The sequence below is a fragment of the Salmo trutta genome, chromosome 40 (genome assembly GCF_901001165.1).
Source record: "Salmo trutta chromosome 40, fSalTru1.1, whole genome shotgun sequence".
Taxonomy (NCBI): domain Eukaryota; kingdom Metazoa; phylum Chordata; class Actinopteri; order Salmoniformes; family Salmonidae; genus Salmo; species Salmo trutta.
In genome coordinates, this window is record NC_042996.1 from 21,950,448 (window position 1) to 22,093,888 (window position 143,441).

Genomic DNA, 143,441 nt, shown 5'->3' on the forward strand with positions numbered 1-143,441 from the left:
AAGTCGCTCGGGCAGGGTGAGTTAAACTGTTTCTTTCTCGCGCGGGAATATAATATTTGTAACAATGTTTCCAGTGTGAATGTTGCAAGTAAATGTATGAAAGACGTTAGTGTTTTGTAGGGTGTTTTAATCTCCCTTACAAAAAAAAAATCGATGTGATTTGGTCTTCTAGGTAATTACATTTTCTTTTTAAATGCATACAATTTATATTTCCCATCTTTTCAATTAAAGCGAGTTCCATCTCGTTTTAAATCTAAAAACAAACACGTTGGCTGTATTGTATTACAAATCAGCTGAAAGTTTCCCGCTTAAAATATCTGCCAGTGTCACTGCTGAATGCTTATGGGAACCATTCTCGCCACTCAGTTGTGTGTAAATATCCATACTATTTGAAAATGTCGAGATATGTAAGTAAACATGGCCATACTAGTGTCGAAATTGACTTTTGTAAATCAAGGTTTCGAGATACGAACTATGTCTTGATACTACCTCGAAATTGAGACAGTAGAACAGTGCCTTCAGAAAGGTCTACACATGTTGTATTCGGCGCAGGTGGCAGTCTGGTTTGATTACAGCTGTGAGTTTTTTTGGTTAAGTCTCCAAGAACTTTGAGCTCCAACATGCAGGGCTAGTGAAATAAAATAGTGAAAATGGTAATAAAAACAATAGAAATAGCACTGTTTCTAACTGTGGCAGTGATGAAGCAATAAATAAATGTCCGCTTGGGTGGAGGCAGAGTAGACTCAGGGTGTAGGGTGGGGTGACCATAGGGGGAGCAGCAGCATGATCATTAAATAAAGTAAAAACTAAAAGTAATATACATATTAATTAACAACTGCAACAATTATTCATGTCATTGGGCTGGGGAGCAGCATGAGAATGTTCAGTGGGGGATAATGTCAGGGGTAGCTGACTAGTGGTTGGTATTCAGCAGTCTGAGGGTAGGCACTATTGGCCCATCTCTCAGTTTTTGCCATGATGCAGTCACTGCGTCTGAGTGATTGAAGCAGGGAGAACAGGGCGTGGCTTGTTGGCCTTGCTGCAACACCTGGTGTTGCAGGTGTCCTGTAGCGCAGGCAGTGTGTGTTCGGCTGCACGTATCACCCTCTGAATAGCCTTGCGGTCAGCGGCGGTGGAGTTCCCGTACCAGGCTGTGATGCAGCCCGACAGTATGCTTTCGATGGTGCTCCTGTAGGACACTGTGAGGGCCCCTGGGGACAGGCCAAATTTCTTCAGCATCCTGAGGTTGAAGTGTCGCTGTTGTGCCGCCTTCACTACAGTGTCTGTGTGGTAAGACCATTTCAGCTTCTCTGAGATGTGTACGCCGAGACATTTGAAGTTATTTACCATCTCCACTGAGGCCCCGTTGATGAGTATGTGAGCTTGTCCAGCCTGGTTCCTCCTGAAGTCCACAATCAGCTCCTTTGTTTTGCTAACATTGAGGGACAGGTTGTTTACCTGGCGCCACCCCATCCCAGTGCCTACCACCTCCCTGTAGGCTGTCTTGTCGTTGTTGGTGATCAGGCCTTCTACTGATGCGTCTTGATGATGGAGTTGGAACTGTGAGGCCACGCAGTCGTGGGAATACAAGAGAGAGGACTGAGGATGCACCCTTTTGGGGCCTCAGTGTCGAGGAGGTAATGTTGCTTACATTCATCACTTGGGGGTGGCCCGACAAGAAGTCCAGGACCCAGTTGCATAGGGAGGAGTTCAGACCCAGGGCTGTGTAATGCGATTATACAGTCCGCGGGAAGCTAGAAGTTAAATAAAATTCAATTTCAACTTACTGTTGCTGGTGGGCAGGACGGTTGCTCATTATGAAGGGTGGAATTTGAGACTAAAGACAACAGACCCACGTTTGTAAAGTCTTTAATAATACGTTATTTTAGAAATGTCTTATTTTCCCCGTCATAATGACCAACCATGCTGCCCACTGGCACAGTAAGTTGAAATTGAATTTTATTTAACTTCCTGCGGACTGATTTTGTGCAACCCAATACAATAGGAAGCAACGAGGGTGTATGAAAATACACACTCTTTGCTAAAAGCAGCTAGTGTCATAAGTGGTGGAATCCATAGAAGGTATGGAACTGGACCGGAGAAGTTTTATGTTAGGGGAAAAGCCTTGGTATGCAGAGAAGAGGAAAGGAACTTTAAGGAGTTTTGAGTGTGCTGGAAATGGCATTAAGGTATGGGTAATGGGATTGAAGGAAATCAAGGCTCCTGGTGTGGAGGATGGGGCTGTTTTCCTATGGGGTTTGGTCTCTTTATTGAGGAAATACTTTCCCTGGAAGAGGAATGCGTGCACGGACTATCCCTGAACAGATGTGTGGTTAACTGTGTGTGCGACAAATGGGGGTGTGTAGGCTAGTACTTTCATTAGATTTAAATGCTATCGCAGCAGTGGTCTTCCTGATGTTTTCACATAGTCACCTGACTCCCAATCATGTCTCTGTGATTTTTATAGCTTACCATGAAGCCTTTGAGGCAAACATCCACTGGCACACTCAGAACATTAAACACACATTTTCACTCATAACAGCTATCAAAATAAACCCTTTGAGATAAAAAAAGTAAAATAAAAAAATGGAAGTACTGTTTTTCTCTCCTATGGTTTAGTTCAACTGAGGTTGAATGGTTTGTCAATGGGAGTTGAGGAGTTTTTCGATGCAGCGGTCATCATGAGGACCACAGATAGTTTTCATATCATGTCTGCCATAACCATCCATAAAGGTGGTTAACCATATGCACATCATAATTCACAACCTAGCAATTTGTTATAGTTTACCCCCAAAAGCCACATAAAATAGTCAGTTTCAATATTACATCACCAAGCTGATTTCTGTGAGTAGAAACATCCACTTAGTCAGAAAGAGCATTTTGGAAATCTAGGCGATCATGCGACTGAACTATATTAATCCATATTGTTCTGCAATACATTGATGCAATCTGTATTCCATGTAATTTAAACCTCTAGTCTACAAACCTTCTGCAAGTAGCCTAACGTAAAACTTAAAGCACAGGGATGGTCTGGGCCTTGGGGCTAGCCATGAGCTCAGTGCCTTGATTTCACTTTTAAACTGTGTGGTCAGAGAGCGGAAGAAAAGTGAGGGAACAAACGAAGTCTTTAACTGTTTTCTTATTTTTCTCCTCCTTATTTCTTCCTTGGAATGCTGTGATTATGAAATGTGCTCTGCTGGGCTGAAATCCAGCTCCAACTTTACTGAGGCCCACAGTAAGGAGTCTAATATAGGCTACTGGGAGACTGATAGCTGCTAAATCCCCCTCTGTGTCTGTTTGAGATTCTTTCTGTCTCTCTCCTTACTACTCCCACCCCATCAAATGTTCCATGGATAAGAGAACCATGGCAGAGTTCCAATGGAATGTGGCAAGAACTATAGAAATAGTTAGAACTTCCTAATTCCTGTCACTTTTTTTGCTTGTTTGCTTCAAACGAAAAGATCCTAGACTGAAGAGCAAACAGAGTAGCTGCGTGGCCGGGGTCTCTGGACTTCCTGATAGCTATAAATCCTTACCGTATGCGCATTTGCAACTTTATGCACAAGGCACAACAGGCTACTCTGGCAAATTTCAATGTTGTGCGGTGTTGCATGATTACTGAGAAGCTAAATAATAGTTGTATGTTATTTTATGGTTAAAACACAGATTGTCTGCGTCCTGCTTATGTTTGCTTCTGCAATATCACTGCTTCTTAACCATTGTGCAAATAGCCTACAGATGTGTCTGTGTTACTGTCCCGCGCTCACTAGTGTTGGAAACTGAGGGCCCAGAATATTTTATACAATGTTTCAAGCTTCAGGACGGAAGTTAGTTGATGTTTCAAGTATGTTGCAGACAGGCCATGTGTAGCCAATGTGATTTTTATTATCAGGATTTTTTTTTTTACCTGCAGGCTGTAATGTTTTTATTTGTTGGCTTTATGTAGGCTATTTGTTTATAATTAGCAATGGCAATAGAAGTTTCTTTCTACTTTTGTACAATTTTAGATTTGGATAGAATTTTAGTTAACCACATGACAATCATTTTGAAGACGCTATTATAAATTAAATGAATCTTTTTCACAAATATTTGCATATGAAAACCATAACTGGCACGCAGATTGGTAGAAATGGTAAGATATATTGGCATTCCACATGAAAGGTTGCCGACTCCTCGTGTAGTCTATTACCAGCAACTTCAGGAGAGTAATGGCAGAATCTGCGAAAGCCAGCAGGAAGAGAATAGTTGGGTCAGGTTATCTAGAACTCTGCCACCCTCTTGAGGCATTTGTCCTATCTCATCCAACCGTGAGCTTAAAGCATCAGACAAGCTCAATGCGTGGAGTTGATTTTATTGAAGCACTGTATAGAAAAATACACGTTTAAAAATGTTGACCAAACAATTGGTCTAAAGAGCACTTTCGGTCAACCAAGATTTTGTTTTTGTTGGGGACAACCCTTACAAGTGTGTGTGTGTGTGTGTGTGTACGTACACAGTATATATGAAATATTTGTTCAAATAGAGACAGGGCTTTTATTCTAGCTTTTAAGAAATATGAATCAGAGTAACACATGCACAGAAAGTGATAGTTGTTTAGCTCTGCTGTAGAGGCGTCCTGGGGGCGGGGCGGTTCGATACGGTTGCACAGCCTAGGCCAAGGGGGAAAATACCCTTTGGCTGTGAACAACTACAATCATCCACCTCTGTGGAGGAAGACTCACTAAAAACAAATACTAGGTGACTGCCGGTAGCACGCTATACCTTGTCTGACGACTCAAACTGAATTCTTCCACTGCTCTATCATTCGCTGTATACTTCAGTCTGAGACTGCCATCATTGAAGTTGTTTGTGATGACATCAAAATGAGTTGTTATACAAAACAGTCATCAGCGATCGGATCAAATCCAATGGCACATTTTCAAACCGCCGCTTTACCCATGTGTGTTCTGGGTCTGGCCCAACCCATCAGTTTCTGTGACTAAACAGAATGGCTAGAATGTTTTTCCATTCTAGAAAAATACTTGTCAGCAGAGTGGATAAATTCTCTGCAGCCTGGTTGAAGGGGATTGAACCTGAGCCCTATACTACGAATCAGGTTTGAGGAGTTAACTTTGGTCAACTGGTTCCACGAAAGTGGCTCACCTTTTTAGCCAGGTACATTTCTACGCCAACAAATCCTTCTGAAACTAACCTGCTCCAGGGCAGGCTAACTCCATATATCCTGAATGAAATGTCTGAGCCACGAGGTTGAGGACCAATGAAATCCGATACCCTTCCTCTAGCAAAGTTTGTCATCATCCCCTTCATTTGAGGAAGAGGACTAATTAAATATTTTATGAATTATACTGAACAGAAATATTAACGCAACATGCTCAAATTTCAAAGTTTTACTGAGTTACAGTTCATATAAGGAAATTAGTCAATTGAAATAAATCATTAGGCCCTACATTTATGGATTTCACATGAGTGTGCAGGGGTACAGCCATGGGTGGGCCTTGCAGGGCATAGGCCCACCCATTTGTCAGCCAGGCCCAGCCAATCAGAATTAGTTTTCCCCCACAAAAGGGCTTTAGTACAGAGAGAGATACTCCTCAGCAACCCCCCACCCCCCCTCAGACAATCCCGCAGGGGAAGAAGCCGCATGTGGAGGTCCTAAGCTGGCGTGGTTAAATGTGGTCTGCGGTTGTGAGGCCTGTTGGACGTACTGCCAAATTCTCTAAAACGACATCTTATGGTGGAGAAATTAACATTCAATGCTCTGGCAACAGCTCTGGTGGACATTCCTGCAGTCAGCATGCCAATTGCACGCTCCCTCGAAACTGCATAATGCCATAGATGTCTCAAGTTTTGTCACACAGCACATTTTAAAGTGGTCTTTTATTGTCCCCAGCACAAGGTGCACCTGTAATGATCATGCTGTTTAATCAGCTTCTAATCTTGGCAAATGAGGCATGCTCACTAACAGGGATGTAAACAAATTTGTGCACAAAATGGAAGGTTTTGTTGCGTATGGAACATTCTGGCATTTTTTTTTCTGCTCATGAAACATGGGACCAACACTTTACATGTTGCGTTGTATATTTTTGTTCAGTATAAAAAATGGTGTAAAAGAGATTTTTTTTTTGTATAATTTGTCTATCACATTACACATTCAGTAATGACAGTATTTGCATTCCAAACTGTTTTTTGCGCTATTATATTCTGACTTTTGCGAAAGGCAAACTGCCAGCCGCAACCAACCATAGACATATTTTCCATAGATGACTGTTAAACTCATGGATACACTAGCAATGGCTGCCAGTCTTGAATGGGAATGCCCACAACGCAACAAGCTGTTCCGTAGATAGAAGGAAAAAGGTGCTTGTGCATTGATAAGCACACCAAAGAAGGCATTAACATGCTTCGTAGTATACCGCTCTGTTTGATCTCTGGTTGTTTGTTTACCACCTTTAATGGTTGAGTAGTGCAACCAGTGTGTAGCATGTACGACACAATGTGGAGAGTATTGTTGTTGTTATCTCTGTGAACATCTAGAGGAGGAAATCCCTTTGTCCTCGGGGCAAGGCGGACACACTACATGCCCTCAGAACAGCCTCAATTCATCGGGGAATGGAGTACAAGGTGTCAAAAGCATTCCACAGGTGACATCAATAAGGGATCAAATATTTCACCTGGATTCGCCTGGTCAGTCTGTCATGGAAAGGGCAGGTGTACTTAATGTTTTGTACACTCAGTGTATATGACGCATGTCTTGCGTTAGGCAACATTATCTTTCTGATGATTAATCTGAGCGGAAACCTGTTTCTTTACGTGCAGTGTTGATCAGTCATGATGGTTTGGGTCAGGAGAGGGTGTTAAACTAGCTCTGCAGATAACTAGTGTGATTAGAAACCTTTTTAAGGCGTTTAACATCTGTGGTGTTGCTTGCTGAAGCGGCCCATGGACCTGGGTAAAGAACACACTAATCTAAAGATCAGTCAACTCTCTCACACATTCACACACTGCAGAGTTACAGAGGTTATTTGGACATTTCAATTTGTGGATTTCAAATGTTAAACCCTGTAATGTTCAGTAGCACAAAATGGATTTCTTTGCTTTGCTTCTTTGGATTTCTGTTTTTGTGAGCTCCAGCAAAAATTGAATCCAACCTTTTTATTTGAAGTGCATTAAAAATAACTCAAAGAAATATAATTACTACAATGGCCGTTCCAATTCAAGTCATCCTTCTGTGATGGGTGGTAAGGCTAATTATGTGACCTATAGATCTCAACACTTTTCATGTTGCATCAACCTGACCTCTGTGGTCCTTCTTTCACAGAAAGCCACTAGGAAAACAGACAAGCCTCGGCCTGAGGACCTGGATGTGACTGAGCTGACCAGTGAGGGCCTGAAGGACGAGCTGCTCAAGTATGGAGTCAACGCAGGACCCATCGTGGGTGAGTGAGTCAGTCCGTCTGCTAGTACATTAGCCAGGGGCGTTGTTTTTAGAAAACATTGGGTTCATTCTGTGTTATCGAGTCTATAATTATGTAATTAATTGTGATGGGCTCTTGTATCCCGACCATGTAAATAAAACTACTACTTTGATCCAGACATAGAGTGCCTTCTATATTTCTACAGAAGGGAATTAAGAGTTGTATTGCATTTATTTTAATAATGGCCATTATTGTTGCAGTCTTCATTTGTTTATTAATAAAGTTGCGTTGAATTCATTTGAATAATGTGATCTTTTGGCAGCCTCCACCCATAGACCGTGTGAGAAGAGGGATTCATAAAGTTCCATTGAATTTATTTGAATGTCTTGTCATGGCAGCCTCAACCCGTAAGCTGTATGAGAGAAGGCTCCAGAAGCTGTTGGACCATGGTCCTCCTGAGGCCGTTGCTCTACCGGTGGTCATCACTCAGGTAGACAGCAACCACAACGGCAACTCTGACTCATACCACTACAGCGACAAGGAGGAAGGTAAGAAACGTAACACTTAATCATCCTCTTAGACCAGGCTATTACAGATTCAAATCGGATTCATCTCGGCAGTTGACACATTACATCACACATTATTTTCAGACATGCCTACTTTCAAACCAAATTGGCCCTCTGGGATAATACAATACATGCGATTTGATTTGTTGGTTAATTGACTGACTGACAGAGCATGACATTGATGGAAATTGTGTGGTGTGTATGTGTTTAGAGATGACGACAGTCCCAGAACCAGAGCCAGTCCCCGTGGTGGAGAGACCTGTCAGAAGCAGAGCGAAGACCCCAGTCACCACCAGGACCCGCAGCAGCCAGCACAACCGAGTGAGTCCCTGTTTCTATTTTATTGTCTTTATTTAATCAGTGGACAAAAGCACATCCTCACCCTAGGCCAACCTCATGGGTTTTTATTCCTTCAAAGCTCGCCATACAGAATGTGTTGAAATAGGTCCCGTGTGGCTCAGTTGGTAGAGCATGGTGTTTGCAACGCTAGGGTTGTGGGTTCGATTCCCACGGGGGACCAGTACGGGGGAAAAATGTATGAAATGTATGCATTCATTACTGTAAGTCGCTCTGGATAAGAGCGTCTGCTAAATAACTAAAATGTAAATATGAGTTAAATAGCATGCATATCTCAAGTTGTGATTAGTAGTCAGAGGCTATAGGGTTGATTTTAAACCTGTCTCAAATATTCATTGAGAAAGAGGAAGTGTGTCCTTTGAGACTCCTATAATAGGGGTGGGAATTATGTGTGTGTGTGTGGAAAACAAAGCACCAAATGTCTGTTTGAAGGACCCTCTGTGTGTCTGTCTGCTGGGAGTTTCTGGACCGGTCAACTGACTTGGATTAGCTTGTTTTCTCTTTGCCACTGGGTGCCTCTAGTCCACTATTTTCTGTCTCTTTGACTCTCTCTCTCCCTCTTTCATTCTTTCCTTGCAAGAATATACTCCTATGCAAAACCTATCGTTTGAGTGTTTTTTAAATATTTTTAAGCCCTTTTACTTTTCTCCTCCTTTTTTCCTGATACTTTGGGAGGTGTTGGTGCCATCTGGTGTTGAAATCCTGAACCTACCAGATGGTAACCTACTCAGCTGAAGCTGCCTGTCTCATGTGGATATTATATCCACATTAAAGGAAGAGTTTGACATTTTGGAAATTAAGCCCTGTATCTACTACCCCAAGTTAGCTGTTCCCGTGCATTTCCAGTCATGAGATAACTAGTTAGTTTTGTCTCGCACCTTTTAACTTCTTACATACTGGACATATAGACATCAGAATGGTATCCCAGAGTTCATCTGAGTCTGGGGAAGTCGATGGGCTTCATTGGAAAAATATGAAACTATCCCTTTAAAGCATGTTTGTGGACTGCCAACTTTACTCACTGAAGTTGTGGGCTTGGCTTTGTAAGGTGTGTTTGAGAAGAGGTGGAAGGTCGGGTGTTCTGAGAAGTGTGTGTTTAGATCTATGCTCCGGAGGAGGAGGATGATCTTGAGGAAGAGCATCCTGTGTTGATATAAAGAGTCCATCGAGGAGATCCTCTCATAGAGTCGACCAGATGGTCCCTGCAAGCGATGATTCTGTAATGTACACTGAGCCTATCCATCTCACTAGGTTTGTGGTGCGATGAAGTGTTTAGCTTGATAATCACCTTTTTTGTGGATAGTGTGGGTGGGTGTGTCCTCCCTTTCACCACATCACCTGCTGCCACTGTCTTCCTCAGCCATAGTGAACAATGAACACTGCACAGGTGGCAGGTTTCACCTTAAGCCTAGCTGCCTGATTGTCTCAAATTATTAGGCCGCCTCCTCATCCTCCTGCTCCATCTGAGCTATCAGCTCCAAGAGAGGCAAGGACCAAGGCACCTCTGCTTCTAGTGAGTTTGTGATGTCCTGAGTAAACTTCCCTCTGATCCATTTGTCAGTCTTCCCTCTATTTAACTTCCTTTCGCCTCTCTCTCCCCCTCTGTCATGTTCCAGGAAGTCCCTAAGGAACCTAAGCCTATATTTGCAGACCAGCCAAGCTCTAAGCCCTCTCCCTTACTGCAGGGCCTAGCCCATGCCCAGTCCACTAGGACTATAACAGCCAGGGCTGAGTCTCCCTCACCCAGACTGACTGAGGTACCTAGGTTCCCAGCTCAGGCGCTGGGGTTCTCTGTGGTTACTTGTCACTCACTGTCGTTATGAATTGTTGTTGTGATCATGGCACGGATTGATATTGGAAGTTGTTTAATGGGTGTACATAGGTAATGATCACATAGTTACAGTGGTGTCTCTTAGTTATAGTAAGATATGTGGGACTGTGCCATTTTGCATCTATATTTTTCTTATTGCTGAACCTTAATTAATGTTGAAGAGTCACCCACCCACCTGGCATTTTGGCTATTTAGTCTAGTACTCTAAAGTCTCTACTATGTCTTACCCTCAGTCTGTCCCTGACCGAGCCTTCCCCCTGAATGTGAATGCTGCTGCGCTCTGGGTCCCCAAAGCCAAACCCAGCGGCCCCCCAGTCAAGACCCCCAGCCACAGTGTCCCTGAGGGCCACAGAGATCTGGAGAGCCCTCACTCCCTGGCAGACCAGTAGGAAGGTGCTTTCCTTGCCCTCTCATTTATTCACTTACTGGGAGATAAACAGCCTTTTGGTCAATCATTGGGAACTAAAAATGATTTGCCACGTTAGAACAATGTATTGTCTGGCTACATTTTAACTTGTACATTTGTGCGTGGGTATACTTTCTTAACTTTGTTGGTTTTGATGTGCTTCTCGCCTGTGTGACTTAACGTTAATGATGGAGACATAAGATGATGTAATCATAGTCGAGAGAGCCTGCTTCATCAGAATCTTAAGATGGAATGGGTGTGGCATTAGATTGAGTTCATTAGTCACATGGACAGGGATGCATATATAACTGCAGGGTACAGTGAAAATCTTAGGCTCTTGGCTCTAACAGTGCAGGTCAAAATACATTAAAAAAAAGAAGTGAATGAGAAAATATGAATAATAATAATATAAACACATTTACAACTGTAGCAATCATAAATGATCGTTGGGTGGTGGGGGCAGGGGAAGAGTCAGTTGGCGAATGTCCATAGGGGGGCAGCAGGGGGAAGTAAGAAGTGAGTGGAACTGTAATAAAACCTTTTATTTATTTATTTACGCTGTGACAATGATAAATGTCCATTGGGGGGTGGGTGGGGGTAGGGTAAATGTTTGTTGGGGAGGTGAAAGAAGCGGGGTGAACAGGCCGTGGCTTGGGTTTTATCTTGGCCATCCTGTGACACCTGGTGTTGGAGGTGTTCTGGAGGGCAGGCAGATGGAGGAAGTAGGGTGTCCAATCAAAAACGCATCTTTTGACTAATTGGTAAATGTATGTTGATTGTGTAGATACTCTTAAGAAAACCAATAGTCCAAACTCATGTCTCTGTCATAATCTGTTCAAAAGTTATTGTCGTTTTTACCGTTGTAGGATGGCCCAAATTAGGATGACTAAATCAATGTAGGCCAGAGACGAAAAAGTGTTAAAAACCAGGAAAATGGCATTGCTTCAGCTAGGCTGGTTACTGTGCGAGAATTGAGGCTAAACTGACAGGTTCACCGTTGAACTCATCTTTCTTCTGAATCCAGAGGACATAAAACAATAGAGTTAAGATGGATATCGATTTTGAGACATGACAGAATATTTCTCACACAAACGTTTTCAATGCCTTTTTACATTTAATTTAGCTTGGTTCATACTAATTTAGCGATTCAGAAACGTCTTTGCAGACGTGTTAGATGATATGTTCGAGAAAGACCCCACTGAACGATTCAGAACATGAAGAATCATATTTGTCTTGGAAAAATTTATTTTATAAAATAAGGAAGTGAAAGTTCATCACTAAACTGTGTTTTCACCCACTCAGAATGGGTTGACACCCTAGAGGAAGCCAAATGAGGTGTGGCAAGAGGTAGCGGAAACCAAAAGGAAGAGAGGAAGTAGAGGGGGGCATGCTCACCACTCTTCTATAGTTCTAGCTAGTCTCTAGTCTCCGTATTAAACAGGATGAGCTACATGTCCATGTTTGGTTCCAATGGGCATACCTTTGACGCCAGCCTGATTTGGTTAACTGAACATGGTTTGATGATTTGATCTACTTCAAACTGAGTTTGGATGGGTTCGGGAACAATGCCTACCTTGTGTAAACGGTGAGTGCAGCACAAGGCAAAACATCTCGACTGTTTCAATTCAGTGGACAAGTTTGACCTCTGGTGTAAGGAGAACGTCCTGGAAGATTTTTCTGCCACCAAGACCAAAGACCTTTTCATCCACTTAAAAAAAAATAATTGTATCTGTCTTGTGTGTGTTTATCTAATTCGAAGGCCACAACTGTTCTTTCCTCTCTGTGAAAAAATAAATCCATTCTCTTCTATTCTAGCTGTGCTGTGAGGAGGATGGTGGTCTTCCTCTCACTCTGACTGCTAAAGCTCCCAGTCATGAGCCAACCTCCCTACTCCATACTGCTAGAGGTTTGGGACATCTCTCTCACCTGCTGTAGTACTTGGGACATCACTCTGTATTGGGTGTTTTTGTCTGATTTCGATCTGTTCACAATTTCATCAGTGCTCTGATCACTGGCTATTCGTTTTGGTCTCTCTTGCCGTCAGTCTCTCCTGGGTCTGTATGTATATCAACCAGCCTCTTCTATAACTGACATTTCTATTCTGTATCTGTGGTCATCTCAGGAACCTGCACCAAGTGTCCACGCTCCAGTAGGACAGAGCATTAGACCCCTGAAACAATGGCCCCTGGTGGGTATATGATCTTAATCACAATGTCCTCTTAGGATGCTCACTGGATTTGAAATGTACCTGTCTAAGACATGGCACCACTCTACGAGTATAGGAGACTGATCCAGTGTGTTACTTACCCTCTCCATATTAAAGGGGGTACCGCAGGAAGTCCGCCAGCTCCTAGTAGCCAAGCCTTCCTCACTACCTCATTTGTCTGGAAGTGACCCCTTTTGCCTCCTTCACCGTCAGGTCTGTGAGCCACGTCTCACACACCCCCTCATCTCCATCTCAAGTCCTGAAGGAACAACTGGAATCCCTATCATCTCTCTCTGCCAAGTTTGACACGCTGTCCAATCGCTTTACTCTGGTATACAGTCTTTACCCAATAGTTGTTCTCAAATAGAGTTCTGTTTTTCTCACAGCGGTTTGTTGTGGTGGCACCCGGAAATGGGAACTTTTAGGTGAATTTAATTGAGTGAATGTGGTCTCACGTTTTTTCTTCACACATTGTGTAATTGTAAACAAATGGGTGACAATTATGAATGGGGCTACTGTAATGTGTGTGTGTGTGTGTGTGTGTGTGGCACACAGCTGTCTGTACTAGTACAGCTGCTTAAATGCCAGCTGAAGTGAGGGGAGTGAAAGACTAAACCATTACCACCACCCCCCCCGACCTCGACTCGCTCTCACTAACACGCACACGTGTATACACGCAGACGCCCACACCTCTCTGACCAGCAGGACCAGAGCATGAGTCTAAAGATGACCTCAAACCTAAGTGGAGACAGCAGAAAAGCACCCCCTTCCTCTCCTTGGTCACCCCAGTGACCCCATTGAGGGGGCAGGGCAGTGTCTCCGCCAGTATCTCTAAGGAGCCATGGGTACGAAAGTAATTAATTGCTATTCCTTATGTATGTATCACCCAGGGTCTGGGCTGGTTCATTTCTCAAAACGGGGTAATTGTGTTTGTGGTCAAATGGGTTTGTCACAAGCCTTGGGTTTATGGTTGCGCGGTCACATGGGAAGAGGACTGCAACACATGGCCACCTAGTGGTTCTTAGGTGTACACACACCCTCTCTGGCCTTTTCCAAAAATAATACCATATGTGGCATTGACTTTGTAACACGCAAATGGAACAATGTCTCATCCTCACCTTAATCGCTCCATGTCAGATTCAACGTCTAAAGAAAGTGTACTAAAATGTGTGTTGCAGGTGGAGAAGATAGCAGCTGGTGAGCAGACACCCAGCAGGGCGGATGAGAAGGATATCCTGAAGGAGATGTTCCCCTACGAGACCAACACTCCAACAGGGATCAAGTAAGACACATGCACGTTATTCTATCAACATAAACAACTTCAATAAAACATTGCTATATCTGGCAGACTGCCACCCACAGTCTTGTCATTCCTGTAAAGCGGTGTCCTGTAACTCATTTTAAGAGCTTGATAGTAATACTTGCCTGATGGCAACTCGTGTGAAATGTCACCATGAAACTCAACTTTCTTCCTTTCCTGTCCCTCTAGCGCCACCTGTCGAAGGCCCATCCGAGGTGCAGCCGGTAGGCCCCTGAAGTCTGGTGACCTGTGGACAGATGAGAACCTCCTGCGTTCCGCCTCTAACTCTTCTTACACGGAGAGCCGCACCGCCACCATCCACAGAGTCACCACCCTGCCCCCCTCTACCAGGCTGGTAACGTCAGTGGCGCCCCCTGCTGGCAAGGCTGTAGCACCACCCCGTGGCCTGCCTGTCTGGCTGAAGCTGCTGCTCCTCAGTGTTGTAGCTGGCTTCGTATTCTTCGTCTACCAGACCATGGAGACCAACGCTATGGCCCCCTTTGGAGGGTCCTCAGATTCCACGCAGACCAGTGGCAGTGAGGTCGGCAAGTGAAGGCAGCATAATGTTACTGCCACCATTTGCATTGTCATCGTCCCTCGCTTCCTTGGCATTCTTGTATTTTTTTTCCCTTCCCCTGTTTCTGTCACTTATAATTGGTTAAATGGTCTGGTACGGTAGCCTAGTCTTTGTCAACACCTCCTGGAGACGACAGTGTCCAATATGACATTGAACCTTGAAGATGACCACCGCTTCTCATTCTGAAATGACAATACCGTCTTCTGTTTGTTTGTCTGTCCTTTCCCCATCTGAGCCTGAGAGAGAGCCAGTTGCACCACTCATCTCCAGATAACGTACATACACCGAAACAGTGGCTTCCAAATCATGTGAACTTGCTTTATATGGTCTATTTTTGCTTTATGTCTCTGCATGGTGTAGTCGTATGATTGCATTTACGTGAGTCTGAGAGAGAATTGCCTGTGTGCTTGTCTATGTTTCACGCGGTTTGCTTTTGTAATGCTGTCGCTGTAATCTAATGCAGTTATTAGCAAAAACAGTCAGGAAAGACTGAAGGAATTCCAACAAATTGTAATAATTGTTTTCTTGATCGAACCATCTATACAGCGTACGTGTGTGAGACGGGATTCTTAAAACTCATGCACACATATAGCTCTTATATGCCCCCGCCCCGTTTTTTTATTTTTTATTGAAATTGTCTGTGTAGCCAAATGAATAATGTATGTGTTCATAATAATAAATAATAGTAATAAATAATGGAATATCTTCTCAATAAAACTGTTATTGTAATATGTAAGGATAATTTGTCTTAGATTTTTATTTTACTTGAAACAACAATAAAGCACCATTCAAAAAAACAAGGACAGTACAGCAAAGAGTAAAAACAAAACAAATATTAGCTGCGAGCAGCAATGAACGGAGTTCACAGCATGACAGAAAATAAACAAGATTTGTTGGAAAACAGAGCAAGTGCTCGGTCATGTAGAAACAATCAGTGAAAGCATTACCAAGTTCCTCTCAATACCACAAGGAGGATGCAAGTGAAGTTTAGCCTAGTACTGTAGGTTGGTTATCTTTGAGTGCAGCAGGTAATCATTACTTAATGTATTGAGTTTATATACCAATCCTGGGGTCAATTTGACTAATGGTTTATGTTAAGATTGAATATTTAGTTAAATATTTTCAGCATTAGTGTAAATATTTGTCTAAATGATTTGTCTGTTGGTACATGCTTCAATACACTCTCCGTTGTAATACTTTGACTGTGTAAGCGGCAGGACTTATGGTTTCTAATTTTCCAAAATAAAATCTCCACTTTTCACCACATTCGGACCACATACTTGGGCAACAATATGTGATTATACTAATAACGATATTTCACATTGTGTGTCTGCATAATTGAAATCGTACATTCATTTGCATTCGACCAAGTCCACTTGATCAATAGTTATTGCACTAGTATCCTATGGTGCCACTAGTGACAATGACATCTATAGTGCCACCAATTGCTCTCTTGCAGTGACTTTATATTCGCACAGCTTCTAAGGGATGTATACATAAGGTTTACATACCAAATTTCATTGCCCAATGTCCATCGGTTCAGTTCTTCTAGCCCTGGTGTGATATGATGCCATCTAGTGCTGTAGCGTGGCTGGCAACGAACGTAGCAACTAATCATTCTCAAAGCCAATAGACTGATATGAGTCTAAATACAAAATCTGGAGTGAATCTGTAAGGATGCATGCATGGTTCATGAAAAGATTGCAGATTTTGAGCATTAGCTTTACATAGTTTCTTTTTTTTTATAGATAATACCAAATTCAATTCATCTCATTTTAGGGACTGATTTGTCAATACCTGAGCCATCTTTTGACCAATCCCTTAGCTTTTCTCAAACTAAGTTAAGACGTTCCATGAGCTTACATTCCAAGTTTGGTGTCATTTGGTCCTGTGGTTCATGAGAAGATGCATAGGAGCAAGAATCTTTTGCATATTTTAGCATATTAATGTATCTGCTGGTATAGTGTGGACATCTTTGAATGCATCATTGTTAATTTCTCAAACTCTAGGGACTATTGTGATGAGTCCAAAGATCACATTTGGAGTGAATCTGACTGTCAATGAGAAGGAAGATTTTGTATGATTATTTTAAACATTAGTGTTAAATAGTCAAAAAAGTTCATTATTAATAGCTTCCTTTTTTTAAGATATCAATGCCAAACGTAACATGGTTCATCATGGTAATGTCTTTGATGAACCTAAAAAGTTTCAAGTTGAAAGGCCATTGTAGAGTGGCTTTACAGAGGATTTAAATGGATACATAGTCTGATTTCCTGATTTGATCAATAACAGCTTAACAACATCTCTTAACCAGTCCCTTAAGTGGGCCTACATACCGAATTTGGTGATATTTGGACTGGACTTTTGTTATTTGGTGTTATATAGTTCAAAGGTTTTCAAAAATGTCCAAAATGGAGGAAAATCTACCCTGACGGACCTTACGGGTCTTTGAGGTAAATTTGTTCAGCATGAAGAACAATACCTACATACAAAGTTTCAAGTCTCTAGCTCAAACGGGCGGCAAATATGAGAGTTTAAGTGAGACTGCTTATAACATCGCCACCTATAGGCCAATCTGTGCCATTATTTTCGACCAAGTTACTCATGGCCTCTAGTTGCTGTGCCAAATGATAAAAAATGTTACCAATGTATGCTTGATTTATTTGACCATGTCAAGAAAAGGAAAAAAATCTAAGAATAACAGTAGCTTTCATAGCTTTCTCTGTGAAACCCTAATTAAAATATAAATATAAGCTACTTATTTTAAGCTTGGGCTAAACTGAGGGGAAAGCCAGACTGAACAGGTGGAATTTTAGTCTGCTTTTGAAGGTGGTGATGGAGTCAGAGTTGTGGGTGGCTGGGGGGGAGAGAGTATCAGAATTTGGGGAGCAGTGATACTGAATACCTGGTCCCCCAATCTTTGTTTTAGGGATGGTGAGTAGTCCTGTGTCAGGGGACCGGAGGCAGCGGGAAGGCGTGTGTATGGAGGAGGTCGGAGAGGTATGAGGGGGCAAGGCTATGGAGGGCCTTGTAGGTGAGGAGTAAGATCTTGCAGGTAATGCATAATTTGACTGGGAGCCAGTGATGGTAGTGCAAAGTGGGGGTGATGTGTTCCGAGAGTTTGGTGTGTGAGAGGACCCTGGCAGCGGAGTTCTGAACATACTGGAGCCGCAGTAGTCCAGACTAGAGGTCTTCACGGGTCCACCCGAACCTGAAATTCTCACTTTTTCCTTGGGACCAGGTCGGGTCCTGTTTGATTGTCATTGGTGCGTTCATGAAGTATTCAGACCCCTTGACTTTTTCCACATTTTGTTACCTTACAGTCTTATTCTAAAATTGACAATTGACCAACAACCCGATGGTCACTCTGACAGAGCACCAGAGTTCCTCTATGGAGATGGGAGAACCTTCCAGAAGGACAACCATCTCTGCAGCACTCCACCAATCAAGCCTTTATGGTAGAGTGGCCAGACGGAAGCCACTCAAGAAAAGGCACATGACAGCCCGCTTGGAGTTTGCCAAAAGGCGCCTAATGGACTCTCAGACCATGAGAAACAAGATTCTCTGGTCTGATGAAACAAGATTGAACTCTTTGGCCTAAATGCATCTGGAGGAAACGTTGCACCATCCGTAAGGTGAAGCATGGTGGTGGCAGCATCATGCTGTGGGGATATTTTTCAGCAGCACGAACTGGGAGACTAGTCAGGATCGAGAAAGGATGAACGGAGCAAAGTACAGAGAGATCCTTGATGAAAACCTGCTCCAGGGAAATCAGGGCCTCAGACTGGGGTGAAGGTTCACCTTCCAACAGGACAAGGGCCCTAAGCACACAGCCGAGACAATGTAGGAGTGGCTTTGGGACAAGTCTCTGAATGTCCTTGAGTGGCCCACCCATAGCTCGGACTTGAACCCGATCAAACATCTCTGGAGAGACCTGAAAATAGCTGTGCAGTGATGCTCTCCATTCAACCTGAGAGGATCTGCAGGGAAGAATGGGAAAAACTCCCCGAATACAGGTGTGCCAAGCTTGTAGCTTCATACCCAAGAAAACTTGAGGCTGTAAGTTTTATGTAAATGTGATATTTCCTTTTTTTAAATTTTTAATACATTTCTAAAAACCTGTTTTTTGCTTTGTCATTATGGGGTATTGTGTTTAGAATGATGAGCGGGAAAAAACAATTTAATAAATGTTAGAATAATTTCCAAATACACTATGTAACCACAGCTCAGATGGTTGCCTGTAAGATATTTATTTTACACCAATAAGGTGAATTTATTTACTTATAGAAGGCCAAGCCAACATATTAAGGTCTGTTTGTCCGCAGGTTCATTCGGGTTCGGGCCCCCCCCCCTTTAAAAAATTATTGGGCCTGTATGGGTCCACAGTTTTGGACCCGAGAAGACCTCTAGTCCATACGTGATGTACCAAGTGATGGTGGAAGAAGCCAGATATGGTGATATATTTTATGTGGGTCTCAAAGGAGAGAGTGGGACCAGGTTTCTGACCACAGATGACAGGCAGATGGAACAGCCCTTGATGGACATTATGAGGTCTCCCACTTTCTTGAGGAGAGCCTTGGGAGCCAACAGCATAACCTGTTTTATTACTGTTGAGTTTGAGTAGATTGGATGTCATCCAGTTTTCATATCCTTGATATTTGATCAGAGGTGGGGTAGAGAGATGAGAGGTGGGTTTGGTGTGGATGTAAATCTGGGAGTTATCCGCATAGCAGTGGATGTTGAGACCATAGCGGCGAATGATCGGGCTCAGGGGAGGCATGTAAATAATGAAAAGCAGAGGTTCGAGGATGGAGCCTTGAGGCACTCCTTGGAGCAGCCTTTCCAAAATAGCTATAGTATTTTTCTTACAGCAGCACTTTCTAGCTGCAGAGGGGGAGCTGAGCCTGCCCTTACAAAAAAGATTGCCCTTTTGAAACTGCAGTGAAAGTGCAGTAACTGCAGTCGACTGTGTTATTTTGGACGCAGTAATTGCAGAATAACAGCAGTGTACTGCAGTTGAACTGCAGTTATACTGCACTGTAACTGCAGTTACACTGCAAAATTACTGCAGTAAAAAAAACGGTTATTTTGGATATAGTGTTATTTGCAACATACTGTACTGCACTCTGATGGCAATTTTTTTGGTAATGGTGTCAATGATAAAATACAGGCCCCACTGAACACCCTCTACTTAGCCCAGAGTGGAAATCAGGAATAGTTTCACCTATTGCACTCATATAGGACCCTGATGCCAATTTTAACTTCACACAGACACCTACACACAGTCAGCCAGAAGCAGGGTTGAGCTGCCTACTGACTGCCCATTGCCAAATAATTGTTAAATATAGGTTGTAGTAGAGGCATGAAGGCATTCTCTGTGGTTTCTGCTCTCTGATTTGATATTTATTAAACTGGTCCAATCATTCAGAGGTCCACTTGATAAGAGCTTCACATGCTACTCGGAACTAGGACATTCTGATATTTCTGGCTTGCTAACTGGTTGAACGTGGTATGTGTATTACTATAACCATTTTCCTAGTTCCGACTGGCACGTGAATGTGTCAAAAGTCAAGACTGCCCTGACACTGTTGACCTGCAGGGATGGAAGACTGCCCTGCTCCACAGGCCTAGATTAATACCATGGACAAGAATAGACTGCCAAGGCATAGTAATCTACTTACTCTCACCTCTCTCGCTCTCTCCCACAAGCTCTCTCTCTCTGTATCGCTCTCTCTCTCTGCCTCTCACTCCCTCTCAATTCAATTCAAAGGAATTTATTGGCCTGGGAAACATATGTTTACATTACCTCTCTCTTTCCCCCTCACTCCCTGTCTTTATCTGGCACACGCAGCACTCCATCATGTATCAGTTGTTTAGTCTTCCATGTGGTTGGTGGCACTGTCACTTCTAAAACCAAATTTAAAGAGCATTCTAGCATTGTACTTCTACGATAGCGCTGAAGGCCTAGGAAAGTCCTGTTTCATGATTGGACCCCACATTTTGATTGATCGCACTGCCATTCCATATATCGTCCCCGATAGGACAGAACGCAGAAGGACTCTCCCACTTTTCTCCGTGACGTCAGGGAAGGACAAACGATTTTATCGCGAGGTCGTTCGGTCCCTGTGAGCCGCCGGTTGCAGTAGAGCGGAGGTGCCATTTTAAGACACCGAGAGAGTGAGTGGAGTACTGTGAAATATCTAACGTAATTCGAATTTACAATGTTACAGTAGAAGGGAATATTAAGGACTGTCTTTACTGTAATGCCGTGTTTAGGACGTTTAAAATGTTTAATGTTGCTAGCTTGTCTTGTGCAACTGTTCCACCTTGGGAAAGCTAGCTAATCAGTTGCTCACTAGCTAGTAGTAGTGAGCTTGCTAAATAAGTTAGCTAACTAGCCAGAGGCCGGAATAGCTCGTTAGCTAACAATAACATGATAGAATACGGTTTGCATTTCCATTCCATGTTATCTGGATGTCAAACTATAGCTACATACCCAAGTGACATTTCAACCCTGCTGTTAGTGTCAGCTGAGCTGTCTTACTGCTGATCGTGTTTCAATAGCAAGGTACACTAGTGAGCTAGCTTGCTAACATTCGCTTTCATTCTACAGGCCGGTTTTGGACATCATGTATCCGACCACACTAACGCAGTTGTCTCGGGCTAATCCCTTCAACGCCCCGCTCTTCTCCCTCCAAGAAATCGAGGAGCCCAAACAGAGCCTCCCTGCAAATGGACGGAGCCGCAACCTCGCTGCCGCAGCAATCGCTGGTAAACCTATGTTCTGCATGCTAACTAGCTAACAAGTACAGTCAGCAAGTAGCTAGCTAGCGAGCAAGTACGCAGCCAACTGAATCAATGATGATGAGACGAGATACCAATTTTATTACGGTGCTATTTAATAGATATCAACATGTGTTATTTAATAGACACGACTTGTGTGTTGGTCAACCTTGTAACGCTATCTAGCCACGGTCATTAAATGTGGAATGTCAAAGACAGGCTAGGCCTTATCTATGGAGGACATGGAAGGGCAAATGTAAACTTTGAAATATGCCGCAGGTATCTGAACTGAATTCATGTCTTCCCTCAATCGCTGTTTAAAACTAAGGTGAGAGGCCCCCGACTCATAAGAGCAAAGTAGTAGTTAGGCGAATGTCTGTGTATTGCTTTCTAGCACACCAACCAGCTAATGATATGCGTCTGACCCCTAGACGGGGGCATTTAATTGGTTCTCAATTCGAATAAGTTTGACAAGTTTTGTCTAGATTTAGGATCCCTTGAAATGCTATCCTTTTTGTAACGTAAAGCATGGCCTTCAACCACCCATCAGTTATATTCAGACCATTGCAGTATTATGGCTGTTTTTCATGGTTGCTTGAAAATGTTCTATGGAATATTTTTAGTTTTTACGGTTTAGCCAGCCTAGTTCTAAAGGTGACATTAGCTATTATTGATCCACTATATTTGGGTCAGGCTTTTGGATAGTTTTAGAGCTTGCTGGCCAGTGTCCTCTTTTTATAGCCTAAACATTGCTGGTTGGTTGATTAGTTATACAGATAGTCTGCTCTGCTGGTACAGCGCCTGTTGCACAACAGTCTGCCCTCACAGGGAGTAAATGTTCCATGTGTGCATGGCTCTTTGCACCTGTGACATAGGCCTATGCCGACTACATAGGACAGGACACACAATTAAGCTCCATTTGCTCTTTAGCCTAGTGAAGATGCAGTTTGCTCTTACTTATTACCACTTTTCTAATGAACAACATCAAGTCCCCATTTTGAAAGTATTGCCTGACTCTTTCTTCAGAGGGAGACAGCTGTGAGTTCGGCTCACGGAAGTATTTACTCCTCTGTGGGTTTGGTGGCATCATCAGCTGTGGCACCACACATGCTGCCCTAGTGCCCCTCGATCTGGTCAAATGCAGAATGCAGGTCTGTCTAACCCTGTGGCCTGGTGCCACTAAAACCCAACACGCCGACATGTTTTTGTTGTCTGAAATGCATTAATTTGCATGGGAGAATGGATGTATCAAGTAGCCCGGTTTTGTGCAGTTGTGGTGGAATCTTTGTCATTGTTGTTCCTCATGCTTTATCCCATTTGACAATCTGATTTTAAAAAAACAAAATTGTTTTCGAATGACCCAAATTGCATGGTAAGTGTGTGATTCACAATCATCAGTGTTCCTGAACCTCCCTGCCTGCTACCATTCCCCTTCTCAATCCAAAGCTGAAGGACTTGTAGGTCACTGAAAGGTCAGGAGTGACAATGGGAAAATGTTTTCAGATTGTTCACCCTGCTATTTATAACATGGTCGAAGTGCAGCTATGCATTGCTAGAATTTAGCCTATAGCTTTATTAAGTATGTCCAAAGGCCCAAGTAATTTACACCTCAATGGAATTATTCCCAGCTTTAAATTGACTAAAGTTTAAACGGTTAATATATTTATGCAAGCTATATGTATTTTAGCTAACTATACAGCTCATGCTTCAACAATCATTTTTTTTAGTAAAAGCTGTTGGACATTTTCGAGTCAAGTTAGAATTCAAATTGTATTTTTTATTACAGATTTTTAGCCCTGTGTTATGATTATTTCATCAAATGAGTGAAATAAGTCCTGGGTATATAATAATCAATTTAAAATCACAAGCAGGGTTGAGGTCAGTTTCAATTCAGGAAGTCCACTGTAAACTGATAAAAAATAAATAATAATAATGATCATAGAGCAGCATTGAGGTAAATTGGAATGTCAGTTTACTCCCTGAATTTAAATGGAATTTACCTGAACCCTGATTCACAAGTGTTTGAAATTTTAACTGGCTCATTCCCTGGTGTGTTATAATGTAATGGTGGCATTTTTGTTGGTGATGATTGTCCTGTGTTGCATGTGTCGTGACTGCATGTTGGGCATGTTTTGTTTTTTTGCTGTAGACTCTGCAGATGTGAGCTGTGAGTTTGGCTCAACAAAGTATTATGCTCTGTGTGGCTTTGGGGGTATCCTGAGCTGCGGCCTCACACACACAGCTGTTGTACCCCTCGACCTTGTCAAGTGCCGCATCCAGGTTTGTGGTACCCCCTGTAGCTGTCTGCTGTGTGAAGGCCTCCATAGCTCCTGTGAGGAAAGGTGCCCAATCCCAAATCTACCCCTAAGAAGTTAGTTTCAACTTTATTGTCTGAGGGATTGTTCAACAATTGTGGCCTTACAATCCGTCAGACCTTGCAGTCCAAATGTACCCTTAATTCCTATGCACTTGAGTAGATGAAGAAAAAATTAAGTGGGAAAACTAGATTTGTGATTGGGTGGAAGATTCCTGTAGATTAGCAGACATTAGATAAATCACTAGCTATAAGTAGTAATGTTAATCTGGATAACCCCCTAGTTCACAACCTGAAACCTAGCTAGTTATTTTTCTTATAAAAAAAATGACCTAGATTTCAGCCCATAGGTCTCTAATCTAGTCTACCCCCATTGTTCCTTTGACTCTCTACTAATCAATTGTTTTTTCTTCCTTAGGTGGACCCTGACAAGTACAAGAGCATTGGCAAAGGCTTCTCCCTCACACTGAAGGAGGATGGAGCCCGAGGGCTGGCTAAGGGCTGGGCCCCTACCTTCATCGGCTACTCCATGCAGGGTCTCTGCAAGTTTGGCTTCTATGAGATGTTCAAGATCTTCTACAGCGACATGCTTGGAGAGGTCAGTCAGGGGTAGGAACCAATGTGGGGAGAAACTAACACGGTTGGATTCCCTGGTTTACCGTGTTTTAAAGGGACTCGTTCACCCACCAAAAATCATAAATGACATGCTAGTTAGCAGGCGCTTTTATCCAAGTACAGTACAATGAGCGCTTACATTTACTAATCCCCGCGTGACTTTGAACCCATGACATTGGTGTTGCTAGCCCACACAGGACCACAACTGACTTCACCCCCTCTCATCTAACAGGAGAACACCTACCTGTGGAGGACATCCCTGTACTTGGCTGCGTCTGCCAGTGCAGAGTTCTTTGCTGACATTGCCCTGGCCCCCATGGAGGCATGTAAAGTGCGTATCCAGACCTGCCCAGGCTATGCCAACAACCTCAGACAGTGTGCTCCCAAGATGTTCGCAGAGGAGGGAGTATGGGCGTGAGTAGATTTTGTGTTTGTGGTGGTCTATTTGGTTTGTTTTGGAGACTGTATAACCCATAAAAGTATTCAACCCTGCTCATGGACAGTTACGACGTGTCTGCTTTTGTTCCTACACTAGGTGAAACAAATCTGATACAACTTGTAGCCTTGATTACATTAATTGGGTGTTTCTTGGCTTGTATGGAACATAAGCCTACAAAAGTCATTCTTGCTCCTCATAGCTGATTTGTGAGGTTACCGAACAAACACGCTCCTTAGATCCACCTCTGGAGGGCAGTCCTGTGCTGGTGCTGTTGTCTCTGAGTGCTGCAGCTCCAGCTTGGAAGCCCTCAACAGCTTTTTGGCTGTATAGTTGGAGGTGCTTGAGTCATTGGCGTGTGAGAGCAGTCTACCTGCCTCCCAGCCCCTCTGCTGCACTGGCAACCCTCAGTTCCACTGGCGGGACCCTACCGGTGCAGCTATGCTGGGGGATGGACAATCACCTAGGCCCTAATGTTATTTTCCAGGATTGCGCTGGGATAGTCTAACAGTTTGTTCATCTTCTTTACACTCTTGTCTGGTGAAAGGCAGTGCCTTGTTAGTGACCACCATATTGCTTTCACCTATGGTTTCTGATCAGAGGGAACGAGAACTCTGATCTGCCTGCGTGGAACTGACATTCTTCCTTCTCGGTCTTTCTCTCCCCACCCCCTCCTTTCTCTCAGGTTCTACAAGGGTGTGGTTCCTTTGTGGATGAGGCAGATCCCCTACACCATGATGAAGTTTGCCTGCTTTGAGAGGACCGTGGAGCTGCTCTACAAACATGTGGTGCCCAAACCCCGCGCTGAGTGCACCAAGGGCGAACAGCTGATCGTCACCTTCACTGCCGGCTACATCGGTAAGTATTAGTACCACAGGAAATAGGATGAAGGTGGCCCTAGCTCTAGTAGCTCACTTAGAGTCCGGTTTGAGTTATTACAAGGACAACAAAGGTTAGGATTGGGGGAAGCGTAATATGATCCTAGATCTGTGCCCAATTGCAACTTCTACCCAGAGAAACCTGGTTCGTATTCATTAGTACACACCATAGCAAAATGTTTTGCAACAGAAAATGAAAACAAGCATTTGTTATTGCACATGTACAGGTAGTTGTCCCTCCGTTTCAATCAGTTTTCTTCCATTTGGTGACTAGCAAAGATCACCCAGGCTTCTGTTTGATGGTATATAGCGGGCTTATATAGGATTGTGTGCTGAGCATTTGTCTGTCCCCTGCAGCTGGTGTGTTCTGTGCCATCGTGTCCCACCCAGCGGACTCAGTGGTGTCTGTACTGAACAAGGAGAGTGGCAGCACTGCCGTCCAAGTGCTCAAGAAGCTCGGACCTAAAGGTGAGTGGACAACCGTAGGGCTTGTCTTACTTAGGAAACGCATCCTTCCTCAAAGTTATCACTGATGTGATTCGTGAAACTGATTTGGTACAGGTTACTTTATCCTATCAAATCCTCTCTGATTACTGGGAGAGGGGGGGTAGGTGGGTGGGATTTTATTTAACGTCCAAATTCCAACACGCTCCTTAGATCCACCTCTGGAGGGCACTCCTGTGCTGTTGCTGTATTGTCAGTCTACTGAATTACGTTTATTTTTTTATTTTTTCTCTTGCATATATAACTCCAACATTGGGTGTTTGGCCCGCTCAAAGGAACAACAAAGCAGATGTAATTTATTTATACACTTCCAACAAACACCTATCCTAAACATCCCTTCTCCCCATTCTCTCCTCCTCTTAAGGTGTGTGGAAGGGCCTGGTTGCCCGTATCATCATGATCGGTACCCTGACCGCCCTGCAGTGGTTCATCTACGACTCCGTGAAGGTCTACTTCCGCCTGCCCCGTCCCCCTCCCCCTGAGATGCCAGAGTCCCTCAAGAAGAAGCTGGGGCTCACTGAGTAAAAAAAATCAACAAAAGCCCACCTACACTCCAACCCCTTCACTACATCTCCGGACCCCCTCTCAACTCACTTCACCACCCTGGCTGCAGCACACACCTCGGTTTTCTATATTTATGTTCCTAAAGCAGCTCCTCCTCTCCAGGCCCAGGGCTGTTCCTTCCATGTATATTTAAGAGGAAGGGAGGGATCCATGTTTGTTCCCCCTCTGCACTGAGGTTTAGGAGAATATATGTACTGTAGAAAAATGGTCTGGTTTTGAGTCATGTCATTAATTATGTGGAAATTATATATAATTATTTAAATAAATGATTCCCTCTAAAACATGTCCAGTTTTAATTTGAAGTTTTCCACTGCAATTAAAATAATTTGGGTATTGGGGTACTTACGCAATAAGGTACGAGGGGGTGTGGTATATGGATACAACAACCCATAGCTGTGGTATTATCCATATCACAAACCCCCAAGGTGCCTTATTGTTAATATAAATGGGTTACCAGCACAATTAGAGCAGTAAAAGTACATGTTTTGTCATACCAGTGGTATACATCTGTTATAAACTGGATGGTTCGAGCCCTGAATGCTGATTGGCTGACAGCCGTGGTGTATCAGACCGTGTACCACGGGTATGACAAAACATTTGTTTTTACTGGTCTAATTACGCTGGTAACCAGTTTATAATAGCAATAAGGCACCTCGGGGATTTATGGTATATGGCTGATATACCACAGCTAAGGGCTGTGTCCAGGCACTCTGAAATGCGTTGTGCATAAGAACAGCCCTTAAACGTGGTATATTGTCCATATACCACACCCCCTCGTGCCTTATTGCTTAAATATTCTATGGATGTCAGCCATACAGCATTCAGGGCTTGAACCACCCAGTTTATAATATACATTTTAAGCTGTCTGACTTTCAGGGTGGCGTCATAGTCCAATTAGAAACAATAAGGGCTGTGTTTCGTCTAGGCTTACCCTGGCGTGATGTTTTGATAACTGCTATCATAAAGAACTATAAATGCCGTGATCTGGATTTACTATCTAATGTTAGCTAAATGTAGTAATTAATAAATTGGCTACATTTCTTTAAATCGACAATTCTGTGAATTGTCTTGTGCAAATTGACACAATACCTGTCAGCAAAGGTGTCAGCTAGAGATTACGTGCAGGGATTTGTAGTCTTGCATGATGTCTACTTTGATGCTAATTAGCATTTTTGGATCTGAGAGTAAATAGAGCTGAATATATTGATAAAAGTCACCTTGTCCGGGAGACGTTTACTGTACTTGGTTATCAAAACGTCACGCTAGGGTAAGCCTACAGGATGAAACACAGCCCTTATTTTAAGTGTTTCTAAAATTCCCTAAGGGAAAAATGAATGGTAGAAAAATGACTGGAACCATTTCCTTGTTTGACCGCTAGGTTTTGTGGGTATTATGACACCTCTGTGGGGCTCTATACCCTCAGAAATAGAAACAGGTGCAGGATTTGTTTCTGTTCTCTACATGAACACTAGAGGGCGCTATATACTATGTACAGCGTTTGTCAGAATGGCACCCTATTCCTTTGTTAAACACAAACGATTATTGTCCCTAGTGATGCTCTTATCTGATGACTGTCTCTTGATAGGGGATCACCCCATTTATAAAAAATGCATCCTATCAGAACAACAAAGTTGCCTGCGTCATTCTGTCTTGTAAAATGGAGCCCTGAGCATTTATAGTATGTGATTTGGGTGTAGGGCTAGGAGGTAGAGCAGAACTGCCTAAGGCTCTGGGGAATCTAATGGACTAGTGTATCTCGCATGCGGCACAATGAACCCAAGAGGCATCACATCGACGGCCTCCCAATGTTAATTGGACACTTGTGACTCAGTAACCATGTCATTATAATCCATTTGGTTGCTCTTAATAATGGGTTTTCACATTTCCCTTCCCTGAAAGCAGCAGACACACAATAGAAGCGATGTTTCCAGGAAATGAAATGTGGGTTGTGTTTGCGTACCTGGAGCTCAGGTCTGCTGAGGTTGGGGGGGTGGTCATGGGATATGGATTCCCATTTCTCTGTGACCCCTTGGTGACCTCTGTATAACCTGGTAACCATTCTGTGCTTTAAAATAGTAATGACTCAGATGTACTCTGCTGCTACTGCTGTTTGGGAAAAAACATAGTTTATTTAAAGTGTGGGTGGGGGGTGTTGCTGAGCATGGAATTTTCTCTGAAAATGTGTGAAATTCAGAAATGTCTCTGTACAGATATTGATATCATGGTATGATTTATTCATTCAGTCAGTAATTATGTCATTTCTTAACTATATTACTTGTGGTGTTATGTAGCCTAATGTATCATGTCTACACTTTTTGTTTCATCCATTAGTCCTGGGAAGTACATAGCAAGTCTAACTACCACCTCAAGCAACATAACATTCCAGAGATGCTCAGTACTGCTATAGATAACTAGCTATCCATTCAAGTTGGATTAGTCGTATGTACAGGATACATAATAATAAAATATAAGAATAAGAACATAACGTAATGGCTCAGTAAAATAGAATAAACAAACATTTCCTCAAATTAACATCATCTTGGTGTGTAAACTCTAAAAGAATAGCTGCTGAGGGGGTCAAGCTCGGTTTGCTATTTTTACCCTGGTCCCTAATATATATCACTGTGGACTACTGAGGTGGCGACAGCTGCAGCCCATCAGTGGCAGTTCTCCTAATCCCCATAGAGACAGGCCTGCCAATGTTTTTCCACTTCTATCTCCCATGTTATTTTAATACTGCAACTGAAGATAAAACTGAAGACCCAATGCGGAACTGAAGACTACTACTATAAGGTAGCACTTTGGAAAAACATTTGATACACAAGATATTAGAAATAGTCTAAGCCTGCCCTGGTGATATTGGAACTATTTTCTATCGGGCACTTATTGCTGTCTCTTCGTGATTTGACGGCACCACAGCACAGGAAACAGTTCATATTAACATACTTTCTCTTCTGTGTGTGTGCGCATGTGTGAACGTGTGTGCGGTCATGCAGAAGTGTGTGTGTCCACTCCATTGTGTTTCTGCCCTTGTGTGGGTTTGTGGAGGTCACTCTGAAACAGTAGCCTGTGTTCCTGGGTCACAAAAGCTGGGTCGAGTTAAGGGGTGGGCTGAGCATGAGTCTTGTGTAGCCGAAATGACACCGTGTTCCCTATGTAGTGAGGCCATGGACTCGTGGGCCTTTGTCATGTGTAGTATGAAGGTTAATAGCAAACGATGAGTTATTGTTTGGGAAACTTGAGGTAAAACTTGAGGTGTATCATGTGACTACTGTTTTTCTTATTGACTTAAGAACATCACACGTGATGATATATATATAGTTGTGTGATATACATTCGGGGACTGTGTCCAAGATAGAGATCCGTTGTTCAAAGTGTGAATGCAAAAATAATTGTCCTTTATTACATTGAAAACATTGATATTAACCACGAGAGAATAAATTAAATCACATCTGTTTATCTATTGTGTTTTGAAGGGTCAGTTTTGACTTGTGTCCTCTATTAGAAGGAACAATGGCTATCATTGGACGAATTGGATTATGCTGAGCCCTGGAGCACCGGTCTATGGCCCGTTACGTGAATGGGCAAGAACTGTGAAGGAGGAGTCCCCTTCTCAAATTGAACAGTAATCTCGGTCATGTTGTCAACAAATCAGCATGGTGCATCATCCAGAAACATACATCTCTTTTCCATAAAATATATGTTTGAATTTTCAAATTAGTTTTCATTGGGAAGGCAGATAAAGTGTTTTTATCAAAAGCAATCACTTTTGCATGTGATAACACAGAATCCTGCTCATTACTCCAAAGGGATACTTCGGGATTTTGGCAATGCCCTTTACCTACTTCCCCAGATTTAGATGAACTTGTGGATACCATTTTAATGTATTTGCGTGCAGTTTGAAGGAAGTTGCTAACTAGCATTTGCGCAATGACTGGAAGTCTATGACTTCCAGTCGTTGTACTAATGCTAGTTAGCATTGGCTCACAAAACAACCTCCAACATCCTTCATACTGGACACAGAGACGCATCTACAAGTTCATCATTGCCAAAATTCCGAAGTATCCCTTTAATTATGTAACTTTTGTTTTAAGGCTCCTGGCTCACGCCTGGAGGCAGCCCGATTTCAAAACGAATGCAATCAACTTTCACCCTTTGCAAAACATGCTTACCCGAGCGCCCAGGCCAGATTAATTGAATCCCGTCATTGTTCAAAAGCATTTAGAAGGAGTGTGATTGGTCACATGCTAGCTCCTTCTAATTATCCATGTATCTGATTGGTCAGGGATTACAAACCGGGTAGTTAGAGCCCTGAATGCTGATTGGCTGAAAGCTGTGGTATATCAGAATGTATACCATGGGTATGACAAAGTACTATTACTGTTCTAATTACGTTGGTAACCAGTTTATGCCAAGGCGGCATAAACTGGTTAGGGAAACCATAAACTGGTTAGGGGAACCCCCCACAGGGGTTTGTGGTATATGGCCAATATACCACTAAGGGCTGTATCCAGGCACTCTCTGTTGTGTCGTGCTTAAGAACAGCCCCTAGACGTAGTATATTGGCAATATACCACATTCCCTCGGGCTTTATTGCTTACTTATAATGTTGTGACCCAGTGAGGTCAAGAGTAGTACCCTTGGAAATCAAATGATGTGTAAACATTGGCACTCAACCCAATACATGGCATATGAATACAGCATTGAGAGTAATAATAACTAAAAACTAGTGTTCTGTTATTATGCACAATTTATAGCGGAGTTTGTTATAGGCCTACACCTGGTCACCACTATTGGTCTTGAATCCAATTGGTTCTACTCTGATAAATGAGTGCACATAGGATGCAAAGTCTAGTTAAGTCTACACATTCACTGCAGTGCCAATCCATAACACGTATGATGGCCTACCACTAAGCAACTGCAGTGCATGTCAGTGGCACAAGGTCATCACTGATAATGTTGCTGGGTAAACAGTATAAGGAGTCAGCCCAGTAATTTTCCAACATACAAACACTAGATAGCACAGGGTTGAGCATTTGCTTGGCTACATACAGTAATGTCTATGTGAGTGTGTGTAGTACAGTGTTTCCTAACTCCAGTCCTTGAGTACTCCCAACACAACACATAATTATTGTAACCCTGGACAAACTCACCTGATTCAACTCATGAAAGGCTTGATTAGATGACAAGTTGAATCAGGTGTGCTTGTCTGGGGCTACAACAAAAATGTGTACTGTTGAGGGTACTGGAGGACTGGAGTTGGGAAACACTCGTCTAGTAGTGATTGGTGCCATACAGAGGTTGGCCATTTCTGTCATATGGCCCGTTCCCATTAAATTCATTACACATATTTTGAGGGATATATTTAAACCAAATCTCTTAATCTCAAGTGCCTCAACAAGCATCGCTGCTGCTCATGACCTTCTTGTAAATGGTGTGACTGGACTGTTCGTGTGTGTCATTGTGCCCTGTGGTCACATGTACCCACTGTGTGTGATGATAAGGATATCTGACAGGGAGAGAGGGAGGTGTAGGGATAGAGAGACAGAGACGGATAGCTTGCTGCACCACACTACACGCTCCCTGCTTGCATGTTCCCCAAACTATGCCCTTGCTGCAGCTGACTGGAAGTCCTTAGCAGGATCAGTGTCCTCTCACCTCATTGGCTGAGAAAGTAGGAGTGACTTAAACCCCATTGGGTGCCATGGCTTCATGTGTGAGATTCATAGGATTGCAGCAACATCAGGAGAGGAGGGAGGGAGAATAGCCATCTAATACAGTATGTGATACATGAGTTTACCCCCTCAGTTAAATTAATCTATTGGACGACAGTGGAATAGATATAACAGAGTGGAATGGAACACAGTGAAATGGAACACCGAAACCTTAGGTTTACATTTACATTACATTTACATTTTAGTCATTTAGCAGACGCCCTTATCCAGAGCGACTTACAGTAGTGAATGCATACATTTCATACATTATTTTTCTGTGCTGGCCCCCCGTGGGAATTGAACCCACAACCCTGGTGTTGCAAACACCATGCTCTACCAACTGAGCTACAGGGAAGGTTTACCATAGGCCTATGTTAATATACGTCATAAAAATGCACGACATGATTGAAATAATTTTTTTATCCACCCAAAATCCTGGGAACACTAACACATGACAAAGGGGAGGACAAACAATGTAGCACTGAGCCAAAGTAAACATCCTAGCGGCAGGGTGTGGTCTGTATAGGAGACAGCCAGTGTCCGTCTTTCCACTGTCGGGATTCATTGACATCATCACTCCTCTCTCTCCAGTTGACCTGTTGCTGTAGTTACAATAGGAGACCCTTAGACCTTTGAAATATTACATCATCGTACTATGCCCTTTACCCATAGGCCGTCATTGTAAATAAGAATTTGTTCTTAACTGACTTGCCTAGTTAAATACAGGTTAAATAAAATAAAAAATAGAACCCATTACACTGCGAGGGAATGACAAAGATTGACTATGTCAAAAAGTCTAATTAAAAGTTTATAACCTGGCTACCTTAACATTAAGTACAATTTGGATTTTGTGTTGAGTTAACGCAATCTAAAGTTACCTAAACCTAGTAAAGTAAGTGGAACTGACAAGTTGGGTTTAATAACTTGAGTGAACTTGATACTTTTAGTCAAATCAATGTGCTTCAACTGATTTTGTTTTTAGTTGTCCTAACAAAGCTACTCAAGTTGTTTTGACAAATTATGAAGTGGAGAGGAAGTATTGGATAGTCAGAAAAACAACTTTTTGTTTTACCTTACCAAAGTTTATAACCTGGCTGCCTTAACATTTTATATCAACTTCCTATACAGTTGAAACTACTTAGAAAATGTTACATTTTAGAACTAACCAAATCTTTGGAATGATTTCACCAAGATTCCAGTTGGGAACATTATGCTCACATCTGTCTTATGCTCATGTGTGAGATTTATCAGTTCCAAAACTAGCAGTGCACTCTATACTAATGTCAAACAGTCCACTTAACTGCAATGGTATTCTCAGTAACAGTTACAGAAACTTTTTACATGTGGTTGTTTATCTACCTTTGTTGAATGCACTAACTGAAGTCACTCTGGATAATAGCATCTGCTAAATGGCCAACACGTAAATTTACAGTTGTCAGGCATGCTGGGTATTATTCTAATGAGCTCGCCCCCCCCAAAAAAAAAATCAGTTGAAGTCATCTGAAGGTCCCACAGTTGACAGTGCATGTCAGAGCAAAAACCAAGCCACGAGGTCGACGGAATTGTCCGTAGAGCTCCGAGACAGGATTGTGTCGAGGCACAGACCTGGGGAAGGGTACTAAAACATTTCTGCTGTATTGAAGGTCACCAAGAACACAGTGGCCTCCAGCATTCTTAAATGGAAGGAGTTTGGAAGGGCCTTGGTCAGGGAGGTGACCAACAACCCGATGGTCACTGAGATAGCTCTAGAGTTCCTCTGGAGATGGGAGAACCTCCCAGAAGGACAACCATCTCTGCAGAACTCCACCAATCAGGCTTTTATGGTAGAGTGGCCAGACGGAAGTCACTCCTCAGTAAAAGTCACATGACAGTCCGCTTGGAGTTTACCAAAAGACTCAGACCATGAGAAAAATATTCTCTGATGAAACCAAGATTGAACTCTTTGGCCTGAATGCCAAGCTCACGTCTGGAGGAAACCTGGCACCATCCCTACGGTGAAGCATGGTGGTGGCGGCATCATACAGTGGGGATGTTTCAGTGGTAGGGACTGGCAGACTAGTCAGGTTGAGGCAAAGATGAACAGAACAAAGTACAGAGAGAGAGATCCTTTATTTTTACATAAATGTAAGTACAAAGATTTTACCATATCCCAACCACCCTCCCCAGTCCCTTCCCTACCTCACTTCGGTCCTAGAAAACAAATTCTACAGAGATTTCCCAACAAATAAACAATCAAGAATACTGGGGGGGGGGGGGGGGAAATATACAAACATCTCAATACAGATAAAAAAATACAATGTAACGGTTGTCGTCGTATAAAGCGGACCAAGACGCAGCGGGGAAATGTGCACTCATCTTTATTTAGTTGGCAAAGAAGGTGAACCAAAAATAAACACGTACACAAAAAGAAACAACGAATAACATTCCTGTAAGGCTTGAAGCTATACAAAGAAACATCTCCCACAAAACACATACATAGGACTCTCAGAGGCAACTAAAAACACCTGCCTCCAATTGAGAGTCCAACACCTAGACATAGAAATACTAAACTAGAGAGAACATAACCCGGAAATAATAATTCAAACACCCTTCTAAACAAACCACCACCCCGAACCACATAAAACAAATACCCTCTGCCACGTCCTGACCAAACTACAATACAAATAACCCCCATTACTGGTCAGGACGTGACATACAAAAACAGAAATAAGTGATCAGTAAACCTTAGACAAATTTGCTTGGACTGGAGTCGATGAGTACCTGGAGGGACTTGGACTGGTCGCCCCAAATCAGGGTGACATGGAGAGGGGGGCAAGTAAGGGGAAAATAACAATTATCTTTAAGACCCACCAGTGTACTCACTCCAATGAATGAGCTAGGTCTCTTGAACAGACAGGTAAACACAAAATGACCGGCAGTACAACAATACAGACAACTCTGGGTCTCAAGTCTGCGTACGCTTTCGGCTGGAGACAGCCTAGCCCTGCATCGGCAGTCTCTGGAGGCTCTTGGGTAAGTCCAGATCCTCTCTGGGACATAGACGCCGGGGACTTCCGGAGTTCAGCTGCAAGGTGGGATCCCTGAGTGAGCTGCAGCTTGAAAATGAGGGAGCACTGGGAGAGAAAGGGCCAGCAGGTTCTGTAATGAACCTGCTGGCCCAATGTATTTGAAACCAGAGCGGCTAAGCTGAAAGGGCAAGTCTGTCTGCTGGAGCCGTAGCGCTGCTGGATTGATTGGGAAGCACTCACTTTTCTGGAGATTCAGCTTGTAACCGGAGAAGGAGCCAAACTTCTCCAGATTAGACAGGATAGAAGGTAAACAGGTTACAGGGTTGTTTACATAGGTTATCATTATATGCAGATGATTTGTTACTCTGTTTAACTCCTTCCCGTGTTACACCTTGGAAAGAGGAGGATGTCCGTAAAGCTACTGAAAGGGGCTCAATGGCGACAGCAAATAATAAAGGGGACAGTGGGCAGCCTTGGCGTGTCCCACGTTCCAGGACAAAATAATCAGAACGGGTGTCATTGGCCTGGGGAGATTTATACAAGAGTCGGATCCATGAGCTAAATTTGTCCCCAAATCCACATTTTTGAAGAACAGCAAATAGGTACTCCCACTCAATTCTGTCAAATGCCTTCTCTGCGTCTAGGGAGATTACCACCTCATGGGACTTGGAGAATTGTTTAAAATAAATCATGTTTAACAGTGTCGGAATGTTAAAAATGAATCTGTCCTTTATAAAGCTGGTTTGTTCCTGTGATACGAGTCCTGGTAAGACTACTTCCAGACGCCTCGCTGTCACCTTTGCCAGCACCTTCACATCCACATTAAGGGGTCTAAATGAAGAACAGGAACTGGGGTCTTTCCCCTTCTTAAGGAGAAGTGCTATTGAAGCCTATGTTAGCGTAGGTGGCAACAAGCCACGTTCAAGTGATTCATTATACACATGTAAAAATAAAGGGGTTAACTTGGTACAGAATTTCTTAAAGAACTTAGTTGGAAACCCATCAGGCCCTGGAGCCTTGCTGCTCTGTACTGACTTGATAGACTGAATAACTTCTTCAAGGCTGAGAGGGGAATCAAGGTCATCTGCAGTTTCACCCAGAAATGTATTCATGCTGGCAGTATCTGATGGAAATTCAGTCGTATACAGGGAGGAATAGAAATATGAAGGTGTCATTGATCCCCGTAGGGTCAGAAATCAAGCTATGAGAGGAATCAGACAGGTAGCAGCACTGCGTTTTAATCGGTGTGCGAGCAGACGACTTGCCCTGTCGCCATTTTCAAAGTAGGTACCACTTGAATGCAATAGTAACCGTTCTGCATCTGTAGTGGACAAGAGATTGAATTCAGATGGTACATTCGAGCATGGCTTATATAGCTCAGGGGATGGCGTCAGGGCATATTGATGGTCTGAGTCAAGGATGGCTTTAGTGAGTTCTGGTTTAGCTTTGAGTTTTGTTTAAATGAGAAGAATAAGAAATAATTACTCCTCTCAGATAGGCCTTATGGGATTCCTATGAGGGAGAATGAGAGGTTGAGCTTGTCTGATTGGAAAAAAGAAAATGATCAATAGAAGTGGAGATAACATTACAGAAGTCTGCATCGGACAGGAGAAGAGAATGGAATCTCCAACAGAGAAGAGTACGATAATTGAGGGCTAAAGGTCCATGGTCAGAAATTACAATGAGTAAATATTCAGAAGAGGTGACATTTGGAAGTAACTTATGATCAATAAAGAAATAGTCAAGATGAGAAAAAAATAATGGTGTACATGTGAAAAGAAAGAATACTCTTGCCTGGGGATTCTGAAATCTCCAGGGATCTGTACACCCATTCTGATCCATAAAATCTGAGAAGGACTTTGACAGAACTATATATCCTTCTGCTAAGGTTTGAGCGGTCTAAAGCCGGGCTAATAACACAATTCAGATCCCCGCCAAATATCAAAAGATGGGTGATCAGAGAAGGGATTTTCCTCAGCCACCCATTGGCAAAATCATCAAAATTGGGAGCATATACATTGACCAATACTACAGGTGTGTTCCAAATGGTGCCAGTTATGATTAGATATCTCCCATTACTGTCTGAAATAACATTAGTAGAAGAGAAATGTATTATTTTACTTGCAACCTCTCTGGCTTTGGAGTTAGTCTTAACGGAAAACTTGACTAAACCTGGGGTCTCTTGCAAAAATACCACATCTGCTTTTAGCTTTTTCAAATGAGAGAAGACCCTAGACCTCTTGACAGGATTGTTCGTTGCCTTAGTATTCCAAGATAAAAACTTTGTAGGATAAGGCCTACCTATTCCCATAATACTATTAGTGTTAGCCATCTAAAATATTGAAATGATAAAGCTGTGAAAACAGACCAAGCATTTGCAAAGATAAAAAACTGATGAAAAAAAAGCAGGATGGAAAAAAAGGAAAAATACAAAATAGGACCAAAAAAAGGTCCATAGCACCAGTATTGAAATACATTTGAAAAGGCATTCACAAAACGGTAAAGTAGGTTGTTATGAATCCCTTTTGGCCCTGCAGTCTAGGGGGGATGGATACGAGATCCGTAACATAAATCATGCAAATTATAAGTGACGAGTAACAGTGAGAACCAAAAACCAGACAACTTAAGTTTACCGTCAAACTCTAAAGGTTTATTGCTAAACACACAGTAAATGGGGTGAGAGAAGGGGCTGAGCTGGACCCAAGCAAAGAAACAATAATCCAAAAACACCCCTAAGCTAGACTAGCCCATTTCAAGAACAGCTAGCTAACTAACCAAAAATACAGTGGGTGGTCCGCCCAGTTCCAACTAGGGTACTTAGACAAAGTATTCCTACGGGTAATGTATGCCCATGGGCGACTTGTCTTGGTACCCCCTTTTCCCACCAAACAAACAACAAAACAATACTCACAGGATAACCGGACAAATGTGACATGAAGTTACTAAACAAACGAGATCAATACAGCGATATATATCTAGAGCTGGGGACAGAGCAAGCGATTGAGAGAATGAACACAAAGATTGATCTGGGGAGAAAACAACTGGCTGGGTTTTTAAACCAAGGGAAAGGGGCTGTGATAGGTTGAGGGAAAAGGAGCAGGTGTCTTCTGTTTGGGGACTGATTGGTGACTGATTGGGGAGTGATGATTGTCACCTGTGAGGAGGAGAAGGAGAGCAAAGAAATACAAATACAGGATACACACTACCTGTATCCGTAACATAGGTCAACAGATAACCAAAACTGACACCCCATAACAGTGAAACGGAACTGTCCTGACTCAGGGAGTCTTCAATCAGTGCAACACGTACAATGTGTCTTAAGGATGGCCAAATAAGTGTCCCACAGTATGTTACCCTGTTACAAAAAAGAAAACATGTACCAATATTCAAAAGGGAATAATAAAGTGGTGAAAAGTCATTCAGTAAGTATCTAGATGAAAAGAAAGAAAAAACAAAGGAAAGCTCTGCAAAAGCCTGGAATTGTAGCCATGCATTACTACGCTGGCCATCTAGCCAAATAAAAAGGAACTCCCAAATATGTAGCGTAAATGACAACCACACAAGACAGTACTAGTCATTTTTATCAGAGTTCAATAACGTTAGTGTTTCTGCCGAGTAGAAAAGAAATGGCAACAGGGAAAAAAATACTCTGCCGTAAAAATCAAACATACCTTCGACTTAGAGGCTAGGCTATGCATGCTACCTGGCAAAAGAGTAGGTCATAGATCCAAGATACGGCTCAGAAGTGACTGTCGAACCAACGCTGGGCGTCCTTGTGGGAGTCGAACTGTAGCTTCCCCCCTGCATGTTCAATGTGCAGACGAGCAGGGAAGCGGAGTGAGAATTTCACTTTCTTCTCATGCAGTTTGCGTTTCACATCAAGGAATTTAGCTCTTGCATCCGCAGAAGTGTAGCTGGTCTCTGCCCTGCCTCTGGAGGATGCGCTCCTTGTCATGGTAATAGTGAAAACGGAAGATAAACACTCTAGGCTTGGAGTTGTCGTCTCCGCCCGCTGGGGAGAGGCCAATGTGGTGGGCTCTATCCATCTTCGGGGGTGATGGAACGATGGCCAGACCCAGCACATCCGTGAAGAATTCTGACACGAACTTAACTGAGTCCCCTCCTTCACGTTTCTCTGGTATACCAACAACACGAAGATTGCAATGGCGAGAACTGGATTCCAGGTCATCGGTCTTGTCAATCAGCTTTTGGTTTTCAGAGCTCAGATGGCGACCATTTTCTCAAGTGCTACCTTGCGGTCACTGTAGTCACACAGGTCATTTTCAAAGCCATCAATTCGTCGGCCTTGTTCATCCGCAGCGGCTCGGACACCATCCAGGACGGCGGAGAAGGGGGCCAGAGCAGCATCGATGGCAGTTTTGAGCTGAGTGGCAATGATAGCTGTAATTTCTGAGACCAGAACCGTACGGAGGTTCTGAAGATCTGTGGGGAGTGTGACCGCATGAGGCTCTGTAACAGTTGGACTGGAGTCGGCGCCATTACCATGCACTTTTGCCATCGTGGTTGAAACGTTAGTTTACAGGTCTTCTGCTCCTCAGGTCGTGTGACATTTGAATCAAAAAAGAAACTTACAAACTCATCAATCAAATATGATATGTAAGAAAGTGGAATGCAAAGTACACATTTGGCAAATGATCTAATGCGTAGGAGCCTCGTCCACGAGCTTCTTCTCCATTCACATGCTAAGCCGGAACTCCGTACAGAGAGATCGTTGATGAAAACCTGCTCCAGAATGCTCAGGACCTCAGACTGGGGCGAAGGTTCACCTTCCAACAGGACAACGACCCTAAGCACACAGCCAAGACAACACAGGAGTGGCTTCGGGACAAGTCTCTGAATGTCCTTGAGTGGCCCAGCCAGAGCCCGGACTTGAACCTGATCGAACATCTCTGGAGAGACTGAAAATAGCTATGCAGCAATGCTCCCCATCCAACCTGACAGAGTTTGAGAGGATCTGCAGAGAAGTACTGAGTAAAGGGTTTGATACTTATGTAACTGTGACATTTAATTTTTTTATATATTTTTTAAAAAAGCATCAATTTCTAAAAACCTTTTTTTGATTAGTCATTATGGGGTATTGTGTGTAGATTGATGAGGGGGGAAATGATTTAATACATTTTAGAATAAAATGAATACATTCCGAATGCACTATATACATACGTACCTTAAGACCGCCTTTTCATTAATTTGTTGATATAATCATCAAGCCTATTGAAAAGATGGGACAGGACCCAGAAGTATGACAGAGGATGACTTCACTTGCACATCGTATTTGATGCATTCATTTAGAACAAGTGTCAGGACGTTTTGAGTTCAGTGAGAAGGAGGTGGATCATACGAGGAGGAGAATATTGTGGTGGGTCGTTCCAAGAAACGTGCACCAATATTGAATTTTAACTGAATTGCCATTTAATATAGATCACATGGACAATTCAACAGATCTGATTTTTTTATATGAATAAAGACATGCTAAAGTGCCGAAAATCAGCATTTTGACATGTCCCTCTGTGTACCTTCTGTTCTAGGAAGATTTTAACCCTTTTAACCCCAACATTTCTCAAGGTTTTCACCATCATTTTGAAGCCGTAGATATTTTTTTGCTTTGACAAAGTTATTTGTGAAGAATATAATTTATTTACTGTGAATAGTGATTAATTTACCTCTGTCCCTAATTGTAAGGTCAACCCTGTTACATGACCTGAACTCTTGTTTTAATATGGTGAAACTATTCATTTCAAAAGAAACATTGAACATCTAATAGTCAAATCATAGTGTAAAACCAGGTGAGCTGGTTCTACTCTTTTTGGCAGAAAACTGAGTGGGTTGAGCATAACAATTCAACCACGTTGCCAACAGATTGACAGGCTAGAAATGTTTTAACATGTATTCATTTTTTGGTGAAGCTTGCACTCAATTGCCACTCCCTATTGCACACAACAAGCTTCCATTCCCCCTGTCACAAGGAGATGAATGGCTGATTTAAGATTAAATCGTCAACCCTGTTACAGTCAACCATGTTAATTTATTTGCCGCTTAGTCTTTTTTTTGTGTCAGTCCTTGTGAGATGGGAAAATTTGTTTTTTTATAAAGTTGAGCATGTGCTATTTATTCAAATGAGGTGAAATCAAATGTTTATTGACCAAGTTACACTTCTGAACGGGCACTAAATTGGTGGAATGACCCTCGTATCATCATGGAGAGGTCCAGGGGTTACCACATTCTTCTTCATAGAATTCTGTATAGAATTCATGATGTCGAGAGAGAATTTCAAGAAAATGGGCTCAACAAGGAAATCATTTATTGGGTGATGTTTGTTATTTGATCTGGTTATGTTTGTGTAACAAATCAATAAACAATGTTGATCACACAAAAAAGCTATGAGTATCAAAGTTTAGACAATGTGTACACCACCATCTTGTCTAATTCAAGCCTTCTCTCATTGATTGAGACAGGTGTCCGTCAAAACGACATGTGGCACTTTGGGATGGACCCACCTCTCAATCGATGAGAGAAGACTTGAAATAGACAAGATTGCGGCGTACACATTGTTGAATTATATAATGGAGCAAAAAATAATATTTATTTTAATGGAGCATTTTCTAAAATCAAACGGACCCAATACAACTAGAAACAAACATTTTTGAGACTCGTTTCCACTAATCGAGGACGAAGACTATGGTTGGCCAAAAATTATCTGCCCTACACGGAACAGTATCTAACCTGTAACTCCAAGCATAATGGGTGCCACATTTCTTGGGGTTTAATCATATTATCTGGTGTTACAATCTGTAGCTAAGACCATTGCAGCTTGTGAGCTTACTATAAGTTAGGTATACCTATATTAGAATCACATGTTGTCTATCACCATAGGCTTTAAAACATGCAAACTTGAACATGATATCTCTCTCTCTCCCTTTCCCTCCCCCTCTGTAGGTGCTGAACACCTTTTGGGAATATGGTAGAGTAGGCTATGCCTACAGTTTTCATTTTCCTATTAAAGTCCATTGAATACACCTAGGCTGTGTAATAGGCCTATAATATACCTACACATTACAACAATAAAGCATCGACTAGATGATACAGTACATGCACATAACGTTTTGTAACAACCAGAGATTGATTCCTGGGGAGACAACTTGAATTATTGTATTTATAGGTAGCCGTTGCTATCACAGCAGAGCAGCTCTTAAAATTTCCTCTTCTGTGTGTGCGCAAATGTATCCCCATGCCAATGTGAATTTGGTCCAAGGGTCATGGCTAGAAGGGATACCGTTTTAGTCAAATTAACGTCAAGCACATCATTTTTTTGTATTTTAGCCTACCCGCTCCTATCCTTAAATAATTATCCTAACCTGCTACATTAATTCTCATAATCTGCTGTGTAAATTATTTACCTTCTACGAAAAATCAAATCTGACAATAGCTGTAACCCATCTAGCCAAAATCTGGTCCAACCGTATGACAATATATTTCACAATCTCAATTGCATCCTACTGGCGTCCTCTCTCCTCGTCCTCGCTTCCTCAAAACCCATTGGATGACAAAGCCAGAGATCCCGCCCGTCTGACTTTCTCCTCCAATGGGTTTTGAGAAGGAGGCGAGGAGAGCGACTCGAGGATAAACTATTTGAGATTCTCCCGGTGTCAAACTCAGCCAGTGGTAAAGCCCAATGTTGCATCCTCCTCTTTCTCTAAAAACACATTTAAACCCCGCACTCCACAAGTCTAGTCGTCACGCCCTCTCTCTACCTTCTTCACTCGCCTACCTCTTTGGACCAAAAAGGGATATAACTGCTCTTTAAATCGCTGGAAAATGTATGTATCTAGCTACTGCCGGTGTTTGCTTTGACTTTGAGTGAATTCTCATAGGTTCTTTTTTCTCATGTACGCTTGTATGCTAAAAAATGCACGTAGGCCGACACTTTTTTGGGGGGATACATTCTGTAGCTTGCAACAGCCTAAATGTTCTTGACGTGGTTAGGGTTTTATTGACATTTTGGAATAGTCGATGTGGGCTATTGCAAGTCCTTTTAGATTTCCTTTACGGCTGAATAGAAATGTATATTTCTGCGTTTTGTAGGCTGTCTAGTCCTCGGCTACACAAAGCCTAATGGCATGCTGTGTTTTTGCTAGGTAGCAGGCTAGCTCCCTAGAACGACAAGTCGATGGATTCTTACAAAGGTGGCTGTCGCTCACTTTACGGGAAAATGACATTTTCCTCTGAGCTTCGTGGGAGACTCCGTTTTTGAACATGACAAAGTTCTCGTACTACGGAATGTGTCATTTTGAAGATGTGGCTAATGATTTACTGACGACTTGAATATTATCTTGAACTGTGCAGAGTATTAATGGAAAGTGACAAACGAGGTGGAGGTTATAGATGTTCTGCCATCTTGCAGTGCAAAAAAAGTATCCGACCATCAAGGACGATGGAAGGACTATTGTATTAAACATTGGCCTACAAGGACATGGCTTCGTTTTTTTATAGGAAAATAATAATTGACCTATTGGGATATCAGTTATCGCATGCCGGACATCTTGAAGCTTCAATATTTTTAATATGATTATTATTATTAATAGGCCTCAATTTGGCGAGTCCACGCCAGCAAGGCCCGATTATATTTGTATATGTCAGATTGTTATGGTAATATTCACATTGGGAGGAAGAATGTTTGATACACCTTTAACATTTGTATCATAAACCATTTTTGAAAAGCTCATGATGAAAGTGGGATTTTTTTTTGCCCTTTTTGGACTCGTATGATCCGTGAACAGTACATGATACCACGGGCGCAACTTCGGTTTTAGAAGTGGGGGGGAATTATTATTATTATTATTATTAATATAGATCTATATATCTATCCAGTTAGACGAACACTCCAAACAGCCTATCTGATGGCTCGGAAGGGTCCGCATGGTCCTAAAGCAGACCGTGGCCTGCTTTTGGGGGGGGGGGGGGGCAAAAATGCACTTTCAGAATGTGGGGGGGGGGGGGGGGGGGGGGGGGGGCAAAAATGCACTTTCAGAATGTGGGGGTGGGGGGGGGACATGTCCCCTGTGAAAGTTGTACCCCTGCATGATAGACATCTTGGTAGCATTCTACATTTGCATTTTAGCAGATGCTCTGGATAAGTGACTTGCAGTGACTGCATACATTTTTTTTTTTGTGGCTACAGGTCCCCTGTGGGAATCAAACTCACAACCTTGGTGTTGCAAGTGCGTACCATGCTCTACCAACTTAGCCACACGGGTCCTATTTTATTTATAGTCCTTAGTGCTCTAAAATATGGATGTCTAGATTATGAAATAAAACTTTCACATTAATTTATTCAACATTGCAAACATTAAATCTCAAGTACACTTATTTAGTTCATTTTAAAACATTGTTTTAAACAATGTACTCAACAAGTATATCACATTTCCATAGTGTGTTCTCAGCAATTTTAAGTTATGATGAATGTCATTAGCACCACCAACACAGGGAATGGGAAAATGTAAAGGAAACTCCCTCTGCTGGTGATTTGCTGAATGTGCAATCTTAAAGGAGATGAGCTTTAATGTGCATTCTATTAATGTAATTGTCTGCATAATTTCCAATCCTTCATATCTACAATACCATTCAAAGGTGGACACCTATTTATTCAAGGGTTTTTATTTTATTTTGACTATTTTCTATGTTGTAGAATCTTTTTGGTTACTACATGATTCCATACGTGTTATTTCATAGTTTAGATGTCTTCACTATTATTCTACAATGTAGAAAATGGTACAAATAAAGAGAAACCCTTGAATGAGTAGGTGTCAAACTTTTGACTGGTAGTGTATATAAATCCAGTCGTACCTTTTCAAAGTCGGCTATGAATACCAGGCCTGGTTTCCCGGGGTTTTAATAGTGTTCTATTGTTTCCAGTACTTGTCTTATTATCTCCGCTGTATCGTCCATTATTTTTTTATATATATATCTATATCTATCAAATTAGGATGAATAATACCTGCTTTAAGGCCGGACAAAGTTGAATTACTGTAACGGATGCCCGCCTTTTCTCCACACCCCGCAAAAAAAGTCAGGTGTTATTGTTTTGGGCAATAAATATGCGGCGCTTTGTTTATAATGCACTGTCCGCTCTGCCTTGGCTTTCCCAAGTTGATGCGCATGTTCAAGTCTCGGATTGGACAGTGAAACACGTTCACACATTTTGGGCAACCAAAATGATTGATTGAAATTGAAGTGTCAGGTTTATGATGATTTGCGATTTTATAACTTCAATTTTACCGGTAATAGTAAGCCAATCGATAACACCAAGACGGAATGCGTTTTGAAGTGATGATCCGCCGAGAACAGCTAGCACGTCCAGCAAAGTACATCGCCAGTGGCACGCACACACTTCGAGCAGATCAGCAGCTCCACAATGATGTGATTGACTGTCTCCAAGGTGGGGGCTTTTCGTGGCAGCCAGACGAGACAATCGAAGGAGGATGCGGTGAGCAAAGTTACTGGGCTCGAATTTAGTTAAGCTTGCACTATATAGATTGATGCTTCTAATTGTGCATGTTATAAACTACTTTTATTTTGATGATAGGCTATACTCTATGGCTGGATTTATGTATTTTTATTTTTTCCCTCCCAATGCTACATCTAATTTGGCAGACCTAACTTGATAGAAAGCCTTGTAGAAAGCCTTGTAGAAAGAGTCAGACAACCTGGTTCGAATCCAGGCTTTATCACAACAGGCCGTGATTGGGAGTCCCATAGGGCAGCGCACAATTGTCCCAGCGTCGTCAGGGTTTGGCTGGTGTAGGCCTTCATTGTAAATTAGACAGTATGTCAGTGGAAGGGAGGACAGTAGCAAGTGACCCACCCAACTGTGGTTTGATTTATGATTTCCCATTGTAGCCAAGTCAGTTGCTGTAATTCCATTAGTTTTCTTTAATCACAAATGCAATTGATATCAGTAAAATCACTAATTGGTAGGTCTACCTTTACTGCTGTGAGCTTTCATTATCCTCGCGAGGGAGAGAAATTTGAAAGTGTCTTAAAGATATGCAGGTTTTTGAAACAGAATTACAAGGCAATATTTCTTACATTTTAAAGGTAAACCATCTCAAACTAAAGTTAGTGCTTTGAAAGTGTTTTTAATGATCAGATCTTCAATCAAAACCTAATATTAGATAAAGGAAACATGTTTATTTAAGTTATGCAACACCCAATTTGCCTGTGAAAAAGTAATTGCCCCCTTACACTCAATAACAGGTTGTGCCACTTTTAGCTGCAATTGAGTCCAACCAAATTCTTCCTGTAGGTGTTCAGTGTCTTTAGTCACTGGAGAAGTTTTGCCCCCACTCTTCCATGCATAACTGCTTTAACTCAGTGACATTTGTGGGTTTTCAAGCATGAACTGCTTGTTTAAAGTCCTGCCACAACATCTCAATTGGGATTAGGTCTGGACTTTTGACTAAGCCATTCCAAAACTTCAAATGTGTTGTTTTTTAGCAATTTTCATGTAGATTTGTGTTTTGGATCATTGTCTTGCTGCATGACCCAGCTGCGCTTTAGCTTCTGCTTACAGACGGATGGCCTGACATTCTCCTGTAGAATTCTGTTAAGGCAAGTTGTCCAGGTCCTGAGGCAGCAAAGCATCCCCAAACCATTACCACCATGCTTGACCATTGGAATGAGGTTGTTACTGTGGAATGCAGTGTTAGGTCCCATTACATCTGGTGAAAAAACAATCTTGTCCAAAAAGTTCTCAAGTTTGCTAAAAAGCACCTGGATGATCATTAAGACTTTTGGAAGTGCATTTTATGAACAGATGAGTCAAAAGTAACTTTTTGGACAACATGGGCCCCATTTATGCCTTGCGAAAACCAAACACTGCCGGATTTTAAGGTATCTGTGACCAACAGATGCATATCTGTATTTCCTGTCATGTGAAATCTATAGATTAGGGCCTAATGAATTTATTTCAATTGACTGATTTCCTCCTATGAACTTTAACTCAGTAAAGTCTTACATTTTTTTTGCATGTTTTTGTTCAGTATACATGACAACGATGTGTCTTGCGATTGCCCCTTCAGTCCACTGTGAATAGGCAGCCTCTGACCATAGCCATAGGGCCATTTATCAACCCGTTTGTCTAGTATTTTTGTTAGCCAATTTCTATAGGATTGACTGACAAGGTGAACACATTGTGCCAGGCAAAGTCTTCATGGGCAAGCCTTTAATTCCCCCTTTCTCGACGTGTCTAGACTTGACAGTTCATGCAGCTTTAGTATTCTGATCATGGAATTCTGAATGCGTCTACACCTACGTTTTAAGTGTCCGGATTCCCTTTTCCCACGCTATATAAAGTTCAGGAGTGGGATCTCTGCTACTTTTTAGAGTTATGATCCAATTTGTAAGCATTACCAACAGTGAATGTGAAAATGGATTCAAAATGGTTGCCCTCTGCTGGTGATTTGCAGGATGTGCAATGACGCAAGCAAAAGGAGGTCTGACTGGTTACATTGCCTACTATGCCAATGTATCTGTATACAATGGACCACAACTTTATAACTAGCAGAAATCCCACTCTGGAACTTTGATATGCCTGTAGAATATATTATTCAACATTTATATTTTTCTATATTCATAAATGTCAAATGTTATTGAAATCAAACTACTACTCATTACAGAGTAAGCAATAAAGGTTCATATGACACCAACTTTTAATTTGTAGCACCTACAGATGAAACATTATGGAGTCTTAAAGGAGACCTGGGTAAGGTCAATGTCACATTCCGACTACAACTACATATTTCTCTTATGCTTTAAGATACAAATGACATGTGAACAAGCTTTCCTCAAAGACCCTTTATTGATAAAATTGAGGGAAAGTCATGTTCTCTTTTTGTTAGTCATGTTCTCTTTTTGTTCTTGTTGTGAGGAGTCACCCATAGATACAGTACCAGTCAAAAGTTTGGACACCTACTCATTCCAGGGTTTTTCGTTTGATTTATTTTCTACATTGTAAAGTAAGTGAAGACATCGCAACTATGAAATAACACATATGGAATTGTGTAGTAAGTGTTTGAAATACTCCATTTTTTTGCTAATTTATAAAAGTAAAAACAAATCACATTTTACATAAGTATTCAGACCCTTCACTCAGTACTTTGTGGAAGCACCTTTTGGCAGCAGTTTACAGCATTGAGTTCTCTTATGCTACAAGCTTGTCTCACCTGTATTGGGAGTTTCTCCCATTCTTCTCTGCAGGTCCTCTCCGGTTGGATGGGGAGCATTGCTGACAGAGATATTTTCAGGTTCAAGTCCGGGCTCTGGCTGGGCCACTCAAGGACATTCTGAGACTTGTCCTGAAGCCACTCCTGTGTTGTCTTGGCTGTGTGCTTAGGGTTGTTGTCCTGTTGGAAGGTGAACCTTTGCCCCAGTCTGAGGTCCTGAGCAGGTTTTCATGAACGATCTCTCTCTCTGTGCTGCCATCACCCTGCTTCACTGTAGGGTTGGTGCCAGGTATCTTCCAGATGTGACAATTGGCATTCAGGCCAAATAATTCAATCTTGGTTTCATCAGACCAGAGAATCTTGTTTCTCATGGTCTGAGAGTCTTTAGGTGCCTTTTGGCAAACTCCAAGTGGGCTGTCATGGGCTTTTCACTGAGGAGTGGCTTCCGTCTGGCCACTCTACCATAAAGGCCTGATTGGTGGAGTGCTGCAGAGATGGGTTGTCCTTCTGGAAGTTTCTTCCAACGCCACAGAGGAACTCTCAAGCTGTACGGACAATTCCTTCGACCTCGTGGCTTGGTTTTTGCACTTACATGTACTGTCAACTTTTATATAGACAGGTGTGTGCCTTTCCAAATCATGTCCAATCAATTGAATTTACCACAGGTGGACTCCAATCATGTTGTAGAAACATCTGAAAGATGATCAGTGGAAACAGGATGCACCTGAGCTCAATTTCGAGTCTCTTGGTAAGGGGGTGAATACTTATTTACATAAGGTATTTCTGTTTTTATTTTTAATGTGGGAAAAAAAATCGAAACCTGTTAACTTTGTCATTATGTGGTGTTCTGTGTAGATTGCCGAGGATATTTTTTATTTAATATATTTTTAGTATAAGACTGTATAACGTAACAAAAAGTCAAGGGGTCTGAATACTTTCCGAAGGCACTGTATCCTTCATTGTCATAAGATGAAAATATATTAAGACATTTATCAGAGGGTGCACTGTTTTCATATTTAAGAATTGCAATAACATGCACTCACATCTGGGTCATGCTACTCGTTAGAGGGCTACGTTAGGCCCACTTGTCACATTGTCATGTAAAACTGTAGTAGAACAGGTGTCGTCAGCTGAACTTCTCTTCTATTCAGGTCAAATTGTAATAACACCATTGCTTGACCTTTCTGACTGTCCTGCCTCTGGACTCCAGTATAATTTTTAGCTGCTGATGGAGGATTCAGGCTACTGGTGGCAAACAATTCTAACTTGTCACATTTTTATTTGTTACATGCTTTGTAAACACCTGGTGTAGGACAGGTGTACAATAACAGTGAAGTGCTTACTTCGTCTGCGTCTGTTTTTAAGAAGTGTTACAAATAATGTTTGAGGTGTTTGCGAGCAATAGTAACTGCGTCTCACATGGACTAAACTAGATATTTGCGAACAGAGCAACTCTCCCACTGACATCACTCGGTGTGCGTGCGCGCCTCTGCTTCAGCAGCAGCAAATGGAGGGGGAAATGCGTGCTGTGGATTGTAATTTAGGCTCAGGGGGGCCTAATGATGGGGTAGGAGGGAGGATTAGGGTCACTATCAGACCCTTTCTTTTTAGGGGGGCAGTTACTAGGATATTGGTTTTAACTGAATAAGTTAAATACAGTAGTGTTTGATTGGCTTAAGAATTAGATTCCTTGGGCTGGATTCCCAGACACAGATTAAGCCTATGCCTGGACTAAAGAGCGTGCTCAATGGTGAATGTCAATTTGATTGCTTTTTGCCAAGGCATGATGACCTCTCACCCAAATTTCACACTCATCTTGGTTTCCGTTTGAATTTTTTTTCTCTCAGTAGACCAACCTTGATAACTAGTCTGTAGGTTAAACTCGATCTCCCTACCCTCCCTCCCTCCAGCATCGTGAATCATGTCGTCTGTGATGCAGAAGTTGCTCACCCCCGTGGCCAGCGGCCCCGCGGAGCCTCCCAGGAACAAGGTGACCGTGGTGGGGGTGGGCATGGTGGGTATGGCCTGTGCCGTCAGCGTCCTCCTCAGGGTAAGTCTAACTATATCACTGTCTTACTGCTACTTTACTTCTCTTACTATTGTGTTATCAGTACTAGTTTACCTCTACTATTGTGATACCAGCAAATAGTTACTACTCCGTTATGTAGGCTAGTTGTAATTGTGGATTTTACCCTGTCATTTCTAACTAAATACCAGGTATTCATATCCTTCCTCTCCTTTTGGCCCTTCGCCTCCCCTCCACCCTACCTTCTCCCTCTTTCCTGTAGGACTTGGCTGATGAGCTGGCTCTGGTTGACGTGATGGAGGATAAGCTGAAGGGAGAGTTGATGGACCTGCAGCACGGGAGCCTCTTCCTAAAGACGTCTAAGATAGTCGCTGACAAAGGTAAGAGAATCTCCTTGTGTGTATGCCACTGGAGTGGCTCAGAGCTAAAATGGCAGAATATTTATGTATTTCGCAATTGAACATGTAATGCAGCCTATTTTGAAACGAGTGGCCTTACCAGGGTATGGTTTTGATTACCATTTAGATTATTATATTTTTTTTTTTTACCCCTGCTAAATGTGAAATGGAAAAATCCTACGTAATTAAATTGCTCTTTCCCGATCTCTGTCCAGATTATGCCGTAACGGCTAACTCCCGCATCGTGGTTGTGTCCGCTGGCGTGCGTCAGCAGGAGGGAGAGAGCAGGCTCAACCTGGTTCAGAGGAACGTCAACATCTTCAAACACATCATCCCACAGATTGTCAAACACTCCCCCAACTGCACCCTTATTGTGGTGTCCAACCCAGGTACACAAACAAACAAACAAACAAACAACCCGGTACACACACTGACATTTCAAATAAAATCTTGGACACACAAAATGTTCTCATTCTCCCCTAGATTATGTTGTCCCAACATTCCACCCTTATCAACTACTACAGTATCACTCCACATTAAAAGATAGGGCGGTCACTGTGACAACAAATTGGGTGACAGGGATGGGCAGTCATTCATTAACCTCCCTGGGCAAGCGTCCCACCTAATCAACAGCCAGTGGTGGCGCGAAATACAAATACCCCATAAAACTTCAATTTCTCAAACATATGACTATTTTACACCATTTTTTTTAAAGACCAAGACTCTCGTTAATCTAACCACACTGTCCGATTTCAAAAAGGCTTTACAGCGAAAGCAAAACATTAGATTATGTCAGGAGAGTACCCTGCCAAAAATAATCACACAGCCATTTTCAAAGCAAGCATATATGTCACCAAAACCACAGCTAAATGCAGCACTAACCTTTGATCTTCATCAGATGACACTCCTAGGACATTATGTTATACATGCATGTTTTGTTCAATCAAGTTCATATTTATATCAAAAACCAGCTTTTTACATTAGCATGTGATGTTCAGAACTAGCATACCCACCGCAAACTTCCGGTGAATTTACTTAATTACTCACGATTAACGTTCACAAAATACATAATTATTTTAAGAATTATAGATACAGAACTCCTTTATGCAATCGCGGTGTCAGATTTTAAAATAGCTTTTCGGCGAAAGCACATTTCGCAATATTCTGAGTAGATAGCCCGGCTAGCTAATTTGACACCCACCAAGTTTGGCCCTCACCAAACTCAGATTTACTATAAGAAATTGGATTACCTTTGCTGTTCTTCGTCAGAATGCACTCCCAGGACTTCTACTTCAACAACAAATGTTGTTTTGGTTCGAAATAATCCATAGTTATATCCAAATACCTCCGTTTTGTTCGTGCGGTCAGTATCCGAAGGGTGACGCGCATTTCGTGACAAATGTCAAAATATTCCATTACCGTACTTAGAAGCATGTCAAACGCTGTTTAAAATCAATTTTTATGCGACTTTTCTCGTAAAATAGCGATAATATTCCAAACGGGCGACGTTGTATTCATTCAAAGAGAAAGAAAAACATGGAGAATTCACATGAACGCGCATCTCCAGTGTCACTGTTCTCAGCCTGACCACTCACAAAATCTCCTGCTGTTTTTTGCCCAGAGACTGGAGAGACGTCATTCCACTTTCTGGCACCTTCTGAGAGCCAATGGAAGCCTTAGAAAATGTCACGTTACAGCAGAGATGCTGTATTTTCGATAGAGATGCCGCAGAAGGAGAACAAATTGTCAGACAGGGCACTTCCTGTATGGAATCTTCTCAGGTTTTGGCCTGCCATATGAGTTCTGTTATACTCACAGACACCATTCAAACAGTTTTAGAAACTTTAGAGTGTTTTCTATCAAAATCTACTAATTATATGCATATTCCCGTTTCTGGGCAAGAGGAGTAACCAGTTTAAATCGGGTACGTTTTTTTTATCCGGCCGTGCAAATACTGCCCCTAGCCCCAACAGGTTAACATTGTCAAGGATAAGTGTGTGACCCTGTCTTTCCCTACCCCCTAGTGGATGTGCTGACCTATGTGACGTGGAAGTTGAGCGGCTTGCCCAAACACCGTGTCATCGGCAGCGGCACCAACCTGGACTCCGCCCGCTTCCGTTTCCTGATGGCTGAGCGCCTGGGCATCCATGCCTCCAGCTTCAACGGATGGGTGCTGGGAGAACACGGCGATACCAGTGGTGGGGATGATGGCGATAATATTGATGTCAGTGGAGTGTGTACTTCAGTGGGAATCTGAGCTCATGTGTGAACTTCTTGTCACATCTAGTAAACCACAAGGCTGTTGGCAGATTTAAAGGCTTTAAATGAATCCCACGAAAGTACTTGTTTTTGCATGGATTTTTACATCACTCTGGACATCAATTATCTCTGTCAGAAAGAATGTGTTATGAGTTGAGTCTGCTTGTTTTAAATAGGAAATTCTAATATCTGGTTAAATGAATGTGTAAATATCTGACTCTCTCCCTGTGTGTGCTAGTCCCTGTGTGGAGCGGTGTCAATGTGGCTGGAGTCAACTTGCAGAAGCTGAACCCAGAGTTTGGCCTTGATGGAGACAAGGAGGACTGGAAGGCCACCCACAAGGCAGTGGTCGACAGGTAACTACACTGAACCTATCCCCAGCTCCATCCAGAGTCTAAATATGTGCCTCTGACTCCACCTAGCCCTGGTAGTACATCTGGAGTTTACACCGTATTGTTCCCCACCTTTTGATTCATTCATATCTACTGGAGCTGTCAAGGTGTAAGGGCTAAAATAAGGATGATATAAGGCTGGGCTAATTTTCTGTATAATTCATATAATTAGTTCTACTGATGTTGTATACTAGAATTGCTGTCAAAGCCTGCCCTCCCTTCCACATTTTTTATTTATTTTGAATTCGCTTTTGAGTTTTTTTGTGTTTTTATTAGGATCCCCCTTAGATGTTGCAAAAGGAGCAGCTATTCTTCCTGGGGTCCACATGAAACATTTAATATACAAGAATGGCTCAAGGACAGAACTACGTCAATTAAAAAAAGGCACACGTAGCCTTCATATCAATACATACACAAATTATCTAGGTGAAATCTGGGAGAGCCGTTGTGAGGTGTTGCTGTATCTGTTTTTTGAACCCAGGTTTGCTGTTCATTTGAGCAATATGAGATGGGAGTTCCATGCAATAAGGGCTCTATATAATACTGTACGCTATCTTGAATTTGTTCTGGATTTGGGGACTGTGAAAAGACCCCTGGTGACATGTCTGGTGGGGTAAGTGTGTGTCAGAGCTGTGTAAGTTGACTATGCAAATAATTAGGAATTTTCAACACATTGACTGCATCACCTCTTTTAATAAGAAACAGTCTCTCCTCAATGCATAGTATTTATATCAGCCTTCTGATTTACAGTGAAGAGCAAGACGTACTACTCTGTTCTGGCCAGCTGCAGCTTAACTAGGTCCTTTGCAGCACTCGACCACATTACTGGACAATAATCAAGATAAGACTAAACTAGAGCCTGCAGGACTTGGTTTTTAAGGTAAACGCCAATTAATTTGGTCTCAACTTGTTCAACAGCCACACCATTCATTACCAGATTCAGCTGAGGTCTAGAACTTAGGGAATGATTTTTACCAAATACAATGCTCTTAGTTTTAGACGTTCAGGACCAATTTATTACTGGCCGCCCATTCCAAAACAGACTGCAACTCTTTGTTAAGGGTTTCAGTGACTTCATTAGCTGTGGTTGCCGACGCGTATATGGTTGACTCATCAGCATGCATGGACACACGTGCCTTGTTTAATGCCAGTGGCAGGTCACTGGTAAAAATAGTAGAGGCCCTAGGGAGCTGCCCTGTGGTGCACCACACTTTACATGTTTGACATTAGAGAAGCTTCCATTAAAAAGCCATAAAACACGTTTTCTTTTTTTTTCAACAGGTTATGGTCAATAATATCAAAGGCTGCGTCAAATGTCAATCATTTGTGTCAGTGCAGTACATGTTGAGTGCCCTTCACTATAAGCAAAGTCTTACTTTGTTTACAGAGAAATTGTATTTGGTCAACACCCTTTTCTTTTTTTCTAACAGTTTGCAACGAGCTGATAGGTCTGCTGTTAGAACCAGTAAAGGCCGCTTTACCCCTCATACAGGTTCCTCTCATTGCGAGAGAGAGAGACCTGTTCAAGATGGCAACAGTCGGATGTTGACTGACGGTGACTGTTTTGTGTGCTCCTCCAGTGCCTACGAGGTGATCAAGCTGAAGGGGTACACTAACTGGGCCATCGGCCTGAGTGTGGCGGATCTTACTGAGAGCATCATCAAGAACATGAGCAGGATCCATCCTGTCTCCACCATGGTCAAGGTGACGGGATAACGCACACAGTCACACATTATCCACATGCGGAAATGTAAACACACACACACACACACACACACGAGAATAAAACACTCATTTTTATGCGATAATAACTGACGGCTATGTCTTGTTTCCCAAGGACATGTATGGTATTGGCGAGGAGGTGTTCCTGTCCCTGCCATGTGTGCTGAACAGCAACGGAGTGGGCAGCGTGATCAATATGACCCTGACCGACGCTGAGGTGGGACAGCTGAAGAAAAGCGCAGACACACTCTGGGGCATCCAGAAGGACCTCAAGGACATCTAGACACACACACCTACCCTCTCTTTTCCGTTCCCGATGCAGTCAAACCCAGACCTAGTTCCAACCGTCCTCCGATCTACTGTATCCATCTCCCTTTCATCTTAATCTACTGGTGTACTCTTCCTTCCTTGTAGGATTAGGTTGCTGTGTTTCCATGCTAGGTACTGTGTGAACCAGTAGGACTGTATGCACCCTCATTGGATTCATGTGTTGAAGCTATTGTACTACGATCAAAAAAAATGTTGGCTTTATCCTCCGTTTGCACTGTCTTGAAGCACTGTTCTGTTCACTTCCTGTAGTGAGCGCAGAAACACAGACCCTATAACTCAGTCTCCTCCTGAGGGGAGCAGTGGTGTTGGTTATTGTGCGAGGAGAGATGTTCAGTCTTTCTTTCTGGCAATCAGTGTCAGAGAGGGCAGAGTTGGACTCAATCGAAATGGCCTACTTTATTTTTACTTACCGTAACACCCATGTTGATTGTGTAATGAATGATAACAACCAATTAATAAATATTTGAACCTTACGAAGCCTGTTGTGTCCAATGATGTAAATGTTTCTCTGTAAAAACTAGGCTACACAATGCCTCCCTGTGGTTAGGTATTGCTACTACATAATTTGACATTTTTCAAGATGAGTTAAGTGGAGAAGGAAATCCAGATCCCTGGCCATGCTTTTATTCACATAAACCATCAAATTAATTTGGACAATTATTGACATTTTCAGCAAAGAAACATTCTGTTAAATAGCCAACACGACTACATGCCTTTTACATTGCTTTTCTTCCCCAACCAACAAATGAAGGCCCTGTCAACTGTTTAGTTGTACTGAAATGCTTCTAGCTGGTTCAAGACAATTACACTACATGGCCAAAAGTATGTGGACACCCCTTCAAATTTAGCAACACATTTTTAGGGGTGTCCGCATACTTTAGTGTAATTGTCTTGAATCATCACGTTGCTGAAAGGTGTATAAAATTGAGCACACAGCCATGCAATCTCCATAGACAAACATTGGGAGAATAGCCGTACTGAAGCGCTCAATGACTTTCAACGTGGCACCATCAGAATTTCACCTTTCCAACTAGTTAGTTGGTCAAATTTTTGCCCTGCTAGAGATGCCCCGGTCAACTACAAGTGCTGTTATTGTGAAGTGGTAACAATGGTTCCGTGGTAAGCCACACAAGCTCACAGAATGGGACCGCCGAGTGCTGTCCTCAGTTGCGATACTCCCTACCGAGATTCAAACTCTCTGGAGGAAATGTCCGCTTAAGAACTGTTTGTCGGGAGCTTCATAAAATGGGTTCCCGTGGCCAAGCAGCCGCACACAAGCCTAATCCCCATGAGCAATACCAAGTGTCGGCTGGAGTGGTGTAAAGCTTGCCGCCATTGGACTCTGGAGCAGTGGAAATGTGTTCTATGGAGTGATGAATCACGCTTCACCATCTGGCAGTCCAATGGACAAATCTGGGTTTGGCGGATGCCAGGAGAATGCTACCTGCCCCAAAGCATAGTGCCAACTAAAGTTTGGTGGAGGAGAAATAGTGGTCTGGGTATGTTTTTCGTGGTTTGGGCTAGGCCCCTTAGTTCCAGTGAAGGGAAATGTTAACGCTACTGCATTCCAGACAATTCTGTGCTTCCAACTTTTTGGCAACAGTTTTGGGAAGGCCCTTTCCTCTTTCAGCATGACAATGCCATACATAAATGGTTTAAGATCGGTGTGGAAGAACTTGACTGGCCTGCACAGAGCCCTGACCCCAACCCCATCAAACACCTTTGGGGTGAATTGGAAAGCCGACTGTGAGCAAGGCCTAATCGCCCAACATCAGTGCCTGACCTCGCTAACGCTCTTGTGACTGAATGGAAGAAATTCCCTGCAGCAATGTTCCAACATCTAGTGGAAAGCCTTCCCAGAAGAGTGGAGGCTGTTAAAGCAGCAAAGGGGGGACCAACTCCACATTAATGCCCATGATTTTGAAATGAGATGTTCAACGAGCAGGTGTCCACATACTTTTGCTAATGTGGTGCACTTTTGGCCATTTAGTGTATTTTTCCGGATCGGTTGTTACAAGGTGTAATAATTACATCACACAATACATGTACAAAACTTTTATTTAGCAGACTTGTATTTCTCAAACCCAACTTACAAGTTGACAATATGACACACACTCTTTACCTCATAAGTGACGTGCTATAACTGCTACAACAATAAGAAATTGACCGTCTCCGTTGTTTAAATATTGGTTCCTTCTTGGGAAGAGAAAATGCTTGTCAATTTAGGCAGGAACTTCTAGTTCTCGGAGGTAGAGTAGAGTAGGCAACAGTTTGCTTGTCCTGGATCTTATGAGGTTGGCCTTGGATGGGTCAAATTTATCGCGCTTTCCAAATCGGAGGCCGAATGGGTTGAAGTTGAATTTGCTCGTCCGAGTTAAACGATGTTTGCAGATCATTTGTCGCTGGTCTTCATCACCCTCTTTCAAAAGGTAACAAAGGTTCGCATCGCCAGGTAAATTCGGACTGACAATCTCGCTTCCTATCACCACAGAGTGCCTCACTTGCACCTTAGCTGGTGTATGTCCTGAGAAAAGAGAGAGCATCAAATTATAAAATTGAATTTTCTTAGCTTATTACTTTTGGATATTACAACGTTTGGCTCAGGACATTATGAGAAGAAAATGAACCTATAAGAAATCCAAAAGTAATTAGAATATATCAAATCAAGAAATTACCTGGGATATCCGTCCACCCAAATCCATGCGTTGGAGTTCCCGATGTTCCATACTGGCGAGTTATTGCACAAACAAGGAAAAATGCCAGCATTCTCATTCTGTCAAAAGCAAGTGATGCAGAAAGAAACGATATGTTATCTACACTAAGCTGTCTTTCTTTGATACATGACGTGTATTCTGTGCCTTTTATATTTCCGTCTGTATGCCCCGGATTGTTAGGAGCGAGATGACAGCGAATGAGTCGCGTTCGCAGCGCTGTCCACTGTTTAGTGGTGCTGAAATGAATAGTTCATTATGTTCTAGGAAATGTTGACAACCGAGCCAAGGGATGTCTTTTCTCTGAAAATATGACCGTCAGATGTGGTTATTGTTGAATTGATGCAGTTTGCTAGAGTGCATGAGAGGATAAAAAAATGTAAAATGATTGAGGGATATGAAAAGAGTACGTGTTATGCGTTTGGCTAAAGTAAAAAATAAACATCCATACACTGCAAAAATTAAAATCTAAGTAAGATTAAATATCTTAAATCAAGGAAATATATGCTTGTTTTTTGTCTGGCAAGATATTTCTTCTTATCAGCCAGTTTTTATGTTGGAGGTAAAATCAACCAGCTTTTCAGCATCCACTAACTCAGTGGCCTGTGCAAGGTGTAGGACCTCAACTTGATAAGCCATGACGTTTCTATCAAAGCATATAGTTTGAAATGGTTGCTATTCCAAACAATAAAGCCTAGAATCAACAAGAAATGTGCTTTTGACCAGTCCAAATTCTGGCATATTACCATTCCGTACTTTGGCAAAGATCATGGACTTCTGAGTTATGTATTTATTAGAATTTATTACAAGCCATTTGACTGATAAAGCATGGTTTACTTCATTGAAACCTAGGAAGTCCCTCAATTTTCCACAGAAATATTGTAGATCTTTAACCTCTGATACAAGTCCCATCTCCCTTTCATTTAAAAAAATTGGGTGCATTGAACTGTCAACATTTTGGCAGCTTTCATATATTTGGTTCTGGTTGATCAAAGACTTGCAAATATTTATAAAATTGAGCTTGGAAGCCCATTGTTTAAAGAAACAATGTTTAGACTCAAACCGCATACACAAATGTCAAACCATTGGACCCAAAGACTTTATCTGTGATGGCAAATGTATCATGTAATGCTGTTTAGGTGTCTGGAAAAAGCTCCTTCCAATGCTTCAAATGATTTTCAATGAGTAACTTCAACCTAGACACAGTCACAATGGAAAGAACAGGTGCAAATACTATCTGTACAATCTCTATTAGCTCAATTATCAGTCGTATATATGCATTGACTTGCAAACTCTACAAACCAAACGGAAATATCCTTAGCAGGACAAGCATTTGCCCAGGTGACTGTTTTAGTTTACCATCACTTGACATTAATGTACTAACAGAAATTGGGGGTGGCCGATCTCTAACATCTAGAGGGGAATAAGGGAAACCAAGAATAGCAGAATTCACTGAGTCCAGATCAATCTGTCCTGACACAACAAGATGATTCAAAACACATTTGATTTCCAATGGGGCTATGCCCTCCAGAATTACATGCACAATGTCAAAGGCTGGGAATTCAACTAACTTGCTCCTTCTATTGATCCCATATGTTGTTCTCAGGCTGTTGCGAAGCAAGTCCATCTGTGCCTTTTCTATTTCATCACACTTTCTGACATGCTTCTCCAATGTCCTTTTAGTATATGCATCCTCATTGAAGTGTGTCTGCATGTCCTTAAAAGAACACTCAGTGTCTGCACTTAATGTAGGCAAAGCCCACACCCTTTGAACCCTGCTAGTTCATGGTGTGGCAGGGTGTCTCCACAGAGAGACCATGGCACCATATATCGTTTTCTCTCCGTTAATAATTAGCATTTTAACCCCACTGTACAATGCATCCATGTCTTCTTTGATTCTATTCAATATTACATCTCCACCAGATTGACGGAGGTCTGCTGATCTAGCTATGCCAAGTAGCCTGATAGCAGCCAGTTTAGACCTGAATTTTGGATTTATATTTCCTAGGGTGTAGTACACCGTTAACAACTTGTTTTTTGATGCAAAGGATCCTAGTGGATTACAGATTTCTATTTCATCCGTGTATAGAACCATCTGCAATGCCTTTGGTTTCTCTGAAAATAAGGGATGTGATTTTAGAAGAGTACCATCAACAATGTCATGAAAAAAACTTTCCCTGCACATCTGGGGTCCCTTTTCAACCATAGACAAAATCCTTGGGTGTGATAAGAACTGTTCTAGACTTTTGACTAATGGTACATAATTAAATAATTTGTCTTTGATAAAGAAGTATTTTGATCCTCCACATTTCATCCTGCATATGTTTTGAGCGTTTGGAATTTCCTCTGCGTCCAAACAGCTAAACTGCTTCTTAATAACACTGTCCTGTCTAAATGTTGTTGCAACGCCAGCAAAAGGGTCAATGAAATTGTCAAATATATCCATTGCATCTTTTTCAAGTTGACCTGATGTTCTTCCTGAAGGCTTCTTTAGCACTGCCTCCATCTGCTTCCTGAGGTTGTCCAATAGGGATGATTGTTAATACTAAATTACTTCACCCATGATTGATTCTTGTAATGTCGGTCCGTCAGAATCGGATGCATTATATTTGACCAACATTCAACCCCATTCAGGACGAATGGGGGTGCCAAGTGTTTGCATAGCCAACACAACATATAAGGCCTATTTCTACGAATGAATCGAGATTATTTGCTGAGAAATTATGCCATATACCACCAATAGGCTTACCTATAGGCTAAACCACCTATAGGCTAAACCACCTATAGGCTAAACCACCTATAGGCTAGGCAACATTGAGAAAAGGACTATACACTTGAAAAGGCTACATGGACTGAACATGGATTAAGAGCGAGGTCAGGTTTCAATGTGTGGATACATACTACACAGCCCTAACATTTGGCTGTCGCTGAATGAGGAGGAGCAAAGTTCAAGTGAACGTTTTTGTCGCAATTACTGTTTTTTCCCCTAACTTAAACTATTGTTTCAAAACAAAAATGTGATTTGTGTAATTATTTAGGCTATTGTAATTAATGTCGAGGTCCCTCAATTGCAGACATATGATATGCATGATAATAAAACTCCAGTAGGCCTAATATAGTCTACAGCACCTAAATAAGGAGGAAACCATAGCCCTATAAATAGTATGGACAAATTCATGATATAAATAATAAACATTTACATTTTGATATAAAAAATACAATATCCAAATATGAATGAGTATTTTAATATCATGAATTTGGTGTACTGTTTAAGGCTAGGGAAACCACAGAATAATGACTGTAAAACTTTCATTTATAATTTATGTAGGATCTTCATTTGATCACTCTTTTGTTGCTGAGAATTGTCCTGCACAGCAGGAAATGCAAACTTGTAGTGTATTTGAGTTTTAAAAAGCCTTCTAAAGTTTGTAATTTCCAGTAATGAAAAATGTATCAACCCCTATAAAAATGTCAATTAATCATAATCCTCATAATAATTCATATTTCCTGTTGCTGCAGGATTATTTTCCTGCTGTAGCAAACTGGCTCAAATTAAGATCCTACATCGGTATATTCTCCACTTTGGCTCACTATTGGCTTTGTCAAAACATTACTCTTGATGTCTGTGTGTGGACTTCAGTCCCGTGCATGCAGCCAGGGAATGTTGACTTTCTGTTCAAAGACGAGGGTCGGATTCAATCACAAAAAGTAGGCGGGCTGGACAGTGGACCGCTACGAGTGACGAACTGGGACAATGGGATGTGTGTTGTATCCTCTTCTGAGTCCAAGTGAACTCCAGTGGGATATTCGGGTGTGAGAAGATAGACAGTTTACAGTTGAACCTACAGAGGAGTGGACCAACAAACTGAGAGAGCATCAGTGGCACTTACCTTTTCTTAACTTCAAAAACTCTACTTGTTGACAGCAACATGCCCCTGACCCGTTCCTTATCCGTGACGTCACTGAGCGGTCTGCCTCTGTGGGATGAGGAAGATCTACCTGTAGACGACCTGCTGCTGTTTGAGGTAGCCTGGGAGGTCACTAATAAAGGTTAGTATTACCTGACCGAGAATTATTTGCATGGAGACAGACAATTCACTGTGAAGTCTCTTCCAATAGTCTTGGTCCTTGGAGTATAGCTGTTTTGCGTCCCTCCTCAGTAAATGTAATAGTGACAGTGGATGCAATGTTGTATGCATTATCTACAGATGCCATTGATGACCTTTCAATTGTAATAGTCCATCATATATTTTAGGCAGTGTTACTACTGTTGTGTAAAGATGGGTTGCAGTGAAGTGTACAAATATGGAGCAACTCTTACAGAGTTCATGACCCCTGGACTATTGGTCCAGAGTGGTCAGATATGGGATACTATCATGATTGAGAGGATCATCTTAAAATTCCTCTGGGGCTGTGACAGTTCAGCCTAATGCCAGTGTCACCTGTCATCTCTTTTTTGCTAAATATGGTCATCTTTGAATCTTTGGCCCCAAAAGAGCAAATATTGAAATACAGTGAAATTACAGTGTGGAGAACATTAACTGTCTCAGTGTCTGAACCTTTAAACATTAAATTGAAGATACATACACAATCTCTGTCAAATACATATGTCTTAATGTTGTTTGTGTAAGAGGATGTGTGAACCATATGAACTAGGGTTATATATACTATATGAACCTTAACCTTACTGGCAAAATAAATGTGTGTTCCTGGAAAATAGACTGAACTAGACATGAGAGTCCCAATGATCATAAAAACATGATGTACTTTTTGTAGTATAGGGCTCTTCCTGGTTCCTCTCTAGGTTTCTTCCTAGGTTCTGGCCTATCTAGGGAGTTTTTCCTAGCCCCCGTGCTTCTACACCTGCATTGCTTGCTGTTTGGGGTTTTAGGCTGGGTTTCTGTACAGCACTTTGTGACATCAGCTGATGTAAGAAGGGCTTTATAAATACATTTGATTGATTGATTGATTGATTCAGTTCTGTGTACTGTACACGTACGGATCTGTTGTCTGAGTCTATCCTGTTGTTGATGTGAAGAGTTCAGAGGTTATCACTTATGCAGTGTTGGGAGTAGTGAACTTCTATATATGTAGTTCAACTAGTTCAACCCACAAAGCTTATCACCAAGCTAAGGACCCTGGGACTAAACACATCCTGGACTTCCTGACGGGCCGCCCACAGGTGGTAAGGGTAGGCAACAACACATCTGCCACGCTGATCCTCAACACTGGGGCCCCTCAGGGGTGTGTTCTTAATCTCCTCCTGTACTCCCTGTTCCCCCACAACTGCACGACTCCTCCAACACCATCATTAAGTTTGCTGACGACACAACAGTGGTAGGCCTGATCCCCAACAACGATGAGACAGCCTATAGGGAGGAGGCCAGAGACCTGGCAGTTTGGTACAAGGACAACAACCTCTCCTTCAACGTGAGCAAGACAAAGTAGATGATCATGGACTACAGGAAAAGGAGGGCCGAACAAGCCCCTATTCACATCGACAGGGTTATAGTGGAACAGGTAGAGTTTCAAGTTCCTTGGTGTCCACATCACCAACAAACTATCATGGTCCAACACACCAAGAAAGTCATGAAGAGGACACAACAACACCTTTTCCCCCTCAGGAGACTGAAAAGATTTGGCATGGGTCCCCAGACCCCCCCCCCCCCCTTGTTTTTACCCCCGCACATTGACTCGGTACCGGTACCCCCTGTATATAGCTTCATTATTGTTATTTTATTGTGTTACTTTTTAAGTTTGGGGTCACTTAGAAATGTCCTTGTATTGAAAGAAAATAAAAAAAATGGTCCATTAAAATAACAAAATAAATCATAAATTGAGTGTAGACATTGTTAATGTTGTAAATGACTATTGTAGCTGGAAACGGCTGATTGTTAATGGAATATCGACATAGATGGAATATCTACAGAGTTCCTCTGTCCAGTGTCTGTGTTCTTTTGCCCATCTTAATCTTTTATTTTTATTGGCCAGTCTGAGATATGGCTTTTCTTTGCAACTCTGCCTAGAAGGCCAGCATCCCGGAGTCGCCGCTTCACTGTTGACGTTGAGACTGGTGTTTTGCAGGTACTTTTAATGAAGCTGCCAGTTGAGGACTTGTGAGGCATCTGTTTCTCAAACTAGACACTCTAATGTACTTGTCCTCTTGCTCAGTTGTGCACCGGGGCTTCCCACTTTTGCACTGTTCTGTGAAGGGAGTATTACACAGCGTTGTACGAGATCTTCAGTTTCTTGGCAATTTCTCACATGGAATAGCCTTCATTTCTCAGAACAAGAATAGACCGACAAGTTTCTGAAGAAAGTTCTTTGTTTCTGGCCATTTTGAGCCTGTAATCGAACCCACAAATGCTGATGCTCCAGATACTCAACTAGTCTAAAGAAGGCCAGTTTTATGGCTTCTTTAATCAGAACAACAGTTTTCAGCTGTGCTAACATAATTGCAAAAGGGTTTTCTAACAATCAATTAGCCTTTTAAAATGATAAACTTGGATTAGCGAACACAACGTGCCATTGGAACACAGGAGTGATGGTTGCTGATAATGGGCCTCTGTACGCCTATGTAGATATTCCATTAACAAGCTGCCATTTCCAGCTACAGTACTAATCTACAACATGAACAATGTCTACAATGTATTTCTGATAAATTTGATGTTATTTTAATGGACGAAAAATGTGATTTTCTTGAAAAAACAAGGACATTTCTAAGTGACCCCAAACTTTTGAACGGAGGTGTATATTTTTTTATTTTAGTTTATTTAGTAAATATTTTCTTATCTCTATTTTCTTAAAACTGCATTTCAGGGTAAGCTCTACACCTTTTGTATTCGGCGCATGTGACAAATAACATTTGATTTGATTTAAATGTAACTACATTTTGCAGTAGCTTGGTGGTAGTTGAATTGAATTCAAATCTTGGTTGTGTTTTCTTGGGTAGGCAAGAATTTCGTTCATTTTTCGGCATCAGACTTGCCTAGATGTTACTTTAAACAATGTTTTTGTATTTAGTAGGCTAAATTACACGTTCTGTTTACATATGACCCCAAAGTGATCTGTTATTGCAATTCGTAGTCTATGACATTTCAGATGCAGTTTGGACGTAGTGAAATACTTTTCCAAAGTCAATTTAGTTAAGTAAACTATATTGTTCTTAAGGGTAGCTTTACTTCTTCCAGATTGAAGCAATTAGTAGCTTGGTAAACTATATTTTAAGAGTAGCATCCCCAACACTGTTTATCAGGTATGCTGAGTAAATGTATTTGGCATCAGGGAAATGTCTTATTCGCCTACAATATGACGGTGTGCAAACATAATACAGTGGTTTGTGATTGTTGAGGGTACTCTTCACAAATATTTGACAACTGTAGCTTATCTTCTATGCAGCATTTTCAGTTTTTTGATTTATATTTATAAGCTATTTATATCATGGTCTTTGTTTTTGTTAATTCCAGTGTATCTTGGACTATTAATCATGCAAAACACACAATATCATGCAGAATTATATCTTAATATGTGGACACATGTCCCCTTATGGTTGTCATAACAAGTCACAGGTTAGAAAGTTTGAATCTCATGTATATTATATATATTTCCTCCAGTGGGTGGGATCTACACAGTTATCCAGACCAAGGCCAAGATAACAGTGGATGAATGGGGGGAGAACTTATTCATGATGGGGCCGTACTACGAACACAACTTTAACACCCAGGTGGAGCAGTGTGAGCCCCCCAACCCAGCCATCAAGAAAGCCATGGGTGCCCTCAATGACAACGGCTGCCTGGTACTCTACTACAGAATTACTCGATTCTATTATTTTCTATTCTATTCTATGGCTGTGACATGCGAGTGGATAATAGTAGTACTGTAGCAGTACTTCCTGGCCAGAAGAGGGCAGACATGCACTTCTACAGAAGTAGGCCTAGACTATTGGCGTCAATAGAGTTAGATAGAGGTGATGAATCCACAAGATGGCAGACAAACTCCATCTCCAGGATCAGAAACAAACAAATACATCAACAGCTTCAGAAAGTATTATTTAGTAGTATTTCAGCTTTGCCCCATGTGTTTGATACTGTGATTGTGGGTCTCGTGTTGATTGGTACTGCCTTGTAGAACCACACATATCTTTCCCTTGTGTTGGGGTTATACTGTATGTTTTAGGTGTACTTTGGGCGCTGGCTGATCGAGGGCAGTCCCTATGTGATCCTATTTGACACGGGGTCAGCAGCCTGGAACCTGGACCGATGGAAGGGGGATCTGTGGGACACCTGTGGTATCGGCCTGCCCGCCCATGACAGAGAGGCCAACGACTCACTCATCTTCGGATCCATGGTTGCCTGGTTCTTTAAAGAGGTAATTTGTCCGGTTGTTCAGGATGCTTTGAAAAATACTCTGAAAGAGGTTTATGCTTGATGTGAATACCTTAATGTCAGATACCTTTGAAAATAAATTATACAGTAGCCTACTTCTTTTTACCCAAGACATATTCACCCTCTTGGGTAATATGAGATTTCAGAGCTAATTATCAGTAATTAATCGCTTTCATTCCTAGTTAACCGACGAGCTTGGAGACTCGCCCAATGTCCTCGCCCATTTCCATGAGTGGCAGGTAGGGGCAGGACTTATTCTCTGTCGCTCACGGAAGATTCCCTTGGCAACCATTTTCACAACCCATGCCACTCTGTTGGGAAGATACATCTGTGCCGGAAATGTTGACTTCTACAACAACCTGGGCAAGGTAAAGAGGCCGCGCACGCACGCACGCACGCACGCACGCACGCACGCACGCACAATAAAGTTTTGTTATTCAAATTCCTCACAAACTTTTTCTGCTTTGACAATGTTGACGTGATAATACGTTAAGCATCGTTAGAGTTAGTTTGAGTTTAGTTTCTCATAGTATCTTCCCTGTGGGTGTCAATGAGCTATGGGTCTGTGTTGTGTTCACGCTGGTGTACGGTATTGTAATTGGCCCTCAGGCTAAGTGTAAAAAGGTCATTGTGGACCTAAAGGTCATTCACTGGGCAGACAGGGTAATTGACAGCAGCTTCTCCTTATGGAGAGGAAGCGGAAGCCTCCTCATCACTGGCAGACAGAAGACTCAAGGGTGATCTTACTTCAAACATTTGTCAAACTGTTTGATTGACAGATACCCAACAAACTCGAAATGAACCCCATAGCCCCAATAATAGTTATTGTAGATCTCAACATTTGAAAAAGTTGTGTTCACAGGTTTCATTCACTATTCACCTGATATTTACTTAGAATGTGCATGACAATAGATAATTACACACTAGTGATCTCTTAACAATGACCTACTAATGACTCTTGTGTTGATTTCTGATGTGCCCCTGTCAGTTCAACATAGACCAGGAGGCTGGTGAGAGGCAGATCTACCATCGCTACTGTCTGGAGAGAGCTGCTGTCCACTGTGCCCATGTCTTTACAACTGTATCCCAGATCACTGCTGTAGAGGCTAACCACATGCTGCACAGGAAACCAGGTGAGGGGGCCAGGGTCCTGTACATTACGGTTCACCGTACCAAAACCTTTCGAAATGGAGGAGGTACTACCTGAAATTGTCAATTTATGTCCAATAAGAATGCTCTTTTCACGTTTAAAAAGGTTTTCTCCTGTTTCACTCTATTTCCTCCTATTGAACAAAAAGTGACAGAGCAGGGATATTTGATATTGAAGTAAGCTGACTTCTCTCTATCTACTGTACAGATGTGGTGACTCCAAACGGATTGAACATCAAGAAGTTCTCAGCCATGCACGAGTTCCAGAACCTTCATTCCACTAATAAGGGCCGGATTCAGGAATTCATCAGGGGACACTTCTATGGGTAAAACTTAGGTCCTTATTATGTTTTCAAGTTTGTTATCCAATATACTGTTAACTATATTACTATTGCTCGTTATAAAACTATTATCCCTTGTTTTTGTCAGTCATCTGGACTTCAATCTGGAGAAAACTCTCTTCTTCTTTATTGCTGGACGATATGAGTTCTCCAACAAGGGAGTTGACATCTTCCTGGAGTCACTGTCCAGACTCAACTATCTGCTAAGGGTATGGACCTCTAATCAATACTGCACATGTACTGGTCTCTCTCATAGCAAAATGACAGTTTAAGTTTTTTTCCCCTTCTCTCCCAGGTGCATAAGAATGACGTCACAGTGGTGGTGTTCTTCATCATGCCAGCCAAGACCAACAACTTTAACGTGGAGACGCTGAAGGGTCAGGCGGTACGCAAACAGCTCTGGTACGTTTCTGCAACCCCCGACGTTACACCTCATGGAGTTCTGCGAAATGTCTGCGGTGTTAGCACCAAACGTTTCCTGAAAATAACATTCTAATTTGTATTCTTCTTAGAATGTTGCCTTGGAACTCGTGTTGCCAACATGGTTCCCATGAACATGTTAAATCTTAAACAGTTTGCTGATTATCTATGTATCTCTCTCTGACAGGGACACTGCTCACACTGTGAAAGATAAGTTTGGCAAGAGGCTTTATGAGGCTTTGTTAAAGTAAGTCAATTTAAATGTAAATAAAAAATACAGGCTCTCTTCCACCAGTGTATTCAACAGAGCTGTACTGTATGTCATATCAGTGTAACACTCCTCTATTTGACGACCCTGCCATTTAGCCAGGCAATCCTTAAGCAGGCTTTTGTTATGAATGAACTAAGGCTTCACTTAGTTCATTCATGCGGATGGTGTGTGACCTTTGGGTCTTCCATGTTACCAAAGTGTGGAACGAGCTTCCGTGTTAATGAAGGGCTTGTCCATGCGGGTTATAATGTGATTACTTGAGTGTTGCCTTACTGACCTGCTGATGACCTCATGATGTCTTCAGAGGAGACATCCCTGATATGAACACCATCCTGGACAGAGACGACTTCACCATCATGAAGAGAGCCATCTATGCCACACAGGTAGGAGTTGAAGAGACAGATAATGTATGAAATATACTCTGGTAAATGTTATAGTGTATAATTGTTGTAAGATGTGCGTTATACACAGTAATAAAGCCATTAAGTGTTAGGTTGTTGAGAATGCTAACAGTCTCCATATTGTAGATTGGGTCAGGTCTACATTATGATTAAAAGACCGGCGTATAGACATTTGTATGATAAATATCAAATTAAACAGAGTTGGGGTGTGAGACAACCAGAGTGGTAGAAAGACAGAGACAACTGGACAATAAGGTAATATAGTGATGTATCGTACAGAGAATCCCTATATATTGTACCCTGCTGTTTTATGAAAGGAGTAACTTAACATTGACGTGGTAAAATGGGCCTATAAGGTCACTCTGTAAGGTGATCAATTCAGAATGGGATTGGGGGATTCCTGGTGCTAAAATCATGAATGAATGGTCCCTGCAGTTACACAGCCCAGCGTGAATCATTGAACCGCCATAACACCAGGCCATGGGTCAATAGATTGGGTGTTGTTGCAGTATTTAATAGCAAAGTGCCAGTGAAAATGGTGTTGTCACTTAGATTTATTCATGTCACTTGTGTGTAGGCGTAAAATTACGACCCGGGTGTTTGATGGGTGGACAGATTGTGGCCATTGTTACTCTCACTGCCATTTCTATTGACCCTGAGTCTCATTTGTGTTAGATGTACCAGTACAGAATGACTTGTCTGTCTCTACTTTTGCTGCATTCACACAGCGATTAGGGTGACAAATGTCTTTGCGTGTCTGGTAAGTTCTTACGCCTCAAAGCTGATGTAGCAGCCTGTTCACGTGTGACATGTTTTTAGCATTACTGTCCATTCAGCAACTCTTTTACATGCAAGTTAATATATTCTGAGAGAAGGGCTTGTGTTTCTTTTGAGGGTAATCCCAGGAGAAGAGAATCATTAAACATCATTAGGCCAATGGTTAGATATTCTCCTTCAGATCCATATTCCTGATGTCTACCCGTAAAGGTTATTAGTCATGGATCAGTGACTTATAGATGTTGATACGGGCCATGTTTACTGCTCAAGGCACGTGCACAACGATGACGCTGTCACAACACGTGCACATGCACTCGCGTACACAGACACACACACACACACACACACACACACACACACACACACACACACACACACACACACACACACACACACACACACACACACACACACACACACACACACACACACACACACACACACACACACTGCACTCTGTCTGTCTCCCTCTCTTCAGAGACACACCCTTCCTCCAGTGACCACTCACAACATGCTGGATGACACCTCGGACCCCATCCTGGCCAACGTGAGACGCATCGGCCTCTTCAATGCTCGCATTGACCGAGTCAAGGTATGCAGGATGTTTGTTTGATGTCCGTGTTTGATAGTGTTTTGCCTCGTTTATTGTGTTAAACCAGTTGAAGCATTGTCTGGAAAAAGCCTGGCAGCCGAGACATTGACAATATAAAAGACCCCATAAAGACCCATACGTGCTTATGAGTAGTAATGTACATACTATCAAAGTATTCTTTATTCCGTTAGAGTAGTGGTTCCACAACTGTGGGTCGCGGGAGGACATTACCCCCCCCATTTGTTTTATTTATTTTTAGAATACATTTTCCGTATAGAAAAAAAGCTTTCATTAAACTTAAATGACTTAAACCAAATAGAAAGTAGGTAGAAAAGATAATGGACCTACATGTTTTTCTATAATAGGTTTATCATTTCTTTGAATTTACAATCAACAAAATAAAAGCTAGACGATCAGGACCACATTGATTTCGTTATAATGTTTGAGCATAACAACACAACATTAGCCATGTCAAAATGCGTAGAATTCTAGGAAATTGGCTTAAAAACTGCAAAATGTTCTCTAAGCTCCATGGAAAAATGTATAGGATTTCAGGAAATTGGCTTTAAAATTGCAACATTTTCTTTCAGATCCATATCAGGATGTGTGGAATTGCAGGAGATTAGTTTTGAAGCTGCAAAATTTCCTCTCCGCTGGCACGATAATATGTTTTACTTATTTTTTGGTCTGTGTATGTTTTTTCACCGCACAACACTTATGGTGGGTTGTGGCTCAAAAGAAACCTCAATTGGTGGGTCATGAAGGAAAAAGGTTTGGGAGCCCCTGTGTTAGAGTATACTGTATATGCCATTTAGCAGACGCTTTTATCCTAAGGAACTTGCATCTATAGATTTTACGTACAGTTGGTCCTGGGAATTGAACCCACTATCCTAGTGTTGCCAGCACCATGCTCTACCAACTGAACTACAGAGGACCCTTAGAGCATAAAGTATAACCAGCGTAGTGCTGATCTCTATATTTTATTCTAAATGGTACTAACAGACATGTTTCCTGATACTCTCAGATAGTGTTCCACCCAGAGTTCCTGTCGTCCACCAGTCCCCTGCTTCCTATGGACTATGAGGAGTTTGTACGAGGCTGTCACCTGGGGGTCTTCCCTTCTTACTACGAGCCCTGGGGATACACACCAGGTGACCTGTCACCACTTACAAAGCCTGCAAACATAAACTCCATCACTTGGGTTTTCTCTGGCTAATGTTTATATCATTGTTTTTGTGTGTTCCTTCATGTGCGTGGAGAGTTGTGTAACGTGTGGGTGCACTACTATGTTGGAGTTGTTATTGTTCCCCAGGTGAGTGTACTGTGATGGGAATACCCAGTGTGACCACCAACCTGTCTGGCTTCGGCTGCTTCATGGAGGAACATGTGTCAGACCCTACAGCTTACGGTATGTACGTGCGTATAGACCTCTTCACTTTCATCACCAAATCAATACATAGTTTGATTGACCTCTTATGGAACAGGTCTGATATATTTTGGGAGTGCCCCAAAACCAGAAGAACTCTTTTTATCAGTGAAATTCAAGCCCCTACTTCCTATCAGTCAGCAGTTTAGAATAGAATAAATACTCTATTTACATTAGAATGGAATACTTTATTCCTGCGTCTCAGTGGTCCGTTCCTATCCCGCTCCTCTCAGGGATCTACATAGTGGACCGGCGGTTCCGCTCGGCAGATGACTCGTGTAACCAGCTGACCCAGTTCATGTTCGGGTTCTGCCAGCAGTCCAGACGACAGCGCATCATCCAGAGGAACCGCACAGAGAGACTGTCGGACCTGCTGGACTGGAGGTACCTGGGACGGGTGAGTCGCTATAGGTTCATGTCCCTGTTTACCTAATGGTTTGAAAGGCTGGTGGATCTCACAATGCAACAAAGTTTAGAAAACAAAATACTATGACCAACATTGCAGCCTACTGAAAGTAATTCCACTGAATTGCATGCTTTTGGTGCTAACTTCATTGCTATTCTTTGTTATTGGTACGATTTATTTTTGTAACATATAATGTAAACAATGTCCCTTCTTTCCTCTGAGAAGTATTTTATTGTTCCTTCTCCAGACTAGTTCAGTTGATTTGGGATTGGTTCAGTTGTGTTTTACTTGCGGTTCAATTGATTCAGTTGATTTATGTTTGCAGTTCTACATGCACGCCCGGAGCCTGGCTCTCAGCAGGGCTTTCCCTGACAAGTTCAAGATGGAGCCGCTGGCCCCGCCACAGGTGAGATACGGAGGAGAGTTTGTCTTCCTCTGACTCTATTGATTGACACTATAGATGCATCAGAGACCCAGAGTTCATCCATTCCCTTCGCTTTAATTGACAACCTAACATTTTAGTAAATGACAAGACATGATTTTGTATTTGTGCAATCTGTTACTACTGTTCTCTAAGCACTGTCCTCTTAAGTAAAACAATCTCTCCCTGTCTCTCTCTCTGCTCATTTGTTCATGGTTTGTATTTTGTATGTATTGTACAGGTACAGTTGCACTGTGGTTTTTCCACAGACGTGAATAATTTGTCTCTCCTCTCTCTCTCTCCTCAGACAGAGGGATTCCGTTACCCCCGCCCCGGCTCTGTGCCCCCCTCCCCCTCGGCGTCAGTGCACTCCACCCCCCACCACAGCGATGAGGAGGATGATGATGATGATGAAGAGCCGTATGATGAAGATAAGGAGGCGGAGAGGGACAGGCAGAACATCAAAGCCCCATTCACTCTGGGTGCCACGCCCGAGGGCAAGAAGACACACCCAGGGGAGTCTGCCAACTGAGAGATCTCTCGCTACTAGCCTGGGATGGCCAACCCTGGTCCTTGAGAGCTGCAGTATGTGGAGGTTTTTGTTCCAGCCCAGAACATACAATATTAGCTCTGTTGCAGGGACACTGAGTCTCAAGTAGCTGTTACACATACTACCTATGTATATTTTCTAAGAGAAAATGCCTATTCTTTTGATGCTAAAAGTCCCCTCATGCCCATAGGATATGAGACATGAATAGTTTAATCAATTATTATATATCAGGAATTGCATTGAGAAGTCTCTCTCTCTATAGCCTGGGATGGCCAAACCTAGTCCTGAACATATGATCAGATATACCCTCAGACAAGTGTTGCTATGAATTCTAAATCATTTTATTCCACATTTTATTAAATAATACATTCAAACATTTTCAGTGTAGCCGTACTTAGAGTCCAGTGTTTTTCTCACATCGCATTAAATACTCTACATCCAACAAGAGATCAACAAATGCAATAGATTAGAATGTTATCAACAATAATAAATACATTATAAAACACATCAGAAGTACTCTCTTTTCCATGCCGGCAAGTCTTGAAAGTACAGTTGTTCAAGATTTTCTTCTCCTGAAACAAAAAAAGTTAACAGTGCAATTACCTTTATGGCCATTTCAAACCTATAGCTTGGATGTAGTTGGGGGAAGTCGATGCCTGAATTAGCGCCTATTGAGGTGGCTTTCCTATCTAGCTTGGATGTATCCTTAACCATTACTGTAGGTTATAATATGACCCAACTCACTGTCCTCCTTGGCTTGTTGCAGGAAGTTGAGCAGGACTGTGGCTGCCTGGTTCACACTGAGTTTCTCTGTGTTTTGACTGCGAGTCTCTGAAAAAAGGATGTCATACAGAGGAATGATAGGTCAAAGTAAAAGATGATGGTAAAATCTCAAATCCTCCAATTCCCCATACAGTGCACTACTTTACAGAGCCATACAGTAGAAGAGCCACACAAAAGAAGAATATGTGCCTACTGCCGAATACAAGCGTATTGTATTTACCTAAATGTAATGTGTCATATACGTCTCCTTCTTTTCTGTCCTCGCTGATAAATCGCCGTCCCTCTGTAACAGCAACATACACACAGTCACACACAGTTATGAAATACAATATATTTTAGTTGCATTCATAAATAAACATACATAATGAGGAAATAATAAATAATTCAGATTTAAATGATCATGTTAATCTCTGTACATGAAATATCATTATAGTTGTGCCATAAAAACAGCTAATAAATGCATATTATTTGCAATTATTCTCTGTGGAGGACATACATGCAGAAATACATTTAAAAGGTATGTCAAGGGAATGCAAAGTATGATTAGGCTAAAATAGGTAGTAGACATACGGGTGCCCTTGAGGTACAGCATTGCCTGAGGCGACCAATTTCTCCTCTGGAAACTGCCCTTCGGTGCACTCCACGAATGGGAGACGAGCGTTGCCAGAAGTAAAAGAGCAAGTGCATAAGCTGTAATAGTCCTCACACCCTGAAACATGTAAAAGTAGAGTTATGCTGTATGAACAAGCGGACAATGTAAAACAAATATGCCTTCAAAATAAATGACAAGAACGTAATAATTTGTGTGCGCCATGCGCATCTCCATTCGTGAGAACGCAAAGATCAAAATATACCTCCCTAATAGGCAACTTACTTTCATTGCGACGGAGGATGTTAGATCCCTGTAATGCCGGTAGAGATCTGTTTCAAGTGGAAAAGGGCAGAAGTTGTGTGCCTTGGCGAGTGCTGTCCCTGTATTTATGTTGGACGGGTGGGGGAGACCTCGTAGCCCACAGCGCAACACGTTATGGATGTCAACAGCGATAGGTCATGTCAATTTGATGAAAGAGAGGTGGGCTCCAAGCTCAGAGAGGGAATGCAGAGAGGAACCAATCAAATCACTTACTCACATTTTAATGTACACAATACACATTTTATGAATACAATTAGCTGCCAAAGGCAATCATAGATCTACAGTGCCTTCAGAAAGTATTCACATCCCTTGACTTTTGACACATTTTGTGTTACAAGGTGGGATTAAAATGGATTTCATTGTCATTTTTGTCAATGATCTACACAAAATACTCTGTAATGTCAAAGTAAAAAAAAATAATCTAAATTTAGTAAAAAATGTATGAAAAATGAAAACGTCATATCTTGATGGCATAAGTATTCAACCCCCTGAGTCAATACATGTTAGAGTCTCTTTAGGCAACAATTACAGCTGTGAGTCTGTCTGGGTCTCTAAGAGCTTTGCACACCCGGATTGTACAATATTAGCATATTATTATTTTTTCATTCTTCAACTTCAATCTGTTTAGTTGGTTGTTTATCTTTGCTAGACAGTAATTTTCAAGTCTTGCCATAGATTTTCAAGACGATTTAAGTCAAAACTGTAACTAAGCCACTCAGGAACATTCAATGTTGTCTTGGTAAGCAACTCCAGTGTATATTTGGCCTTGTGTTTTAGGTTTTTGTCCTGCTGAAAGAAGAATTTGTCTCCCAGTGTCAGACTGAACCTGGTTTTCCTATAGGATTTTCCCTGCGCTAAGCTTTATTACATATATTTTAATCGTCAAAAAACTCCCTTGTCCTTGCCGATGACAAGCATACCCATAACATGATGCAACCACCACCATGCTTGAAAATATGAATAGTGGTACTCTGTGAGTTAGGAAAGACGCCTTCATCTTTGTGGTGACTGGGTGTATTGATACACCATCCAAAGTGTAATAAATAACTTCACCATGCTCAAAGGGATATTCAATGTCTGCTTTTAGGAAGAAAAAAATCCCATCTTCCAATAGGTGCCCTTCTTAGCGAGACATTGGAAAACCTCTCTGTTCTTTGTGGTTGAATCTGTGTGTAAAAGTCACTGCTCTACTGAAGGACCTTACAGATAATTAATTGAATGTGTGGGGTACAGAGATGAGGCACTCATTCAAAAATAATGTTAATAATCTATTATTGCACACAGTCAGTCCATGCAACTTATTATGTGACTTACTAAGCATATGTTTACTCCTGAACTTATTTAGGCTTGCCATAACAAAGGGGTTCAATACTTATTGACTCAAGACATTTTAGCTTTTCTTTTTTAATATATTTGTACAAATTTAAAAAAACTACACAGTACCAGTCAAAAATGTGGACACACCTACTTATTCAAACATTGTAGAATAATAGTGAAGACATCAAAACTATGAAATAACACATATGGAATCATGTAGTAACCAAAACAGTATTAAACATATCGAAATATATTTCAGATTCGTCAAAATAGCCACCTTTTGCCTTGATGACAGCTTTGCACACGCTTGGCATTCTCTCAACCAGCTTCATGAGGTAGTCACCTGGAATGCATTTCAATTAGCAGGTGTGGCCTTGTTAAAAGTTAATTTGTGGAATTTCTTTCCATCTTAATGCGTTTCAGCCAATCAGTTGTGTTGTCACAAGGTAGGGGTGGTATACAGAAGACCAAGTCCATATTATGGCAAAACAGCTCAAATAAGCAAAGAGGAACGAGAGTCCATCATTACTTTAAGACATGAAGGTCAGTCAATCCAGAAAAAGTGCAGTCGCAAAAACCATCAAGCGCTATGATGAAACTGGCTCTCATGAGGACCACCACAGGAAAGGAAGACCCAGAGTTACCTCTGCTGCAGAGGATAAGTTCATTAGAGTTAACTGTACCTCAGATTGCAGCCCAAATAAATGCTTCACAGAGTTCAAATAACAGACACATCATCTGTTCAGAGGAGACTGCGTGAATCAGGCCTTCATGGTCGATTCACAAAGAAACCACTACTAAAGGACACCATTAATAAGAAGAGACTTGCTTGGACCAAGAAACATGAGCAATGGACATTAGACTTGTGGAAATCTGTCCTTTGGTCTGATGAGTCCAAATTCTAGGTTTTTGGTTTCAACCGCCGTGTCTTTGTGAGACGTAGAGTAGGTGAACGGATGATCTCTGCATGTGTGGTTCCCACCGTGAAGCATGGAGGAGGAGGTGTGATGGTGTGAAGGTGCTTTGCTGGTGACACTGTCTGTGATTTATTTAGAATTCAAGGCACACTTAACCAACATGGCTACCACAGCATTCTGCAGCGATACGCCATCCCATCTGGTTTGCGCTTAGTGGGACTATCATTTGTTTTGCAACAGGACAATGACTCAAAACACACCTCCAGGTTGTGTAAGGGCTATTTGATCAAGAATGAGAGTGATGGAGTTCTGCATCAGATGACCTGGCCTCCACAATCACCTGACCTCAACCCAATTGAGATGGTTTGGGATGAGTCAGACTGCAGAGTGAAGGAAAAGCATCCAACAAGTGCTCAGCATATGTGGGAACTCCTTTAAGATTGTTGGAAAAGCATTCCTCATGAAGCTGGTTGAGAGAATGCCAAGAGTGTGCAAAGCTGTCATCAAGGCAAAGGGTGGCTACTTTGAAGAATCTCAAATATAAAATATATTTTGATTTGTTTAACACCCTTTTGGTTACTACATGATTCCATATGTGTTATTTCATAGTTTTGATGTCTTCACTATTATTCTACAATGTACAAAATAGTATAAACAAAGAAAAATGTAATGAGTAGGTGTGTCCAAACTTTTGACTTGTACTGTAATCCCACTTTGACTTTATGGGGTATTGTTGTGACAAAAAAATCTAAATTTAATCCCTTTTAAAATTTAGGCTGTAACACCACAAAATTTGGAAAAAGTCAAAGTGTGTGAGTACTTTCTGAAGGCACTGTATAAGGTCATCTTTTATCAAAAGTCAAGAAAGAAGCCATTTAATGCAAAATGCTGAGACACTATCAGTATTCTTACTGTTGTAAAAAATGAAAGTAATTGCTTTGGAAATATTGATATGTTTACTTCTTGTGCACTGAAGCGGTTCATGGATAGATGCCTGGTCGTTTTTATGAATGAACAGCTGACAGTCTCCCAATGAATGTAGGAGTGTTTGATTGGGATAGACTCAGGGAAGCTGGAGGTGATGGGTTCCCTGGGATTCTCATTGACATTACCATCAATTATTATATATAGTCTAACGCTGGTAAACAATCCACAACTAAAACTAAACAATTGTAGTGTAGTAGGCCTACCATATGCCTACAATGTAATGTGTATGGAGACAAAGAATACATTATTCTAAAAGTTATTCATACATTAAAAATGAACAAAATAATAGTAAGGCCATCTGGACTTGCCTCGTTAAATACAAGTTAAATAAAAAATTAAAAAATGAAGGACTACAGTCTTACATTTTCTGTGCATAAATGTTGAGACAAAAACAGGCCTGCCATTATAATGTGTCATAAAGTCCATTGACGTGAGTAGTGATGTCATGTTATTGACCCTGTGACCTGTGAGTCTATTACCATAGTGCAGGTATTCCCAAACTGGGGTACGCATACCCCCAGTGGTAAGCGCAATGCCGTCGGGGGTACGCCAAATAAAAATGTGATTCACATTTAAAAAAATAAAAATACCCTTTTTTTAAAAACATTTTTTTAATTCAAATTTTCAAACAGTACATTCATATTTCCCAATGGGCTATACATTTGGGTGAGGTTTTTTTCTCGCCTAAGTAGCCTCGTTTCACTGCCAAAAATAAAATTAAACCATCTAGTGTTCAGCAAAATAACAATACAATGTCAAATAATTAACATCCAATCACATTAACCGTTACTCTCTCGTGGGAAACCTTAACTATTGAGCAGACATTGCCTTCATCAAACAACACTGTTTCATGACGCATACAGTGGATATAAAAAGTCTACACAACCCTGTTAAAATGCCAGGTTTTTGTGATGTAAAAGAATGAGACAAAGATAAATCATGTCAGAACTTTTTCTACTGTTAATGTGACCTATAATGTGAACAATTCAATTGAAAAACAAACTGAAATCTTCAAGGGGGAAAAATGAAAAATAAAAACCTTACAATAACCTGGTTACATAAGTGTGCACATCCTCAGGAAGCGGCGCAGGTCCTAATCCAGGCACTTGTCATCTCCCGTCTGGATTACTGCAACTCGCTGTTGGCTGGGCTCCCTGCCTGTGCCATCAAACCCCTACAACTCATCCAGAACGCCGCAGCCCGTCTGGTGTTCAACCTTCCCAAGTTCTCTCACGTCACCCCGCTCCTCCGCTCTCTCCACTGGCTTCCAGTTGAAGCTCGCATCCGCTACAAGACCATGGTGCTTGCCTACGGAGCTGTGAGGGGAACGGCACCTCCGTACCTTCAGGCTCTGATCAGGCCCTACACCCAAACAAGGGCACTGCGTTCATCCACCTCTGGCCTGCTCGCCTCCCTACCTCTGAGGAAGCACAGTTCCCGCTCAGCCCAGTCAAAACTGTTCGCCGCTCTGGCACCCCAATGGTGGAACAAGCTCCCTCACGATGCCAGGACAGCGGAGTCAATCACCACCTTCCGGAGACACCTGAAACCCCACCTCTTTAAGGAATACCTGGGATAGGATAAAGTAATCCTTCTAACCCCCCCCCCCCCTTTAAAAGATTTAGATGCACTATTGTAAAGTGGTTGTTCTACTGGATATTATAGGTGAATGCACCAATTTGTAAGTCGCTCTGGATAAGAGCGTCTGCTAAATGACTTAAATGTAAATGTAAATGTAACTGGGGATGTGGCTGTGTTCAGAATTAACCAATCACATTCAAACTCATGTTAAATAGAAGTCATTACACACCGGCCATCATTTAAAGTGACACCGGCCATCATTTAAAGTGACAAAGTTCAGCTGTTCTAGTAGGATTTTCCTGACATTTTCTTAGTTGCATCTCAGAGCAAAAGCCATGGTCCGCAGAGAGCTTCCAAAGCATCACAGGGATCTCATTGTTGAAAGATATCAGTCAGGAGAAGGGTACAAAATAATTTCCAAAGCATTACATATACCATGGAACACAGTGAAGACAGTCATTAAGTGGAGAAAATATGGCACCACAGAGATATTTACCAAAAACTGGACGTCCCTCCAAAATGTATGAAAAGACGAGAAGGAAACTGGTCAGGGAGGCTTCCAAGAGGCCTACAGCAACATTAAAGGAACTGCAGGAATTTCTGGCAAGTACTGGCTGTGTGCTACATGTGACAACAATCTCCCGTATTCTTCATATGAATGGGCTATGGGGTAGGGTGGCAAGACGGAAGCCTTTTCTTACAATGAAAAACATCCAAGCCCGGCTGAAGTTTGCAAAAACAAACATCACGTCCCCCAAAAGCACGTGGGAAATGTGTTATGGTCTGATGAAACCAAGGTTGAACTTTTTGGCCATAATTCCAAAAGGTATGTTTGGCGCAAAAACAACACTGCACATCACCCAAAGAACACCATACCCACAGTGAAGCATGGGGGTGGCAGCATCATGCTTTGGGGCTGTTTTTCTTCAGCTGGAACCGGGGCCTTAGTCAGGGTGGAGGGAATTATGAACAGTTCCAAAAAAGCTGGCAATTTTGGCACAAAACCTTCAGGCGGTTGTTAGAAAGCTGAAGATGAAGAGGAAGTTCACCTTTCAGCACGACAACGACCCAAAGCACACATCCAAATCCACAAAAGCATGGCTTCACCAGAAGAAGATTAACGTTTTGGAATGGCCCAGCCAGAGCCCAGACCTGAATCCAATTGAACATCTCTGGGGTGATCTGAAGAGGGCTGTGCACAGGAGATGTCCTCGCAATCTGACAGATTTGGAGCGCTTTTGCAAAGAAGAGTGAGCAAATATTGCCACATCAAGATGTGCCATGCTAATAGACTCCTACCCAAAAATACTGAGTGCTGGAATAAAATCAAAAGGTGCTTCAACAAAGTATTAGTTTAAGGGTGTGCACACTTATGCAACCAGGCTATTGTGATTTAAAAAAAAAAAATCCCCTCAAAGATTTCAGTTTGTTTTTCAATTGAATTGTTCACGTTATAGGTCACATTAAAGGTGGAAAAAGTTCTGACATAATTTATCTTTGTCTCATTATTTTACATCACAAAAACCTGGCATTTTAACAGGGGTGTGTAGACTTTTTAAATCCACTGTAAGTGACATGGCAGGAGATGTTTTGAAACAATTACTGCTTCGCATACAAGCCAGTGAATTATATGCGTTACAGCTGGATGAGTCAACAGACGTGGCGGGCCTGGCACAGCTCCTGGTATATGTACGTTACGTTTACGGGGGGTCAATTAAGACTGAGACTCTCTCCAATACAACCCAACATTGCAGAGTTATGTGCATCCTTTCAAGCCCACCCTTCTTATTAACCTGTGGTGAGTTATTCACCATTTTTGATGAACAAATAAGGTTTTATATGTAAGATGGCTAAATAAAGAGCAAAATTATAGATTATTATTATATTATTATTTGTGCCCTGGTCCTATGACAAAGACTCACACTCATTCTCATGTTTAATAAATGTATCGTATAGTGTGTGTGTGGCAGGCTTACAATGATGGCAAAAAACAACATTTGGGAGTGCGCTGACCCTGGTGCTAGAGGGGGTACGCAGCTGGAGGTTGAATGTTTGAAGGGGTACGGGACTATAAATAGTTTGGGAACCACTGCCATAGTGTATGCAAGTGCCTTGTTTGGCATAGGCTATATAGACATGCTGAAATGCCCCTGGTCCAGTTCCAAGTTTATCCTGGCATCTACAGTGCATTTGGAAAGTATTCAGACTCCTTGACTTTTTCAACATTTTGTTACGTTACAGCCTTATTCTAAAATGGATGTAAAAAAAAATCCTCTACACACAATACCCCATAATGACAAAGCGAAAACAAAACACATTTTTAGAAATTTTAGCACATCAAAAAAACAAAAACATAAATACCTTATTTACATAAGTATTTAGACCCTTTGCTATGAGACTCGAGATTGAGCTCAGGTGCATCCTGTTTCCATTGATCATCCTTGAGGTGTTTCTACGACTTGGTTGGAGTCCACCTGTGGTAAATTCTATTGATTGGACATGATTTGGAAAGGCACACGCCTGTCTATATAAGGTCCCACAGTTGACAGTGCATGTCAGAGCAAAAACCAAACCATGAGGTTGAAGGAACTGTCCGTTGAGCTCCGAGACAGTATTGTGTTGAGGCACAGATCTGGGGAAGGGTACCAAAAAATGTCTGCAGCATTGAAGGTCCCCAAGAACACTCCATCATTCTTAAATGGAAGAAGTTTGGAACCACCAAGACTCTTCCTAGAGCTGGATGCCCGGCCAAACTGAGTAATCGGGGTAGAAAGGCCTTGGTCAGGGAGGTGACCAAGAACCTGTTGGTCACTTTGACAGAGCTCCAGAATTCCTCTGTGGAGGAACCATCTCTGCAACACTCCATCAATCAGGCCTTTATGGTAAAGTGGTCACTCTTCAGTAAAAGGCAGATGACAGCCCGCTTGGAGTTTGCCAAAAGGCACCTAATGTCACACCTTGATCTCTTTCACCTGTCCTCGTTATTGTCTCCACCCCCTCCAGGTAGCGCTTGTTTTCCCCAGTGTATTTATCCCTGTGTTTCCTATCTCTCTGTGCCAGTTCATCTTGTATGTCCAAGCCTACCAGTGGTGTTTCCCGTTTTCCTTTTCTCCTTTTTCTAGTCTTCCCGGTTTTGACCCTTGCCTGTTCTGGACTCTGTACCTGCCTGCCTGACCATTCTGCCTGCCCTGACATCGAGCCTGCCTGCCACTCTGTACCTCCTGGACTCTGATCTGGTTATGACCTGTTGCCTGTCCACGACTATTCTCTTGCCTATTCCCTTTGGATTTATTAAACATCTTAAACTCCAACCATCTGACTCCTGTGTCTGCATTTGGGTCTCGCCTAGTGTCATACCTAAAGGACTCTCAGACCATGAGAAAAATGATTCTCCGGTTTAATGAAACCAAGATTTAAGTCTTTGGCCTGAAGTGTCACATCTGGAGGAAACCTGGAAACATTCCTACGGTGAAGCATGGTGGTGGCAGCATCATGCTGTGGGGATGTTTTTCAGCGGCAGGGACTGGGAGACTAGTCAGGCTTGAGGGATAGATTAATGGAGCAGAGTACAGAGATCCACCTTCCAACAGGACGACCCTAAGCACACAAATATCCTTGAGTGGCCCAGCCAGAGCCCCGACTTCAACCCGATCGAATATCTTTGGAGAGACATGAAGAAAGCTGTGCAGCGACGCTCTCCATCCAACCTCAGAGCTTGAGAGGATCTGCAGAGAAGAATGAGAGAAACTCCCCAAATACAGGTGTGACAAGCTTGTAGCGTCATACCCAAGAAGACTCGAGGCTGTAACAAAGTATTGAGTAAAGGGTCTGAATACTTATGTAAATGTGATATTTCATTTTCTTTATTTTTGAAATACATTTGCATACATTAAAAAAAATCTGTTATTCCTTTGTCATTATGGGCTATTGGGTGTAGATTGATAGATGATCTATGAAAACACGATGTACCTGAGCTCAATTTCAAGGGTCAGAATACTTATAAATATGGTATGTTTTTTTTTAAATTTTTTTTTATCAATTATAATCTATAATACATTTTAGAATAAGGCTGTAACATAACAAAATGTGGAAAAAGTCAAGGGGGTCTGAATAATTTCCGAATGCACTGTATACTGAACAAAAATATAAATGCAACAATTTCAACCATTTGAGTTACAGTTCATATAAGGAAATCAGTCAATTGAAATAAATTAATTAGACCCTAATCTATGAATTTCACATGACTGGTCAGGGGCGCACAGGAGCTAGACCCAGCCAATCAGAATTTGTTTTTCCCCACAAATGGGCTTTATTATCGACAGAAAATACCCCGGGGGGTGAAGGTCCTGGGCTGGCGTGGTCTGCAGTTGGACGTACTACCAAATTTTCTAAAATGTTTGAGGTGGCTTATGGTAGAGAAATTAACATTAAATGATCTGGCAACAGCTCTCGTGGACATTCCTGCAGTGAGCATACCAATTGCACGCTCCCTCAAAATTTGAAACATCTGTGGTGTTGTGTGACAAAACTGCACATTTTAGAGTGGTATTTTATTGTCCACAGCACACAGTGCACCTGTGTAATGATAATGCTGTTTAATCACCTTTTTGATATGCCACACCTGTCAGGTGGATGGATTATCTTGGCAAAGGAGAAATACTCACTAACAGGGATGTAAAGAAATGTGTGGAAAAAATTTGAGAGAAATATGATTTGTGTGTGTATGGAAAATTTCTGGGATCATTTATTTCAGCTCATGAAACCAATACTTTACATGTTGCGTTCATATTTTTTGTTTAGTATATTTGCAATTTCTCACAATCAAAAACAATGAATGACAGACAACGGCACAAGGCACGTTTTTTTAAAGCGTAATTACTAAAGTGTCAGACAAAACATTGTAAAACCATTGTCATATCCCATTAGCCATTCCATTCAGTACCCTCCATTACTATAGCTAACATTGATAAAATTCCAACTCAAATGTTGCTCTTGAAAATAATAAATAATAATCATCTACAGAGCTTCCTCATCCAGTCATACACAGAAACGACAGAAAAATGAAGGGAAAATATGCAACTGCCAGATCTGGTAATCATAACAGGCGTGAGAGAAAAGGAAAGTAAAGCTATTTTCTTCCACGGGACTCAAGTTTCAGTCCAGTATGAGAAAGCACAGGCACCATAAGTAGGACCAGGAGTCTTTCCAATACCTGACCAGGAAACCACCTTTAAATATGGCTTTGAGTTTTCCCTGGTCTGGTCATATGGTCAGGAAACCCTAACATGGTCTAAGACCTGTTTGTGCCATCTCGCTAACCCCTAGTTCATTTTTTGGCAAGACAGCACAGCACTAGGAAAACCCCCTGGGCCATCTACAATGTAACAATAGGACCAGCTCTCCTCCGCCACACCTCTTCTGATGTTGTCCAGAGGCGATGACATGGTGAGTTTGTCTGTACATTCAATAGCAGAGTAAGAGCGCCAAAATGGACACTAGTTCTCTTCAGTCCAGTAGAGGGACTCTCCTCCTCGTGGGGAGTACTCCATTAGAGGAGAGCAGCATTCAACAGCATGTAAAACATTCTGGGGTAGCCATCGTAACCAACTCCAGATTCATTAGTAACAGTGGCCCGTAGCAACCAGGACTGGTACCCTTGGCTGGTACGGACCTTCAAATTGCAGAATCAAGATACAAAAAAGCTGACTGTTTTCCCTTTAAATGGGAAGAGGTCTTAATATACAAAGTCTCATGAAAATGACCTAGCTAACTGTTGGAGGTAAGCAATTGACCAATGGGGGTTAAGTGGCTTTATGAGAACTACTGTATCATAAATATAATAGATTGTTTTTCTCCATAAACAAAAAGTCACTGTTATACCATGGTGTTGCTCTCTCCCACTTTGTCCACGAACTGAAAGAGAGAGAGAAAATAAACTAATTTAAGTCAACAGTCTACCGCCCCCCTTTGCAAAGTAGAGCAAAAATAGATGACATATATAAGCTTGACTAAAACGTTTAGTGCATAGTTGTACATGGGAAAATTAAATGTTTGCTTGACGTGACTGATTGAGTAGACTATTCAAAATGGCGTGTAGGATAAATGCTGTTGCTGGTGTCCTAGTATAAATTATTTCCAATACCAATGGTTCCCTACTCTGGTCAGGCATAAGGCAACATTACAGTATAACATACATTATAAACAGATGTGAATCATGCTCACATGCAAGGGAAAATCTGCAGTGACTGACCAAGACAGCGGATTGTCCTCAGAGTTAATTATGAAGGCTTTAAAAAGAGACAGAGACACATTCTCCTCAAAACAAGTGACTTCACGAACATACACCGCATAACACACACACACTTATATGATAGAAGATTGAGTGACAGTATGAGACACTACAGCCTTCCAGAACCAATGTCAGAGGCCAATTGGACCCTGTGTTGTCTTTAGTATAACCACCTCAGCCTACCCAGCACCCACTGCATTGTAGCTCCTGTTGCCATACTCTTCCTCACACAGTGGTGTAGTGGAGGGTAAACGAAGTGTAAACAGTTTACCCACCGGGAATAATGCATTGAAACTATTGGAGCGTTTCTTTTTTCACCATGACCGGAAATCAGAATTTACCCAGCTATTTTTTTTTTACCACTACCTCTCTGAACTCACCCCACTGATGAATGGGAGGTTTAGCAGGGAGCCCAGGAAGGGTATCCTTCTGATGAAGCCTACTGCCGCTGGGAAGAAACCCCTGGAGAAGATAAAGAGAGAGAGTTAGTTGACATCAGCAAGCACATGATGACGGACTACGGATCTTTACACGCAGCAAGCCCTTGCATAAAATGAGGGCTGCACTCAACAGGGGGTGGGGGCGAGACAGTTGACAGGACAAACAAAGATTTCCTTGGCTTGTTTTCCTCAAGACTGCATTTTATTCGAAAGATAAGCTTAGCAAACAGCCTGGGGCCTGTACTTTACCCACCTGAATAAAAGGAAAAATCCATAGACCTCCAGGACCACTCCCACAATGGGCCAGCCAATAAGAACGATCAACACTCCACCCAGGAAGAAGCTAGTTGCCTTCATCTTGTGTTTCTGGAAGAAGAACCGGAACGTCCTCTCCAGACCGATCACAAACGACAGGCCAGCCACAAACAGGATCTATAGCGAGATAGAAGGGACAGGGAACAGACAATGTCAATGTTTGTTGACAATGACAGAGTACTTCACAGTTAAACCCTACAATTCCCCACTACTCTATAAGGTGGTGATTGTGCTCAGTTGAGAGAGTCAGAAAGGCAAGGAGGGCTCTGCAGCTGTGTTTTTCTCAGTGTCACTCAGAGATAATGGAATTGCATTTCAGACCAACGTTCCAATAAATATAGCAAAACGTAAGCCTCGTGTATGTAGCTGCAGAAGGCAGACAAATATATGAACTGTGGATGGTGATGATGAAATCACTCACATTTCCTATGGCAAGGAGGGCTTTGTCAAAAAACAGAATCATTCCAAAGAAGAGGAAAAACACGCCGAAGCCTGTTAGTCCCATTCCGATCTCTGCAAGAAAGAAGAATCACATTATTTAAAGTATCCAAGCACACTAACGTTAATACGTTTGAATCACATGAGACTGCTGAGGGGAGGACAACTCATAATAATGGCCGGAACGGAGCAAATGGAATGGCATCCAACCATTCCACAGCCTATCCCCCCCGTACTTTCAACTGACATCCACCCTCCCTAACTAGCCATCTGGTTCAGAATGAATGTCATTAGCTAGCTAACGTTAGCTGTCAATGGTCACTCTATCTAGTACACAAATACGATTCAGCAGGCTAGCTATTTCTAGCTGTTTTCCTCACATAAGAGAATAGCGCATTAGTAATGTAGCTGAGGATAGCTTGCTAATGTTAGTTAGAGAGCTGGACCAAGTTGGCAAGCAACAACCGTTAGATAAAATAGAAATCGCCTTACTCTGTGAGTCCGTTAGAGAGATCATTTTGACAATGAATCAACAGCTTGTAAAATATAAAAGTTGACACTGTTAATTGTATTTTACTAAAATACAAGTTCAAGTGCTGCCACTGTAGCACTAGCCACGTCTTCCGGAAACATGCCTTCTTGGTTTCATCAAAAATATCATTCTTCCGGACAAAATCAGGGTTGCATTCAACATTCTAAAGGGTTGTATTAAAAACGTTCATGAAAAAAATAAGGAGAGCACTTATCTGCTGAATATAACTAGGTAGTTGCTGGAAAATATCTGCCCTGCCTACATAAACGTCAATTTTCCGGATGGAAAATGTTTTCAGGTTGTATTGTATTGTAAAATAAAGGTAAAATAAAAATACAACATTTACTCAGCATTGATTGCAGTTGGTTTGTTGAATGTACCCCATACCGTGGAGAAAGTGAAACAGCAATCTGATTGGTCTGCACAAAAAAAAAAAAAAATCACCCGCGCGAGCTGTCTAGCAACGATCAAGAAAAAAGGGAGCGCTAATAAACAGTGCAAACTCAAGTGAGGCGAGTACATTTTTGATGGTGAGTTTTGCTTTGTTCTTTCAACATCCTCTTTCCCTCATTTTCCATAATTTCGTCCCACATGTTAGTATCATTAATGGCTAGCCAAATATGTAGCTGTCAAAAAGTTGAAGTATAATTTGCTAGCTAGTCAGCTACAGGTTGGCTAACATTAACATTAGGCTGTTTGGTGTAGCAGGTGGCTGATTCCCGATGGAGGCTGGTTAACCTTCTGCTAGGGTGGTTGATCATTGGCAATCTATTTATCTAACCATCATTGGCTAGCAATCTAATGTGGTGAAGAAAAAGCTAAGAAAAGTGGTAAAGCCACATGGAGGAAGGGTGGGGGCTTTCCCGGTTCACACATGTCCGTTTACTTTACACAATAAATGTTTACATTCCGGCCTGCTTGCCAAAAGCTCAAGGAAACAGCTTGTTCGTGTATGGATAGATTCAAAGTGTATTTTAAGCATACAGTTTATAATATATCCTTGGTTAATTAAGAAATAAATCCCGAGGGAGTGTGGTATGTGGCCAATATACCACCTAAGGGCTGTTCATATCCACGACGCAAACCCCCGAGGTGCCTTATTGCTATTATAAACTGGTTACCAATGTAATTAGAGCAGTACAGATAAATGTTTTGTCATACACATGGTATATGGTCAGATATACCACAGCTTTCAGCCAATCAGCATTCAGGGCTCGAACCACCCAGTTTATAATGCACATTATACCATGGCATTGTTGAATACTTGTTTCTGATTGGCTTGAAGGGCATTCTTTCCCTAAATAATGGACAGTATAATTGCACTGTAGAATTCATTGCCAATATTTCATTCTTTACATGTTTAATGTTTGAGCTGCTTTTGAAAGCAATAGTCGAATTGAAAACATTATTGGCATTGTTGAATTTTTCATAATGGCAAGCTAGGACTGATGGTTTGGTTAGCTAAACTAGCAGTTCTACTCAGCTAGCATGTCTTGAAACACACCTTCCATCTCATTATTTTCCATAGAACGCATAGCTCCTCGTTGATTATCCCTTACATATCCAATGTTGAGGGAGAAAGATTGTGTAAGCAATGTTTTACATGTTATTTACAGAGCCTTCAGAAAGTATGCACACCCCTTGACTTTTTCCACATTTATTGTCTTACAAGGTGAGATTAAAATGGATTTTAATTGTAATTTTTTTGTCAAAGTGGAAGAAAAATTCTAACATTTGTAAAAAAAAAAAAATTAAGTATTCAATCCACTGAGTCAATACATGTTAGACTCACCTTTGGCAGCGATTACAGCTAAATCTTTCTGGGTAAGTCTCTAGAGTGTTGTACACCTGTATTGTACAATATTTCCACATAATTTTTTACAAAAATTCTTCAAGTTCTGTCAAGTTGATTGTTGGCCATTGGTAGACAGCCATTTTCAATTCTTGCCATAGATTTTCAAGCCAATTTGTAAAAACTGTGACTAGGCCACTCAGGAACATTCAATGTCGTCTTAGTAAGCGACTCCAGTGTAGATTTGTCCTTGTGTTTGAGGTCATTGTCCTGCTGAAAGGTGAATTTGTTTCCCAGTGTCAGTTAGAAACGGCTCTATTCCGTTTCTTTTTATCTTAAACTCCCTAGTCCTTGCTGACGACAAGCATACCCATAACATGATGCAGCCACCACCATCCTTGAAAATATGGAGAGTGCTACTCAGTGATGTGTTGTGTTGAATTTGCCCCAAACATAACACTTTGTATTCAGGACATAAAGTTAATTTCTTTGCCACATTTTATGCATAAGGCAATTTGTGCCTTATTGCAAACAGGATGCATGTTTTGGAATATATTTATTTTCAGTGTTGTTGATCCATCCTCAGTTTTCTCCTTTCAAAACCATTAAACTCTATTTTATATCTCAATTTATTTTCTTCTCAAACTTCTGGGCGATTGTTGTGCTATTAAAGGTCAAATACACTGCATTTCAAACAGTCAGCAATAGTCTAATGAATTCAGGGCTTGTGAAATTATATCTAGACTAAAAATAAGCCTTCCACAACCATAAAACTCACTAATAATTTCATTATTTTATACAAATATTTGAATAACCTGCATTTAAAAAAATATATATAATCACTGATCTGGCTTTCAAGTATGTCTATGAAAATGCCCTTTTTTGTTACAAATTTAACTAGTATCATGCACAATGCACATTCACTGATAATGACTAACTTATTGTAGTAGGCATTAGGCACTAGACAATTAACACAGGTCTCATCAACAATATCTCAAGCCCACGTGCTAGTGATTAGCCAGCTAATCTTTAGACAACTTTGATCTAGTTGCTAGCAAACAAAGTTGAACAGTTGAATTGTTATGAACACACCCTTCTGTCTGTCTCCAACTGTTTGAAAAGCATGTCCACTTTGTTCAGATGTTGAAATCAAGTGGCCTACCTTATTTCTCAGAATGAGAACGAGTTGCCAAGTACTTATTTAATTGTGTTTTATTCTTATTGCATATTTATAAATCACAGACTAGACAGCTAGTATAATAACAGCCCTTTGGCTAAAATGCTGCTAGCGGTAAGTGGTACCCCCAATGCCGGGCGGACAAACTTGAGCATTAATTTTCCAGAATCCATGTTCATTGACACTCTCGTTTTAGTAGTCTGCTCTGCGCACAATTTGAGTAGTTGAGACAACTTTTCTAACGATAAACTTTTTAACTTCTCTATTACTGTAAAATAATGTCTCAATGTGTTTTTGTGTCCATATGACCGATTCTGTTGGACCAAACCTCAAATGCAAATAGTGAGTTGAAACCCCATTTCAGAGGAAGATGTGATCTCTCAACTTTGTTGGCGTGAGAGGAAGGGGGACGGGCTTGGTATGTGTGTAAATCATAGCGGAAGAGACGAAGCGAGAGGTTTCACTTGCCCATAAATAAGGCCAATGTGTTTCTATGGGCTTATTTTTGGATCTAAACTTGTCGCCTGCCTTCCCACCTTTGGGACAACGACTCCTATTGTTAGGGCAGAGGCCAGTGACACACAATCTCAGTTCAATCCATTTTAAATTTAGGCTGCCTGTAACCCAACAAAATGAGGGAAAAAAAATAAGGGGTAGGAATTCTTTCTGAAGGCACGATATCTTGCAGGCTACATTGCATAACACTGCCATTTCCCCCCTTATTCAACAGAGTGATTAAAGTCTGCAAGGTGGTTGATTGTGTTGTAGATTTGCCTTGGAAATGGACAGTGACAGTGCCGAAGGTAAGTGAATGTAATCTCACATTTCTATTCCCCTTTCTTAAAAGTATGGTACCGAACCCATAGAGAAACAGTGACTGTGAAATAGACTGATCTGTGTCTGACATCATTAGCGCCCTACCTGTGAAACACAGGTCGTTAGTGACTCGGAAGTGTCAGACCTGACAGTCTCCTTGTATAGGATCACATGCGATTGGTCCCAGAGGAAAGCTAACCAGGGCAGATTGTGACAAACTTTGAAATGGATATCATAATAATAATATTAGGCCCTGGCCAACATGTGTTTATCTACAAGGATGTTCAATGCATATTCTAGATTATTTCTATGTAGGGCCTAGATACCGTAGTGAGCTTTGATTACAGGAAAAAGTCATTTAAAGATAATATAGTTATTAACCTAATGTTCTCCTCCCTACCAGAGGGGCATGTGTGTTACATGAATGCTCCATCGTAAGTAGTAGATACCATAGAGCACGTTGAATACAGCAAATAATGATGGTTTTATTTTTTGTTAATATTCTCCTCCCCAGACGTGCAGGCAGAGCTGGACTCTGTGGAGGCCGAGCTGGAGGTGGTGGCGCTGCAGATAGCTGAGCTGCTGGAGAAGCAGGCTAGCCTGACCTCCAAGAAGAAACAGCTGCTCTGCAGGCTGGAAGAGCCATGTGACTCCACCCAGCCCTCTGGATCTGGACCTGCAATGACCAAGCAGGAGCTGCTGCGCTATGAGAATGATGGTACGGTAGAGGCTACAATGTATAGGATGTGGCACATATGTACAATATACACGGAGTGTACAAAACATTAAGAACACCTTCCTAATATTCAGTTGCACTTCCCTTTGCCCTCAGAACAGCCTCAAATCGTCAGGGCATGGACTCTGCAAGGTGTCGAAAGCGTTCAACCGGGATGCTGGCCCATGTTGACTCCAATGCTTCCCACAGTTGTCAAGTTTTCATGATGTGCTTTGGGTGGTTGGACCATTCTTGATACACACAGGAAACTGTTGAGTGTGAAAAACCCAGCAGCGTTGCAGTTCTTGACACACTCAAAACCGGTGTGCCTGGCATCTACTATCATACTTCGGTCAGAGGCACTTAAATCGTTTGTCTTGCCCATTCAACCTCTGAATGGCACACATGCACAATCCATGTCTCAATTGTCTCAAGGATTAAAAATCCTTCTTTAACCTGTCTCCACCCCTTCATGTACTCTAATTTGAAGTGGATTAAACAATTGACCTCAATAAGGGATGATGGCTTTCCCCTGTATTCACCCTATGTTAGGGATGCAAATTTCGGTAAATTGTGCTGCCGACTAACTGACCCTTATTAACCGGTCAACAAACGGCAAAAAAACGAGGTGACCAACAGAAAATACTATCAGAGATCTGAATGTAATGACGAGATGCTTACATTTCCGCCCTAACAATGGGAGTCGTCCCAAGGCGAGAAGGCAGGCGACAAGCTTAGGCCCAAAATAAGCCCATAGAAAAGCATTGGACATATTTTGGCGAGAGTGAAACCTCTCGCATCGCTTCTTCCTCTCTGATACTATGCATGCATACAGTTGAAGTCGGAAGTTTACATACACTTAGGATGGAGTCATTAAAACTCGTTTTTCAACCACTCCACAAATTTCTTGTTAACAAACTATAGTTTTGGCAAGTTGGTTAGGACATCTACTTTGTGCATGACAAGCAATTTTTCCAACAATTGTTTACAGACAGATTATTTCACTTATAATTCACTGTATCACAATTCCAGTGGGTCAGAAGTTTACATACACTAAGTTGACTGTGCCTTTAAACAGCTTGGAAAATTCCAGAAAATTATGTCATGGTTTTAGAAGCTTCTGATTGACATTATTTGAGTCAATTGGAGATGTACCTGTGGATGCATTTCAAGGCCTACCTTCAAACTCAGTGCCTCTTTGCTTGACATGGGAAAATCAAAAGAAATCAGCCAAGACCTCAGAAAAATAATTGTAGACCTCCACAAGTTTTGTTCATCCTTGGGAGCAATTTCCAAACGCCTGAAGGTACCACGTTCATCTGTACAAACAATAGTACGCAAGTATAAACACCATGGGACCACGCCGCCGTCATACCGCTCAGGAAGGAGATGTCTTCTATCTCTTAGAGATGAACATGCTTTGGTGCGAAAAGTGCAAATCAATCCCACAACAACAGCAAAGGACCTTGTGAAGATGCTGGAGGAAACAGGTACAAAAGTATCTATGTCCACAGTAAAACAAGTCCTATATCAACATAACCTGAAAGGCCGCTGAGCAAGGAAGAAGCAACTGCTCCACAACTGCCATAAAAAAGCCAGACTACGGTTTGCAACTGCACATGTGGACAAAGATTGTACTTTTTGGAGAAATGTCCTTTGGTCTGATGAAACAAAAATAGAACTGTTTGGTCATAATGACCATCGTTATGTTTGGAGGAAAAATGGGGAAGACTTGCAAGCCAAAGAACACCATCCCAACCGTGAAGCACGGGGGTGGCAGCATCTTGTTGTAGGGGTGCTTTGCTGCAGGAGGGACTGGTGCTCTTCACAAAATAGATGTCATCATGAGGAATGAAAATTATGTGGATATATTGAAGCAACATCTCAAGACATCAGCCAGGAAGTTAAAGCTTGGTCGCAAATGGGTCTTCCAAATGGACAATGACCCCAAGCATACTTCCAAAGTTGTGGCAAAATGGCTTAAGGACAACAAAGTCAAGGCATTGGAGTGGCCGTCACAAAGCCCTGACATCAATCCTCTAGAAAATGTGTGTGCATAACTGAAAAAGCATGTGCGAGCAAGGAGGCCTACAAACCTGACTCAGTTACACCAGCTCTGTCAGGAGGAATGGGCCAAAATTCACCCAACTTATTGTGGGAAGCTTGTGGAAGGCTACCCAAAGCGTTTGACCCAAGTTAAACAATTTAAAGGCAATGCTACCAAATACTAACTGAGTGTATGTAAACTTCTGACCCACTGGGAATGTGATGAAAGAAATAAAAGCTGAAATAAATCATTCTCTCTACTATTATTCTAACACTTCACATTATTAAAATAAAGTGGTGATCCTTAGTAACCTAAGACAGGGATTCTTTTACTAGGATTAAATGTCAGGAATTGTGAAAAATTGATGTATTTGGCTAAGGTGTATGTAAACTTCCGACTTCAACTGTACAAGGACCCAACATTGTTCATTACGAGCTTAATGGAAACATGCAACAATGTCAAGGCTATCGTCTTAGAGTCAAAAGGCTATAACCTATTATTGAACATGCGACTCCTGTCATGAAACAGCTAATAAAGCATTTTGCTTAAATGCATTTAGCGGAAAACACAGTTCTAAAGTGCGCACCTAATGCGAGCAGTGCCAGATGTGACCTTTTCCTTTAGAAAGCGTCTAATAGCAACTACTATGATGGATTGCTTATATGTCTAGGATTGTGCCTTTGGCTTCTGGACAACGAAGTAAAGTTTATATGAAAACCAATAGAACAGGAGAGAAATCCTGGTTAATGGCATGAGGAAGTCATTATAAAATAATTGCCTCCACGTTTCTATGGATGGATTTTTTTTGCAAGGCTACTTTGAAGTAAGGTAAGACACGCCTCGTTATTTCAAGTAATTTAAAACGTTCAGGTTTCAAACAATTATACTGCCTCAAGCAGACATTAAAGTGGTGTGTGACGCGCTGATAGTCAATGGTTGGCAGGCTATATATAGCCTATGCATCCAAATGGCGAATGGGAGGTGAGAGAGAGAAATAAAAATAGCTCCTTTTTTTAATCGTGGCCATCAAAATGAACACGCGATTTGTTGCGTAATGACTGGGCTTACAAAAGCAGGTTTCACTCCAGTAACCTACAGGCTTTTTGAGGAGCTATTCTCGCGTTGTCTGACAGGTGGTAGGCTATTCCGCTCTTCAAAATAGGCTCTGTATGCTGTGCGCACGGGATAAATAAAATGCATGACGACCAACAAAAATACACACGCGCCAATTTAATTCCCCAAAATAAAATTATGCTAATGAACCTATAGACGGAGAAGCATGATCGGTCAAATGTATTTTCAGCTAACCGATTAACAGTTAACCTTAACAACCCTAGTCCATGTCATGGAAAGAGCAGGTGTTCCTAATGTTTTGTACAGTGTGTCTGTGTGTACAGTACCAGTCAAAAGTTTGGACACACCTGCTCATTCCAGGGTTTTTCTTTATTTTTTACTATTTTCTACATTGTAGAATAATAGTGAAGACATCAAAACTATGAAATAACACATATGGAATCATGTAGTAACCAAAATAAGTGTTAAACAAATAAAAAAATATTTTTATATTTGAGATTCTTCAAAGTAGCCAGCCTTTGCCTTGATGACAGATTTGCACACTCTTGGCATTCTCTCAACTAGCTTCATGAGGTAGTCACCTGGAATGCATTTCAATTAACAGGTGTGCCTTGTGGAATTTCCTTTCTTCTTAATGTGTTTGAGCCAATCAGTTGTGTTGTGACAAGGTAGGGGTGGTGAACAGAAGATATTTGGTAAAAGACCAAGTCCATATTATGGCAAGAACAGCTCAAACAAGCAAAGAGAAACAACAGTCCATCATTACTTTAAGATATGAAGGTCAGTCAATAAGGAACATTTCAAGAACTTTGAAGTTTCTTCAAGTGCAGTCGCAAAAAACATCAAGCGCTATGAAAAAAACTGGCTGAGGACTGCCACAGGAAAAGAAGACCCAGAGTTACCTCTGCTGCAGAGGATAAGTTCATTAGAGTTAACTGTACCTCAGATTGCAGCCCAAATAAATGCTTCACAGAGTTCAAATAACAGACACATCATCTGTTCAGAGGAGACTGCGTGAATCAGGCCTTCATGGTCGAATTGCTGCAAAGAAACCACTACTAAAGGACACCATTAATAAGAAGAGACTTGCTTGGACCAAGAAACACGAGCAATGGACATTAGAGTGGTGGAAATCTGTTCTTTGGTCTGATGAGTCCAAATTCTAGGTTTTTGGTTTCAACCGCTGTATCTTTGTGAGACACAGAGTAGGTGAACGGATGATCTCTGCATGTGTGGTTCCCACTGTGAAGCCTGGAGGAGGAGGTGTGATGGGGCTTTGCTGGTGACACTTGTGATTTATTTAGAATTCAAGGCAGAATTTTGAAGCACTCAACCAGCATGGCTACCACAGAATTCTGTAGCGATACGCCATCCCATCTGGTTTGCGCTTAGTGGGACTGTCATTTGTTTTTCAACGGGAAAATGACCCCAAACACACCTCCAGGCTGTGTAAGGGCTATTTGACCAAGAGAGTGGGGATGGAGTGCTGCATCAGATGACCTGGCCTCCACATTTACCCAACTTCAACCCAATTGAGATGGTTTGGGATGAGTTTGAACGCAGAGTGAAGGGAAAAGCAGCCAACAAGTGCTCAGCATATGTGGGAACTCTTTCAAGACTGTTGGAAAAAGCATTGTTCGTCACCAAACTGTTCCTGGATGGTTGGGAGAAGTTACTCTCGGAGGATGTGTTGGTACCATTCTTTATTCATGGCTGTGTTCTTAGGCAAAATTGTGAGTGAGCCCACTCCCTTGGCTGAGAAGCAACTCCACACATGAATGGTCCCAGGATGCTTTACTGTTGGCATGACACAGGACTGATGGTAGCGCTCACCTCGTCTTCTCCGGACAAGCTTTTTTCTGGATGCCCCAAACAATCGGAAAGGGGATTCATCAGAGAAAATGACTTTACCCCAGTCCTCAGCAGTCCAATCCCTGTACCTTTTGCAGAATATCAGTCTGTCCCTGATGTTTTTCCTGGAGAGAAGTGGCTTCTTTGCTGCCCTTCTTGACACCAGGCCATCCTCCAAAAGTCTTCACCTCACTGTGCGTGCAGATGCACTCACACCTGCCTGCTGCCATTCCTGAGCAAACTCTGTACTGGTGGTGCCCCGATCCTGCAGCTGAATCAACTTTAGGAGACGGTCCTGGCGCTTGCTGGACTTTTTTGGGCGCCCTGAAGCCTTCTTCACAACAATTGAACCGCTCTCCTTGAAGTTCTTGAAGATCCGATAAATGGTTGATTTAGGTGCAATCTTCCTGGCAGCAATATCCTTTCCTGTGAAGCCCTTTTTGTGCAAAGCAATGATGACGGCACGTGTTTCCTTGCAGGTAACCATGGCTGACAGAGGAAGAACAATGATTCCAAGCACCACCCTCCTTTTGAAGCTTCCAGTCTGTTATTCGAACTCAATCAGCATGACAGAGTGATCTCCAGCCTTGTCCTCGTGAACACTCACACCTGTGTTAACGAGAGAATCACTGACATGATGTCAGCTGGTCCTTTTGTGGCAGGGCTGAAATGCAGTGGAAATGTTTTTTTGGGGGATTCAGTTCATTTGCATGGCAAAGAGGGACTTTGCAATTAATTGCATTTCATCTGATCACTCTTCAAAACATTCTGGAGTATATGCAAATTGCCATCATATAACTTTGAAAATTAATATTTGTCGTTCTCAAAACTTTTGGCCACGGCTGTACATGACTCCATATGTGTTATTTCATAGTTTTGATGTATTCACTATCATTCTACAATGTTTGTTACCGTAATTTCCGGACTATAAGCCGCAACTTTTTTCCCACGCTTTGAACGTCGCGGCTTAAACAATGACGCGGCTAATATATGGATTTTCACATTCTGTGATGTGCTCAGTTTTTTGGCGGCATGAAGCTTTCATTAGACCAATGAAATTGCCAAACGGGTTAAGGTCAAACAACTTTTTTGTTTACTGTTTAGATTAAATCGAGCGCGCTCAAACTTCCCATCATTCTGATTACAGTAGTCATTTTGTCACCCTGATTCCTGGGGGCACAACAAAGTATTTGCAGCCACTCGACATCAGTGTAAATCGTGCATTTAAGGTGGCGCTCCGTGTTCAGTGGGAGGCTTGGATGACAAGTGGGGAGAAATCCTTCACTAAAACGGGCCGCATGCGAAGAGCAACTTATGGTCAAGTCTGCCAGTGGGTCCTGACAGCGTGGAGCATTGTCAAAAAATCCACTATCATCAACGGGTTTCGAAACGCTGGACTCCTGCGTGTTGAAGAGGGCTCAGCGGGGGATTTGCCTCTGGATGAAAGTGACGAGAGCGACAATGAAAACGATCCAATATCGGATGAAGCAATTCTGAGGCTATTCAACTCTGAGTGGTTTCAGTGCACCGGAGGAGGAAGATAGTGACCAATGACTTTCTTGGTAGGCTACTGTTTACTGCAAATTTTTTATTTTTTGTTACAAGCCGTGTTTCGATTAAGCCTATTTATTTTTGTTACAAGCCGTGTTTCGATAAAGCCTGTGTAAAGTTAATTTGTTTCAATGTACCGGTAGGCACCTGCGGCTTATAGACATGTGCGGCTTATTTATGTTCAAAATAATATATTTTTTTTAATTCAGTGGGTGCGGCTTATATTAAGGTGCGCTTGATAGTCCGGAAATTACGGTAAATGAATTGAGAAGCACAACCACACTGCTGTGTGTGTAATATGTTCCAGACCTGGGTTCCAAATACTATTTCAAATATCTCAATTACTTTCACATACATTTCTAAGGAAGTACTCAGATTTTTTTTTTTTTTTTTTAAAAGACAAGTACGGTAGTTGAATATTGGTATGTATTTGCCAATGCTCATACACTGACTCAAATACACTCCCATACGTTTAACCCAGGTATTTTGAAAATAGTATTTGAAAATACTTTCAAATAGTAGGCTAATTATAGGAAATTAAAATACATCCAATAGAAGTAGTTGATTCGGGCCACATTATTTGAAAATACTCAAATACATATTTTAAATAACTAATAATCGAATACACATGTATTTGAACTCTGCCTATCTTTTTGGATGTAAACACATCAGATATATCTTTCCAGGAGCTGAATTGCGCAGTTAAATTTAAAGCAAAAATAAATATGTAGATTGTGTCTAAAGTGCTATTTTATTAGGTGGGCTACAATCTTGAAGGCTGAAAATATTGCTGTACTGTATTTTGACATGCTTGAATGTTTTCTTTCCAAACCTAGATTTCTCGTGGTCAACAGAGCTGGAGCAGAATCTGAAGGATGTTTTCCAGCTCTCTAAGTTTCGTGCTCTCCAGCTGAAGGCCATCAACCTTAGTATGTCTGGTAAAGACCTCTTCCTAGTGATGCCCACTGGACGAGGGAAAAGCCTCTGCTATCAGCTACCTGCAGTCTGCTCTGAGGGTAAGGGGAGAACTACACACACACACACACACACACACACATACACAAAATGCATGCAGGTGCATATACTGATAACACTAATGTTACAGTTCATTGAATAATTGTGTGTGCTGTGCAAACACATACTGCAGACAGGGCTCTAAATTAACATTTTCATTGGTAGCACTGGTGCTCCTAATTTTAAAAAGTTAGGAGCACCACATGAAATTTAGGAGCACCAGAAAATAAGATAAAAAAAAATAATAATAATTGTGATACAGCACATATTGGACCTATATGAACTTGACTTACTTTTGAACCACATGTTATACCTTAGAAACTAATATGTAACAAAGTAAAGACATGAGTTTATTATAAAGGCTAAAATGTTAATACGAATACCTGTCATTGAAATTTCAAAGGAATTTGTGGAATATTAGGTTTCTACATTGTGTAAAAGCACTATTTTCCTATTGAGATGCATTACGTTAGTGTATAATTTCTATCTTTAAGAACGTCAGGTTTGTGATGACATGCAGGAGCTCTGCCATTCATCCATTGCTCTCCTGAAAAAGCTGTCCCTTTTTCTTTCTGTGCCCCCAAATGTTTGGATATACTGGTAAAGTTACCAGGATGTTAGCTAGCTAGCCAATGAGGTAACATGACTGAACAAAGTTTAAAAAGGCGCACTGTGCTACAAAAATAAAACTCCTGGGCGCACAGCAAAATATTTGGTCACATATGCGACTAAATTGGTTGCACTTTAGAGTCCTGACCGCAGATGGTTGCAGCCATTACTCGCTGCAGTGTTTTTTAACGTGTGTTTGTGTGCTGCCAGGTTTCACGCTGGTAGTAACTCCTCTAGTTTCTCTGATGGAGGATCAGCTCATGTACTTAAAGTCCATCGACGTTGAAGCCGTCTCTCTCAACGCATCCAGCAGTAAGGTAATGACCAACACAAACACATTATTGATACTTTGCTGGTATTGATTATGATTATAGCTGTAGGATTCGTGTTTGATTTGACTTCTGCTATGTACCTCAGGAACATGCTAAAATGGTCCTAGCTGAGATGACGGACGCCAAAGCGCCTTTCAAGCTGCTGTATGTGACTCCAGAGAAGATCGCGAAGAGCAAGCTGCTGATGTCGAGGCTGGAGAAGGCCTACAATGCAGGCAGGCTTAGCCGTATTGCTGTGGACGAGGTGCACTGCTGCAGCCAGTGGGGACATGACTTCAGACCTGGTGAGAGACCGTGCAACTGTACTGTATATGGACTACTTACTTTTTATTAGTCTCCTTACTTTGTTTTGGAAGGTAAAGGGCTACTCAAACAAATCACTCAAAGTAGAATTCTAATAATTCTTCTTTACGTTACAATACCCAAACAAGGATATCACCATATAATTAAACAGAACACTTCAATGTATCTCTATGCATACCACTTAGAATGCATGCCCAATAGATTGCTTCATTCTAAGGTGTATGCAGGGAGTTTTGTGTTGGGCTGATAGCCAACTAACCTTCCTCTTCCGCCAGACTACAAGCTCCTGGGGATCCTGAAGAGGCAATTCCCAAAGGTTCCGTTGCTAGGGCTGACGGCCACGGCAACCAGCAGTGTTCTAAAGGACTGTCAGAAGATCCTGTGTGTCCCTGAGCCAATCACACTCACCGCCTCCTTCAACCGCACCAACCTCTACTACGAGGTGGGCGTCATGGCAACTATACACACCTGGCCGCCACCTGCTTGGCAAACACCTGTTGATGTTCTTTTGACCTTTAGTAACACACGTGTGTGTATTTTTAAAGGGGATGCTTGTTAGATTCCCGCTGTATCTCTGCACAGAAGAATTGAGGATCTGTACTGTTTTTGTGTCTCTCAGGTACGCCTTAAAGACTCGATCAGTGATGATTCAATCAGTGACATCTCCGCACTGATCAAGGAGAGATATAAGGACCAGTCAGGTACTTTGAAAGGAAAAACAACGGATAGGTCAAAATTCAGTTTGTCCCATTTTCGAAACCATCGGCAGCTTGTTATCCAGACTTTTGAGGTATTATGCTTCTGCTTTTGGCAGGGATAGTGTACGTGTTTTCCCAGAAGGATGCGGAGACGGTGTCAGCAGACCTACAGAAGAAAGGCGTCAATGCATCTTCATACCACGCTAACATGAATCCAGAGGACAAGTCACAGGTTCATCGCAAATGGGCCACCAACAAGATCCAGGTGGTGGTAGCTACTGTGGCGTTCGGGATGGGGATCGACAAAGCTGACGTCAGATTTGTCATCCATCACACCATCAGCAAGTCCATAGAGAACTACTATCAGGAGAGTGGACGAGCAGGTAGACAACTCTTTTCTCCCCACTCAAAAATGTGATAATTTAGAAACAACACCGGATCCCTTGACCTCAGAAAATGACGAAATACTATTCTACATTTGAAATATTTTTTCCCCCCCCCTCTGATTTTCCAACTGCGCTTCTACTTCGACCGCAGCCATGGGAGTAGCCAGTTTGTTTTTAAACTCTTTTCCTCTTAAAACTCTGAACTTATTTTCCCATATCTTTACCATGGTTCTCTCCGTTCCTCCAGGCAGAGACGATAAGCCGGCTGACTGCATTGTGTACTTTGGCTTCAACGACATCTTCAGGATCAGCACCATGGTTGTCATGGAGAACGTAGGACAACAGAAGCTGCTGACCATGGTCGACTACTGTCAGAATGTAGACAGGTACTGAGCTGGATCAATAACAACGCTCTTATTGACCATTTCAGTTGTGTAGATATCTGTGTGAGGATCAAGAGTACAGTACGTGAGTATCTCTATTGTTTTAAGGTGTCGGCGCTCAGTGATCGCTGTTCACTTTGATGAGGTTTGGGACGATGAAGGATGCAACGAGATGTGTGACGTCTGTCGCCATGGCAATGGTATGTATACAATATAGTGAACATACCACTTTTCAAATCCAACGTACATGGCGTGCTAGGGGCGTAGGAGTAGATTTGGAATTGGACATATGAGTTACACTCCATCGAATTGAAAGATCTGCCATCATTTATGTTGAGTCTTCATACCTAAGATGCCTGTGTTTCTATCCAGACTACATCACAGTGGACATCACGCAGCATGCTAAAGATGTGGTCCAGATTGTGGAACTGGCGGGCACTCTGGATGAGAAACTGACCCCCCTGAAGGTGACCGAGGCGTGGATGGGGAAGGGTCCGGCCAAACGCAGGAAGATGATCCAGACCACCACCCTGTCTCGCCTGGAGGTGGAGGCCATCATCACAAGCCTACTGCTGCAGGGCTACCTCAGGTACTGACTGACTTAACTTTAAGCCCTTTACCAGTTCAATATGCTTACTGCTGCAGGGATACCTCAGGTAGGCCTACGACCTAGGGCATGTTCAGCACACAATAGGAAAAACCTTTGCAACAAAAATTGTTTTCACTTTAGGCTGTACCTCTCTAAAGAACACATCCTTACATCAGGTACTGACTAAGGACAAATAGGGTTGTCAAGAGTGGCGTCTGGAGAGAATTGTGAGGTCACAATGGACTTGTACTACTGCACAGCTGGTTGCTTTTAGAATGTTGATCTTTGTTTGATCCCCTTTTTCCCCCTCTTCTCCACAGTGAAGACTTCAGTTTCACTCCGTACACCACCTACTTCTACCTGAAGCTGGGTCGTAAGGCACCACTGCTGAAGAACCAGAGTCACTCCATCACCATGAAGATGAGGAGGACAGGCCTGGACGCCAACACGGTCAGTACTACACAGCAAACGGTACAGGAATCATTCAGACAGGAAGCCTTTGGGTGCATCTCAAGAGACTAAAGTGGCCTCCTCCATCTGCATGGAATCGATATGATAAATGACTACCTGGTAATAGCTTTTTTTGGTTGTCATTTTTTTCTAGCCCGTGCAGATGGGAAGCCACTTTTGTCTGAAAATGCATACATCATGTCTCATCTTTTCTGCTTATCACATTTTTTCTATTTCTCCTTCTGCACTTCTGACTGAAATATTTCAGTGTAATTATTTCCCTGTTTTAAAGTAGTACTTTACTCAACTTGTTTTCTCACCGTCTCAATGCTCATCTCCTTGTATGTCTTTGCCCCGTCTTCTCTCTGCCCTTTCAATCTGTTTAGTCTTCTCTGTATCTGCTCTGTGTACCTCCTATTGTTTACTTGGCTACTTACCTGCAGGTAAGTGAACTATGTTGTCAGTTTCTTTTCCTTTCAGGCCATCGGATGAAGGATCACATTTTTTTTCTCTCAGCATTTTGATTCTATTATTCAATCAATCGCCAACAAAATCAGTGTTTTCCCTTTTATCAATGTCAATTATTATTTTAAAGATTGAGTAAAATCATTCTTACCATCACCCTTGATTGTCATTAGCACGCTTACTGTAAACAAAACATATCCCTAATCACTGTATATGTAAATCACTGTAGTTCTAATGCTATAGGTTTTCTAAACAATGTAGTGTTTGTTGCGTAGTACCAGACAGGCGCCGATATCAGGGTTCCAAGTGTACAACACCTGTGGTTTTGGGTGGTGCTGAGATCTAGACCTACTTATCTAATCCATGTTGATATTTGCTAAAGGTGACCAAGGTGCCGGTAATGGCTGATCACAATCCTAACACCTTGATATGGGAATGATTCATGTTTCTGGTTCTCCCATGTCAATTCTTAAACCCTTCTCTTACGTTATTACCCACACCTAGCTTAGGTGAATGAGTGAGTGAATGTGTGTGTATGTGAGAGACAGACAGGTTAAAGCTGTTGTTGATGACCTACAGGTAAAAGTGTCCCAGGTAAAGACCAAAGAAGGAAAGAGATCTGGTGACAATGCTGCAAACTACCCTGTCACCAAGAAAGTCAAGAAAGACCTCTAGTTCCCCCCTGAAGAGACCAAAGAAAAAGTACAGTTCCCTGATTCTCTATTCAACCCACTGCATCTATGGCATGACACTGTCTGGGCAACCTTGTGTATGTCAATCAGGTTAAAGACAAATCTGTAACGTTGGGCCCTGAATGATATCCTTACAGAATGCATAATTATTCATAAAATAATAGAATATGCATGATGTCATACAGTACTGTTCAAAAGTTTGGACCTACCTACTCATTCCAGGGTTTTTCTTTTTTTACATTGTAGAATAATAGTGAAGACATCAAAACTATGAAATAATACATATGGAATCATGTAGTAACCAAAACAAATATATTGGAGATTCTTTAAAGTAGCCACCCTTTGCCTTGATGACAGCTTTGCATTCTCTCAACCAGCTTCATGAGGTAGTCACCTGGAATGCATTTCAATTAACATGTGTGCCTGTGGAATTTCGTCCCTTAATGACAGTCAGTCAATCTGGAAAATGTCAAGAACTTTGAAAGTTTTTTCAAGTGCAGTCGCAAAAACCATCAAGTGCTATTATGAAACTGGCACTCATGAGGACTGCCACAGGAAAAGAAGACCCAGAGTTACCTCTGCTGCAGAGGATACGTTCATTAGAGTTAACTGCACCTCAGATTGAACCCCAAATAACAGACACATTCAATATCAACTTTTCAGAGGAGACTGCGTGAATCAGGCCTTTGCTGCAAAGAAACCACTACTAAAGGACACCAATAAGAAGAAGAGACTTGCTTGGGCCAAGAAAAATGAGCAATGGACATTAGACCGGTGGAAATCTGTCCTTTTGGTCTGATGAGTCCACATTTTAGATTTTTGGTTCCAACCGCCGCATCTTTGTGAGACGCAGAGTAGGTGAACGGATGATCTCTGCATGTGTGGTTCCCACGTGAAGCATGGAGGAGGTGTGATGGTGCTTTGCTGGTGACACCGTCAGTGATTTATTTAGAATTCAAGGCACACTTAACCAGCATGGCTACCACAGCATTCTGCAGCGATATGCCATCCCATCTGGTTTGAGCTTATTTGTTTTTCAACAGGACAGTGACACAAAACACAGTCCAAGACTGTTGAAAAAGCATTCCTCATGAAGCTGGCTGAGAGAATGCCAAGAGTGTGCAAAGCTGTCATCAAGGCAAAGGGTGGCTACTTTGAAGAATCTCAAATATAAAATATTGATTTGTTTAACACATTTTTGGTTACTACATGATTCCATATGTGGTATTTCATAGTTTGACTTCACCATTATTCTACAATGTAGAAAATGGTAAAAATAAAGAAAAACCCTTGAATGAGTAGGTGTGTCCAAACTTTTGACTGGTACTGTATTTCTGTAAACACTCATAACCATTGTTACAGCTTTCATGGTTTGTGTCCTTACTCAGTAATGTGTGTATGTCCTGTCAATGTCTACACACATGGCTGTAGATTCATTATGGAGCATGCTTTCACTAACTCGCGTTATGCCACACTAACATTGGGGTTCACTAACATGGTTCTGTATAACAACATGCCCAATCCCAAATCAACCATCTTCGATTTAGGATTGGTTCTTCAGTAAAGTCAGGGGTCACTGACACTTCCTGTTGTCTCCCATAGGAGGACCAATTAGCTGCTGGAGTTAAAGAGGTGGTGACCTCCCAGTCTCCTCCTCCCGTTGCCCCCAACGACAGCAGCACTCCCCCTCCCAGACACAACAAACTGATCAAGATGGATAAAGAGCATCAGAATCTGGCCAGGAAACAAGACAAGGACCATGACCAGACAGAAAGTCAGACAGGGTACGACCAGAATGACCCTGCTGCTGCCCAGCCCACTGCCATTGAAGTAGACGTAGAGATCAATATTATAGAGAAAGTTAATGACATCGAATCCCCGCTACCACCATTAAAACTAAATTCAAAACCTAAATCAACAACCCCTCAAAAGAAGCGTAGGAAACCCTGTACTGCTGTGTGCCCAGCTCCTTCAGAAGGTGCAGTTACAGACTCTGACCACCGGAGGCCAGCATTGGTCAACTCTCCCTCCCAGGTCTCCATCATCTCTGAGGCTGCAGTGGAGGAGCTCTGTGACCTGAGGAACTACTACAGCAACCAGCTGAGGCGGATAAACTACATTTCCCATGAGTACTTGCAGAATCAGGGGTGCTCAGACCCAGGGGTGCTGGCCTGTATCAGAGAGCCACTAAAGAGCCTGCGCCTCCCCCGTGGCTCAACCATCGCCCGGACGGCACGCAACCTGTGGACCAGAGTCAGCTCCAGAAGGAAACTCATCCAAAGATGAATCTTGACCTTCCCTGGGACAGTTAACATTCAGATGTGGACAATACTGTATCTCTCTCTTTCACGTCTCACTTTGCCAGACCTAGAGCCCTGGGGCAGACGAGTCTACTTTTTTCTGTACCACTTGATGTTCTATTTTTCTGGATTGGCTGTGACAGAATATCCCCATCCAAGTTAGTTTTATTTTACGGTTGGATCAATACCACTGTTAGCCTAAGATGAAGAGCTGTTTTTGCTGACATTTCAATATTTTACTTTGGATAAACTAACTCGCATGAATTGAAAGGTTTGTTGAACTGAAGAATGTTTTCACAATGTATTATGTCACTTTTTTTTTTATATTCGAGCATATCCTAATCTAACAGCCACAATGTGCACGCTAGTGAATTTGATTCACTCTAATACGTTTTATAATACTGCACTGCAGCTTTGGAATAAGAAGGTCCATTCACATTTGAGGAACACAGTATATATCTTTAGCTATCATTAATAAAAAATCTGATTTTAAAATGTAAATGTTTCATGTGACCATTTCCATTTTAATCTTTTGGTTGTAAAGTTAGTTTTTGCACCCTCTTCTGGTATATTTTCAAATAATTCCTTTTGGAGTTCCACTAACCCCCCAAAAACACAGTAAGAGCACTGATCAGGAAAATAATTACATTAAAACAATAATATTGAATCAACAAACGCTGTAAAAAAGTGTTGAATCTGCTTAAATTAAGGCAACAATTTAAACAATATTGAGTAGATGTAGTTATCTTTTTGAAGAAAAACAAGTTATTCAAATGTACAAGGAAATAATAATAGCTGTAATATTAATGAGATTTACTTAATTTCTGATTAGTTACTTTCAGTGATGGTGTCTTAACAAATACATTAAACAATGTTAAACATTAATTTGCCATTTACCAGCTTTGGCAAGTGCTCAATCCATCTGCAGTAACTGGAGGTATTACAATGTGCTGCATTTGCCTCTCGTTTAGGTTGCTGATGGTGGAAATGGGTGGTCTCACAATTGAACGTCAATTTGTCTGACGGTTTTGATATCCATTACACCTCATTGCACACAAGCTGCTTAATACTAATATAGAAATATACTTTTCTTCAAACATGTAAACAACTTTGTTTAAAAGAAACGGTCTACATATGTTGATTTACTCACAATTCTCTAAAAACAGAGCCATTCATTTAAATAAATTCTCTTTGGTTATCCTCAAAATATACTTAGATTTTATGCAACAGAGTTGGATTTATTCTTAACTTGTTTGGTAAAATGACTTGCATTGATTTTTATTAAGTATGTTGGTTCAATTCACCCCAGAATGTGTTTTTACAGTGTATTGCAGATTACCCTTTTCTTGAAAACAATGTTAACTCAAGGTTTGATATTGATACGCAAATCTGCTCTTAGCCCTGCAGGATTCAGTCAAGAGCCCCGTTAATAACACGTGTCCTGATCTTGTCCACATTTTTAGCCAGGTTTAGACGATTAAAAGAACTGATTGCGATCAGATATTCCAGACTGTTTCCAGAGGTACACGGGGATGAATTGATTGGTTGGATGAAGGCTCGATGGACAGGTCAAAGGGTGGGGTGTACAGGTGAGAGTCAAATGAAGAAAAGCCTTCTTTAGGGAAGTAGGTTCGAGGGCGTTAAACGCGGTTTGCGACACACAATGTTGCCAGTTGGAATGCCAATGCAGCTTTTGTTTTCCAACCTTACTAATCACAATTCTACCTGACTGAACAGCTTTATATGTAAAAAAAAAAACTAGTGCCCTCCCAATTGCTTGCGCAATAAACTAGGCACTGGGATAGGGACCAGAACGTCACAGGTTCTAAACTTGCCAATGCCCTTTCTCAACAAAGGTATATTTATAGCCCTGGTTACACTTTGCCTTAACATGTGGTTTTCGTGATCCGATCACTATTAGCGTCTGCACAAGGATCACACACACGCGCGGGTTGACTCATAACCCGCAATTTGCTGTTATATCTGGGTTTAGGGTCATGAAATAGTGTGGATGATGGGGGAGTGGGCTGCGTGCAGGTTGAATAAAGAGAAAACAATGAATAAAAAAACCCATAAATGGATAATTACTGTGCAATTCATATCTATAGCTACATTGAGATTTATTTTTATCTGGATTTAGTGCGTGGGCCTAACTACACGTGTCAAATGCTTTGGTAAGTTGGGCAGAAAAAGTTCACATCGATCCACTGAGGCAAAAAGGGAACTAAGGCACATTGTCTATATTTGCAGGTTAGTCGGCTGTGGGCCTCAGATTTTCACTATCACATAGTCGGGTGGTTGTGGATGGGTTATTAGCAAGTGCTGGTGAACAAACAGCTGACCACCGCATCACTAGTCTACACATTTGCAGCAACTACATATGGTATTAAAATGTCTTAATGTCACATTGGCAGTTTAAAGTGACAAAAAATATATGCATATCTGATTTTAATCTGTTTTTCTTGCAGTCTGAACAGCCAAAAAGCACATGGACTCTATTTCAAACCACCTTCAAATGTGATTTTAAATAAGATAAATCTGATTCCTGGCCATATGTGACTTGTCTGAACGGTCAAATCTGATTTATTTGCCCTCAAGTGGTTTTTAGACTGTCATTTGGCATATCGTGTTGCTTCCTCGCTACTCTGACAAGAACATGTGGTAGCTAACTAGCTTGTTAATTGTTTACAAACAAATGAGTGACTGTGCTAGCTTCTGTTCTTGCACTATGATTTTGAACATTCAAAGCAACTGGGAAATGTCCATGGCAGGCATTGCTATCACTTTAGCTTGCTACAGTACATAACTTCTGCAGGATAGGAAGCACCAATCAGCCTACACCACTGCGCACACATCTGTTGTTACTATGACAGCTAGCGCAGCCATGTTAGCAAATGACTGCTGTCTGAACACACACACACAGACGATTAGGTCACTGTTTGGACAGTCAGTGTTCCAAAATGGATTTGAAAAATAAAACTGATTTGAGCATTAAGGGCTGCCGTGAGAACAAGACTATCTATCCACTGTGTCTGCATTGTTACCAGATGACCTGGTCCCTCCCTGAATGCAAATCATTTGACATATTGTTTCAAAATAATCATATTTTATGTTAAAACAAATACTGACACATTGGGTCAATAGTGCCACCTGTCAATGATTTTAGAGGGACAAATTCAATGGTTTGATAATCCAGATCTGTTTACACTATCCAGATATGTGTCCCTGACTACTTCCGGAGGTGGTCAGGAAGATCTGATCACAATCAGTTTTTTTTTATCGTCTACACCGGTCTAAAAATGTGGGCAAGATCAGGACGTGTTAGCACCAGATATAAACAGGGCTAAAGCAGACATCCAGTTTAGTATTGATTTACGGGGAAGTTCTTGGCCCCTCAGTCAAAGTAGTCTATGCCGGGGTTGAGTAGTAACCCTCCATAGGGTGTTAGGTAGACACATGCTCAGTCAAAGTAGTCCTCTATGTCTATGTTGGGGTTTAGTAGCTCTTCTCCATAGGGTGTTAGGTCCATCTGGTTGAGGATGAGGTTCTCAAAGGTCTCTTCCAGGTCAGTCTCTCCAATAAGGACTGCTCCCAACATCCTCCCTCCGCTCAGCACTACCTTGACGTACTCATGGCCCTTAGTGCAGCGCACCAACAACTCCTGGTTCAGACCCAGACCCTGGCCGTTAAACTTCCCCAGCAGAACCACCTGGAGGAGAAAAAAACACAGCAAGTGGACACACCTTATTTAGCATTTCAAGTCAAGTGATGATTTCTTATTACAACGTGACAGGAAATTCATCTTGTTGCAGAGAACACACCATAAAAGCAGATTCAACACATCAACAACTGATGTAGAAAAGCATAACAACTTTGCCTTCACACACCTTGTAGTTGAAGAACTTTGTAATGTGAGAGAAGAGTTCAAAGCAGAAGTCCAGCTCTATGGTTTCAGACAGGACATCAGCAGCCATACATCGCCCTGCGTACCAGCCCATCTGACGGGCCTGCGTCCACAGACGCATCTACAGAGGAGAGATGTATACAGGATATCATGTCATATATCACAACTGAATTGATGACAGGATAGTTCACCACAAAATCCAAAGGCCTCATACCCAAAGGAATAGTCAGACGCAGCATAACGTGATTAGAAGTGATTCAGTGTGGCCTGTGTACCTGCTGCCAGAGGTGGCTTGGCTCCCAGCCTGCTGTACATACATCTCCAGCAGCGTAAACGTCTGGTTCTGATGTCATCATGTGGTCATCCACTTTCAGCCCAGAGTCCTCAGCTAACGCAAACTGAACAGAATATGTATGGACAAATATTGGTAAATAATGCTTCTGAGTATAAGTGGCCTGAGTTGTCATGAAATAATGGATGATATGAAACATCTAGCATCTGTTTTACTTATTTTCCTTACGCTGTTTCCCTGGAGAAAAGGTTCGGTGTTTGGCACGACTCCTGTGGCACTGACGATGAAGTCACAGCCAAAAGTCTTCCCATTGGTCAGCTGAGCATACACTGGCCAAGAGCCTATAGTAGGGGAAAACAGTACAGTGGATGAAAAGATAAATCAACTATACTGAACAGAAATATAAATGCAACATGTAAAGTTTTGGTCCCATGTTTCATGAGCTGAAATAAAAGATCCCTGAAATGTTCCATATGAACAACAAGATTATTTCTCTCAAATGTAGTGCAGACATCTGTTTACATCCCTGTTAGTGTGAATTTCTAATTTGCCAAGATAATCCATCCACCTGACAGGTGTGACATATCAAGAAGCTGATTAAACAGCATGATCACTACACAGGTGCACCTTGTGCTGGGGACAAAACGCCACTCTAAAATGTGCAGTTTTGTCACACAACAAAATGCCACAGATGTCTCAAGTTTTGAGGGAGTGTGCAATTGGCATGTTGACTGCAAAAATGTCCACCATAGCTGTTGCCAGAGAATTGAATGTTAATTTCTCTAACATAAGCCGCCTCCAACGTCGTTTTAGAGAATTTGTCAGCACATCCAACCGGCCTCACAACCGCAGACCACGTGTATAGCGTCGTGTGGGCGAACAGTTTGCTGATGTCCACGTTGTGAACAGAGTGCCCCAAGCTATGGACAATAAACACAATTGCATTTTATCTATGGCAATTTGAATGCACAGAGATACTGGGACGGGATCCTGAAGCCCATTGTCAAGCCATTCACCCACCGCCATCACCTCATGTTTCAGCATGATAATGCACAGCCCCATGCTGCAAGGATATGTACACAATTCATGGAAGCTGAAAATGTCCCAGTTCTTCTATGGCCTGCATACTCACCAGATATGTCACCCATTGAGTATGTTTGGGATTCTCTGGATCAATGTGTACAACAGTGTGTTCCAGTTCCCGGAAATATCCAACAACTTCGCACAGCCATTGAAGAGGAGTGGAAAACAACATTCCACAGGCCACAATCAATAGCCTGATCAACTCTATACGAAGGATTTGTGTCACGATGCATTTAATTTTTATTTCACCGTTATTTAACCAGGTAAGCTAGTTGAGAACAAGTTCTCATTTACAACTGCGACCTGGCCAAGATAAAGCGAAGCAGTGCAACAGAAACAACACAGAGTTACATGAAATAAACAAGCGTACAGTCAATAACACAATAGAAAAAAAAGAAAGTCAATATACAGTGTGTGCAAATGGCATGAGGAGGTAAGGCAATAAATAGGCCATAGTAGCAAAGTAATTACAATTTAGCAGATTAACACTGGAGTGATAGATGAGCAGATGATGATGAGCAGATGATGGTGTAAGTAGTGATACTGGTGTGCCAAAAAGCAGCAAAGTAAATAAAAACAATATGGGGATGAGGTAGGTAGATTGGGTGGGCTATTTACAGATGTGCTATGTACAGCTGCAGCGATCGGTAAGCTGCTCAGATAGCTGATGTTTAAAGTTAGTGAGGGAAATGTAAGTCTCCAGCTTCAGCGATTTTTGCAATTCATTCCAGTCACTGGCAGCAGAGAACTGGAAGGAAAGGCGGCCAAAGGAGGCGTTGGCTTTGGGGATGACCAGTGAGATATACCTGCTGGAGCGCGTGCTACGGGTGAGTGTTGTTATCATGACCAGTGAGCTGAGATAAGGCGGAGCATGAGTCAAATGGTGGTTTTCTGATCCACACCTCCTACCCTTTTTAAGGTATCTGTGACCAACAGATGCATATCTGACTTTTGTATATGAACTGTAACTCAGTAAAATCTTTGAAATTGTTGCATGTTGCGTTTATATTTTTGTTCAGTATAATTTACTATTTGATTAATGGAAACTAACACATTTACAGCACATCATATTTCCATCTCTTTCACACCGGTATATGTTCCATAGTCATAGAGTCATAGGTTCCTCTCACCAGTGTCTGCTGTCTGTGAGGCAAGTGGTGACAGCAGGAAGTCCTGGTGAGTGTAGATCTGTTTCACCTCAGACTGGTACTCCACTGATACCCTGTGAGACACCTGGCCACAGCAAGAGTTAAAACAACTTAGGTTACTATGAATTTCTACTCCAGGCTGACCTTTCTTTCCTCGTTCCAGACAAATTCTCATCTCTGAATGGATACATTTCCACCAACGTGTTATATTTGTTTATAACAGATTTTTTAAACCATCTATAAACTAATAAAATTGCTTTCCTAAAACAATATAATATTAAAGTTGTATTCTATAATTGTGAACACACAGGAGCACACTTACCTCCTCTGCTCCTCTCAGACTGATGCCTTCATGCCAGTCTGGTCCCAGGGCACTGCCTGGCTCTTCCAACCCTCTTCTCTGGCCTTGTCTGTCGCCACCTCCACCTACAGCAAGGCCCTGCGTAGCTGCAGGCCCCTCTATGGTGTAGCGAGCCCTCTTACAGGTAGCAGCTCTCTCTGGTTTGTCTGTGTCCAGGGAGGGGATCAGGAACTGGGCTGCTCCCGCGTCAAAGAAGGTGTTTCCTATGGCCTTGTCTTTCACTGCCCAGATTACCTCACAACCTTCCACCTCATACCTGAACCCAATATACAGTACATTTAACTATAATATATATACATTTGAGATTTTAGAACAAGACCAATTCAGACAAAAATAATGTCGATATACTCACACTAGTTCCAAGGCAATCCCTCCGTTTCCAACGACTACAATTCGCCTGGCTTTGGATAACCGCTTCTGAAACTCCTGTCAGCACAAAAGACATCATGAGCACTAGATTAACTGAAGCGAATGGGTGGTAAACAAGCAAATCTTAACTGGGAAGCCATTGTCAAGTACCTGGGCACTGTCTGTGTCTCGTATCCCCAGCACATAGGGGTTATCCTGGGTAAGGAGTTTGGGTCTGCCCCCGCTACAGATACACAGCTTCTCATAGTGGATCTCCAGACCATCCACAGTCTGCAAAGTCTGAGAGAAGCAGGAAAGAAGATCACGTTATGCTTGCATTTTAATAGCACATACTGTACTGTATGCATGCTCTGTATGACAATGGATGACATAGTAATTGATGAAAAGACATCCAGAAGGTGGTAGTGTTGGACAGGGATTTATGCTGGGACCTAATGGTACACTATATATACAAAAGTATGGGGACACCCCTTCAAATTAGTTGATTCGGCTATTTCAGCCACACCCGTTGCTGACAGCTGTATAAAATCGAGCACACAGCCATGCCATCTCCATAGACAAACATTGGCAGTAGATTGGCTTTACTGAAAAGCTCAGTGACTTTCTATGTGGCAACGTCATAGGATACCACCTTTCCAACAAGTCAGTTCGTCAAATTTCTGCCCTGCTAGAGCTGCTCCGGTCAACTGTAAGTGCTGGAATTGTGAATTGGAAACGTCTAGAAGCCACAGCGGCTCAGCCGCAAAGTGGTAGAACCACACAAGCTCACACAACGCGAACGCCGAGTGCTGAAGCACGTAAAAAATCACGTCCTCGGTTGCAACACTCATTTCCAAACTGACTTTGGAAGCAACGTCAGCACAAGAACTGTTCGTTGGGACCTTCATGAAATGGGTTTCCATGGCCGAGCAGCCGCACACAAGCCTAAGATCACCATGCACAATGCCAAGTGTCAGCTGGAGTGGTGTAAAGTTCGCCGCCATTGGACTCTGGAGCAGTGTAAACGTGCTCTCTTGAGTGATGAATCACACTTCACCATCTGGCAGTCCAACGGACAAAACTGGGTTTGGCGGATGCCAGGAGAATGCTACCTGCCCGAATGCATAGTGCCGACTGTAAAGTTTGGTGGAGAAGGAATAATGGTCTGGGGCTGTTTTTTATGGTTTGGGCTAGGCCCCTTAGTAACATTGAAAGTAAATCTTAACGCTACAGCATACAATGACATTCTAGACGACACCTACAGCACCCGATGTCACAGGAAGGCCAAAAAGATCATCAAGGACAACAACTACTAGAGCCACTGCCTGTTCACCCCGCTATCATCCAGAAGGCGAGGTCAGTACATGTGCATCAAAGCTGGGACCGAGAGACTAAAAAACAGCTTCTATCTCAAGGCCATCAGACTGTTAAATAGCCATCACTAGCACATTGGAGGCTGCTGCCCTATATACATAGACTTGAAATCACTGGCCACTTTAATAATGGAACACTAGTCACTTTAATAAATGTTTACATATTTTGCATTACTCATCTCATATGTATATACTGTATTCTATTATGTTCTACTGTATCTTAGTCTATGCATTACTCATCTCATATCTATATACTGTATTCTATGTTCTACTGTATCTTAATCTATATATTGTATTCTATGTTCTACTGTATCTTAATCTATGCCACTCTGACATTGCTCGTCCAAGTATTTATATACTCTTAATTCCATTCTTTTACTTTAGATGTGTGTATTTTGTGTAGTGTTGTGAAATTGTTAGATATTACTTGTTAGATATTACTGCACTGTTGGAGCTAGAAACACAAGCATTTCGCTACACCCGCAATAACATCTACTAAACACGTATATGTGACCAATAAAATTTGATTTGGATGAATTGGAATGCCGACTGTGAGCCAAGCCTAATTGCCCGACCTCACTAATACTCGTGACTGAATGGAAGCAAGTCCCTGCAACAATGTTCCAACATCTAGTGGAAAGCCTTCCCAGAAGAGTGGAGGCTGTTATAGCAGCAAAGGGGGAACCAACCAATTAATGCTCATGATTTTGGAATGAGATGTTCGACGACCAGGTGTCTGCATACTTTTGGTCATGTAGTGTACATTAATACATTTGAAAGGTTATATTAATATAGATAGCTATAATATAACTGTATACATTAACATAAAAATACCATATATTAGCCTAATCTAATGCATTTCAGCCTGGGTGTGTTTATTATTAAACGTACATGTTGTTGTGCATGAAGGGCCTTCACTGCAGACTGGATGACCCTCAGGTTGGGGTACTTTTCCTCTAGAACACTGGAGGGCCTCTCCTCCACATCAAACTCCTCCAGCGTCTTAGATACCTGGCCAGGGAGGGGAGTGTATGGGTTACCGTTAGGGCATTATGAATTACTGGATGACCTATGGACAGATCTATTGTAGACATAGCTATAGTATTAACTCACAAACTAATGCTATTTTGAACAGATTAGTAGTCTATAATAAAACATAGACTATAACTTTTATCTTTGACACAATTTAACAATCATGATAGCTAGTCTTTCTGTGTATGATCACCTGTTTGAAGTTGCAGACTGCCTTAATCAGAGGGGCTGCTGTCAGGAGAGCAACATCAGCTGATGGGAACTGGGAGGCCAGCTGTCAAAGACAATCACACAACAGCGTAACATGTCAAGTTGATCATAGTACAGGCAGTTTGACAAAGTGCACAGTGGTCTCACCTGCTCAGCACACGTTACACCTGCAATGCCACCACCGACGACCACAAACTTGAATGTCTTTTCGGTATTTGCTGCCATCACTGTTCAGCTAAACTAGCAAGTTAGCTAGCTAGCATGCCTGCATTGACAGAATTGGAGTTCTCGCGCAAGGTCCTTAACCTATAATAGCCAAGTTAATTGTATCAGTTTCTAATGGACTGCACTGTATGCATCCAAATTGTTTTATGTCAAATAAAGTAGCAATACATTGTTTAAATGCATTACATTCACTATTTTGTTACTCTAAATTTTCAATATAATGCACTTCCTTGTTTGGGACCAAACTATGGCAAGCGGCTGGGTCAAAAGTACATTTCATTATGCAGAGAGAAACCTGTAAATACTGGATCGTAAAGGACAGGCAATATGGATTTTCTCCTTTGCAAATTGAAAAAAAACTCTCTACTAGCAAAAGCATGCAAGTTTCACTCCAGAATATTTTTCATAATATACAAACCATATGTTTATTATTTTCAAAACACAATTGGTGTGGCCTTTTTATTGGGACAGTTCAATCAATGGCTCCCTCTCCTCTAGCTAAAAAGTGATGCCACCAGCATGCGTCACCAATTATATAAATAGAGAGTGGAGGCATCCAGACAGAAATAAAACCTTCAGAATGAGAAAAATTACTTTGGAAAAGAAAACACTGTAGAAACAGTGATAAGGCATGCCCTAGCTTTCCCCCATCAATATAGGGAGAGTGGCTGGGCAATCTGTCATGCATACAAACCAACATTACCACTGCCCTGACAGTTTCAATTTCCACCCTTAGATTGAATGCCCTCTCAACCTGGCCTCTTGGGCCACACTGACCTTTGTAGGGGCTATCCTTTATTTGGGGATCGGGGTGTGGGTGAGCACATTTGGAAACATGATCTCATGTGAAATAAACGTGACAAAATGGGGATGCAACATTGTAACATGTGATACCATGAACCTACGCATGTGACAACATTTTTGCACACGTGAAAACCCAGGTGTCAAATGTCATTGAGAATATTTTACTTCAAAGGCATAATTGACATATATTTAATTTAAACAGTCATGGTCACCTGCAGGCTTTGTCTTGTTCCCGGTTTGTTCCAGGAACGTCCCAAAGAAAATGTTTAGAACGTTTTTAGAACCTGGAGGTTTTTGTCTAGTTGCGGTCAGTGACTGACTCGGACTGAAATAGGTGCCTGTACTCATTTTGGGTGCCGGTACTGTTTACATTCAGGTGCAGGAGTTCCATAAAATGTTCAAGCTAATATTTTATAAGGTGGTGCAGGATCTCAAGCTTTAGAACATTTGAAGAGCCGGTACTCAGCTCAGTTACTGCACAGGTATTTTCAGGTCTTTCCAGAGATATTAGATCGGGTTCAAATCCGGGCTCTGGCTGGGCCACTAAAGGACATTCAGAGACTTGTCCCGAAGCCACTCCTGCGTTGTCTTGGCTGTGTGCTTAGGGTCGTTGTCCTGTTGGAAGGTGAACCTTCGCTCCAGTCTGAGGTCCTGAGTGCTCTGCAGCATGTTTTCATTGAGGATCTCTCTGTACTTTGCTCTGTTCATCTTTCCCTCGATCCTGGCAAGTCACTTCCCTGACCAAGGCCCTTCTCCCCAGATTGCTCAGTTTGGCCTGACGGCCAGCTCTAGGAAGTGTCATGGTGGTTCCAAACTTCTTCCATTTAAGAATGATGGAGGCCACTGTGTTCTTGGGGACCTTCAATTCTGCAGAAATGTTCCTTCAACCCCATGGCTTTGTTTTTGCTCTGACATGCACTGTCAACTGTGGGACCTTATATAGACAGGTGTGTGCCTTTCCAAATCATGTCCAGTCAATTGAATTTACCACTGGTGGACTCCAATCATGTTGTAGAAACACTGCAAGGATGATCAATGGAAACAGGATGCACCTGAGCTCAATTTCAAGTCTCATAGCAAAGGGTCTGAATATTTATGCATATAAGGTATTTATGTTTTTAACTTTTAATCAATTACAAGCATTTTCTAAAAACCTTTTTTACCTTGTTATTATGGGGTGTTGTATGTCAATTGATGATTTTTTTTTTTTTAATCAATTTTAGAATAAGGGTGTAACGTAACACAATGTAGAAAAGTCAAAGGGTCTGCATACTTTCTGAATGCACTGTATGTGTATTAAGCAAATGCATCCAACACATTTGTAGAGTCCCAAGCTTGATGTAATCATTGCGTGCCAGGAATATGGGCCCAAAAAGTTTAGTATTTGGGCCCATATTCCTGGCACGCAATGATTACATCAAGCTTGGGACTCTACAAATGTGTTGGATGCATTTGCTGTTTGTTTTGGCTGTGTTTCAGATGATTTTGTTCCCAATATAAATTAATGGTAAATAATGTATTGTGTCATTATAGAGTAACTTTTAATTGTAAATAAGAACAGAATATGTTGCTAAACACTTCTGCATTAATGTGGATGCTACCATGATTACAGATAGTCCTGAATGAATCATGAATGATGATGAGTGAGAAAGTTACAGATGCACAAATATCATACTCCCAAGACATGCTAACCTCTCACCAATAACAGGGGAGGTTAGCATTTTTGGAGGGTATGATATTTGTTAGTTGCTTTGACTGGAGTAATTTGTTTGGGGGATCAAGAAGACAGGGTTATGTGCACCATGGTGGCTGTAAACCTAAAGTCTGGGGTCTGTCACCGACTTCAGCAGCCCTGTAGCCTGAATTCTTACTTCTGTGTTGTCTGAACGCGTACTGTACATTCAATGTCAGAGAGGAACTGGTTTGAGCTAGCTAAATAGGACGCTAAGGCTAATAACACCAATGCTTTATACACCTAGCTAAGAAGATAACTAAACTGTGTAGTGGTGGGCCGTGAGGTAAACTTGACCCCACCCTTATAAATCAAAATCAAATATTACAGGTGGATGCGTATCGCGTTATTCACTTAACCTACCACAGATGAGAAGCGTTTTTTTCTTGCTTTTTATGAAAACCGAAAGGAGTCATACATATCCACCCCAGTGGCTTTCCATAGCCCCCATACACACACTGCAGCACGCTATGCCCATTGTGCTGAAACAGTGCAGCAGAGATACAGATTTTGCGCCAACCTGTCACTCAATCATTTACATTTTTGTTGCTATTTTTATATAGGGACATATATTTTTTTATATAGTGACCTCAAATCTAAGTCAGACAGGGCCTATGGCAAGATGACCCCGATGAATACGGTAGCCTCACCTCGAGCTCCTACAAAACTCGCCTCGAGCTCCTAGTGATTTTTCTAGCGTTTTTCTCAAATTGTCTTAGTCTGTTTTGTGTATTACTTTATACACCCAGGTAGAACTATTGGAATATGAATTGCTGGGTACTCACTGTGGTGGAACAGTGGTCTAGCCTCTTCGGTGAGGCGCCGGGTAGCCTGGGAGTCCTACCAGTGAGAAGGAAAGGAAGACACTGACTGAGAGGCAGACGTGGAGGGGTCTTAGTGAGTTTGAGACGGCGGGTAGCCCATCCTCCATTACCAAGCATACTACTTGTTCAATTATTAGTGAATGAACTTGGCGAACTCAGAGGGAGGTACTCCTTACAGAGGAAGATCAGTTTCTGCAACATATATGTTTTTCATGGAGAATTGGCTTTCCTCCGACATGCAAATGGAATATATACAACCAGCGCGGGTTTTACAGTTTATTGAGCGGATATGAAGTGGACTCTCTCTGAAAGAACAAAGGCGGTGGTGTTGGCATCATGACCAATTACATGTGGTGCGATGGGGGAAACGTACCGGACCTTGACTCGCTCGACTCGCAATACTTGATGATCAAATGCTGCTTTTTTAAAACTTTTTTACTTTCCGAGAGAGTTCTCAGGCATTATCGCCACGGTTGTGTACATCCCACCCGAAGCCGACACCAAAAATGCTCTCAAAGATCTTCATTGGTCCCTAAACAAACTGGAGACCTTGTACCCGGAGGCAGAGTTCATTCTGTTCACTTTAACAAAAGTAATTTGATGTCCGTGCTCCCAAATTACTATCAACACAGTGACTGTCCAACTCGTGGAAATTCCATTCTTGACCATTGCTACATGCCATTTCAACAAGGATATAAGGCCCTCCCCGTCATCCTTTCAGCAAATCTGACTACGACTCCATTTTGCTCCTCCCCACCTACAAACAAAGACTCAAGAGGGAAGTTCCGGAGGTCAGATCTGTACAACGCTGGTCTGATCAATCAGAATCCATGCTCTAAGACTGTTTTGATCACGTGGACTGGAATATCTTCTGGGGCGACTCTGGGGGTAACATCAATAAATACTCCAACTCATTCACCGGATTCATCAAGAAATGCATCGCTGATGTGATACTGATGGTGTCTTTCAAAACTTACCCGAGTCAAAAACCGTGGATTGGTGGCAGCCTTGTCGGGAAACTGAAGGAGAGAGATGCTGCTTATAAACACGGCAAGGTGACCAGGGATAATTGTTTGGCTAAACAGTGCAAATATGACCTATGCAGATCGATCAAGATGGCGAAACACAAGTAGAGGAACAAAATATGTAGCAAGGGCGTCTAACGATCCCGGATTACAAAAAGAAAGCCAGTCACAGTGCAGACACCAACCGCGCCCTACCGGACGAGCTAAACACCTTTTCTCACGCTTCAAGTATAACGATTCTGAGCTGCCGAGGATAGCCCTTGAGGACAACGAGGGCTACGTGCTTACGGTCTCTACGGAGGACTTACTGTATGTAAGTCATTCAAGCGTGTCAACCCTCGCAAAGCTATCGGCCCAGACGGCATCCCTTGCCATGCCATCAGAGCATGTGCAGATGAGCTAGCTGTTGTGTTTTCTGAAATTCTCACTACAAAGCTCACAGCCCTGAGACTGAACTCCTCCCCATGCAACTGAGTCCTGGACCTCCTGGCGGGCAGTCTCCAGGTGGTGAAGGTATGCACATTTCCTCCTCCACACTGATCCTCAACACGGGGGCCCCACAAGGGTGTGTCCTCAGTCCCCTCCTGTACTCCTTGTATACCCTCGACTGCGTGGCCTCATACAGTTCCAACTCCATCATCAAGTTTGCTGATGACACAACAGCAGTAGGCCTGATTACCAACAACGATAAACAAGCTCTCCCTCAACGTCAGCAAAACAAAGGAGCTGATTGTGGATTTCAGGAGGAACCAGGCTGGGCCGGAGGCTCATGAAATTTGGCCTGACCCCGAGGGCCTTCACAGTGTTCTACAGGTGCACCATCAAGAGCATACTGTCGGGCAGCATCACAGTCTGGTAGGGCAACTCCACCGACTCTAACTCGAAAGCTTACAAGAAATCCTGCTATGCCCTGCGACGAACCATCAAACAGGCAAGCGTCAATACAGGGCTAAGATTGAATCATACTACACCGACTCCGACGCTCGTCGGATGTGGCAGGGCATGCAAACTATTACAGTCTACAAAGGGAAGCACAGCTGCGAGTTGCCCAGTGACACGAGCATACCAGACGAGCTAAACCACTTCTATGCTCGCTTCGAGGCAAGCAACACTGAGGCATGCATGAGAGCATCAGCTGTTCCGGATGACTGTGTGATCACGCTATCCGTAGCTGACGTGAGTAAGACCTTTAAACAGGTCAACATACACAAGGCTGCGGGGCCAGACGGATTACCAGGACATGTGCTCCGGGCATTTGCTGACCAACTGGCAGGTGTCTTCACTGACATTTTCAACATGTCCCTGATTGAGTCTGTACTACCAACATGTTTCAAGCAGACCACCATAGTCCCTGTGCCCAAGAACACAAAGGCAACCTGCTAAATGACTACAGACCCGTAGCACTCACGTCCGTAGCCATGAAGTGCTTTGAAAGGCTGGTAATGGCTCACATCAACACTATTATCACAGAAACCCTAGACCCACTCCAATTTGCATACCGCCCAAACAGATCCACAGATGATACAATTTCTATTGCACTCCACACTGCTCTTTCCCACCTGGACAAAAGGAACACCTATGTGAGAATGCTATTCATTGACTACAGCTTTGCGTTCAACACCATAGTACCCGCAAAGCTCATCACTAAGCTAAGGAACCTGGGACTAAACACCTCCCTCTGCAACTGGATCCTGGACTTCCTGACGGGCCGCTCCCAGGTGGTGAGGGTAGGTAGCAACACATCTGCCACGCTGATCCTCAACACTGGAGCTCCCCAGGGGTGCGTGCTCAGTCCCCTCCTGTACTCCCTGTTCACCCACAACTGCATGGCCAGGCAAGACTCCAACACCATCATTAAGTTTGCAGATGACACAACAGTGGTAGGCCTGATCACCAACAACGACGAGACAGCCTATAGGGAGGAGGTCAGAGATCTGGCTGGTGGTTCCAGAAAAACAACCTATCCCTCAACGTAACCAAGACTAAGGAGATGATTGTGGACTACAGGAAAAGGAGCACCGAGCATGCCCCCATTCTCATCGACGGGGCTGTAGTGGAGCAGGTTGAGAGCTTCAAGTTCCTTGGTGTCCACATCAACAACAAACTAGAATGGTCCAAACACACCAAGACAGTCGTGAAGAGGGCACGACAAAGCCTATTCCCCCTCAGGAAACTAAAAAGATTTGGCATGGGTCCTGAGATCCTCAAAAGGTTCTACAGCTGCAACATCGAGAGCATCCTGACCGGTTGCATCACTGCCTGGTAGGGCAATTGCTCGGGCCTCCGACCGCAAGGCACTTCAGAGGGTAGTGCGTACGGCCCAGTACATCACTGGGGCAAAGCTGCCTGCCATCCAGGACCTCTACACCAGGCGGTGCCAGAGGAAGGCCCTAAAAATTGTCAAAGACCCCAGCCACCCTAGTCATAGACTGTTCTCTCTACTACCGCATGGCAAGCAGTACCGGAGCGCCAAGTCTAGGACAAAAAGGCTTCTCAACAGTTTTTACCCCCAAGCCATAAGACTCCTGAACAGGTAACCAAATGGTTACCCGGACTATTTGCATTGTGTGCCCCCCAACCCCTCTTTTACGCTGCTGCTACTCTCTGTTTATCTTATATGCATAGTCACTTTAACTATACGTTCATGTACATACTACCTCAATTGGCCCGACCAACCAGTGCTCCCGCACATTAGCTAACCGGGCTATCTGCATTGTGTCCCACCACCCGCCAACCCCTCTTTTTACGCTACTGCCACTCTCTGTTCATCATATATGCATAGTCACTTTAACCATACCCACATGTACATACTACCTCAATAAGCCTGACTAACCGGTGTCTGTATATAGCCTTGCTACTCTTATTTTCAAATGTCTTTTTACTGTTGTTTTATTTCTTTACTTACCTACACACACACACACACACACACACACACACACACACACACACACACACACACACACTATTGGTTAGAGCCTGTAAGTATGCATTTCACTGTAAGGTCTACACCTGTTGTATTCGGCTCACGTGACAAATAAACTTTGATTTGATTTGATTTGAACCTAATCAAGTTGCTGAATATTCACCACTAGGCAGCTATCTGCTCTCCCTGTCCCCCTCCTGCCCTCCAATAGCTTTTACCCCCAGACCATCAGGCTGCTGAATAGTAGTGATGTTACGTTTGATACTGGAGCTCCGAGGCTTGCGTCGAAATCTCGAAGCAGTGTACTTCGAAGCAGTGTGCCCGATGCCTGTATCACTTTATCAGAAACACGTGATCAATGACGTCCGAAGCTTTGTTTCGTTGAAAAACCACCTGATTGGTTAGGTATTGGTTTGGTAGAAGTCAAAAGGCACGCTCTACGGTGTGTGGGACGTCATCTATAATCATTTGGCTGTTCTAAATTATTTTGACCATCAAGTGCCACTAGTGTACAACGTGTTTATCAAATCTTGAGTAATCAACCTATTTTCGACACAATTGGTTGGAAATGCTCAATGCTTCATTTCCATATCACTACTGAATAGCCAGCTATCTGCTCTCCCTGTTCCACTCCTGCCCCCCGGACCCAGAAAACTGTATAGTTTGGTACCTTGTAGGTATAGTGGGGTAATTTTCTACCCAATATTTTGAATATAAGGTACGATCATCACAGCGCTTTGGTAGGTGGGGGCAACGTACTGGTGGGGCTCATTAGCATATTTGGGGCATGCTTAAATATATGCATATTTGTGCCAACTGTCAGTGTTGTAGCAGTTTACATATTTGATGGTTATGCCAATACAATTTTTTTTTTATCAGGCAAGTCAGCTAAGAACAAATTCTTGTTTACAATTATGGCTTAAGCCAGCCAAACCCAAACGACGCTGGGCCAATTGTGGGCTGTCCTATGGGACTCCCAATCACAGACATTTGTGATACAGCCTGGAATTGAACCAGGGTCTGTAGTGATGCCTCTAGCACTGAGATGCAGTACTTTAGACCACTGTGCCACTTGGGAGCCCCTCCTTTTATGCTGTCTGGTCTGCAAATGTTTTAAGAGGATGTGCCACTGGCGAGCTGTACTTTAAAGATGTTCCAGTAATTTAATGGCAACATGTTGCCAGAAGATAGTGTGAATTAGTAATTGCTTAACTGGAAACCATTTGTCAGTAAGTTATTGTAAAATTCTCAATAAGTTACTGGCAAAACACTTCCAGTACCTTACAGGCAACTTACTGCCACTAGCAATACATGCCAGTAACCTCTTCTGTTGACAACATGCAACATTACTTGCTCATTGGCTGTATACTATACCAATTTTACCAAATTGTGCGTTTAACACAATGCACATTAGTGACAGCTGCTGGTCAGCAATGAAAGACAGTTGATGTTCATAAAGAAGTTTATTCCACAATATATCAAATCTCCGAGACGCAGGGATTAATTGTGGGTCTTAGTGGCCTACTATCTGTTACAGGTTCCCTTTTGTCCCTTTTTTGCTGTGAATACCAATCCCTTTTTTTTGCTGTAAAAACTGTGAATCTATGACATTATTTAGGATAGAAGCTTATACTTTACAAAATATATATATTTTTTGAACAACAATGTGCAGAAAGTGTGGTGTCACAACTATTTTTCTAAATAATATGCCTTCACCAGGATCCAACACCTTTCCTTATCATCTGTAAGTGTGGTCCCCAGGACCCAGACTACCTGCTGAACTATACATTGTAAGTACAGTGTCAAGTAGAGGTTGGTGTTTGCAACCAACTTGGAATCGAAGCACCAAACCACAGCAAAATCCATGGGATCTTGCATTTTTGAAAAACGACATGCTCAAACAAAGCTTTGGACGTCATAATGATACTTGTGAAACAATCATCTGTATTTATTTAACTAGGCCAATCAAGACTTTGAGTCCAATTTACTAGAAGTATTTGAGTAAAAAATGCCTTGGGGATTATAGTGTAGCAGCGGCAGCCAATCAGAAGATTGTAGGTGTGGCTTATTAAAGGGGCTCTTTTTGGTCTCCCATGAGAGGGAATGTCGTCCCAGTGAATCTGCTCTGTTGTATTCTGTTCATAAACATTAAGCTTGTACATGGTCAGTTTTCCAGCCTTGTTAAAGGCTGACATAAATACATGTAATACCAAAGACCCATACAGTATTTAATTTATCAATAGTCACCATGTCATGGTAATAACCACTTCTTTGCTACACCATCAGGTCAGTGAGTGACAGATTAGCTACAGCAAATTACTGTGAATTTTACAATATCCCGCTTGTAACTAGTAGAAAATGATTCATTGAAAAATAAACATTACCTGTGTGTGTACCAGCTGCCAATAAGCTACAGGAAAATGCATAGTAACCTCTTAACAGTGCAACTCTTGATTGTCACAAGTACTTAAAACAATTTAAGCACTGACGTGTCAAATGACGTGCTCAACTTTCATCAACATAATGATACACCCCTTAAACTGGTACAACATTTCCACTGACGGGTTGGCACAAATACGACATATTTTAGACCATGCACACAAAAATGCTAATAATCCCCACCAGTACATTGCCCCCACCTACATTTCAAAGTGCAGAAATGATTGTACCTTATATCGAATATATTGCCTTTGTACTAGATTATCCGCACATGTACCCTAAATGGTACTGACCAAGTGGTGCAGCGGTCTAAGGCACTGCATTGCAGTGCTGGGGCGCCACTACAGCCTGAGTCACAGATGACCGGAAGCCCCATAGGGCGCCACACAATTGTGCCATTCGGGTTAGGGGAGGGTTTGGCTCATTGTGCTCTAGCGAGGACCAGGTGTCTGCAAGCTGACGTTAGTCAAACAGGATTTCCTCCGTCACGTTGGTGCGGCTGACTTCCATATTAAGTGAGCAGTGTGTTAAGAAGTAGAGTGGGTCATGTTTTGGAGGAAATGGTCTAAAATAATAACAATAGACCTTTTTGTAAACCAGGGAAAAGCATTGTATCGTAACGGTACTCTTATTTTTTTAGAATGTGGATATATGTTCTAGGTAAAAAACAAATATCTGGTGGCCCTGCTGAGACATTAATGCACTCTAGACCAAAAGGTTGCAAGTGCAAATCCCCAGAGCATTTATGCACACTTAATGTCAAGCGTCCCTGAGCACTGCTACTTTTTCGTTGGTGTTGTCAGATAATCACGCAATTATTGACTTGATTCTAGGCAACCTTTAGCAGTGCAGAAATGTTTTCTTGCCAATAAATCTGTGGCTGATCTCTGTCATGGCCACAGACCTGGTGGCGTGGCAAGAAATTCAGGCTGCTGGCATCCCTCTTATGGAAAAAACAAGATTTCACAAGATTTCACATGTGAAAAATATCACGTGAAAGGTTAAAAAAGCACATGTTTTCATGGCCACAGACTTGGTGGCGTAGCAAAAAAATCATGTTGCTGGCATCCCCCTTATAAAAAAGATGAAATCATATGAAAAAGTGTTTTTGCAACACTTCACTGGTCACCATAGCAGCACCCACCCATAGCATGCGGTCCAGCAAGTATATCTCACTGGTCACCCCCAAAGCCAATTCCTCTTTGGCCGCCTTTCCTTCCAGTTCTCTGCTGCCAATGACTGGAACGAATTGCAAAAATCACTGAAGCTGGAGACTCATATCTCCCTCACTAACTTTAAGTACCAGCTGTCAGAGCAGCTCACAGATCACTGCACCTGTACATAGCCCATCTGTAAATAGCCCATCCAACTACCTCATCCCCATACTGTTATTTTTTGTTGTTGTTGCTCCTTTGCACCCCAGTATCTCTACTTGCACATTCATCTTCTGCACATATATCACTCCAGTGTTTAATTGCTAAATTGTAATTATTTCGCCACTATGGCCTATTTATTGCCTTACCTCCCTTATCTAACTTCATTTGCACACACTGTATATTTACTTTTTTCCTATTGTGTTATTGACTGTATGTTTGTTTATTCCATGTGTAACTCTGTGTTGTTGTTTGTGTCGTACTGCTTTGCTTTATCTTGGCCAGGTCGCAGTTGTAAATGAGAACTTCTTCTCAAATAGCCTACCTGGCTAAATAAAGGTGAAATAAAAAATAAATAAAAACATGTGACATTTCAAATGTGAAAACGTGTTTTGGAACTCTTCACGTGACATTTCACATGTGAAAATGTGATAAAGTTTCAAGTTTCAAGTTTTAATGTCACATGCACAAGTACAGTGAAAAGCCTTTCTTGCAAACTCCAACCCCAACAATGCAGTTATCAATAACAATGTAATACTAAAATTAACAAGGTAGAACAAAAACATACAATATATAAAAATAAGAATTAAGAACACGATAAAGTAAAGTAAGCAAACTATATACAGGGTCAGCACATTTACAATGTGCAGGGATACTGGATCGACAGAGGTAGATATGTACTGGGTAAGGTGATTAGGCATCAGGATATATGATAAACAGAGTAGCAGAAGCGTATATATGACAATTGTATGTGAGTGGGTGTATGTACAGTCCGTATTATAAATGTATGTGCATATTTTGTGTGTGTGAGCAAATAATGTTTGTCTGTGTGTAGGAGTTTCAGTGTGCGTAGTGTGTAAGGCCTTGTGAATGTGCATAGTTGGATTGCAAAAATAAGATTAAAATAGGTCAAAGTCTGTGTAGCCATTTTATAAGCTATTCAGTTGGCTATTTAGCACTCTTATGGCATGGGGATAGAAGTTATTCAAGAGCCTGTTGGTGTCAGACTCGATTCACCGGTACCGCTTGCCGTGTGGAAACAGTCTATTATGGCTTGAGTGGTTGGAGTCCCAGTGATGTACTGGGATGTCCACACTACCCTCTGTAGCGCCATGCGATTGAGGTTGGTGCTATTGCCATACCAAGAGGTGATATAACCAGTCAAGATGCTCTCAATTGTACAGCTATAAAACTTTTTGAGGATTTGAGGGCCCATGCCAAACCTTTTCAATCTCCTGAGGGGGAGGAGGCGCTTTCGCGCCTTCTTCACAACTGTGTGAGTGAGTGTGGACCATTTTAAGTTCTTAGCGATTTGGACACCGAGGAACTTGAAGCTCTCGACGCGCTCCACTGTAGCCCTGTCAATGTGGATGGGGCCGTGCTCACCCTACCATTTCCTGTAGTCCACAATCAGCTCCTTGGTCTTACTGACGTTGAGGGAGAGGTTGTTGTTCCGGCCCCGAAATGCCAGGTCACTGACCTCCTCCCTGTAGGCTGTCTCATTGTCGCCGGTGATGATATTGTTGGAGTCATGTGTGGCCATACAGTCATGGGGGAACAGGAAGTACAGGAGGGGACTAATCGCACACACCCCTGTGGGACCCCCGTGTTGAGTGTCAGCGTGGCGGAGGTAATCTTGCCTATCCTCACCACCTGGGGTCAGCCCATTAGGAAGTCCAGAATCCAGTTGCAGAGGGAGGTGTTCAGGGTCCTGAGCTTGGTGATGAGCATGGAGTGAACAATGGTGTTGAATCCTAAGCTGTAGTCAATGAACAGCATTCTCCTCTTATCGTCTATGGATCTGTTGGGGCGGTATGCAAATTGGAGTGGGTCTAGGGTGTCTGGGATGATTGAGTTGATGTGTGCCATTTGACTATCAGGTATTCCAAGATGGGTGAACAACTGGTCGACACTTCCACCGAGCTCTAATCAGCACACCAGTTGCTGTTGATGAAGAGGCAAACCCCTCCCCCCTCGATTTCCCCGACTCCACTGTCCTGTCGGCACGGTGAATGGAGAATCCATCAAGTTGGACAGCCATTGGGGTTATCTTGTCCAAGAGCCATGTTTCAGAAAAGCAGAGAGTATTGCTGTTTCGAGTCCTGTTGGTAGCAAATCAGCAATCGGAGGTCTTCCATCTTATTATCAAGTGACTGGTCAGCAGAATGGAGGAAAGAGGTGGCCGGTTCACCCTTTGCCTTAATCAAACCAGGATCCCCCCTCTCTTGCCTCTGTAACATCAATGTTTCCTCTTGGGTTGCCCTAAAATTGTGTCGGAATTACAGAAAGAGCCCAGGGCAGATTAATCGAAATCGAAGTTGAAGCCGGAATTGAGGTAAGTAACTGCCGATCTGATGTTCAAAAGTTCTTGTCAGTTGTAAGAAATGATAGCGGATACATTTAGAGAAAATGAAGTAAAAGTAAACGACAAAAGATTTGAATTCACAACTTTCACATCTTCTCCTGCTCCTCCCCTCTGGCGTACGACGTCGCCTGAATACTAACCACCGGTCCTGGGATTCATCACTACTGACACCTGGCACTCATCATTACGCGCACCTGTTAATCACTATGATTCACACCTGGACTTCATTACCTTAATCATTTCCTCCTCTTTATACAGTTGAAGTCAGAAGTTTACATACATTTAGGTTGGAGTCATTAAAACTCGTTTTTCAACCACTCCACAAATTTCTTGTTAACAAAATATAGTTTTGGCAAGTTGGTTAGGACATCTACTTTGTGCATGACACAAGTCATTTTTCCAACAATTATTTACAGACAGATTATTTCACTTATAATTCACTGTATCACAATTCCAGTGGGTCAGAAGTTTACATACACTAAGTTGACTGTGCCTTTAAACAACTTGGAAAATTCCAGAAAATGATGTCATGGCTTTAGAAGCTTCTGATAGGCTAATTGACATCATTTGAGTCATTTGGAGGTGTACCTGTGGATGTATTTCAAGGCCTACCTTCAAACTCAGTGCCTCTTTGCTTGACATAATGGGAAAATCAAAATAAATCAGCCAAGACCTCAGAAAAATAATTGTAGACCTCCTCAAGTCTGGTTCATCCTTGGGAGCAATTTCCAAATGCTTGAAGGTACCACGTTCATCTGTACAAACAGTAGTACGCAAGTATAAACACCATGGGACCACACAGCCGTCATACCGCTCAGAAAAGAGATGCGTTCTGTCTCCTAGAGATCAACGTACTTTGGTGCGAAAAGTGCAAATCAATCCCAGAACAACAGCAAAGGACCTTGTGAAGATGCTGGAGGAAACAGGTACAAAGTATCTATATCCACAGTAAAATGAGTCCTATATCAACATAACCCGAAAGGCCGCTCAGCAAGGAAGAAGCCACTGCTCCAAAACCGCCATAAAAAAGCCAGACTACGGTTTGCAACTGCACATGGGGACAAAGATTGTACTTTTTGGAGAAATGTCCTCTGGTCTGATAAAACAAAAATAGAACTGTTTGGCCATAATGACCATCATTATGTTTGGAGGAAAAAGGGGGAGGCTTGCAAGCCGAAGAACACCATCCCAACTGTGAAGCCCTGGGGTGGCAGCATCATGTGGTCGGGGTGCTTTGCTGTATGAGGGACTAGTGCACTTCACAAAATAGATGGCATCACGAGGAGGGAAAATTATGTGGATATATTGAAGCAACATCTCAAGACATCAGTCAGGAAGTTAAAGCTTGGTCACAAATGAGTCTTCCAAATGGACAATGACCCCAAGCATACTTCCAACGTTGTGGCAAAATGGCTTAAGGACAACAAAGTCAAGGTATTGGAGTGGCCATCACAAAGCCCTGACCTCAATCCTCTAGAAAATATGTGGGCAGAACTGAAAAAGCATGTGCGAACAAGGAGGTCTACAAACCTGACTCAGTTACACCAGCTCTGTCAGGAGGAATGGGCCAAAATTCACCCAACTTATTGTGGGAGGCTTGTGGAAGGCTACCCGAAACGTTTGACCCAAGTTAAACAATTTAAAGGCAATGCTCCCAAATACAATTTGAGTGTATGTAAACTTCTGACCCACTGGGAATGTGATGAAAGAAATAAAAGCTGAAATAAATCATTCTCTCTACTATTATTCTAACACTTCACATTCTTAAAATAAAGTGGTGATCCTTAGTAACCTAAAACAGGGATTCTTTTACTAGGATTAAATGTCAGGAATTGTGAAAAACTGAGTTTAAATGTTTTTGGCTAAGGTGTATGTAAACTTCCGACTTCCACTGTATGTCTCTCCCTTATGTTTTCTCACCAGTTGGTATTGTTCTTTTGTACAGGCGTGTAGCTTTATGTAAATGTCTTGTTACTAATTTTGTAGTTTTGTTATACGTTTCACCTGCACCTGCTTCCCGACTCCCAGCTCCGTTGTTACAACAACCTCCCGATTTGAGCTGCACTGATCTTTCTGCTGTGCCACAAAGTCTGTAGCATTCCCCTACACATTCCTTACCTGTAATACATCTCTGCACTTAGCAAAAGAGTGATATCTCAAATCAAATCAAACAAAATTGTGTTAGTCACATGTGCTGAATGCAACCTTACAGTGAAATGCTTACTTACGAGCCCATAACCAACAATGCAGTTAAAAAGAATATGGATAAGAATAAAAGTAACAAGTAATTAAAGAGCAGCAGTAAAATAAAAATAGCGAAACTATATACTGTACAGGGGGGTACCGGTACACAGTCAATGTGCGGGGGCACCGTTTAGTTGAGGTAATATGTACATGTAGGTGGAGTTATTATTGACTATGCATAGATGATAACAACAGAGAGTAGCAGTGGTGTAAAGAGGGGGAGAGGGGGACAATGCAAATAGTCTTGGTATCCATTTGATTAGATGTTCAGGAGTCTTATGGCTTGGGGGTAGAAGCTGTTTAGAAGCCTCTTCGACCTAGACTTGGCACTCCGGGACCGCTTGCCATGCTGTAGCAGAGAGAAAAGTCTATGACTGGAGTAGCTGGAGTCTTTTATAGGGCCTTTGACACCCACTGGCAAAGAGGTCCTGGATGGCAGGAAGCTTGGCCCCAGTGATGTACTGGGCCGTTCGCACTACCCTCTGTAGTGCCTTGCGGTCGGAGGCCCGAGCAGTTGCCTTACCAGGCAGTGATGCAAACGGTCAGGATGCTCTCAATGGTGCAGCTGTAGAACCTTTTGAGGATCTGAGGACCCATGCCAAATCTTTTTAGTCTCCTGATGGGGAATATGTTTTGTGGCCCCCTTTTCATGACTGTCTTGCTGTGCTTGGACCATGTTAGTTTGTTGGTGATGTGGACACAAAAGAACTTGAAGCTCTCAACCTGCTCCACTACAGCCCCGTCGATGAGAATGGGGGCATGCTCGGTGCTCCTTTTCCTGTAGTCCACAATCATCTCTTTTGTCTTGATCACGTTGAGGAAGAGGTTGTTGTCCTGGCACCACACGGCCAGGTCTCTGACCCCCTCCCTATAGGCTGTCTCGTCGTTGTCGGTGATTAGGCCTACCACTGTTGTGTCATCGGCAAACTTAATGATGGTGTGGAGTCTTGCCTGGCCATGCAGTCATAAGTGAACAGGGAGTACAGGAGGGGACTAAGCATGCACCCCTGAGGGGCCCCTGTGTTGAGGATCAGCGTGGCGGATGTGTTGTTACCTACACTTACCATCTGGGGCGGCACATCAGGAAGTCCAGGATCCAGTTGCAGAGGGAGGTGTTTTGTCCCAGGGTCCTTAGCTTGTTGATGAGCTTTGAGGGCACTATGGTGTTGAACGCTGAGCTGTAGTCAATGAATAGAATTCTCACATAGGTGTTCCTTTTGTCCAGGTTTGAAATGGCAGTGTTGAGTGCACTAGAGATTGCGTCATCTGTGGATCTGTTGGGGCGGTATGCAAATTGGAGTGGGTCTAGGGTTTCTGTGATAATGGTGTTGATGTGAGCCATGACCAGCCTTTCAAAGCACTTCATGGCTACAGACATGAGTGCTACTGTTTGGTAGTGATTTAGGCAGGTTACCTTTGTGTTCTTGGGCACAGGGACTATGGTGGTCTGCTTAAAACATGTTGGTATTATAAACTTGGATAGGGAGAGGTTAAAATGTCAGTGAAGACACTTGCCAGTTGGATAGCGCATGCTCGCAGTACACGTCCTGGTAATCCGTCTGGTCCTGCGGCCTTGTGAATGTTGACCTGTTTAAAGGTCTTACTCACATCGTCTGCGGAGAGCGTGATCACACAGTCGTCCGGGACAGCTGGTGCTCTCATGCATGTTTCAGTGTTATTTGCCTCGAAGCGAGCATAGAAGTAGTTTAGCTTGTCTGGTAGGCTTGAGTCACTGGGCAGCTCTCGGATGTGCTTCCCTTTGTAGTCTGTAATGGTTTGCAAGCCCTGCCACATCCGACGAGCGTCAGAGCCGGTGTAGTACGATTCGAACTTAGTCCTGTATTGACGCTTTGCCTGTTTGATGGTTCGTTGGAGGGCATAGCAGGATTTCTTATAAGCTTCCGGGTTATAGTCTCGCTCCTTGAAAGCGGCAGCTCTAGCCATTAGCTCAGTGCGGGTGTTGCCTGTAATCCATGGCTTCTGGTTGGGGTTTGTACGTATGGTCACTGTGGGGACCATGTCATCGATGCACTTATTGATGAAGCCAATCACTGATGTGGTGTACTCCTCAATGCCATCGGAGGAATATTCCAGTCTGTGCTAGCAAAACAGACCTGTAGCTTAGCATCTGCTTCATCTGACCACTTTTTTATTGATTGAGTCACTGGTGCTTCCTGCTTTAAATTTTGCTTGAAAGCAGGAATCAGGAGGATAGAATTATGGTCAGATTTGCCAAATGGAGGGTGAGGGAGAGCTTTGTATGTGTCTCATTGTGTGGAGTAAAGGTGGTCCAGAGTTTCTTTCCCCTCTGGTTGCACATTTAACATACTGATAGAAATGTAGTAAAACGGATTTAAGTTTCCCTGCATTAAAGTCCCTGGCTGCTAAGAGCGCCGCCTCTGGGTGAGCATTTTCTTGTTTGCTTATGGAAGAATAAAGCTCATTCAATGCGGTCTTAGTGCCAGCCTCTGTTTGTGGTGGTATGTAAACAGCTACGAAAAATACAGATGAAAACTCTCTAGGTAGATAGTGTGGTCTACAGATTATCATGAGTTACTCTACCTCAGGCGAGAAATAGCTCGAGACTTCCTATCGTGCACCAGCTGATATCTTGCACCAGCTGTTATTTACAAAAATTCATAGTCCGCCGCCCCTTGTGTTACCAGACGCCGCTGTTCTATCCTGTCCTGTCCTGGCAACCAGCCAGCTAGCTGTATGTTGATAGTGTCGTCGTTCAGCCATAAGATATTACAGTTTTGAATGTCCTGTTGGTAGTTTAATCTTCCGCATAGGTCATCTATTTTATTTTCCAAAGACTGCACGTTTGCTAGCAGAACGGAAGGAAGTGGGTGTTTATTCGGTCGCCTACGAATTCTCAGAAAGCAGCCCGCCCTTTGGCCCCTATATCTCCGCCTTCTCTTCACGCAAATCACGGGGATCTGGGCCTGTTCCCGGGAGAGCAGAATATCATTCACGTCGGGCTCGTCAGACTCGTTAAAGGAAAAAAAGGTTTCTGGCAGTCCGTGGTGAGTAATCACAGTCCTGATGTCCAAAAGTTATTTTTGGTCATAAGAGACGGTAGCGGCAACATTATGTACAAAATAAGTAAAAAAACAAGTTACAAACAACGCAAAGAAACAAACAAAAAAACACAATTGGTTAGGGACACGTAAAACGTCAGCCATCTTATCTGACTGCTATTTTAGCTATCAGTTAATCTGACTATTCTCACCATTGATTTAATTTTCTTATTTCAGCAATTTAAAGGTTTTCTGTATAGTTGTCTAATGTTGGTGTGGCATACAGTATTATTCTCTTTCAATGTTATTCCTGAAATATAATAGGTTTCTTGAGTGTATTTTTACCAAAGCGGATATTTACTTGGAAGTCCAAAGTGCAGGAATACAGGTGAAATCAGTCATTGACACAGATGTGGTGGCATAGCAGAAAGATTGGAATGCCGTGAACTAAGAGGTTGTGAGTTCAAATCCCATGTGAGGACATGTTGAATAATAATTACTGTATAAAAAACATACACAATTAAGTCATATGTAAAATGAAAACACTGTATGTTAAAAGCACTATGTGTATCATAATTACTTATTTAAGTTTTTACATGTGAAGTGTTCCAAAAACACATTTTCACATGTGAAATGTCACGTGAAGTTTTTCAAAAACACGTTTTCACATGTGAAATTTGATATGTAACATCAAATGGGAAAGTAAAAAATGTGTGTGAAATCCTTAATGAACAGGGGAAGAGGGAAAATCCTTAGAATGGAACTTTTACTCTCCTTCTGTCTAAGACCCTTGAAATGTTTTTCTTGGCCCTGGAAACAATCACAGAGTTCAGACAGAAAGAAAGATCTCACCAGATTTCATCACCAATCAGGCGTCATACTCTTATGAGTGTGCCCATGTGTCAATTAGTGCTACTAATCAGAGTTAAACAGACTTCCATGTCTACATCCAGACAGAGTAGAATCAAATTAATGCACCCAGCATGTTAATTACCCTGTGACAAGGGACCGTAACCTCTGACCCTTCTGATATGGAATTATGTAGACACTCACGTCAGTGTGAGCGATATATAACAGTGTGTGAGATATAATAGCCAACCAGATATCCATGACTGCGGCTACATGTTCTATTAAGGGCTAATACACTCTGTTGGTGGCTGTGGTATTGTTTAATATGCTGGGATTATTAAAAGAGAAGTGATCTGACATTAGAGGGGAAAACACATTTCTGATAGCTGTATGGTATAATTACACTGTGGGAGTATATCACAGGTGAAATGCTACTGATGTGACTCACATTAGAATGAATGGGCCGCTTTGCTCTGCTCCATCCAAACTATTTTTCAGAACAAAGGTTTGTAGTATTAGTAAAGATATGATCAATACACTTGGATGATATAGTTATTGTAGTCTTTGTAAACACTCTGGTAGATTGATAATAGCTATATCCAGCTATTTGAGTAATAGGCTACACTATCAACAGTATTGATGGAATTAGCTCAGACACTCCATAGAGATAAAGCTATTATCAACCTACCAGAGTTTTTATAAAAAGTACAGGAACTACATCATCCAAGTGTATTGATCATATCTTCACTAATTGTTCTAAAGCTGTATCCACAACCATTGGATGTAGTGACCATAATATAGTGGCTATATCCAGAAAAGCCAAGGTTCCAAAGGCTGAGCCTAAAATATTGTATAAGAGATCATAAAAAAAGGTTTTATAATGATTCCTATGTTGAAGATTTGGTAGCCTGGTGTGTGTAATGAAGAGCATCCAGACGCTGCACTTGATGCATTTATGAAATTCTTACTTCCAGTTATCAATAAGCTTGCACCTATTAGGAAACTGACTTTAAACTGTTAAGACCCTCTGGATTGATAAGGAATTTAAAAACGAAATGGTTTTGAGAGAAATCAAGCAAAGAGAGTGGCAAATACATCTGGCTGCACAACTGATTGGAAGACATATTTTAAACTGAGAAATTATGTGACTAAACTAAAATTTGATTATGAAACTAATATAAATTATATAAAGTATGATGGACAAAAGCTTTGGAGTGCTTTAAATGAAATTATGGGCAGAAAGACTAATTCAACTTCATCTTTATTGAATCAGAGGGCTCATTCATCACAAAACCTTTTGATATTGTCACATTTTTTATGACTATTTCATTGGAAAAGTGGGCAAACTTAGGCATGAAATGTGAAAACCAACTGTGGTCATCATATTAATGCAGAAAATACCTAATAATTAAATACATTTTTTGAATTTTGTAAAGTTAGTGTGGAGAGGTGGATAAATAATTGCTGTCCATCAATAATGACAAACCACCTGGTAATGACAACCTAGATGGAAAGCTACTGAGGATGTTAGTGGACTGTATTGCCACTCCTATTTGCCACATCTTTAATCTGAGCCTGGAGAAAAGTTTGTCCACAGACCTTCAGGGAAGCTAAAGTCATTCCGCTACCCAAAAATGTGTAAAGCTCCCTTTGCTGGCTTTAACAGCCGACCAATCAACTTGCCAATTCTTAGCAAACTTATGGAAAAGATTGTGTTTGACCAGATACAATGCTGTCTCTGTGAACAATTTAACAACTGACTTTCAGCATGCTTATATGGAAGGACACTCAACATGTACTGCACTAACTCAAATGACTGATGATCGGCTGAAAGATGTCGATAATAAGATATTATTGACCATAATTTCTTTTTTTTACATCATCTGTCATGTCATGGCTAGATAGCTATCTACCTAATAGAACACAGAGGGTTTTCTTTAATGGAAGCTTCTCTATCGTAAACCATGTAAAGTGTGGTATTCCACAAGGGAGCTGTCTTGGCCCTTTACTGTTCTCTATTTTTTTTTACAAATGATCTGCCATTAGCATTAAACACAACCTGTGTGTCTATGTATGCAGATGATTCAACACGATACATGTCAGCATCCACAGCTAGTGAAAAACATACAAATAGTTGCAGTCAGTTTTAGAATGGTTGGATAGGAATCAACTTGTCCTGAACATACAGTATTTAAAACCAAAAGCATTGTATTTGGCACAAATCACTCTCCAGGTACTGGACTTCAGCTGAATCTGGTTATGAATAATGTGGCTGTAGAGCAAGTAGAAGAGACTAAACTTCTTGGTCTTACTTTAGATTGTAAACTGTCAGGGTCAAGGCATATTGGTTATATTGTTGTAAAGATGGGGAGAGGTTTGTCTGTGATGAAGACATGCTCAGATTTTTTAACATCACATGCAACCAAACAAGTCCTGTAAGCTCTGATTTTGTCGCATCTTGACTATTGCCAAGTTGTATGGGCAAGTGCGGCAAAAAAGGACCTAGAATAGCTGCAGCTGGCCCAGAACAGAGCTGCATGTTTGGCCCTCACATGTACATGGAGGGCAAATGTTAATTACATGCATGTCAGTCCTTCCTGATTCAGATTGGAGGGGAGATTGACTGCATCACTCAATGTCGGTCTTTGTAAGAACTATTGACGTGCTGAAAGAACTGAAATGTCTGTTCAGCCAGTTAACACACAGCTCAAAAACCAATACAAGACACGCAATCATTGGCCTCTTCACAGTCCCCAAGTCCAGAACAGAGGCTGGGAGATGCACACAACTGTATAGAGCAATGACTACATGGAATTCTCTTTTTCACCTCAGGTAACTCATGCAAGCAATAAAAAAACAGTTTTAAAAAACAGATAAAACAACACCTCAAGAAACAATGAGGACTGTGAAGACACACAATATACAATATACAATATACACTCTACACACACCCACACATTATTTTTAGTACACTTTTTTCCCCCCTTATTTTTGTTTTTACTTAAATAGTCGTATTGTTCTTTAGTCGTAGTGTTCTTAGTTTAAATGTGTGTTGCTGTTCTTGTCCACTAGTGTTATGTATTTTGTCTGTAATGCTTTCGTTAGAAGAAGTATCGGAGTCAGGCGCAGGACACAGGGATGAGTGCAAACAAAACGTGTTTACTCAAAACTATAATAAAACTTCTTCCACAGCAATAATACAGGGTTGGGAGAAACACCTCCACCAACCACAAAACAGGAAACATTCACGGACAAGACAAACAGGGAAGCCAGAGGGTTAAATAATGAACATAATCAGGGAATCATAAACAGGTGTGTATAATTAAGACAAAAGCAAACGATCAGGGAAACATAGATCGGTGGTAACTAGTAAGCCGGTGACGTCGACCGCCGAACGCCGCCCGAACAAGGAGAGGGGCCGACTTCGGCGGAAGTCGTGACATTGTCATGTTCTATGCTTTGTGTGGACCCCAGGAAGAACATCTGCTGCTTCTTCAACAGCTAATGGGGATCTGAATAAAAATCATAAATCTGTATTGTTTACAAGGTTGAAGGCCTTGATATTTTCATTACATTACGAACCCTTAAAAAACATGTCTATGTGATGCAATGCTTATAAGGTCTGTAGTACACTTCTGAAACAGAGTTTCTGTTTCAATATAATAATAGAACATATCCAGAAGTCTTCCAGGGTAATAGTTCTCTTCTCAGTCAATGGCAAATCTCAACTTGAATTGCCTGTATATTAAATAGCCATTGAGGCAAATTACCAAAGGTGGCCTGAAAAGCAAAGGTTGTACTTGGCATCTGAAGGTGCTATAGCCACACTGAATTTATTATTTCTCTCATACATATTCTATCCCTCCCTGCCGTGATATTGATGTATTTTATTCATTTCTGGACCTCATACCTATTTATAACATTTTTATGAGCTGTTCGGAAGGGCCTTTTCTTTTTCTTCTGGAGCGCTGTTAAAAGACATGTCCAACTTGCTTTTAGCAGCAAGCAATGATCTCTAAATGGAAGGAATATGGTGATGTGGTGTGAGTGATAGATGGCAGCCTGCATGACTGCCGAGCTGGATGGATGGATGGCTGGATGGAGAGAGAGAGAGAGAGAGAGAGAGAGAGAGAGAGAGAGAGAGAGAGAGAGAAATGGAGTAGTTCATTGCATCGTCGGTGATATTGTCACTGATAGACAACTCTCATCAGCAATCAGTATTGCAATGCATCAACGACATCTCCGTCGACATGAATTACCCCTGTCTAATTGACTACTCTTGACGTACATTATCCTACAGGTAGGCTATATGCGTGTTATTCATTTGAAGAGCTTGACACACCTCTGACCCCCATCACACAGTGGCAGCCATGTTTGGGGGCTTAATGGTTGGTCTGTGTATGGCATCATCTGCTTAATTAACCTCTGTGCTCTTTTTTTTTATATCCTCTCATGTCTGGGTTAAAAAGCAGTGGAATACAGGTGTCATTTTCTGCTCGCGTTGGGAATGGTATTAATCAAACACAGGTTAATGTAGTGCGTCACACCTTCCCCCTCCAATACCTGAAATGACATGTATCTGTTGAGTCACTCATGTATTATAATGTATGTCTGCGTGTATAATATGTATGCCTCATTGAGTCTACATGTTGTCTTACGTTTATGAGCATACAATTTCATTATAATTTGTAAAGCATTTAGAAGTATTCATAAGCGTACTGGTTTGTTCATGATAAGTTAATGCTTTATTTAGGATGTAAAAGAGCTCAACATTGTCTCTGCATGACTGAAACTATTAATGAGGTGCACTATTTGTATTTATTATGGATCCCCATTAGCTGCTGCCAAGGCAGAAGTTACTCTTCCTTGCTTCCAGAAAAATGAAGGCAGTTATACAATTTTAAAAACATGACATTACATTCATTACAGAATTCACAACACACTAAGTGCGTGCCCTCAGGCCCATACTCCACTACCACATATCTACAACGCAAAATCCCTGTGCACGTGTGTGTATAGTGCGTATAGTGCCCATGTTATCATGTGTGTGTATGCATGTGACTGTGCCTATGTTTGTGTTACTTCACAGTCCCCGCTGTTCCATAAGGTGTATTTTTACCTACTTTTTAAAGCTGATTCTACTGCTTGCATCAGTTACCTGATGTGGAATAGAGTTCCATGTAGTCATGGCTCTATGTAGTACTGTGCGCCTCCCATAGTCTGTTCTGGACTTGGGGACTGTGAAGAGACCTCTGGTGCCATGTCTTGTGGGGTATGGATGGGTGTCCGAGCTGTGTGCTAGTATTTTAAACAGACAGCTCGGTAACTTCAGCTTGTTAACACCTCTTACAAAAACAAGTAATGAGGAAGTCAATCTCTCTTCCACTTTGAGCCATGAGAAATTGACATGCATGTCATTAATGTTAGCTCTCCGTGTACTTTTAAGGGCCAGCAGTGCTGCCCTGTCCTGAATCAACTGCAATTTTCCCAAGTCCCTCTTACTGCAACAAAACCAGGGCCTGTAGGACCTGCCTTGTTGATAGTGTTGTTAAGAAGGTAGAGCTGCGCTTTATTGTGGACAGACTTCTCCCCATCTTAGCTACTGTTGTATCAATATGTTTTGACCATGACAGTTTACAATCCAGGGTTACTCCAAGCAGTTAAGTCACCTCAACTTGCTCAATTTCCACATTATTCATTATGAGATGTAGTTGAGGTTTAGGGTTTAGTGAATGATTCGTCCCAAATACAATGCTGTTAGATTTGGAAATATTTAGGACTAACTTATTCCTTGCTACCCATTCCGAAACTAATTGCAGTTCTTTGTTAAGTGTTGCAGTCATTTCAGACACCATTTTTTCCAGAAGTTTACTAAGGGTTGGTAACAGGCTGATCATCCGCTATTTGAGCAAGTAAGGAGTGCTAGCAGAATGCCTTTGGCTTCCCTCCAGGCCTGAAGGCACACACTTTCTAGTAGGCTTAAATTGAACATGTGGCAAATAGGAGTGGCGATATCATCCGCTATTATCCTCATTAATTTTCCATCCAGATTTTCAGACCCCAGTGGCTTGTCATTGTTGATAGACAACAATCTTTTTTTTCACCTCTTCTGCACTGACTTTATGGAATTCAAAAGTACAATTCTCGTCTTTCATAATTTGGTCAGATATACTTAGATGTGTAGCGTCAGCGTTTGTTGCTGGCATGTCATCCCTAAGTTTGTTTATCTTGCCAATGAAAAAGTAATCATAGTTGGCAATATCAGCGGGTTTTGTGATGAATGAGCCATCTGATTCAGTGATTGATGGAGCCGAGATGGCTTTCTTCCCCAAAATGTCATTTAAAGTGCTCCAAAGCTTTTTACTATCATTCTTTATATCATTTATCTTTGTTTCATAGTATAGTTTATTTTTATTTAGCTTA

The 143,441-nt window shown here is 42.0% G+C and overlaps 8 protein-coding genes and 1 non-coding gene across 13 annotated transcripts in view; 6 read left to right on the top strand and 3 right to left on the bottom strand.

Annotated features, from left to right (window-relative positions):
• Positions 1-15,400, top strand: part of tmpoa (thymopoietin a) — a 15,985-nt gene extending 585 nt beyond the window's left edge. Inside the window, exons 1-6 of the mRNA XM_029741939.1 lie at positions 1-16; positions 7,319-7,436; positions 7,814-7,963; positions 8,193-8,302; positions 13,960-14,063; positions 14,271-15,400. The exon at positions 1-16 is cut by the window's left edge and continues 585 nt beyond it. Coding sequence (XP_029597799.1) covers positions 1-16; positions 7,319-7,436; positions 7,814-7,963; positions 8,193-8,302; positions 13,960-14,063; positions 14,271-14,634 — 862 coding nt within the window. The 3' untranslated portion in view covers positions 14,635-15,400. The remainder of the gene's footprint in view (positions 17-7,318; positions 7,437-7,813; positions 7,964-8,192; positions 8,303-13,959; positions 14,064-14,270) is intronic.
• Positions 15,401-20,743: 5,343 nt separating this feature from the next.
• LOC115180203 (phosphate carrier protein, mitochondrial) lies at positions 20,744-27,033 on the top strand. 3 transcript variants are annotated; one of them, XM_029742099.1, is made up of 8 exons: positions 20,744-20,835; positions 21,272-21,429; positions 22,468-22,592; positions 24,174-24,353; positions 24,603-24,784; positions 25,492-25,664; positions 26,042-26,152; positions 26,553-27,033. In XM_029742099.1, exons 2-8 carry the CDS (start codon positions 21,288-21,290, stop codon positions 26,711-26,713), a joined length of 1,074 nt encoding a protein of 357 aa, XP_029597959.1. In that variant the 5' UTR covers positions 20,744-20,835; positions 21,272-21,287; the 3' UTR covers positions 26,714-27,033. The 3 variants fall into 3 exon arrangements, with proteins under 3 accessions (XP_029597959.1, XP_029597957.1, XP_029597958.1); XM_029742097.1 differs by lacking the exon at positions 22,468-22,592 and adding an exon at positions 23,591-23,721; XM_029742098.1 differs by lacking the exon at positions 22,468-22,592 and adding an exon at positions 23,591-23,721 and having other exon boundaries at positions 20,800-20,863.
• On the top strand, positions 25,032-25,266 carry LOC115180653 (small nucleolar RNA SNORA53). The gene has a single exon (XR_003873128.1). It is a non-coding gene; the product is annotated as a small nucleolar RNA SNORA53 (small nucleolar RNA).
• Positions 27,034-43,125: 16,092 nt separating the features above from the next.
• LOC115180614 (L-lactate dehydrogenase B chain) lies at positions 43,126-56,312 on the top strand. The gene is made up of 8 exons (XM_029742841.1): positions 43,126-43,309; positions 50,623-50,762; positions 51,001-51,118; positions 51,352-51,525; positions 53,161-53,334; positions 53,634-53,751; positions 55,368-55,491; positions 55,625-56,312. Exons 2-8 carry the CDS (start codon positions 50,634-50,636, stop codon positions 55,790-55,792), a joined length of 1,005 nt encoding a protein of 334 aa, XP_029598701.1. The 5' UTR covers positions 43,126-43,309; positions 50,623-50,633; the 3' UTR covers positions 55,793-56,312.
• Positions 56,313-62,237: 5,925 nt separating this feature from the next.
• LOC115180645 (glycogen [starch] synthase, liver) lies at positions 62,238-74,066 on the top strand. Its single transcript, XM_029742899.1, has 16 exons — positions 62,238-62,600; positions 66,164-66,345; positions 66,726-66,917; positions 67,117-67,302; positions 67,923-68,067; positions 68,292-68,409; positions 68,513-68,633; positions 68,720-68,826; positions 69,032-69,091; positions 69,420-69,498; positions 70,772-70,885; positions 71,910-72,036; positions 72,198-72,293; positions 72,545-72,708; positions 73,043-73,123; positions 73,446-74,066. The coding sequence occupies exons 1-16, from the start codon at positions 62,480-62,482 to the stop codon at positions 73,668-73,670; spliced, it is 2,118 nt and encodes a 705-aa protein (XP_029598759.1). The 5' UTR covers positions 62,238-62,479; the 3' UTR covers positions 73,671-74,066.
• Positions 74,008-75,566, bottom strand: LOC115180646 (spexin). Its single transcript, XM_029742900.1, has 4 exons — positions 75,042-75,566; positions 74,692-74,754; positions 74,433-74,519; positions 74,008-74,260 (listed from the first exon to the last, which is right to left on the bottom strand). The coding sequence occupies exons 1-4, from the start codon at positions 75,187-75,189 to the stop codon at positions 74,196-74,198; spliced, it is 363 nt and encodes a 120-aa protein (XP_029598760.1). The 5' UTR covers positions 75,190-75,566; the 3' UTR covers positions 74,008-74,195.
• A 9,397-nt stretch (positions 75,567-84,963) lies between these two features.
• Positions 84,964-88,408, bottom strand: LOC115180453 (vesicle transport protein GOT1B). Of its 2 annotated transcripts, XR_003873076.1 has the most exons (6): positions 88,161-88,408; positions 87,652-87,743; positions 87,169-87,347; positions 86,856-86,937; positions 86,409-86,473; positions 84,964-86,099 (listed from the first exon to the last, which is right to left on the bottom strand). XR_003873076.1 is itself a non-coding variant. In XM_029742550.1 (5 exons), exons 1-5 carry the CDS (start codon positions 88,183-88,185, stop codon positions 86,061-86,063), a joined length of 417 nt encoding a protein of 138 aa, XP_029598410.1. In that variant the 5' UTR covers positions 88,186-88,392; the 3' UTR covers positions 84,964-86,060. The 2 variants fall into 2 exon arrangements, 1 of the variants encoding a protein (XP_029598410.1); XM_029742550.1 differs by lacking the exon at positions 86,409-86,473 and having other exon boundaries at positions 88,161-88,392.
• A 219-nt stretch (positions 88,409-88,627) lies between these two features.
• Positions 88,628-107,945, top strand: LOC115180451 (ATP-dependent DNA helicase Q1). Of its 2 annotated transcripts, none has more exons than XM_029742547.1 (15): positions 88,628-88,730; positions 91,900-91,972; positions 92,500-92,703; positions 100,060-100,239; positions 101,057-101,163; positions 101,264-101,462; positions 101,757-101,923; positions 102,101-102,182; positions 102,296-102,562; positions 102,813-102,951; positions 103,057-103,148; positions 103,321-103,537; positions 103,858-104,008; positions 105,032-105,154; positions 106,747-107,945. In XM_029742547.1, the coding sequence occupies exons 2-14, from the start codon at positions 91,951-91,953 to the stop codon at positions 105,125-105,127; spliced, it is 1,923 nt and encodes a 640-aa protein (XP_029598407.1). In that variant the 5' UTR covers positions 88,628-88,730; positions 91,900-91,950; the 3' UTR covers positions 105,128-105,154; positions 106,747-107,945. The 2 variants fall into 2 exon arrangements, with proteins under 2 accessions (XP_029598407.1, XP_029598408.1); XM_029742548.1 differs by having other exon boundaries at positions 103,858-103,987.
• A 721-nt stretch (positions 107,946-108,666) lies between these two features.
• Positions 108,667-117,690, bottom strand: pyroxd1 (pyridine nucleotide-disulphide oxidoreductase domain 1). The gene is made up of 11 exons (XM_029742549.1): positions 117,343-117,690; positions 117,179-117,259; positions 116,845-116,964; positions 114,752-114,880; positions 114,585-114,658; positions 114,194-114,488; positions 113,854-113,956; positions 111,869-111,981; positions 111,624-111,746; positions 111,332-111,469; positions 108,667-111,153 (listed from the first exon to the last, which is right to left on the bottom strand). Exons 1-11 carry the CDS (start codon positions 117,418-117,420, stop codon positions 110,905-110,907), a joined length of 1,503 nt encoding a protein of 500 aa, XP_029598409.1. The 5' UTR covers positions 117,421-117,690; the 3' UTR covers positions 108,667-110,904.
• Positions 117,691-143,441: the final 25,751 nt, after the last annotated feature.

What these genes read in the sequence shown, in the direction of transcription:
- LOC115180203 (XM_029742097.1), top strand. Translation starts at nt 21,288, where the DNA reads ATGTATCCGACCACACTAACGCAGTTGTCTCGGGCTAATCCCTTCAAC. An exon ending in TTGTCAAGTGCCGCATCCAG is followed by an intron (nt 23,722 to 24,173) that starts GTTTGTGGTACC and finishes TTTCTTCCTTAG; the next exon opens with GTGGACCCTGACAAGTACAA. An exon ending in ACAGCGACATGCTTGGAGAG is followed by an intron (nt 24,354 to 24,602) that starts GTCAGTCAGGGG and finishes CTCATCTAACAG; the next exon opens with GAGAACACCTACCTGTGGAG.
- LOC115180614 (XM_029742841.1), top strand. Translation starts at nt 50,634, where the DNA reads ATGTCGTCTGTGATGCAGAAGTTGCTCACCCCCGTGGCCAGCGGCCCC. An exon ending in TATTGTGGTGTCCAACCCAG is followed by an intron (nt 51,526 to 53,160) that starts GTACACAAACAA and finishes CCTACCCCCTAG; the next exon opens with TGGATGTGCTGACCTATGTG. An exon ending in CTGTCTCCACCATGGTCAAG is followed by an intron (nt 55,492 to 55,624) that starts GTGACGGGATAA and finishes TTGTTTCCCAAG; the next exon opens with GACATGTATGGTATTGGCGA.
- LOC115180645 (XM_029742899.1), top strand. Translation starts at nt 62,480, where the DNA reads ATGCCCCTGACCCGTTCCTTATCCGTGACGTCACTGAGCGGTCTGCCT. An exon ending in GCGGTACGCAAACAGCTCTG is followed by an intron (nt 68,827 to 69,031) that starts GTACGTTTCTGC and finishes TCTCTCTGACAG; the next exon opens with GGACACTGCTCACACTGTGA. An exon ending in CTTTATGAGGCTTTGTTAAA is followed by an intron (nt 69,092 to 69,419) that starts GTAAGTCAATTT and finishes TGATGTCTTCAG; the next exon opens with AGGAGACATCCCTGATATGA.
- LOC115180646 (XM_029742900.1), bottom strand. Translation starts at nt 75,189, where the DNA reads ATGTTTCAGGGTGTGAGGACTATTACAGCTTATGCACTTGCTCTTTTA. An exon ending in GCTGTACCTCAAGGGCACCC is followed by an intron (nt 74,755 to 75,041) that starts GTATGTCTACTA and finishes TTGCTGTTACAG; the next exon opens with AGGGACGGCGATTTATCAGC. An exon ending in ATATGACACATTACATTTAG is followed by an intron (nt 74,520 to 74,691) that starts GTAAATACAATA and finishes TCCTTTTTTCAG; the next exon opens with AGACTCGCAGTCAAAACACA.
- LOC115180453 (XM_029742550.1), bottom strand. Translation starts at nt 88,185, where the DNA reads ATGATCTCTCTAACGGACTCACAGA. An exon ending in CTCTCTAACGGACTCACAGA is followed by an intron (nt 87,744 to 88,160) that starts GTAAGGCGATTT and finishes TCTTTCTTGCAG; the next exon opens with AGATCGGAATGGGACTAACA. An exon ending in GGATTTTTCCTTTTATTCAG is followed by an intron (nt 86,938 to 87,168) that starts GTGGGTAAAGTA and finishes TATCTTCTCCAG; the next exon opens with GGGTTTCTTCCCAGCGGCAG.
- LOC115180451 (XM_029742547.1), top strand. Translation starts at nt 91,951, where the DNA reads ATGGACAGTGACAGTGCCGAAG. An exon ending in ACCTGCAGTCTGCTCTGAGG is followed by an intron (nt 100,240 to 101,056) that starts GTAAGGGGAGAA and finishes GTGTGCTGCCAG; the next exon opens with GTTTCACGCTGGTAGTAACT. An exon ending in CTGCTGCAGGGCTACCTCAG is followed by an intron (nt 103,538 to 103,857) that starts GTACTGACTGAC and finishes TCTTCTCCACAG; the next exon opens with TGAAGACTTCAGTTTCACTC.
- pyroxd1 (XM_029742549.1), bottom strand. Translation starts at nt 117,420, where the DNA reads ATGGCAGCAAATACCGAAAAGACATTCAAGTTTGTGGTCGTCGGTGGT. An exon ending in CAGTCTGCAACTTCAAACAG is followed by an intron (nt 116,965 to 117,178) that starts GTGATCATACAC and finishes CTCCCTGGCCAG; the next exon opens with GTATCTAAGACGCTGGAGGA. An exon ending in GTCTGAGAGGAGCAGAGGAG is followed by an intron (nt 113,957 to 114,193) that starts GTAAGTGTGCTC and finishes TGCTGTGGCCAG; the next exon opens with GTGTCTCACAGGGTATCAGT.